Genomic DNA, 144,179 nt, shown 5'->3' with positions numbered 1-144,179 from the left:
TGGAACAGAGTTTAAGATAACTGTGGATTCCAGGAAATTCCATAAATGTTGACTCTTCTATGACAGTGTCTTTCTCTTCACTGAGATATTATTTGCGCTCACAAGGGGAGCAGATTCTTCTGATGAACCCAAGTTTGTGACCAGTTAGGAACATCAAGTCTCTATGTAAGAAGGAGAAACTGTACTTAGGGTTCCCAAAAATTCAGCATCTTGAAGAATACGGCTGAGTCTAAAGGAATTCCACCAGAAATCATAACATGAGAAACTATGGTTAGTATGTGTTGGATCTGATTTTTCAAGGTGTAAACTGCTCCCTGAGAACTGAGTACCAGCAGATAGTTGATTTACTCTTTTCGGTAATTTGAACAGTGTTCCACAAGTTATAACTTCAGTGGGCTAACATTCCAGTCATCTTCACAGATGATGCACCAATCATCTTCCAGAGAGCTTAAGTAGTAAACTAATTCAGCTGATTACCATAGCAACTCAAGATAAGGTGGATATTTTTCTATTTATCCAAAGAGCTTGGTAAACAAGATTATTCTCAACTGTTGTGTAAACTGCAGGTCTGCTTCACTCTAAGCAGCAGATACGGTTCTTTCCAGAATATAAATAAGCTGAATTCTTATTTTCTATATGGGAAATATCAGCTGTCTAAAGTCATTATTAAATTATTTTGTAAGGCACATAATCTCAAGTGCAGCAATCCCCATTAGCATAGTGAGTTGATGACATCATTTAGGGTAAAAAAAATATAACTCCTTCTCTCTCCCGTTCTACTTCTTTGAATCTCTGATGTAATAGGTTATCTGTTGTGATGAAAGTATATCCTAAGAAGATACTCCAGCCCTGTAATATCTTAAATATGATAGAGAAGATAAATGTGGACTGGGTGGCGGTTCTTGTTCTTGTGTCAATTGTTATAAGATTAATGAATTTGACCGATGTTGGACAAATACAGAAAATTTCTTTTATAAATGTGATAATTTGTATTTAAGTATATATCATTTACTTATGAAGATTACTTAAGTTTTTTTTTTTTTTTTTTTTTTTTTTGAGAAAGAGTTTTGCTCTTGTCACCCAGGCTGGAGTGTAAAGGCACAATGGCACAATCTCGGCTCACTGCAACCTCTGCCTCCAGGTTCAATCAATTCTCCAGCCTTAGCCTCCTGAGTAGCTGGGATTACAGGTAACTGCCACCACGCCCAGCTCATTTTTGTATTTTTAGTAGAGACGGGGTTTCCGCATGTTGGGAAAGCTGGTCTGGAACTCCTGACCTCAAGTGATCCACCTGCCTCAGCCTCCCAAAGTACTGGGATTATAGGCAAGAGCCACCGTGCCGGCTAAGGTTTTCTTAATTGTACTATTTTATATATTATGGCTTGCTGTGGTGAAAATACACAAACACAGGAGTTAGAGTAGATTCAAAGTGAGGGAATGTTCAATGTTCCTGTTAAACCAAGAACATAAATGAGCATACATACAACACTGGGATATTAGAAAAAGGAAAATATAATTTTTCCATTGTTAAAGGAGCATAGGACTCTAGTTTACTCAGAATGACTACCTGATAACTAAATGTTCTGCCACACATTTTAACAAATTAATCAACAAGTAAAGTATCTGCAGTTTGTGCCAGTGAAAAAATATCAGTGTTTTTGTTCTACACTTCTGTTCCTGAGCTCTCTATAAAATCAGCCAAGGCACAGCCTGCTAATAATGGGGCTTTAATGTAATACAGCCTACTCACAATGGCGGTCATGAAGAATGTCATTCTTTTCTTCGTGTTAAGAGGAAGACCAACTTACAGCAAGCCCTTGAAAGAAAAAAAAAATGACCTGCTGCTTTCTCCCTTTAGGATACAAATCCAGTAAGTATTTGAAAACTTTTATAAAACAGTCTCTCTTGACCCATGAAAACAAGAAATAAAACATCCTGGAAGGATAGAAATGCTTCACGGAATGTTCAGATGACCATGTGGAACAAAGGGAGAAGCTTTTGCCCAAGAGAGCTAAGTATATATACATATGAGATGTCACATTCTGCTCCAAGGAGCAAGATCATAACAAGTGGTAATCTCGTACTCAGTAGGCTTTTTAAAAATAAACATAAATATATTCAAATAAGAATTATTTAATTAAAAGGGAAAAACTCAACTAAAGTCTAGAGTATTGCTTGTGGCAGAAAAATCACTAAAGCTAAACATAGAAGTATAGTGTTCATGTTTCCCAAATCAAAAATTAAAACATCACCAAAAATGAATTGGACAATTTCAATCAGAAATATCCTGGAAAATCTGGGATGTATCGCTATTATTCTTTGGCTTATTTTACCAAGCTGTTTATCTATTTTTCAGAAATTGACTCTACTGACATTTCCTAGGGGTTTGCACAGGGGCTTGTTGTCCTTCCTCTCAAGTGAATGCTGAGTAAGTTCCAGCTTCCCATAGGAATATTTGGTTTCTCTGTTTCTCTTAATCCCACCCCAAAACATATACACTTTTCTCTTTCCAAAGAAGTCATTGTTCCTTTCTCATTGCAGGCTTTTTACTAGCCCGAACACAGGCTAGTAACAGAGGGGTGAAGACACTTATCTACGACAGCTCAGGATACAACTCAGGGGATCTTTTTTAACGTGGTAGGTTGAAGTGTGTCTCCTCCCATGTAAATACTAAGTTATCTTTCAAGGTCTAATAGATGTTTCAGAAACTCCATAAAAGCTTTCTTACTATTACTGGTATGTTAATGTGTGTGTGTGTTTTCTTGGTGGAACTAGATGTATACTTGTCTCTTGGCTGTTCCTGAATGAGGAGTGTAGGCTTAGTATGTTCTCATATCGGTGTGTTCTCTAGGGAAATATACGTGTTCCTCCTTGACAAATGACTTATTGTGGTAAAGCAATAAATGACAAAGGAAGACTATAAAAATCTAGGGAAAACTCTCACATTAATTACTATCTATAAACCAATTACATTGACTAAGCATTTCCTCTATCAAGTCACCTGATCATCACTGCAGCTATTTTTCTTCTATTTGTAAATGAAGAAACAGACTCAAAGAGAATATGATCTCACTATGCAAAGGATAGAAGGCGCCAGGAGTAAAATCCTGGCCTGATAAAAGAGCCAGGAGTAAAATCTTGGCCCAAATTCTGACCTCTTTTCCATGACACAGAAAGTTTTTCTTTTCTCTATTCACAACATTGTCTTAAAATTTAAGGTGGACTCCTTTCCGGCAAAGCATACAGAGGAACACAGAATGATATGAAAACACTTGCCCATGTGAAGGCAGCTAGAGTGCAGAAGAGTTTCCAAGTTTGGAAAACTACACAGGATATAGAAAAAGTATTTGCCAAAATTCAATACTTACCCCTGATAAAAACTCTCAGAAACACAGGCATAGAGGAAAACTTCAGTTTGATGAAGAGTAACTACAAAAAACCTACAGCTAACATTACACATGATGATAAAAGACTGAATGCTTCCTCACTATTCTCAGAAAAAGGCAAGCATTTCTGCTCTCACTGCTTTTATTCAATATAGTACTGGAAGTTCTAGCCAGTCCAAGAAGACAAGAAAATGAAATAAATGGTAGACTGACTGCAAAGAAAGAAAGAAAACAGTCCCTACTTCCAGATGACAGGTTTTTCTGTTTAGAAAAGCCCAAAGAATCTACAAAAAAAGTGCATAGAACTAATAAGTGAGTTCAGTAAGGTTGCAAGATACAAGATAAACATACAAAATAAATTGTGTTTCTATATACTAGCAATATATATGTGAACACCAAAATTGAAAACAGTAACACTTATAATCACTCAAAAAATAAAAATATTTAGGTATAATAAATATAACAATAGTTCTAACTTGTATACTGAAAACTATAAAACACTGATGAAATAAATCAAAGAAGATCAAACACTGCATATTCTCACTCATAGGTGGGAATTGAACAATGAGATCACATGGACACAGGAAGGGGAATATCACACTCTGGGGACTGTTGTGGGGTGGGGGGAGGGGGGAGGGATAGCACTGGGAGATATACCTAATGCTAGATGACGAGTTAGTGGGTGCAGTGCACCAGCATGGCACATGTATACATTAGTAACTAACCTGCACAATGTGCACACGTACCCTAAAACTTAAAGTATAATAAAAAAAAAAAGAAGATGTAAGTAAATGAAGATACATATTGTGTTCATGGATTGGAAGATACTACATAAAAAACATGTAAATTCTCCCATAATTGACATTACAAGTTTAACAAAATTCCTATAAAATATCTCAGCAAAATATTTTGTATATATAGATTATTCTAAAATTCATATGAGGAGAAAAATTAGAATTGCTAAATATATTTGAAAAAATTAATTATGAAGTGGGAGGAATCACTCTATCTAACTTCAATACATATTATACTACATCATTTCATTTATATAACAATCTTGAAATCACATAATTATAGGAATAGTAGTTGCCAGGGGCTAAGCAGGGAATGGGGTCAGGAGGGAAGTCATCGTGGCTGTAAAAGCACAAAATGAAGGATTCTTGTAGTGATGAAAATGCTATTTATCATGACTGTATCAATGTCAATATCCTGATTGTGATATTGTATTATAGTTTTGCAAGATATCACCGTTGGGGCAAACTGAGTAAAAGATACAGAGTATCTCTCTGTATTATTTCTTGCAACTGCATGTCAATCTACCATTATCTCAAAAAAGTTGATTAAAAACAAGATGAGGAGGAATTGACTAGTCAAAGACAGGAGGCAAGACTAATCTCAGAAAAGAAAATAACATGTACAAAATCTCCTATTCTTTATTCATCCTATCTCCATCCTTTATCTTCTGTGTACGCTCAGAATTCCAGAACTATCTTTTTGTTTTTGTTTTTTTTTTTTTTGAGATGGAGTCTTGCTCTGTCACCCAGGCTGGAGTGTGGTGGCACGATCTTGGCTCACTGCAAGCTCTGCCTCCCAGGTTCATGCCATTCTCCTGCCTCAGCCTCCCAAGTAGCTGGGACTACAGCCACCCGCCACCATGCCCGGCTAATTTTTTGTATTTTTAGTAGGGACGGGGTTTCACCGTGTTAGCCGGGATGGTCTCGATTTCCTGACCTCGTGATCCGCCCGCCTCGGCCTCCCAAGGTGCTGGGATTACAGGCGTGAGCCACTGTGCCCGGCCAACTATCTATTTTTAAATGCCTCTTGTATCCCTTTATTTCCATTCTCACATCTAGCATCCCTAATCAAATAGTCATACTTTAGTATTTGAGTTAATAGAAGAACCATTACTTGGTTTCATGATACAACATTTTTCCCTGTATTTTTCTGACAGTTGAAAGTTTTTAAACATGGAGAGGGGGAAGCTAAACAGAGAAGTCCTGCTTTGGAGTGTGCTCCCAATCTGGTGTGGACCCAGCTTATAGATGCAACAGACAAACTGTTAAATGGTATCTAAACGGCAATGACAAATTGTTGGGTACCAGAAAAGTGTTTTTCCTCTAACTAAATGTAGGTCATAATAATATCATAATAGCAACTGAGATTTTACAAAATGTCATATATGCATTTAATGAAAGTATAAGCAAGTAAGATCAAATTCCACAGAGAAATATTTTAATGTTTCATCATTATATGTGTTGTTTGCTGTAGGTTTATTATAGATTTCCTTTATCAAATGAGAAATATCTCTTCTATTCCAAGTTTGCTGAGAGATTTAATCATGAACAGGAGTTACCTTTTTTCAAACGCTTTTCAGCATCTATTGAGATGATTATATGATTTTTCTCCTTTATTCTGTTAAATATGATGACTTGCACTACTGATTTTCAAATATCAAACTAACCTTGCATTCCCTGGTAAATTTGTCTTTATGCATATCACTGGGTTTAATTTTCTAATGTTTTATTATGAATTTTTATGTCTATGCTCATAACATTATTGGTCCATGATTTCTTTTCTAATAATGTCCTTGTCAGGTTTTCATGTCAAGTAATGCTAGCCTCATAAAACAAGCTGGGAAGTGTTCTTTTCTCCATTATTTTCTTAAATAAATTGCATAAGATTAGTATCTTTTTTTCTTAAATGTTTAGAGAATTAATGAAGCTATCTGGATCAGGAATTCTTTATATGGGAAGTTTTAATAATTACTATATTATCTGACCTCATTACTGCTATCCAGCATTGTAACTAGAGGCCCTAGCCAGAGAAATTAGACACAAAAAAAGTTTAAGACATAACTAGGACCTAGAACCAGAAATACCATTTGACTCAGCAATCCCATTACTGGGTATATATACATAGGCATATAAATCATTCTACTATAAAGACACATGCACACATATGTTTACTGCAGCACTATTTACAATAGCAAAGACATGGAACCAGTCCATATGCCCATCAGTGACAGACTGGATAAAGGAAATGTGACACACATACACCATGGAATACTTTGCAGCCATAAAAAGGAATGAGATAATGTCTTTTGCAGGTACATGGATGAAGCTGGAAGCTATCATCCTCAGCAAAGTAAAACAGGAACAGAAAACCAGACACCACATGTTCTCACACATAAGTGGGAGTTGAACAATGAGAATACACGGACACAGAGAGGGAAATGACACACATCAGGGCCTGTTGAGGGAAGGGAACTTAGAGGACCGGTCAATAGGTGCAGCAAACCACCATGGCACATGTATACCTATGTAGCAAACTTGCATGTTCTGCACATGTACCCTTTTTTTTTAGAAGAAATTTTTAAAAAAAGAAAAGAAATTTACAAGGACACATTTTTAACTCAAACTTTTTCAATGCTATACAAAAAAATTGTCAAAGACGTTAAACTGCCTTTATTCACAGAAGACATAATGGTGCACATAGAAAGTCCCATGAAACATACAAGGACATAGAAGCTACCTCATTTTATTGTACTTGAAAGATACTGTATTTTTTACCTATTAAATCTTTATGGCAACCCTGCATTCAGCAAGTCTATCAGCATCATTTTTCCAACAGCATGTGCTTCCTTCATCTCTCCGTGTCACATTTTGGTAATTCTAACAATATTTCAAACATTATTTTTATCATTATATTTGTTATGGTAATCTGTGATCAATGATCTTTCATGTTACTACCATAATGGCTTTGGGGCACCACAAATCACTCCCACGCAAGATGGTCAACTTAACAAATGTTATGTGTGTTCTAACTGCTCCACAAACTGTCTGTTCCTTATCTCACTCCCTCTCCTCTGGCCTCCCTATTCCCTGAGACAAAACAATAGTGAAATTAAAACAATTAATAACCCTCCAGGAACCTCTAAGTTTTCAAGTGAAAGGAAGAGTCACACAACTTTCACTTTATTTTTATTTATTTATTTATTTATTATTATTATACTTTAAGTTTTAGGGTACATGTGCACAATGTGCAGGTTAGTTACATATGTATACATGTGCCATGTTGGTGTGCTGCATCCATTAACTCGTCATTTAGCATTAGGTATATCTCCTAATGCTATCCCTCCCCCCTCCCCTCACTCCACAACAGTCCCCAGAGTGTGATGTTCCCCTTCCTGTGTCCATGTGTTCTCATTGTTCAATTCCCATCTATGAGTGAGAACAAGCGGTGTTTGGTTTTTTGTCCTTGGGATAGTTTACTGAGAATGATGATTTCCAATTTCATCCATGTCCCTATAAAGGACATGAACTCATCATTTTTTATGGCTGCATAGTATTCCATGGTGTATATGTGCCACATTTTCTTAATCCGGTCTATCATTGTTGGACATTTGGGTTGGTTCCAAGTCTTTGCTATTGTGAATAATGCCGCAATAAACATACGTGTGCATGTGTCTTTATAGCAGCATGATTTATAGTCCTTTGGGTATATACCCAGTAATGGGATGGCTGGGTCAAATGGTATTTCTAGTTCTAGATCCCTGAGGAATCACCGCAGTGACTTCCACAATGGTTGAACTAGTTTACAGTCCCACCAACAGTGTAAAAGTGTTCCTATTTCTTCACATCCTCTCCAGCACCTGTTGTTTCCTGACTTTTTTATGATTGCCATTCTAACTGCTGTGAGATGGTATCTCGTTGTGGTTTTGATTTGCATTTCTCTGATGGCCAGTGATGATGAGCATTTTTTCATGTGTCTTTTGACTGCATAAATGTCTTCTTTTGAGAAGTGCCTGTTCATATCCTTTGCCCACTTTTTGATGGGGTTGTTTGTTTTTTTCTTGTAAATTTGTTTGAGTTCATTGCAGATTCTGGATATTAGCCCTTTGTCAGATGAGTAGGTTGCGAAAATTTTCTCCCATTTTGTAGGTTGCCTGTTCATTCTGATGATAGTTTCTTTTGCTGTGAAGAAGCTCTTTAGTTTAATTAGATCCCATTTGTCAATTTTGGCTTTTGTTGCCATTGCTTTTGGTGTTTTAGACATGAAGTCCTTGCCCATGCCTATGTCCTGAATGGTAGCATATCTACAACTATCTGATCTTTGACAAACCTGAGAAAGACAAGCAATGGGGAAATGATTCCCTATTTAATAAATGGTGCTGGGAAAACTGGCTAGCCATATGTAGAAAGCTGAAACTTGATCCCTTCCTCACACATTATACAAAAATTAATTCAAGATGGATTAAAGACTTAAACCTTAGACCTAAAACGATAAAAACCCTAGAAGAAAACCTAGGCGTTACCATTCAGGACAACTTTCACTTTAAATCAAACTATTAACATTTAAAAGAGTTTGGACAAAGTTGATTCCAATCTGCATAGGTAACTTTGAGGGGTTCAGGATTTCAGAGGAGGAAGTAACTGCTACTAACCATTAAAAACAAGTTGAAAGTTAAATTTAAAATTCTATACAATTTACAATATCAAAGACTAGAAAATGCTTGTGAATACATTTAATAAAAGACTTAGGCTATCTTCACTGAAACTACAAAACATTGGTGAGACAAATTAGTGATGACCTAAATAAATTGAGAGAGATAATAGACTCATGGGTTGCAAAACTAAATGTTGTAAACATATTAATTCTCCCTAAATTAACCTATAGACTCAAAGCAATACCAATCAAACTCTGAGCCAGCTTTTTAAGAAATTGATAAGCTGATGTTAAAATTCATATGTAGTTTTAAAGGATTTCAAATTGCTAAAACATCTTAAAAAAGAAAAACAAAGTTAGAGAACGTATGCTAACTAACCTTAAAATTTAACTAAGAGTATGGTACTGGCATACAGTAGACAAATAGACAACAAAATACGGAGTCCATCAATAAACTCACACTTATATAAGTGACTTCTGGCTTTTGTAAAAGGCACCAGTGCAATTAAAAGTGGAGAGAAACATCTTTTTGATAAATGTACTAGAATAAGTGGATATGTATATGAAAAAGAAATTAATCTTGACCTTATGCTATACATGAAGATTTACTTGAGATGGATTATATAAGCCATAAATGTATAAGCTAAAAGTCTGAAGATCCTAGAAGAAAGAAAAAGAGATTATATCATAAACTTGATAGGCAAATATTTCTTAGAGAGTATGCTAAAACTAATGATAACAGAAAACACTGATAAAATAGAGTTTATCAATATTTTAAAATTATTCTCTTCAAAAGACATCCTTTAAGAAATTGAAAAGGCAAGCTACATTCTGGGAGAGAATATTCACAATTCCCATATTAGAATCATATCCACAATACGTAAGGAACATGTATGAAATCTATAAGAAGACAAATTCACTTTTAAAATGAGTGACAAGACATAGATATTTTACAAAGGAAGATGTGTAAGTAGCCAATAAGCAGAAGAAAAGTTATCCAACATCATTATTCATCAGAGAAATGCCATTTAAAACCACAGTGAGTTACTACTACACACCCTTTAACATATTAAAAAGGTAAATAACATTAAAGCATTGGCTAGAACACAGAGTATGTCATTCAGTGGGTAACAGGTAGTGAAGAATGGTATAACCAATTTGGAAAACTAACCACTTCTCATAAATCTAAATATGCACCTAGCTTATGCTCTAACCGTCCCATTTCTAAGTACTCACTCAAGAGACATTAAAGCCAACTGGCGTAAAAAAATTGTACATGAATGTTCATGGCACCTTCATTCATAATATTCCCAAACTGTAAACAACCCAAATATCCATTGTGTGGCATACTCACTCAATGGAAGATATAAACTACTAGTACATGCAACAACTCAGATAAATCTCAAAACCATTACACCAAGCTAAATAATCCAGGCACTTCATCCATGTCCCTGAAAAGGACATGAACTCATCCTTTTTTATGGCTGCACGGTATTCCATGGTGTGTATGTGCCACAGTTTCTTTATTCAGTGTATCATTGATGGGCATTTGAGTTGGTTCCAAGTCTTTGCTATTGTGAAGAGTGCTGCAGTAGACATACATGTGCATGTGTCTTTATAGGAGAATGATTTATAATCCTTTGGGTATATACCCAGTAATGGGATTGCATCATTCTCAGCAAACTAACACAGGAACAGAAAACCAAACACTGCATGTTCTCACTCATAAGTGGGAGCTGAACAATGAGACACAGAGCGGGGAACATCACACACCGGGGCCTTTTGTGGGGTGGGAGTCTAGGGGAAGGATAACATTAGGAGAAACACCTAATGTAGTTGACAGGTTGATGGGTATAGCAAACCACCATGGCACGTGTATACCTATGTAACAAACCTGCACGTTCTGCACATGTATCCCACAACTTAAAGGTGTAATAAATAAATAAATAAATAAATAAATCCAGGCACAACACAGTACCCACTGTGTGTTTCCATATGAAGTTCGAGAACAGCTAACACTAAACTATAGTGACAGAAATCAGTGGTTGCCTCTATGAGTGATAGAGGAGAAGGAGGAGTGAGGGGCATGAGGAATTTTCTGAAAGGATGGGAAGGTGCATAAAGAAATTTCTAGAGTGACAGAATTCATTTGTATCTTAATGAAGTTTTGTTCACAAGTATATACACTTGTCAAAATTTATTGAACTTAATACTTTAACTCTCATATTTTATTATATATAAATTATATCTCAATAAAAATGTGATACTATCGTGTGTTGATAACAATTGACACCATCTATTTTCTTCCCTCTGGTCTTCTGCATTCCCCCTCTACAGGGTCCTCCTACAGGACATAAACTGAGGAAAGTATAAGTTAAAATAAGATTTCTTCAAGTCTTATCTTCATGCAAAATTCAGAATGTAATTTCTTGAGTCTTGGTGTGGCATTTTTCTAGGCTGCCCATGAGAAAACCAGGAAAACTTTATATTACTTATTCGCTTTTCTAAAATCATCCCCAGCACAAATGGTCATTTTATTTTAGAATGTAGCACAGTGAAATGTAAAACTAATGTCCTGATTTAGTGGAGTTGTTTTTTTAGCCAATGTGACAAATTCTACATTATCTGAAACAATAACAGAATTAGGACTGAGATTTGTGAAAGCCAAGAATAGCTCTTAACTGAATGATGAAAATAAATTTCAACCCCCTTCTATGTCAGGCTTAAAACAGAGCTGGCAACCAAAAACTTAAGCAACATTTTTTTCATCTCCTTATCTTTACCCCCCTTTTGGTAAAGAGTAGTATAAGAGGGAGAAAATGTGGGGAAAAAAAGGACAACAAATTTCCAGTATTGAGACAGCCTGAAAATGTTCCCAATCTTAAACATCTCAAAGCATATCCCAGAGATGTGGCTTTATTTACTCCTTTTCTTATAAAAGAAGTGCTGCAAAAATCCAAAGGATGCCTATAACTTTGCAATTGCAAGAGAATGGTGATATTGAATGTGGATCACACTTTGAATATGTCTGGCCCCTTGTCTTCAACGGTTTGGCTAATGTATTGCTAATACCCTGACCCAATGGACTGAAACCTCAATGTTTGCTAAAAGAAGATGACTGCTAAGATACCAAAATGGAAATAAATGCACAAGCAAAGCAACAAGATGGAAGCCAGGCTTAATGGACTCATCAAATCTATTAAGCGTGACCCTTCTTCCTTCAGAAACTCTTAACTATATATGGGTACCAGTCAAACAGGTAACATGTTTTTTACTCTTTGAAGCAGTAACATTTTTGATTAATCCTTTCAGCTGTTTGTTTCTAACAGTAGTAAAAGGGAAATAAAACAGACCATAAAGTAAATCCTGAGAGGACCAGATGGAGAGATGTCGTAAGGATAACAGACACTAATATTCTGTCATCTAAGCTTGGAAGGAGGCACAGTTGTGGAGGAGTTTACTACCCTTTCCCACACATGTAGCTCTCCGCTTTCCATGACGGGCAGACAGTGTCCATCATTAATGTAACTCGGCATTCCTCAGTCAACAGGGTCAGCTTGGGAAAAAGCTGTGCCCAGGAGGTTGACTTCAGTGACTTCTCTGGTCTTCTTTCAGCACAAAACAAGCTGTGCCCCTTCCTCCTTTGCCCTTAACAGACCTGCTTCCTGCTAGTCACCTGGGAAAAATCTCATAATCAGTTTCACAGAGATGGGTAAATAATAGATAGGATGTTATGAGTGTGTTATCAGAGATAATTTTTTATGGCAATCAATAGTATGTTTGTAATGAGTAAATGATACAAAAAGCTGATGTTCTTTGTGTGAAATGTGAGACATGAATTGAGACTTCAGTTGTCTCCTCTCAATTGTGTAAGCCTACATAGGGGAGGGAGGATGAAGATGCTATGACTGTAAGGATCTTGCAGATTGTGTTATATAAACAATGCTTTGCATGGATTTAGATTTCTAGCTAATCAAACAGAGGGGTATGTAGAAATAAGGTGCTAAAATAAATAATTTCAGCTTCTCTCTTGAGCTGACATTGCCCTAACAGATTTTCTTCCCCTCTTGGTCTTCTTAACCACCATAAACAAGCTTGATCCTATGGGAAAATCTTTTTCTAGCATCAAATAAAGCCTTCTGGAGCAAATACTTCAGGGACTGAGAAAATAATTGTGATTCGCTTCTCACATCGCAGTTGGTGATGGGGTAGAATGCAGAGTAGGAATTCTCTCTCTCTCATAACAGTGGACAGCCCTGGGAGCAAGTAAATACTCGCTGCTGCAGTGCAGTGGAACCCCATGCCCCAGATATAGTATTTGGCCAACTTTTCAAATAGATAGTCAGGTATACTGGTTAATCATACATAAAGCCCTAGGAAGCAGAGCAAGGATTCATTAACCCGCAGCCAAGGTTAAATAAAGTACTTCCTGAACATAGTGAGGTTCAAGAAACACGTTATTTACTTGCTCTAAGAGTATGGCATGTGAGTGAAACTTGAACACTTGCTAGTCACTCAAACAAAAGCAGCTGGAATTACAAATGAGTAATGTACAATGGGATGGAGACAGCACAGTACAGTAAACACAGTGTGGATCTGAATGCATTCCCAAGCACCTTGGGCAAGTAAGCCTCTCAGTTTCAAGACTATTAATTATAAAATACCTTCTTAAAGGGCTATGTGAGGGTGATTAGCAAGACGTTATATGCTGGGGTATCAAGACAGGGGTCTCAGGTATAGATATGTTTATATAAATTGGGATTACAGCTGGACACAAGAAAGAAAATCTATGGTACAGATGAGGCCACACAGGTCAGTCTTCCCTGTGGAGCCTCTGGAGGAAATGAGCTAAAAACTAGTCATTAGTGGGCAGAATGCCCAGAGCAGTGCAGGCCTGTCCAGGGCAGGAGCTGGAGAAGTAGTTATAAGTGTGAGGAAAAAAAGGCAGAGTGCAACTCCAGGAACTACAAAACTAGCAGTGCCCACTGGGTTCAGAGTTAGAGGTGATAATGCTCTCTCTAGTAAGGAACTTCAGCTTCCACGTAAATTTCCCTTATCTACCTGAATAGGTAGATAAGGGAAACCAAATCAACTCCCACTCCAGTGCCTAGAAAATGGCAGACATTCAATAAAGATAATTAGAATCATTACTAGGAAGTTTTGCACTAAAATTTTGCACTTTTTGTAACTATAACATTGTCCCTTCATTCTTCCATTTGAATAGATAGGAGCAGTTGTACTCGTCCACTATAATCGTAGTACTTGTTACAGGGGCCACTGAGATCCTACCTAAGGAGTGGTTCCAGCTGCTTAGATGGAATGCTCTGGAATGTAAGGTTTTCTTTCCAGGGATTAGAAGTGAGAGGATATCCAAACATCAGCAGCATCCCATGGTGTATTCATTCATTCTTGCGTTGCTATAAAGAAATACCCGAGAATGGTTAATTTTTGAAGGAAGGGGATTTAATTGGCTCATGGTTCTGCAGGCTGTAGAGGAAGCATGACGCTGGCATCTGCTCAGCTTCTGGGGAGGCCTCAGGAAACTTACAATCATGGTGGAAGGCAAAGAGGGTGTAGCCATGTCACACGGCCAAAGCAAGAGTGAGAGAGAGGGGCGAAGCATCACACACTTTTAAAGACTAGATCTCAGGAGAACTCACTCGCTATCATGAGGACAGTACCAAGGGGATAGTACTAAACTCTTCATGAGAAACTCATCCCTATAATTTAGTTACCTGCCACAAGGCCCCACCTCCAACATTGGGAATTAGAATTCAACATGAGATTTGGGCAGAGACACACATTCAGACTATATTACATGGGAATCCCACAAGATTTCATCCTTAGTACCTTCTAGCTCTAGGTAAAAGATATGTCATTGGCTGCAACAGCAGGTTAACATTGATCAAGGAAATTTTAAGTTCTCTGGGTGCATATTTTCATACCAGGAATGTTGCTTCTGCCACTTATATTGAGGCAGATGTGAACAACATACTTTAACATCTTTAAGTTGTTAGAAACAAAACAGCTAAGTACCTAGAAGGATGTGTTTCAGTTCAACACCTCTTCAGAAAATGTGCTTTCCAATCCTCCACACTGCTCATACCTGGTCATTCAGAACCACTCCAGATACTAGTAACTTAGATCCAAAGAATAACAAATAGTTATGAACTAAAATAATAACTAATAGTTGCTGATATTGCTGCAATAATCTAGGGATGAAATTGGGTCAGGGAGGCAAGAAGAGCAAGTAAACAAAAAAACCCTGATATATGAGAAAAATTAGAGATGGACTAGTTTTTAGTTTTTCTTTCCTTCTCTTACATTATGAGAGTGATTGTTTGGATAGATATGACTCTATAGATAATTAAAACAGCAGTGTCTGTCCAAGTGAATGCCGCAGTCTCCACTGATATTTTACTGCATGATTCCATTAATTTAATAATAGAAGACAAGTTATGGCTCCTTAATTGACTACTGTTTACTTTTTAAAAGAAGTAATTAAAACTCAAAAATTCCTTGGCTTTTCTTTAGACAGTTTTCCAAGTTTGTGTGTAACCTTCCAAAATCTAACAACAGGTACCAAATGTTTTCTTTCAAAATAGCTGCATACATGTTGGGAGGGTGGATAATTGTTGTAGTTTCTCATCTCTCAGGTTTTTTTTTTTTTGATGACTGATTTTCCTCATAAGAGTTCATTTTTGCTGTTTTTCTTTAAATATAATTAAAGCCCTTCAACATTTTTATCTCTGAAATGAGATCATTCACAATGCTCATTAGAATATGATAAATCTGCTTTGGAAGGTGGCTTCTGTATAAAAGGAAAATATCAACATCAATAATGTAAAAAATAATACTGAGATAATACTAATCAGCCTTATATCATAGGGGTGTTACAGCTGATTGGGATCTTCCTGATCTTCTAGTCAATTCCATCTCTGATGTTCACTTTGGAAACTTTCAGAGAGGAAGAGATTGAGATTGAGAAAGAACCAATAAATTGCTCAAAGTGACACAGCAAGTTAGTGACAAAGCCAAGAATAAAACACAGTAGGTGGCCCAACAAATCAGAATACTGGTTTTCACTATGGCCCACTCTAATAATAGTAACAACAATAATCTTATGATAAGTGTTTATGCTCTTTATAAAGTCCTTTACAGACATTACTTCATTTATCCTCATAAGAATCTTATAAACAAAAATTACCATTTCCTTATCAAATCCAGAACTGAACTCGTGCTTCTCTCCCTATTCACCTCTGTTCCTTGTCTATGGCTACCAGTCGTAGCCCCACTGCAATTCTCTCTATTGCCCAAGCCAAAAAACCATGAAATTATCCTTGATTCATCTCCTCCTCACATCCCGATTTTCAATCCATTGGCAAATCCCAACGGCTGTGACTTCAAAATATATCTCAAATTTGATTACTTCTTCCTTGTCCAAGTCCAAATGACAAGCCTAGATTACAGATATCTGGCATATACTGGATGTTAAATAAATACTAGCTGAATGTTGAATGCACAGTCTCCTAATTGGTCTCCCCCCAAGCCCTTCCATCCCTGCTTCCTTCACTGTCTATCACTGTAGTCCAGTGACAATGTAAAGCAGGTCTTATCCCCTCTTCACTCAAAACCTCTTAATGCATTCTCATCACACCTAAAATCAACCTTTAAATCTAATCATCTTGCCCACTTAGCTCCAGTCACTCTGTTCTTCTTGCTGGTCTTTGAGCATCCCAAGCATTCTCTTGCCCATAACTTCCACATTATCAAAAACCAACAAAACTGTTTTGAAACATCAATTACCTTGCCTTCCACAAAACAGTCATCTTCCTGATTTCCTCCTAACTATTGGATTATTCTGTTTCTCCTTGTAGGCTCATTCTCCTGGATGTGGCTAATAACTGTTGTAGTTCTCCACCTCTCATCAATGCTCATTCCCGAATTTGTGAATCTAGATTTCTCTTCTAGAGTCCAGATCCAACTGCCTTTTCACATTTCTTTTACATGAATCACAGGAATGGCAAATAGATGTTCAAAACCAGATAGGTGATCCATGCTCCTAATCAAGCACTTATTTAGAAAAATGATCAAATTCATAAAACTCAGGTCTTTGAGCATTCCCTATCTCCATAAATGGCACCCCCATCCATTTTATTATATGATGCAGAGTTCTATGTCACCTTAAACATCTTTCTCTTCCTCACCTCCTCACATCTTCATATCAATGAATTCTATTAATTCTGCCCATCGTCCCCAAACTCTCTATCTCTCTCCATCTCTACCACAAACATCCATCTAAGCTACCACTGTTTCATCCAGATGATTGAAGTGAAAGTCTGTCTGTGTCCACACAGTCAGTTCTCCACACCACAACTATAATAATGTATTGAAAAAGCACATCTGCTCATGTTACAGTCTTTGATTCAAGCTTCCCATTGCTTAAAATTCCTTAAAATGGCCATCAAAGCACTGCCTGATCTAGCTCCTGCCTATATCCTCCCTCTTAGCTTATATAGTACTCTCCCACACTCTCTGTCCTTCAGCCATGTTTGCCTTATTTTTAAGCTCCATCCCACTGAAGATTCTTTGCAAATGTTGTTCCCTCTACTAAGAACACTGTTCCCTCCCCTTGTTACTCAGGTAACTCATAGTCATCTTTAATTACTAGCCCAAGGGCCATTTATTTAATGAAACCTTCCTTCACTCCCCTACCCTCTGACCTAGAGTTTGGGACTAATTTACAAATTTCAGCTTTTCCAAAAGTGATATACAGAGAGAGCCAACTGGCTCAGAGTTGCAAAGAGTATTAAACTGTTGGTAAGATGTCTTGCCAATAGTAAACAGTCAACGAATATTATTTCCTCCTCTCCTGCAATGTTACCCACCTCCTATGATTGTGTAAGACCTAGAATACTGCTGCCTTAATCTATACTTCAGGGATTGAAATAAAAACAGAATGACCCTTTCTTTCCACCTCTATAAAAAATAATTTGACTAGCATTTGGGAGCCCATAATTCTTCAATGAATTCCACTTCTGAATTATTATGCCAGTTTTTATTAGAATACACAAATTCCAATGACCTGAGATTCATATTTTCAAATTGCTCCAAAAGATATTGTCAAATTATATAAGCACGCTGGGAACCAGGGAGGTAGAGAACAAGAAATGTCTACAAAACTAGAAGAAAGCTATGACAGGTCAAATCCCCTATCAGCAAATATCACTGCATGACCAAGAAAAGACTCCCAATATTAGGCAATGCTCATTTAGTAGAATAGCATTCATTTTGCATAAAAATGTAGATAGTCACTTGTGGCTTGTTGTAATGAGATGTGATTTATATAGCAACTCATGCTTAATAATAATTTAAAAAAGCAGAATTGTCAGTTTACTTACAGGTGACAGATGCATCAGAATCCTAAAGGTCTTAGTTCTCTCTACTGATTACGTCCACTGTTAAGTGCACTTGAATTTTAGAATTTATTTTCTAATCATTCAGCTCTTACAGTTCACCTCTCTTTTACAGATCACCACCTTGGACAGGAAATTAGAGAGTGTGGGTGTATGTGACCGTGCTTGACATTAGTTAGACATTCAGTTTTGCATTTGTGTATGTGTACTATAAAAACATTTACATGCATATGTGGACCCTGTGATATGGAAACAATAATAATGGTCCATTGGAGCACGGTGCTTCTTTCTTTCCACAGACCCCTCTCTGCTAGCACAGTCCCCTGTAGAAGCAATTCACATGATATTGATCTAGGGGACAGGAGATATTGGATTAGGAAAACGGCTCCACAGTCTTACGAATTACATTCTTTCTTCTTTTCCTGTAACCAATTCATGTTTAGGAGAGGGAATTTCACCTCCTGGGAAATTATATTTGGAATCACAGTAACTGGTTTCCTCTTCTACTGTGGCTGTAGGTTGACCTTCAGGAAAGAAAATGGCTTCTCCTGGTGGAAGGTGGTATTGAGAGAATGGAATCATCCTTTCTACAAGCAAAGTGGAGAAACTAAATGTGCCAAGGAGAAATCTCCAGAAAACTCATCTATGTAGTCTTCACATATTATGCAGAGGCATGAATTTTAAACAACTGCTGGCTTGGCTTCCAAAAATAAATAAATAAACAAACAGATTTTAAAATATTGCTTGCAAAAGAGTATAAACAAGCCTTAATTTGCAAACAATTCTATCTGATATATGTAATCCATTTATAATTCCACCATCTATGAAGATATATATATATATCTCTCATATATATCACCTTCAGTGTATCCTTGCCCCGTTTCTTGTCCCCTTTTCCCATTACTGTCTTTGCTTCCAACACAGAGAGGAAAAAAAATATAATGCAAAACAAAACATTAACTTTTAAACAGAAAGCACAAAAGAAAAAGAAAAAATTGAATTAAGAAAGATAAAATTTGTGTAAAGCAAGAAAAGTTTAGTGATCTGAGAATTCAATTGCGGTTGCTCTATTTCAGCTTACATACTTTGAATATATTCCCTCTACACTTCTTCAATCTTTTTCTATATTTTCTTGTGCTGCTTAGAATCCTACTAATTAAAGACATTGGGATTGGCAAGTATCATTTTTGAAAATGACAATATATCTAGGAGGATTAAGAAAAAATTGCAATTTATTGTGAATGAAGATTTTTATAAAAACTGATCATTTATTTTTTCTAGATTGTAAAACTAACACATTAGAAAACGGAATAAACTATAAATAATCACTTTATATCCAATCTGTATACATTTAATATTTGGAGCTTTTTCTTTCCTTGTTTTATATGTATTTTTCTAGAGTTGATATTATACTACTTTCAACTTGAATTTTCTTAGCATTTAAACTTATGTACTATCCTCTGTCATGGAGAAGTTTTCATAAACATAGTTTTTAATGGCTGCATAATGCTGCATTGTATTGTATAATGCACAATTTACTTAACCATTCTTCCAATGTTGTACATTTAGGCAGTTTTCAAATTTTTATTACTGAAAAGAAAGTCGCTGTGATTAACATCTTTATGCAAAAACCTTTGCATTTCAGTATATTTTCTCAGGCTAGAATCTGAGAGGAGAAATTTGAGGGTCAGAGGTAGGGTACATTGATTCCCGTCTCACTGTACTTGGAGTTTCTGTCTGATGTATGGGTTACTCTCAGGGATTAGACAGGCTACTGCTAATCAAAGTGGAGCAAAAAATAGATGAAAGTGAAAGGAGGCGTGCCAAAAATTGAGAGAGGGAGAGAAAGGTGAAAAGATGCCAAAGATATACTTCAACCTATTACAAAATTTTATCTTGGGCTGGCCCTGCATAAGAAAAAAGGACCTTTATTCTATTTTCTTTACACATGATCTCCTGTTTTCTGTATCTAGGTCTTGGACTAAAAATGTCACTGCTCTAGGTCAGCCATAATATTACAAGTTAAAAAATAAAAGTTTGTGTTTGCTTGTATGGTTATATGCATTCCAAATTCAGAACAAAGAACTAAAATCTAACAGTGAGGCAAAATGTGAAATAGTTAAAGGCAAAATTTCAGACAAGTGATTGGTTCAAACATTGGCCCAATCACTTGTGACCATAAGCAAAATACTTAACTTCTTTGCCCTCAATCTTCTCATCTGTGAAATGGGCACAATTAGCAGTACCCATAAGATTATTGTGAGGACTCAATGAGTTAATGGAAGAAGGTGTTTAGAATGTTTATAATAGTGCCTGGAATATACTAAGCACTATAAAAGTATTTGTTGTTATTATCATAAATAAGTTTGGAGAAAAACATTTCATCTATAAGCTAAAACCAACCTTTTTCGTATGAAAAGAATGTTGACAGAGAATAAACTCGAATAGTAGGAAATCATTTAATTTTTTACAACAGTATTACAATATGGTAGAAGAAAGGTTATATTTTATTTTATGCAATGTTTGGCAAAGAACAACAAAAATGGTTAAAAGTTGACCTTGCAAAGTATTGCTGATAGATAGTGTTGAAGTCAAGACAATAAATTCAACCAAAGACTACTGGATAATCTTTGTGTTGATCACTGTAAGAAGTCATTCAGCCTTCAGACTAAAAAGATAACTGAAGTTAAAATAGTAAATATACATCAGCAGCCAAGAAGCCTGGGATATATTTCAACCCTAAAGACCCAGACAAGCTCATTTCAAGATGACATGTGGATTTGAAACAAGTCATATTCCTAGATTCATCTTAAACAAAACAGCCAGGTATTCCAGGGAGGCCTGTGTTAATCGAGTTGACAGATTGTGAAGTGGAAGCCTAATAAAGCCAACTAACATGGCCAAGGTCACCAAAACAAAGTGGAAGCAGGGAGAAAAATATTCTTGTGACCACACAGGCATCTCCCTCTGGCAGAAGTGCCTAAACTCTAGAAAAAGTAATTAATTGGAAGAATATAAGAGAAGAGACTATGCTTACCACATTACACAAAACAGGTACCCTCAGGAAATGCTGGATGATGATGAGGAGACACTCTGAATTGAATTAATTAAGTAACTGGAAAAGAATTTCCATTTCCAAATTTGTCACTCCATATGAGACTGTGTGTCTCTTGCTTATGTGACAAGAGTGGTATAGGAGAGCAGAGCAGTGACACAAACCCAGGCAGTGCCTTGTGTGAAATCCCACAACACTCTTCCAAGACTTTTTTTGTGGATACACAGTAGGTGTATATATTCACGGGGTACATGGGATGTTTTGATACAGGCATGCAATGTGAAATAATCACATCATGGAGAATGGGGTATCCATCCCCTCAAGCATTTATCCTGTGGGTTACAAAGAATCCAACTGCACTCTTCAGGTTATTTTAAAATGTACAATTAAATTATTATTGACTATAGTCTCCCTGCTGTGCTATCAAATAGTAGGTCTTATGCATTCTTTCTAACTACCTTTTTGTACCTATTAACCACCCCTACCTCCCCAACCACCAGCCCCCACTACCCTTCCCAGCCTCTGGTAACCATCCTTCTACTCTCTAGGTCCATTAGTTCAATTGTTTTGATTTTAAGATTCCACAAATAAGTAAGAACATGTGACATTTGTCTTTCTGTGCCTGGTTTATTTCACTTAAAATAATGGCCTCCAGTTCCATCCATGTTGTTGCAAATAACAAGACCTCCTTCTGTGTTATGGCTAAAGAGTACTCAATTGTATATAAGCACCATATTTTCTTTATCCATTCAACTGCTGATGGACACTTAGGTTGATCCCAAATCTTAGCTACTGTCAACAGTGCTGCAACAAGCATGAGAGCGTAGATACCTCTTTGATATACTGATTTATTTTCTTTTGAGTTATACCCAGCAATGAGATTGCTGGATCATATGGCAGCTCTATTTTTAGTTTTTTGAAGAACCTCCAAATTATTACTCATAGCCAACACTTCTTGTATCGGGCCTACCTGTAGAGCAAGACAAAGTATTTGTAATATGCTATTGCTTCCAATAAATCAATGGTAAGGACTACATCTTTAACTCCTTTGCATCACGTTCAGCATCTAAGCACAGTGTCTTGATTGTAGCAAACACTGCAAAAGTATGAAGTGATGAAAAACGTCCTCTAATTTTGAACTGTTTTTGTCTGATTGGCCAATTCCATCCCACACAGTCATTTTTAATAAATTTAACTAAGAAAGTTCGGTTGTTCACATATTCTCAAAGCAAACACTTAAATCAGCAAAGCAGTTATGCTGAGAGGCTTTAGCCATTTTAGTGTTTTTCCACAGAAGCTTGGGCTTGTTGGTGGCCATGTATTCAAACATTATCCTAGGGCAGTTTTTGTTCTCTCCAAACCAAAACATGCATTCTCCATCATCCTCTTTTCCTCCTACACATTTAACTATTGTGCCAACTAGTAAGAGTTAGTTCAGAAAAAAAAAATGTCTTTAAGATTCAACCACGCTTGATTCTGATTTGTCAAGTAAGAGGGATACAGAATTTCAACCAAAGTAGTTATCGTCAAGAGAGGCAGCACAAATTATCCTTCTGTGGTCCTGTCCCCATGCTGGGTATCTGTGGTAATCTCGTGATTACTTGATTGATAACATCAATTGATTAACATGTATTTTTCAAATAACCTCCAGCTCTCATGACATTTTACTATTCCTCTCTCTGTCTCCCTTCTTTTGAATTTTTTCCATTTACTTGATAATAATAAAGATAGTATTTATTAACTATCTACAAGTATTTAACATGGCTCTTCAGTACATCTTGGCTCATTCATGCTCACAGCAAGCATAAGCGGTAGTATCATCACAGAGTCTCAATGTATACATAAAGAAATATTAATGCCCCTCAAAGAATCTTGGCTAGTAAACCACAGGGCCAGGATTCTAGCTTGGATTTTTCTCATGGTCAAGACGATGATGTTTCCATCAGTCTCATTTTCAGGGGTGGATAAAGTAGTTTGTTCTCCTATTACCTCCAGCTTAGCATAGGAAATATAGAGATGTCTCTTCTAAGTCCTACTGTCACCTAAATCTAAACTTGTCCAATTTAACAGTTCGTATCGCTTTGTAATTATATTTGCAAATCACGTCACCCACATCTGAACCACCGAGTTTTACAGTGGCTGCCACAACTCCTATATCCTGCCATTCCACCTGCTTAGTAGTTAAAGCACTTTGAACTCATCAGATATCCTCAAATCAAGTGTGTTTGTGCAGGCCGTTCCCTGTGTGGGGGGACAAGCATGGCCATCTACTATTTATCCTTGAAGGCTTCCCCTTCCATCAGCTACTCAGCAGGTTTCAAACATCTCTATCCTAATAGTCATAAAATAAAAGCAGGATCGTGCATTCATCTACCCCTTCCTCTTAACTCTACTTGTAAAATTTTCTTCCTCATTTTCTCCCTAATTCCTGGAAAATTCTGACAAGCATTAACTCTGCAATTCATTATTCATTAAAAATTAATTGAGTTAGTTATATCATAATCGTCCCACCCTTTTCATTCCTACTGTGAAACCTCAACATTATTTTTCAGAAAATAGATTGTTTAAGGTCCCCATTTTGTTAAAAGTTAGAAAATTCTAAGGACTCTTTGCTAAGCCATGATGTCACACTGCCAGAAAGCTAGCTTGATTTGAAACACTACACAGTGAATAAAAGCAGCACAATTCTGTATTTTGTTTTGTTTTCTCTTTGTTTTACAAGGAAAATATCAAAAATTATTACTATAGTATTCACAGTGTTGAATAATACATCTGTGCAAAGTAAGAACACAGCTTCCTGTGTGTGTTTCATTTAATGCAGTACCATACAAAGCAAGGACCGCTTTAGCAAAGATTCAAGACCCATGGGCTTGGAAGGTTCTATGTAAGTGAAAAGCCCTGAGGCATCAAGTTCATTAACTTCATGATAAGCCAGCCTCTGGGGACAACCGAAAACAGTAATAAATCCCCAGGAAACTGAGCATACAGGGAACAAGCTGAAAGTAAACCTTCCTGCTATTGGGTTGGGTGCAGGGTAGGGCTCTGCCATGGTGATCCAATGTACCAGTGAAAATACAGAAACCAGAGGGAGCCAAGAGGTGACAATAAGGTGTCTAGGACATTTTAAAGGAAGAAATAAGTTCCACAAAGTGCTTATGAAAGTACTTTTAGGTTCCCATTTTCATGTATACTGGCACAGCGTATCATGAAGCAAAGACGTTCAATCATTTCTGGTCCCTACCCAATAGACATTGGACTACAGATAGAGGATCTCTTCATTAATCCTTGAACAGGGTCAGGACAAGTAGACAAACAGCTGGCTGCACATTCTTTATATCTAGGACAGAGCTCAGAGCAGAGGCTCAGAATACCATCATGCAGCCTTTAACAACACCTGCACATGTGTATTACTCTAGAGCCAGGTGTGTTAACTCTGACCTGGGGTTGACCAATAAGAGATAACCAAAATGCAAAGGAATCTCAGAAAAAATCTTTCAATTTTAAAAATGTAGTTTCTTCTAGTTAATTTGCATGTTCACATTGTGAGGATATAAGATTTTAATGCTATGGACATAGCAGTTTTCTTTACTATTCCTCGGCTTCAAAACAAAGCTTTATTTTCCAAGGTAAGGCACCACATTTTACAAAGCTACAATGTTTCTACAGAAGCTTGAAGGTTGGAAATCATATAAAGAGTAATTCTCAGTGCTTTTGTAAATAATTTTATTATTCTGGGCAGATGAAAAATCATAGTTTTTGTGCCTTAGTACAGAAAGGATCTGCTGGAGTTTTAAAGCAAGACTTTCCAACATGTTCAAGCCACAGACCCTTTAAATTTCCTTCCATATTTACTATAAATTGTTGTTTACAAGAAAAAGTAGGTATCAAGTAATAATTTTTCCTGGATGTGTGCATGTGCACACACACACCCACACACACACATATTAATATATAGAAAAAATTACCATTTATAGCTTATGATGACCATGGTAACTAGTCTTAGTGTGCACATAATTTCAGCCAAAGTCAAAGACACTTGGCACTTGAGCTTGTTGTAATATAATAATACTATCAGCAATTAACTATTATATAGTTCTTATCATGAGCAGAGAATAGTACAAACTTGGACTCATTGAACTCTGATACAGTGCAGTCATACAATAGGCATGGGGCTATGCACTAGCCTACAGTGATAAGAGCCAAGGAGAACTGCTAGGAAAAGACCCCTTCCACCCTCCTGCAGAATATTATACTTTCCATGTACCAGTGAATGTTATGTGTCTCCCACTCTGGAGAGAGGAGAAGATGTGAAAGGGAGAAAACTTGTCTTTTTAATTCAGAGATTGCAAGACCGCAAGAAGGCACATTTACAATGGATGGAGAAGACTGCATACTGCCTGGAGATATTGTTATTTGAGCTCAAAACGGTGATGGGACTGGACTGTCACCCTTGGTAAATGGGTCCTAAGCAAAGAAGAAAGATTTAAGTGGATATTTGGAAAGTAGATGGATAAAATGGCTAGCTATTGAAAAAAAATCTATCCCTTTTTCTTTTGCACACACAGCTAGGCAACACTTGCCAGCTCATTACCAGTTAGCGGGCCTATGCCATTGAGTTCTGTCAATAGCATATGGAGGAAAATGCAGGCCTTGCTCATGAAAATGTCCCACATGTGCAAGCCCCCATTCTTTCTCCTCTCACAGAGACCTTAGAAGCCACATGTTGAAAATAGCAGAGCCACCAGATTTAAAGATACAAGGTACCTGAATTACTGCTTGAAAATGAGCTGCTACTTATAGGTAATCTCATTTTTCCTCTTACTTGAGCAAGAAATAAACATCTATTATTAATCTACTAAGACCTGTCTGGAGGAGTGTTATCTAGCATTGCAGCTAGCACAAATTTAATACAAGACATGATAGGGAAAAGTTATAGTGTTTTAGGAAAAGGAGGGGAACCTAATCAAGTGCTAATAGGTCAAACAACATTTTCCATAGAAGACAATAGCTTTCGTAAAAAAAAAAAAAAAAAAAAAAAAATTCTTAAAAAAGTTGTCTGTCGTTGCTGGTTCCATATCATTCCTATTTTCCTCTTTTTATTTTAATGCAGAATATATTTATAAAATAATATATTAAAATGTATATACAATTTGAAGAACAATAATATGTTCAAATATCTTTCTACTATCAGACTGAGAAATGGAACAACACATTTGTAGATAGCATGACCTTCTCCAATCATAGCCCCCTCCTTCCCTCCACAGGTGACCATTATTCTGAATCTCTTTTAATCATTCTCCTAAAATTCTCTATAGTTCTACCATATATGAATGCATTTCAAAACACTATGTTGCTGAATTTTGCTTGTCTTGACCTTACAGAAATGGAATAATTTCTATGGGCTTTTCTGCTTCTTGCACTTTCCTCTTAGCATTTTGGTTTTGAAATTCATCCAGATTGATGAGTAACACTGCATTACAGTCATTTTTAACAGCTGTATAGCACTCCTATCTATCTGCCAATCTATCAGTCTATTGATTTATCTATATATCCCACTTTTGGTGGATAGTTGCAGTTTTTTTCAGTTTTTTGCCATTTCAGTAATTCTAGGAATATTCTTATACGTGCTTCCTGGTAAACATGTACAGAAGTTTCTAGACAGCATATATAGGATTGGTACTACTAACCTGTAAATAGGTCTATCTTCAAACTTTACAGCTAATGCCAAATTATTTCCAAAGCAATTGTATACCCCAAAGCAGTATTGCTTCTCATCCTACCCAAAACTTATTGTCATGATTTCTAGATTTTTGCTAATACTGGATGATAAATGATCATCTCAGTATGGTCTATTTTTCATTTTCATGATTAAGAATGTTCAGCACCTTTTAATGTTTATCGGCCATTAGGATACATTTTCTGAATAATGTCGTTTGAAGTATTTTTCAGTTTGCTTTTATGTTATTTACTATGATTGACTTTTAGATGTTCCTTATGTATTCTGGATATTGTTTCTTTGTAGGTTAAATGTATTCCATATTTCTTTTTTTGCGGCCTGTCTTCTCAGGTTTTTTGTTGTTAGTTTTCATGAAAACAGTTAATGCATTTATTTATCTATTTATTTATTTTCAACTTTTATTTTAGATTCAGGGGGTACATGTGCAGATTTGGTACCTGGGTATATTGCACTATACTGAGCTTTGGGGTACAAATGATCCTGGCACCAAGGTACTGAACATAGTACTTCATAGGTAGGTTTTCAACCCTCCCCCTGTTCCCTCCTGCCCCTAAGGGTCCCCAGAGTCTCTTGTTGCCATCTATATGTCCATGAATAGCCAGTGTTTGGCTCCCACTTGTAAGTGAGAACATGCGATATTTGATTTTCTGTTCTTGTGTTAATTTGCTTAGAATAATGGCCTCCAGCTACATCCATGTTGCTGCAAAGGGCATTATTTCATTCTTTGTATGGCTATGTAGTATTCCATGGTGCATATGTACCACATTTTCTTTATCCAATCTACTGTTGGTGGGCCCTAGGCTGATTTCCATGTCTTTGCTACTGTGAATAGTGCTGTGATGAACATGCAAGTGCATGTATCTTTTTGGTAAAACGATTTATTTTCTTTTGAATATATACCCATTATGGGATTGCTGAGTCGAAAACTTCCCATCTCAGAGTAACACCCAGAGTTCTTGTCTTAACTTTCAAGATTTTGCCAGATCAATTGCTTACCACACCTCTGCCCTCATCTACTGCTCTTCCTCTTGTATTTGTTAACATCAGAGACTTTGTGGTCCCTCTCTCTCTCTCTCACACACACACACACACACACATGCACTCACACATGTACATACACACACATCGAATTCCAAGTTACCCTCATGGAGAAGGGAGAGTTATTTGCAAACTGTCAAGCTTGGCAATTTTTTGTTAGTAATGAAAGAAGTCATGGGCATTTTGGTTAAGTATGGCCTTTTCTTTCTTGCCTATCATTTTCTTCTATTTAAAAATAGTAAGAATTACAGAAAAAAATCACTGAACTCTATTTTTAGCTCTGCCCTGAGGACCAACCAAGGTATTTCTCTAATTACTCATAATGCAAGACAACTGAAGGCTTACTTGAAGAATCCCTTTAGAAAATAAAAGCAGGATACCATCTGCTATAGATGAAATTGAAATTAACATTTTAATATACAGTAAAAAATTGCACTCAAAATTAGCAATGAAGAATATACCTTTACTTTAAAAGAGGCATCTCAAATATTTCTTGACTTTACTCTTCAGTCCCATGCATGGGTTTGGTCTGCTTATTTAAATACTATCATGACAATGGTAGTAAAAGTCTTTGCATTGCCTAATACATACAAAAAAAGAATAGAGAGAAGAGAAAACAAAACACTTAACATAAAACAGCCTCATTTTTTTTTCCCACAAGGCAAATGATATCAGCTGCAACAGCCTAAAACATTTATAGCTAACTAAATTTTTTATGAGATGTACTAAGAAGTTTCAATCCATTTCTTAAGAATGATAGCCTGGTCACACAGACTCTCTCAGAGGGTAGTGCCTGTGTCTTTTTATTTTGAACTGGAATTTTCATCAAAAGGTCGAGGAAAGCTGAGTAAAAACATTGCCTTATACAATCCCAACTCTTTTATTCAAAATACTAGCTGGCTTCTTTTCTAGCAGTTTTATAAAGAAAAAAATAGCTAGAAGAAGTAAAGTACAAATTGAAGAACACTCTCGTGCAACTGACAACACGAGCATCAAAAGAAGAGAAATTCTCATTCTCAGTAAGCAGTACACAATATTAACATTTAGATGTCATGCTCCCCCCAAATGTCATTGCTCCATTCTCTTGCTACTCCATGTCTCCATGAAATCATAAAATGCCTTCCTTGTACAATCTCCACAACAATGTTTTAGCACACAGAGGCGTAGTTACACATTATTAATATTTATGAACCTGGAGAAGTCGGTAAAGCTTGCCTTTCAGAAAGGCTACTCTGCCTAGACCCTTACCATCAAAAAAGTAATAAAATTAGCTCAGAACCACTTAGCAAAATAACCTGAAAGAAAATATATTTAGATCACAAAAGGGAAAGGAGAGCTGAAATAAACAATATAAAAAATGCTAAACCAAGATGAATACATTAATCAGAATAGCCTTTTAGAATTAGTATTGCATTACCAACCCCAGTGTGAGATAACGTTCCATGAATGTACCAAGCATGATGAAAAGGCCTGGGTGGTCACATAATTGGTTTGCCGCGTGAAGACCAGCCATGACAAATTCTAATGCTTTATCAGACCTGGCTTCGTCCATCCTTCAAAGAGAAAGGGTAAAGGTAATTTCATGGGAGTAGAGCCAGAAATACTACTAGTAAATTTGGGAAGACAAAAGTCTTTGCATCTATGTTGGTGTATCTTACGTGCACACTTACAAACACATACACATACATGCACACCACACACACACAGATGTAGTTATTGGTTGAATTGGGCCCCCAAAGGAGGTGTGTTAAAGTCCTAACCCCCGGTGCCTCAGAATGTGACCTTATTTGGAAATAAATTTGTGGCAGATGTAATTAGTTAAGATGAATTCATAATGGAGTAGGTTAGACCCTTAATCCAATTTGGCTGGTGTACTTACAAAGAGATGAAAATGTGTACACAGAGAGAGACAGAGACATACAGGGAGACACCATCAAATGACAGAGGTGGAGACTGGAGCATTGCAGCTACAAGCCAGGGAACACCAAGGATTGACAGACATGGCCAGAAACCAGGGAGAGGCAAGGAAGGATCTGCCAGAACCCCACAGGGAGCATGGCCCTGCCAACACCTTGATTTTGGTTTCTGTTGTTTTTAAGCCACCCAGTTTGTGTTTCTTTGCAACAACAGCCTTAGGAAATGCATACATACACACACACAGATTTCACTGAAAGACCTGGAAAGAGAGGCCTAATAATGGTATGATAATAATGTGTATTATCATACCCAGTTCAGAAAAGCCTAGTTTAAGAAAATCAATGTATGCTTTGAGAATAAGAAATTATAATTGACTGTAAATACCTTGATTTTTATCATGAATATCAGTACAGCAGGGCATTATCCATGCATTAAGTAGTGATAGACACTCAGCTATGTAAGAACCCCTGCTGGCTTAAAAAACGAAGTCAAGCTCTTCCCTTTGAAAGGCAGAAGAGGGAAAGCACTACAGTACCAACCTCCTGTTCTCTAACCACCTTAGTTACTCTTGCAAAAGACTTTTCAGTAATGAGATCAGTTTCTTGCATAAACGTTTTCATTTCTCCATGGCCGCTATGAGGACTTTGGTTATAGGCCTCATCCTCTTCCATCTAGATTTCTGCAACATCCTCCCTACTGGTTTTACCCCTTTCGAAATCCAATCTGCTCACTGCCATATGGCTGCTACACTGTTATTTAAAGCTATTAAGTGGCCTCTATGTGTGTAAAACTCTGTTTCCTAAAGCATTAGTCCAGTAGAATGTTAATATATATAATGTTGAATATTATCCTTAAGTTCAAAAGAAATGAAAAATTCTAGCTATAAAAAAATTAAACAGAATTCTTTACTAGATGACTCAGAATCTCTAATAAGCTAATGTCCATGGCCAGACTTCAAGGGGAAAGGCCAGCGAGCAATGTTTTCCAAATATATTGAACTGTGGAACGCTTTCTTGTCAAATCTTAGGGGACTAGGTGCCATAGAACAGATCTTAAGGGACAATTTCCCTCAGGCATGAGAAGGTGGTCTAATTGACATAAAGCATACAGCCTGCTCCCATCCAAGTTATTTACGTTATTCTAAAAGAATGAGTTAACCCTCAAATTCTCTGATAGGCAGCTTACTAAGGGATTTAACCAAGAGAAAGGTAGATTTTTGTCATATGTGGGAGATAATTTTACCTTGGAGAAATGTGCTAGACAGGACTGCAGTACCAAAGATTCTATCCTAGGCATCATTCATTCGTTCATTTATCTGTTCAGTAAGTCAACATTTATTGTGTCCCTAGTAAGTGTCAGGCCCAGCCTCTCAGTCTTCAAAACGCAATTCATGGTCTGAACCTCTAGAGAACACAGTCAGGTAGATGATGCAGTCAAGTTAAAATTAAAAAGAAATTACAACATAATAATTCTGTAATTGAGACCAGGGCCCTAGGTAATCAGATAACAAGGGCCACATAACACAGTCTTGGATTTGGGGAAAAATCCTAGGAGAAGTGGTATCTACAATGAGTTTGGAAGGATGAATTGAAGGAAAACCAAGCAAAAAGACTGGAGAAGGTGTATCAAATTCTTTATCTCACACCACTTCTAGGCTCTCAGATACCCAAAACCTGGAATAAAATCTATGTTACATCTCTAGTTTCAACTCTAATAAGTTTGATATCTTTCCTAGAAGTCTGAGAAGAATTCTTAGACCCAGTCTTGGCCTAGATGGAAAGAGTTCTATAATCTCACAGTGATGTCTGCAACTGGAAAGAGGCAGAACAAAAACCATGTATTTGTCCAACATGCTCTAAAGATTTTACATTTTATTTACAATGGGTCTCAGAGGTAATAGGACTGAGGATTGTGTAACACAGTGATATTGTGGGAGAGGGTGAATTGTGTGTGCATGTGTGTGTACGTACATACATACATATGACAAATAGCAACTGCTACTTATCTACTTGAGTTATATGTAATGAGGAATGGCCTTGCCATAGAAAATATTGAACAAATATTAGTGGAATTGTGTTTACTTCGTGTAAAGTATTTTATTAGAGCAAGCGGAACTTTTGAAATTGTCTAGTTCAATCTATTGTATTTTAATACTTGAGACATTTGAGACTCAGAGATGTTAAACACCTGCAAAAGGAAGTATGTCTAGTTAGTGGCAGGTCTACATAGAAACTAAGTTTTTTGTTTTTGGTTTTGTTTCTTTGTCTGCCTGTGCAAGATTGGGTCTACTACCCAATTATGGATAATTAAAGATTTATTCATTCAAATATAATCATGAGGTAGCTATTCTCTGTCTGTCACTGTTCTAGGTGTTGGGGATGAAGACAGACATCTCTAGGATAATAGAGGATAAGCCAAGGTAAGAATGCCCAGACTGCCAGGTGCAGAGTGGATTCTAGCTCATGCAGGGAAGTCAGGGAAGGCCTCACTGAGAAAGTGGCATGTGGACAGAAACCAAAGAAAGTAAGGAATTAAGCCATGCATATACAAAGTAAGCTCATTCTTAGCACTGGAAGCAGTTAGTGCAAGGGTTCTGCAGTGCCTCTGAAACATCAGTGATGCCCCTATGTCTGAAGCAGAGTGACCTGAGGGCGGTGGTAGAAAAAGAGGTCAGGTGGCATTAATAGACCAGATGATAAAGGGCATTGAAGGTCATGGTAAGGACCTTGGGAATTTACACTGAATGAGGTCAGAAGTCTATGGAGGGTTTGAGTAAAGGAGCTGTATGACCTTTGACTACAGTCTTAGAAGGCTCATTCTGGCTAATGAATAAAGGATAAAATGGCAAGAAAAGGACAGATTTGAGGTTATTTTAATAATCCAGGCAAAAGATGATGGATGGTAGCAGTTAAAGTAGTAAGAAGTGCCAAGTTCTAGATATATGCAGCGAATTTCTTATGGATTGGATATGAGGTGTAAGAGAAAGAGAAATGATTCCAAAGTTTTGATCCTGATCTGCTAGAAAACAGGAGATGCCATCTTGGGAGGTTGTGGGATAATTAGCGAGTGAGCAGCAGTTCCTGCATAATGCTAAAAAGTTAAAGAAGTTAAAAAGAAATACATCTATGTGTTGGCAAATATATAGATTTCCATCATTTCATTATAACTACAGGGTATACCACAAAGAACTAAACAAACAAAGTCAACAAAATGAAAACTAATAGTCTGATGAAAGTGCTTATCATTTTTAATGCCTACAAAATATTGCACTGAGGTTCCATTTAAAGACTAAAGTATACGGTTTTTGTTAACCATTCACATGTGTAATCATATTGTACAGATACAAAAAGCGGAAATGTAGAAAAAATAGAAATTTAAATTACTTCAAATTCCTACAATCTAACATCAAGGGAAGACAGTGGGGTTTTTTTGGTGATAAAGGTAAAGCTCTAATTTAAGTTGCAATTAGCACAGTAAGTGTAGCTTTTACTAACACTAAATATGGCCCTTAAATAAATCTACTCCTCTTTAGACTCCAAATCTGCAAACATACAATTTGTCATAAACCACTTTTGGCTTAGAAAAAATTGTTTTAGGAGTAAGTAGTGGGTGTGTGGAGGATGGGGGTGGTCAGGGCACATCATACACTGTGAATTTAAAGTGTACCTAAACACACTCATCCTTCTGTACCACTCTCAGTCCCCAGAAATTGACTTGGAAATTCCCCCAGTAGAATTAGTAATACATTGGCTGAGCGCATTTTTTTTCAGAAGGCCATTACCAAGTTGCTCAAGAAGCTTTTAGCCTGTGTCCAGGTGTCCATGACGCACACATAGGTGGAGGACTACTCCAGGCCTCTGACAGCATCGTAGATGACCTAATCTTTCATGGGACCCTTAGAGTCATAATAGGGATGGCTGGAAGCAGGAAAGAGGGAGGGTAATACAAACAAAAACCTAAGAGGCTAGGGAGACTTAGAATAAAAAAACAGCAGAGGAGGGTATATGTATCTAAGGTAGAATCATCTCCTGCTCCACAGGTTCAGTCCTGGTGCAGCATCTGGAAACACACACATTTATCAGCCCCTGTGATCCAAATGAGAGTGAGTAAATTTTTGCAGTAACATCCAGAGAAAATTGGGGGAAAATATAATGTTTAATATGTAATCCTTATTTTTAGCAGGTGCTGAAGTTTAAGATTGAAGAAGAATCTACTGGTTCCTAAAATTTAAAATGCAGTTAACCAAAAACAAACAAACAAAAAAAAGCTTCCACTTTTTGAAAGAAAGAAATCAGTTATCTAATTCTAGTAATCAAATCCTTTAGAAGATAACATGATAATTATTTTCTATATGTGGGCCATATCATTTAAAAAAACTTAGAATAATTATAGCAAATGTTATTGTCATTCTTTTGACTCTGATGCCCAAGGAAAGGGAGGAGACAGACTCACTGTTGCCAGTTACAATCTGTACTCTATTTCTTTATTTTTGTGAGAAAAGGTTTTACTCTGTCACCCAGGCTGGAGTGCAGTGGCATGATCACGGTCCACTACAGCCTTGAACTCCTGGGCTCAAGCAATCTTCCTGCCTCAGCCTTCCAAGCAGCTAGGGCTATAGGTACATGCCACCATGCCTGGCTTTTTTTAAATTTTTTGTAGACATGGGGTCTTGCTATGTTGCCCAGGTTAGTCTTGAACTCCTGACCTCATGCAATCCTCTCAAAGCCTGGGATTACATGCATGAGCCACTGCCCAGCCCTGTGCTCTGCTTAAAAAGATGGTAAGGCACACACATGGCAGGGATGGAGTCATGAAACGGCTGGAGACAGAGGAAATATTAGAGTAGCATTGTGTAAGATCTTGCAGATCACCTAGCCCGAGTCCAGTGACCCAAACAAGAGGTATTTCTAGCCTCTGCAGGACCAGGAAATTTACATCTTTCGGAATGGAAAACTTGCATCTTTCAAAGGCAGCTGTCCTCTCATTGTTTGGAAAGCTGACAGCAGAGTCATGTGGGCGGGGGGGCAGAGAGGTTCACTCTTAGAAATTGTGACATGTACAGAACCCATACAAATCAGGGGCATGGTGCAAAGTATGACATGTGGATGGCAACTGGGTTTGCCATGTACCAGGCAAGCCTTCACACTCTGTCCTCTGGCTGGTAACCCTTCCACAGGCGTAACCTGGACTTTTCTGGAGATGGGTGGGAGATGAAAGAGAACAAGAGCTGCAACTCCTCAAAATCTTCCAGGAGTCAGGAATCCAATAGCCAGTCAAGTTCAGTGTCCACAGGCACATCCAGCGAACTACACCAAACTGTAGCCTCTGGGAAAGAACATGGCCAGGTTTCAAACAACACATTCTTAAAATGTCTCCATTTTATTCTAAGTGAGACCACATATTGTTTTATACCTACAGTGGCAGGATTTTGTAAAGATTCTTAGAGAGTTTAAAGAACTACCATTTGATCCTGCACTCTCACTACTGGGTGTTTTCCCAAAGGAAAAGAAATCTTTATATCAAAAAGATACCTGCACCTGTATACTTAACACAGCACTACTCACAACAGCAAAGAATATGGAATCAACCTAAGTGTCCATCAGTGCATGACTGGGAAAAAAAAAATGTAATAGGTACACAATGGAATGCTATTCAGCCATAAAAAAAAAAAAACAGAATAAAGTCATGTCTTTTGCAGCAACATGGATGAAACTGGAGGCCATTGTCTTAATTGAAACAAGTCAGTCACAGAAACATAAATGCTGCATGTTCTCATTTACAAGTGTGAGCTAAATAATGCATACACATGGACACAGAGTATAAAAAGATAGACAATAGAAACTCAGAAGGGTGGGGACATAGGAGAGGAATAAATAATGAGAAATTATTTAATGGGCACAATATACTTGTTTTTTGTTTTTTGAGACAGAGTCTCACTCTTACACCCAGGCTTGAGTGCAGTGGCCTGGTGCAATCACGGCTCACTGCAACCTCTGCCTCCTGGGTTCAAGCGATTCTCCTGCCTCAGCCTCCTGAGTAGCTGAGATTACAGGGGTGCATCACCATGCCCGGCTAATTTTTGTATTTTTAGTAGAGATGGAGTTTCACCATGTTGACCAGCCAGGCTGGTTTTGAACTCCTGACCTCAAGTAATCTACCTGCCTCACCTTCCCAAAGTGCTGGGATTCTAGGCATGAGACACTGTCTCTGGCCAATATATGTTATTTGGATGGTAACTACCCTAAAAGTCCTGACTTTAATGCTACACAATCTATCCATCTAACAAAATTACACTTACAGCCTAAAATTCATACTTATAATTTTTTTTAAAAAATAACTAGATTAAAATGGAGGAACCTAATGTATCTTTCTCCATTTGTATACATTCCAAAAATAGATGGTGGGGCGTGGGGGTGGCTACTGGACCACAGGCTAACTAGCAAAAGTAGCCCAATATCTTAGGCATTGAAGCTGTATATATACCTGATGATTTGCCTCTGCTGCTTTCAATGAGTGAAGTATCCAAACCAGAGTTTTTATGAGCAAAGACAGAAGCACAGTTACGTTAAATAATTGGTAAGGCAAAGCATTGTCTAATCGTGATAACGTCAGCTGTGAACAACCAGTCAATGAACTGGAACGAACCCACTGACCTTCACCCTGAAGAGGAGTGAGAAAGGTCTCCCTGCTGTCATCACCAAGAACTGGGCACTGTTTTTATGGAAAAAAACTTTCAACTCCTTACTAGTGCTAGGAAAAAAATAAATAACATTTTTACATCTGGTATCTGTGCTGAGAGGAAAAAGAGAAAGAGGATGAAGAATTAAAATGTACTGAGCACCTAACATTCGCTGGTTGATTACATCTTACTGACTCTTCACAGCAACCCCATGACAGAGGTATCATCATCCCAGAGTAAGACAAGGAAAATATTGGGTCAAATGACTCATATTAGATGTCTTGCAAATAACGTGATGAAATTCTAGTTCCAATATGCCAACTACTATTGTGCTATTTGCTAACATCTTTATTTTATTTAACATTGCAATTGCATATTGATATAGAGTCTTAGAAGTTTTCAACTGTGTTTTAGTTCAGAATTTCCTGAAATATTTATGCTTTTCTGCCCTTAAAAATTATAAATTTATTTAGTACATATATATTAACTGAGTTATGTTCTGTTTAAATATTTTTCAAATAACACTATTGATATATACTTATGGCTAAAAATGTCAAAACTATTGAAAAATGTATTTCAAAAAATAGAGACATCCTGTATGACCAAAAGTATTAATTTGTATTTATAATGTGTATACTTATATCTCTCCATGTGTAAAACAATACATATCATACATATATTTTGGTTTTTGTAAAATGTGTGTGTGTGTGTGTGTGTATGACATAATTTTGTATCCTACTTTTAAAACTTTACCTCAAGGATTTTCCTATATAATTAACATTAAACATAATTTTAATAGTTTCATGATAACTTCTTGAATCGTTAAACCCTAATTCCTCTTCAGTTGGACATGTGGACTTCGGTTAGAATTTTCCACACTTGACATAAGAATAATATTTCTGTAAACACCCTTTGTATATATAGCTTTGCCTTTATGTCTGGTATATTTTTAGGTGTGAGTTTTATATGAACGTTTGTTGGGTCTGCTCATTTGTAATGTTAAGGTTTGATATACATTGCCAAATCACTTTCCAGAAAGATGAGACGTGCTTCTCCGTATCATTTCCAGTATTTAGAACAATCCAGGGAAGCTTTGTGAAAAGTCCTACTCCTCGAAGGAGAAAAACCGCGTTTCAAATTCAATTAATTCCAAAAGAAAAAAACTATGTTCTTTACTCATTTTTCTATTCTGCTGTTTTTCCTGTATATTAATATCTTGACATTCTTTAAAAATCATAGATACTAAGCTTCTTCATGTTGTATGTTTAGAATACATGTTCCAAGTTTATCACTTCTCTTTTAATTTTACTTATATTGACTTTTATACATTTACTATCATTTGTGTCTTACCAAAGTTTGTTATTTCTTCTTGGTTTTTGCCTAAGTACTTCGTATTTTTATTTTATGGGATCTGGATTTCATGTTTGCTCTGAGCATCTTTCCCTACTGCAAGAGTATAAAAATGCTCCATATATTCTTCTAATACTTTGTTTTTTAATTTGACTTTATAATCCTTCTAGGTTTTGCATATCTTGTAAGATAGGAATCTAACTTGATTTCTAGCCAAATTGATAGCAAATTGTCTGAAGCCCATCTGTTCACCAATCTATCTTTCCCCATTAATTTGAAACATATTTTTTAAACAACAAATTATTCAATAGTTATGTGTGTGTATATATGTCTATATGATTATCTGTATATACATGGGCATGAGTGAATGTGTCTGTGAGAGAGAAAAGAGAGTGAGTAGCCCTCATTAGAACATCTTTATATGTCATTTATATCCCCAGCCTGGCAAATATCAAAGGCATATGGGTCCACACGCACTGACAACATAGCAGTGATGCACTCCAAGGATTTGTCAGGAAGTACAGAGAGCATAAGCTTGAATTCACTACTTCCTCAACAATTATCAGAATCTTGGTTACAGAAATAATTATTGAGGTTTGCCTAAAGTCTATGCAGATTTCCATTCCTGGATAATCTAACCAATTTTGGATTAATCAAACCACAAGAATGTTGTTTTTGGACTGACTGCTTTTTCTTCCTGGTAAAATCAGTTTGACTGTATTGCTCTTGGCCTGCAATCATCTAACTACTTAAGGGGCATTACAGGACACACAGCTTCATGAGTTCTTGATTACCCTATACTCCGTAGGAATTCTTTCTTAGGACAAAGGGGAAATTTTTCTCTGGTCCCACTTAGAGAAAGAATTGGGCTCCTCCAGGATAACTATAAACATTGAAATAACTGTGTTTTTCTCTTAGAGTTCACTATCAGAATATTTACAGATTTGTAACCGTCATTCAGCAGATGAACAGATCCTCAAGCATTTTTTGTGTTAACTTTATCCTCAGATTCCCCAGATCCTTTTTCATTTTCAAAACCTTACATTCTGTTTGCCCTGATTTCCTTATTTATGTTATTTTCTTACATAGTATGTATTCTGATAAACTGTCTTAAATATATTTGAGAAAAAGATGGGGCATAAGTAAATGATACAAAAATACTCTTTAGAATTTTTTTTCTGGGCCTTTTTCCTCCTTGATAAGAGTGAGTACTGGAGAAAACCAAGTTTTTCAAACCTGTCTATACTAGCTCAGCAAAAGCTTGTTTACATTCAGTGGTATATTTAGACAGTAGAATCTGGCTCTAGGTAATTTTATTAACTTACAAATCATTTTCCAATTGTAAATTTTTGTGACCCTATTTTGTCTAATATCATTATGTTCTTCTCTTTCCAAATTACACTTTCTTCTGTAAGTATTTGCCAAAGCAGATAAGACCTACATGTGAGTGGGCATAATACATGTTACTTGTCAAGGTAGAAAGCAGAATCTATTTTAATTTTGACATGACCTTCCTGCAAAGTAGCATAAAAAGGAAAAAAAAAACTTTGTTTATTTGTTTAAATCCCACCTCCAACTCTTGCCTTCTATTCCAATATTTACTTATGTCAATATTATTCCTGACCTTCACCTAACATAGATCACTGAAAGCAAACTGCCTGGGCACCATTTTTCCCATGTATAATCTGTGCGTAAATAAGTATATATACAAAAATAAGCTTTTATTACTTTACCAATGTTCTTTTTGTAAATGAAAACGTTATTACCTCAAAACTAACAGCCCAGAACCAGATGACCCTTAGAGTCTCTTCTAACTCAGAGTCAACATGGAATTTACAGACAAAACAACATCTTTCCTGTTCTCTTTGGCTCACCAAAAAATTTCAATACCTTTTCTGAGACCCTGAAATACACCAACATGTTTTGAAATAGAACATTATTATATGACCCTGAGTTTTATAAAATAGTATCATAAACAAGAATCAATGGGATTTGTGAAAAATTACCATAGAATAGTACATTTGCATTTACCTTTGACCTTCTTGATAACTTGGTGAGCAACCTTAAAGTCCATGACTTGTAATAGTTTGTAATTTTATAAGGCATAAATTGAATTGCATGAGCTATGAATTTAGCATGCAGCACTGAATTGTTAATGATGATAACAATTTAACATACCAGCTTTCATACATTGATGCACCCTTTTGGTTTTTCTACTTGTCATCATATTCATATAATGCTGCAGAAAAGTTCCTTGAAAACTACCAATATTTGAGCCAAAAGTTTAAAAAAAAGTGATGCAATCAAACATAAATATGAATACTATGTAACATTTTTATGTAGTAAATAACCAATTACTTGCGAGATCTCAGCTCACTGCAACCTCTGCCTCCAGGGTTCAAGCGATTATCCTGCCTCAGCTTCCCAAATAGCTGGGACTACAGGTGTGCACCACCACACCCAGCCAATTTTTGTATTTTTAGTAGAGATGGGGTTTCACCATGTTGGCCAGGCTGGTCTCAAACTCCTGACCTCAGATGATCCACCCACCTCAGCCTCCCAAAGTGCTGGGATTACAGGCATGAGCCACCGTGCCCAGCCCAAATATTTTCTATAGGAGTCTTCCCATATCTGCAGTTTCACTTCTCATGGTTTCAGTTACCCTTGGTTTGAAACTATTATGTGGAAAATTTCAGAAGTAAACAATTCATAATTTTTAAACTATCCACTATTCTATGTGGCAAGATGAAGTCTCCCACTGTCCCGCTCTGTCCTGCCCCCTCCTACCCGGGACGTGAATCATCCCTTTGTCCAGTAGATCCTGTCTAGGAGATGTCTGCGTTATCATAATATCCTAGTGCTCTTGTTCAAATCACCTTTATTTTCCTTCATGATGGTCTCGAAGTACAAGAGCAGTGATGCTGGTATACTGTTACAATTGTTTTACTATTGTATTTGTTATTGCTATTAATCTCCTACTGTGCCTAATTTATAAATTAAACTTTATCATAGGTATGTACATATTAAAAAAAGACAATATATGTAGGACTTGGTACCAGGTGCAGTTTCAGGCATTCACTGGGGCATTCTTGAATAATTGCCCCATTCAGTAATGGAGGGCTACTGAACGTGGCCAGTGATACATGTTATAGAGGAAAATATATAGTGTAATTGACTACAGTTGAGACAGGGTATCAGTATCTACCTATACATTTGAAGAATTGAAAGAGGATATCAGGACCTACCCATTTTATGTGCCAGGGGTTTATTCTATTTAGCACTTTATGCTTATGGCTTAATTTTCATCAAACCATTTAATCATAGAAAAGCAAAGTATTTATTTTTTAAAGACTCTGGTTGTCTCATCACAGAACGATGAGAAATTAGAGGAGATGGAAAAACATCTGTGAAGGGGAAGAAACTACATTAAGAGAATATTAGCTCTGCGAGCTGTAATCTATCAAATCAAAATAAGCAGAATGAACAGAACATTTTTGTTTGTGAAGTAAAGCTTTTTTAAAACCTGGAAACATGCACATACCACATACCCTCCTGTTTTGACAATTATGTTTTAATTATTTATTTACATATCTGAGTCCCACTAGATGGTAAGCTCCTTAAATGTAGGGAACTTATCTCTTCATGTTTATGTCTCTAGTACCTATACATAGTAGGCACTCCGTACATGTTTAAGAAACAGATAAATACTCCTTGCCTACCCTCCAGTCCAAGTACTTCTTCCCAACAACCCCTTAGACAATCGTTTTTCAATCATAAGAATAGCCTGTTGTAATGGACACACTGGTGTGCTGCCTAGAAACAACTTCAGGACTGAAATTCGTCCAATGATTGCAAGTGTTGGCTTCTGACACCTCATAACCAGACCTTCTCTGGACACTACCCTCTGTTGGAAAGAGCTATCTCCCTCAAGTTTTCACCCCCTCCCTGGGGCATCCTGTATCCCATGACTGATGAATGCAAGGGTACAAACCCCTCCTCCTCGCCTCATTCCAGGACAACTCTCCAGGGCCTGGAATGCCAGCTCCAGGGCTCCTTAGGATCAGATGGGACTCTACTGCAACTGCTCTGCAGTCCAGCTTTTTCTGCTCTACAGACATGCTTTTTTCACTCCCCCACTGGTATTGGTACTTCTAGCCCTCCCCAATAAATCTCCTACCTCCTACATAATATTATCTACCTCAAATTCTGTATTGCAAAACTTGACCCAGGTCACCAGTGGAGCTTTATAAAAATATACATTCCCAGACCTCATTCTAGATCTAATAAAATCAAAGTGTCTTAAAGCATGAGAAACTTTTTAAGTTTCTTAAGTTACATGCCAAAATTTTGCCTTAGATAGTTTTTATTACTATTAAAAGAGCAGACAATTCTTCTGCTCTCATTGAACTTCAAGGTCTCAAGACTACTTGCTGCCAGGTTGTTGACATGTTTTTCACATTTGTACAGTCTAACCTAATACTTCTCAGGAAATTGTTCCCTTTAGTATCTCTCATCTCATTTTCAGTATTTAAAACTTTATTTGTTATACTTATATACAGATATCAATTAACAGGTAATTACAAAGCTGAAGCTGTCACCTCTACTTTGTACCAGACTGTTCTTTTCTTTTTTCCCCTTTTTTTAATAGGAAAATAATCCACTAAAACCCCCTGGAAAAGTAATTTAGGTTAGGCACAGTCGATGTTCTATCTCCTATAATAAAGTGGGATGCTTGTTGCATTAAATATTTAAATACGTAGCAATCTCCAAATCTTGTTTCAGACTTTGTCACTATTATGTTTAAAATAAAGGCAACAAAAACAGAAATGATCATCAATTTCACAATTTTGTGATTCCCATTAGTCATTTCTTTTCTTCAGTAAAATTACAGCGACTACACTTACCACTTGTGTGATGAGACATTTTCCAAAACCATCTCTGTGAAGAAAATCTCTTCATCCTAACTGTAATAGCTGTATAAAACCAATGCCATTACACAAAGTCCTAAGGCAAACATTTGTAAATTGTAAAAATTATTTAAAAATAAACCTATTTGGCCAACAGTTGCAAAAGAAAAAACTTAAAATGAGCACATATTTTTCCTTTGGCTGCTTTAAGCTCAGTGAGTTTTCCATTTTCAGTTGCTTTCTTTATTATAAAGAGATTGGCTCTGGAATAAAACTAGCAAAAAGAAAGGTGAGCATTTTCTATTGAAACTGAGAGTCGTCTGTGTGCCAAGATCCAGAATGCTGTGCCTGGAAAAGTGCTGAGACCTCAAAACTTTGAAACATTTGTTTTTGCACAGAAATGCTGACAACATCTATCTGTATCAATTCAGCTCTATGAGTTGTGTGGTGCAGTATCCTCCTTCCACTACCTGAGATATTCTGCCCAACTCCCAGAAACAAACAACAGAAAATTATTCCTCCGAAAATGAGTTTTCTCAAACGTTAGCTGGGAACATATGCCAAGGCATGTTCTCAGTATCAGAGAGAGAGCCTGGAGTCAATCACCTAGATAGCTCAGTAAATGCAATCCCAACACCAGCATCATATCCTAATCCCTTTATATTTGGAACTGTTTCATAGTGAGGCAGTCACCTGGAGAAAGGCTAGTGAATTGCAGACCTTGGACCAAATCTACATGTTTTTATACAGCCTGTGGGCTAAGAGTCATTTTTTATATTTTGAAATGGTTAAAAAATCAAGAGAAAAATAACATTTCACAATAGGTGAAGATTACATGAAATTCAAATTTCTGTATCTATAAATAAAGTTTTATTGGAACAGAGCAGCCCTCATTTGTTTATGTACTATCTATGGATGCTTTCACACTACAATGGAAGAGTTGAGTAGATGCAACAGAGACCTATGGTTCACAAAAGCATAAAATATTTCTCTCTTGCCTTTTACAGAAAATATTTCTAGCCTCTGACCCAGAATGCTATAATTTACAAGGTTGTTTTGTATGCATCTCATTCAGTCCAACAAAGTGGAGGGTATTACACAAATTCTACAGAAAAAAAAGAAAATGACATTCCAAGGTCTCATATAGCCAGTGTGAAGAATTTATTCATATTCTTTCATTTTGTCAAACAGCTTCTCTTACAAATAAGTGGTGTATCTCAACAGATAAATTTGGTAATGCTAATTAGTATTTGGTTTGTAAAAAAAAAAAAATGTTGGCATCCTTTCATTTCTCAATACAACAACCAAAAGTAATTTGCATAAAATCAGGCACTTCAGAGTATTTTAGTTTGTGAAGGACCAAACTAAACTCTTGGAAAGTATGTTCTGCCTGATGATATTAACTAACACACTTGCCACTCAAAGAATAAACTCAGGTTTCTCTCTTCAGCTCCTCAGGTGCTCCAATGCAGTGGAAAAGAACACTGAAGACATCATCTTTCCCTTGGACTCCTTTCATATTTCTCATGCAAATACACTAGATGATTCTGACAGGGTCAAACTCTTCTGAAATTGAGTTACTACAGCAATTTTGTTCATTCTTTCTGAACATACCATTGTTCATAGTATCCCCAGCCTGAAGATATTAGTCAAGGAGAGAGTTTCATGTCTTCTCTAGGTTTTCTCTCTACATTTTGCACTTGAGTAGCTACACAATTTGTACTTTTCTTCTAATATATGAAGCTGGTATGACAGTCATGAACCACCATGCCCAGCTAATATTACCTAATTATATAATACATACGATCATTATCAATTCACTTTTATTAAGTGTTTATGAATGCAAGGAGAAGAAAAATCTCTACTAAGAAAAGTGACCAAGCAAATACTGACTAAAATCTGGGAAGAATGACATTTAGCTCCTGCTTAGCCAGTAACTACGAACGTTTGGGGAAATCTTGAACTTCTCTGTTTTCTCCACTATATGACAAAAGAGACTACATGACCTCTAGAAGCCATTTAAATTTTAAAAATAATTTCCACTTCTGAATGTACTTTGAATGCTCACTCAATCCAAGTAGGTCTCACTTTCTTCATTTCTAAAATAGAGATAGGACCTCCAGCCTAGGTAGTTAGTTACAGTAAGAAAATACATTTAAAGGACATAGTACTCCAAAGAGATAATGATGATAGGGTACTTTGTGTTTGTAGATCATTTCATGCATGATAAGCAGGTCTATTACAGTTAAAGAAGAGGTTCTGCCAGGCACCACAGCACACATCTATAGTCCCAGTTACTCAAGACTGAGACGGGAAGATGACTTGAGCCAGGAGTTCAGAGGCTGTAGCGTGTAATGATCATGCCTGTGAATAGCCACTATACTCCAGCCTGGACAACATAATAAGACTCCATCTCGAAAAGAAGGAAAAGAAAAAAGAGGTTAAAAAGTGAGAGGAATCACACGAAAAGTGGAAATAATGTTTCTTGTTTTTGAAAGTTCGGCAAATCCATGACAAAATTCCTCTTGGTAGACAAGGATTTTCTCACCCTGCTCACTGATAATACCTGAGCCATTGCTAGGTGTCCTCTGTCCTCTTTACCTACCCCTGGTTAACACAGACCAACAGGATGAACTGTGCTCCTTCAAAACCCAAAATAACGAGAACACCACTCTAAACCAATAATCACTTTTCATAGTGATAGATCCCAGCAAGAAATCATACTCAATAGCTTAAAATAAAAAATACCATCTTTATTTATTTTATAAGATCAAGATTAAGTTCTTAAGCAGTTTTACTAAGATGAGTTCTGCCTCAAAACCAAAATGTATAATCTCTAAGTTCATCAATATAAGATTTCTCAATTGTGAATATTTTCGTATATCAATGTTGTTTTCTTAAAATGATTCTAACTATTGTTGAATTTTTTCAACACTATGACTTTATATATCATGGTCACCAAAATAGTTTACATTTAAGCTGATCAATCACCCTAGAGAGGGCTTAGCAGCATCACATTAACCTTTAAAATTTAACATTTTTAACTATAAAAAAAGAAATGGGAGTAATATGGCAAAGGCATCTGACATTTGAGACTGTTGCTCCTTGGTTCTTGTCTAAGCTCTTTTCATTAGGTCATACAGACTATGGGTTAACTCTTTTACTCTATGTGTCTGGTTACTTGTCTGAACATCGAGTCAACAATAACAGTCTTGGTCATGTTTGAGAGTCAATATATAAGGCTACAATTAATTCAATCTGATGCTATCATGAACATTTAGACATAAATATAATTCAAAGAGAGCAAGGCTTGATAGGCAGTGAATTAAAATACAGAGCACTTAAAGCAATAAAAAATTATTAGATTCATTTACTCATTTACTCTTAGTAGACCTTTGCAAACAATACTATGATATACCCTGGGGACTCTGTGCCACCGTGGAAGGACAGTGAACAATAATACTAGTAAGATGATAGGAAGGAGATGCATCCAAGCCTATAAGAGAACAGATGAAAGACATCACATTAGACACTGGGGACATGACACTGATGCCCAGTGTCAAAGAGCCAGGAAGAAATTAGTTACATGAAAAGGAAGAGGATAGAGAGACCTGGGAGTAAAGTAAGCGCACATGGAAAATCGCAGTAGTATACCATGATATAGGGAACTAAAACTAGTTAGACCTGGTCTGAGTGGGCAGTGTTTTAGGGAAGTAGCCAGGGGCTGAGACTACCAGGTCCTAAGAGCCTTGTATGTCACACTAATGAGCTTGAACTTCAACCTGAAAGCCCTGAGAACTCGGTGGAAGATTTTAAGCAGGAGAATGACTAATCAGGTTTGACATTAAGAAAGATGGAAAGGAAAGTTTGGAAAGATATAAGAGTGAGTGAAGGGGCAGAAACCTGAGAAAGATGGAAAATTTGGTAGTCTCTTGCAGCAATGTAGATTGTAATCTATGAGTTCACACAGGAGGAATTCTGGTGAGAGGGATTATGATACAACAAGGAATATTTAGTAAGAAATAGAAGGTGAGCGAGTAGAAATCCAGCACAACTTCTTGCGATAACCTGGACAACTGAGGAGATGCAATATACATAGCAAACACAGAAAAGGTCAAGAGAGATGGAACTGCAACATGCGTTTCACATACACCCCACCAGAATAAACAGCATCATGGGTTCTGGCAAAAGTAAGAAAAAGGAAGAAAAAAATCAATGCTTGCTTCAAATGTTCATATCAGAATGAAGAGGAGTGAAGAAAGACATGATATAGCCTTAGTTTATTTCTTTTTTCCTGCGAAGAAAGATGTGAAATTTGTCAGAGGGAGAGGGTCAAGGAACAGAATGATCTGATAGGAGGTGATGCTCTCAAACGTGAAAACATTTCCAAGGATAAGACAGACCAAAGGTAAGTTTTAAAAATATTCTATAGAAACTCCCAAAGTTTGACTACCTAAATGTATGCGTAAGGGGGAGCACAGATAAATTAGGAATTATGGCTATCTTAGTTCTAAAAGCTAGCAGAATGGAAAACATTAATACAACTTTACTGTGTCAAATGCAGCAGCAAATGTACCCACACAGGATTACAATATCCTATGGAAAGAATAGCCTAGATCTAATGTTTGGGGCATAATAAACACATTTGCAATTATGAGATTTTTTTATTCCCATATAAGAATGCAGAAACAAAGCCAAAATCCACTTTTCAAGAAAAAAAAATTGGCAAAGTTTCCTAAACAGAAGCCCCACTTACACCAAATCTGGTACCAATGGGTGCCAGACATCCACAGCAGGCACCAGACGGTGGAGCTCCTATCACTTGCTTCACAGATTGCTGTCTGGTTGCAATTTCTAGTCATATGTGATTTATTTGGTGGAGCAGAGAAAACCCCCTGGCTTCCCTCTATCAGTTCTGCATCCCAGCGTCAGGAATCAAAATAAACACATTTATCCACAAAGATTAGCTCCAGGTATTGCCTCTCTTTATCCATGAAGCATTCCTTTACTCCTGTGCAAAATATTGTTCAAGGAATAATTTAATTTACAAATTGTCAAGTAAGCACCTGGCTAAACAAGGGTGAGGAGAAAAGAAGCATCCTCAGCCGTCATCTTAACATCTAACTTTCATAAACTCTGCATTGTTCCTTTCTTCCTTGATCTCTGACTTTCTTTCGTTTCTTGAATTAGGTCCAAGGCCATTTCATAGCATGTCTTTCTTTTTTCTTTAAAAAAAACAAAAACAAAAACAAACAAACAAAAAACGGTTTGCCTAATGCAGGAACAGAAAACCAAATACTGCATGTTCTCACTCATAAGTGGGAGATGAATGATGAGAACACATGGACACATGGTGGGAACAACACATACTGGGGTCTGTCAAAACAACACACACTGTTGAGGGGTGGGAGGGAGAGCATCAGGAAGAATAGCTAATGGATGCTGGGCTTAACACCTAGGTGATGGGATGATCTGTGCAGCAATCTACCGTGACACATGTTTACGTATGTAACAAACCTGCACATCCTGCACATGTACCCCAGAACTTAAAAGTTGGAAAAAAAGGCTTGCAAAATGTCAATTAATCATACACATATCTACTCAAAAATGTATATTATGTACCTGCAATGTATCAGTCACTCCACCTATCACCAGGAATAGAAAAATAAACAGGGCATATGATAAAGATAGCAAGATCATCTAATATGGGGAGATAATTAAATCATTAAAATACATTTTCATACACGCTATCATAGAGATACAAACAAGCGTTAAATTAAAATCCAGAAGGAATAACCTGGAAATATCTTTCATTAAACATGTATTTTTTTAAAAGTTATTTTTTTCCATCACACTCACACAGAAATAAGGACATTCCAGAAGGCCTTTCCAGAGTGCAATGTTTACCCTCCCTATAACTGACAATTTTACACAAGATGTAAGAAAAGCTATGTCTAAACTAAAACCTTCTTTCTCCTACTAAATCATGCCAAAAATCAGGATCTAACTAACAAAAAACATTTGTCTTCACTAAAAAAAAAAATTATAATCCCAGGGACTGAAAATTTACACATACATCATATGGTAGTCTCTGCGGATAAATTTCCATTTCTTATCTTGACACATGTCATGCATGACTATGGCTCATCCTCAAGCATTTATGCCCCAGAAGAGGGTGTGCCATCTTTTACATCAATACTAACTTAAAATAAACCCCAATTGACCTTCAAAATGGGGGAAAAGTAGTATAAGCATTCTAAAAATGACCTTTCTAAAGTAACCGCAGCGATTTGATGCTTTCAAAGAACCACATTACTGAGGTGTTCTAAGATGTCAGAATTGACCAACAAAGCTCCATTCTCTTCTACCCCTAACTTCGGGACTTAATTATTTCTTTTCCACAAACTTGAGAACTTCTCTGTGGGCTACACAGCTTCTAAATGATTTTTAAAAAACAAATGAAAACACAATTTCAGAAAAGAAATGTAGAATTAGCAGTTACCTTCTATACTCAGTTTAATTTTCTGAGCATTTCTCTCCTTAAAATGACCATTTAATTAAAGAATGTAAACAATTTTGTTTAAGACACTGAAGACATTTTTATTTCTCTGGCTGATAGGGAAGGATCTAACATATCAACCAAATGAGATTAAAGGAAGAAGGTATGCCTGAAACTATCTTAAAGACAGGTTACCATAAATAGATGTTTGACCAAGTTTTATCTTTAGGAGGGAACATAGACTAGAAAGAAAAGAAATGGCCACCTACCAGATTACCCGGGGAAATGAAACAAAACCAGGTGATCAGTTGGAGAGAGTTGTTTTAGCCAGATCACACTGATACATATAATCATTTTCTCAAGACAATTATGCATTAACCAAGGGCAGTAAGTACCACTGACTGGAATATCCAAATAATATATGTATACATATACATACACATATACATACATACACACATGTAGCACCTTTTACCATAACAACTAGTGTTGTCTACACTTACTATTGTAAGTTTAGGACAAGAACCTACAATATAAACAAATGCTCTTAATCATCACATATATATCTAAGAAAAATCTCATTGCAGAAATATTTTTCCTTATTAGAGATATTTGTGTTTTGCTGTTTCTCATTGGCTCTTTTTCTTGATTTCGAATAATCATTTGAGAGTATTCCAAATGTGCATCCCCTCAACAAGAAAGGCTTCTGTTGTTGAAATGTTATATCTCTGTATATAAAGTGATCCAGTTGGATATGTCTTAGGTTTATTTCTCCAGTGGCATTATTTGTGAGTATCAAGAGATAAAAACAATCAAACAATTGTGTACAAAGACTTTACTGAAGAAAACAGAGAATTGGGGATGGTACACAAATCCTGTTGCAAACATTCTGGATTTACTTGGGAGTGCACAGTATTTATGGAAGTGACTGTGCCCTGCTATAAAGCATGAAGCAGCTTAGGCCTTTGACTGCTCTGGGTGACTGAGTGCATTAAAGGATTCCTATAAGAAGCATGCTTGATACGAACGAATCCACATTCCACATACCACATCTAGCTACTGAGTCTAGTTGCACCCATTATTCGAAGCAGGTACTTAGGGAAAGACAGGGGATGTAGAATTCTTATCTATAATTGACACACTGTTCTTTTAACACTAAGTGATGAAAGGAAGTAAATTCAAACACAACTTCAGACAAAAAAAAATTGTAGAACTAGCAGTTATCTTCTAGACCACTTTAGTTTTCTGGGTATTTCACTCCTTACAACAAGTGATCCTCAGCAACAAATATCCATTAGGTTAAAAAATGGGAACAGTCTTGTTTTTAAGAGAGTCAAGACATTTTTATGTCTCTGACTGATAGAAAAAGATCAAACATGTTAACCAAACTAGAATATAAAATGATGTCTACATCTACACACACATACAAGACTAAAAGACGCATTAATCACAGCATTAACACAGTAACCATGGCAATCTGTTTCCAGAGTGGTAATTCCCAACCATGATTTTTCAAAAACTTGGAATATTCCTAGGTATCTCAAAGATTGCCATGAAAAGTATCATCACCAACAATAACAACAAAAATGCCACTTATTTTTCATTCAGCTAGGTTACAACACTTTGGAGGGGGCCTTAAAATGACAAAAAAAAAGGCATCACTGAAAATCAAATTTACTGTTTTAAAGTTTAAAAGATTGTAAATCACTTATTTTAGGACAGTAAATATAAAGCCGTGAGTTCTGTACAAATAGCATTGGATGATACAGCTTATTCTTAGGGAAGTGAATGTGCCCAAGAAACTCAATGCATGTCCCACTTTGTAAGACTGGAGCAGGGACAATTCAAAATGGTAAACAGTAATCTTCAGTGCCCTTCCTACATGTTCTCCTATAAATAAGTTTTCTCTTCTCACCCAGGCACCCATGTTAACACAATCCTTTTTTTTTTTTTTTTTTTTTTTAATGTCGAGATGGAGTCTCATTCTGTCGCCCAGGCTGGAGTGCAGTAGTGCCATCTTGGCTCACTGCAGCCACCACCTCCTGGGTTCAAGTGATTCTCCTGGCTCAGCCTCCCGAGTAGCAGGGATTACAGGCGTGCACCATCACACTCAGCAAATTTTTGTTTTTTTAGTAGAGACAGGGTTTCACCATATTGGCCAGGCTGGTCTCAAACTCCTGACCTCATGTGATCCACCTGCCTCAGCCTCCCAGTGTGCTAGGATTACAGGCGTAAGCCACTGCACCCGGCAAAAATCCTGTATCTGCTCTATCATCAATACTTAATTTTCTCTAAGCTTTACCTTTAAGAAACTTAAAATGACAGAACAGAAAGAAAAGAAAGCAGAGATGAAAAAGTTGGTTGTGACTTTTATTACCACTTCAGCCATGAACTGTAAGTATTACCTTGAGGAAGTATTTTCACTGTTCTAAGCTTTATTTTCTTTAACCCATGAAATAGAGACTGAACTAAATGTTCTAGCTCTGACATTTTCTGAATACATACCAGACATAGTTTATTTTAAATTATAGAATTTAATGCGAGTTATGATCTTTATCTCTGATAGCTTTACTGTTTGATTAAACTTGCCACTCTCCAAGACTTTACCCTAAAGATTATGCATTTTAAAAATTAGAACCGTATTTAGACAGTAGTCTTCTAAATATTTCAGTGAAACTCCCTAAATGTACATAAAAATACAGAGAAAAAAGCTACAGCTGAGGGACATATTTACTTTAATAAAAGGTAATATATGTTATTAAGATAAGGATTGGCTGATAAAAGAATTTGTAAGTGGAGGCTAATTTTACACTGTAAATCTTATTGTTTATGTTGTCCTTCTCTGATAATGTTTGAAGAGCACTGAGGCAATGTGCTAAACCAACTCTGAGATCCTTAGAAATAAGATAATTGCTATTAAGCACATATTGTTAATGCCTAGTTAACACAAAGATGCGCTTCTGAAGGAAAATAAGCATAATTTTGCCATGCTCGAGATGGAAGGCCAATGAAAGCACTGTAGATATCAACATATGTGATTTATGAACATGACTTGGTCAGCATCATGCAAAAAGAAACACAAAGAAAATTATGTTCCCTAGAAACTAAACAAAATACAAAAAACAAACAATAATAACAACAACCCAAGGGAATTGGTGGGTGGTTCCATAAAGCAGCTGCCTGATGCTAGTATATGCCCCAGAGGACAATCTCTCCTGAAATACACACTTAATATAGCTTCTCCCTCTGACTATCATTACATATTGGGTATTTATGAAACTATCTGTCAGTTTATGGAAATCTAACTGGAAGTATTATTCATGTTGATTTCATTCATGCAATTGCTATCAGGACACAAAGAAACTTCCACTAGCTTTGGAAAAAATAAATGACACATATTTTCTTAAAAAATTAAAAGCACTGTCTTGAAACTATATATTTAAAATTCTAAATATATATGACTTTCAACTATATTTACATGAAACAACAATTCATATGTCAGGTAAAACCTCCCTGCCCTTTGATACCTAGAAGACTGCCTTCAGCCTCCAATCCCAATCCATATAGTAGTTCAAAACAAACACTTCCCATTTTCTCATGTAGAATAACTCACCCTGTCACGGAGGCTCTATCCTCAAAGTCCCACACCTTTAATCCCAAGTGACTTACCAAGTTTTGCTCCCCGCACCCAACACGGTTCCTTCCCTAAAAGTAATTATGGTGCCAACTGGTTATAATAATGATTTTTTAAAATCTTGACAAAAATAATTAAATTCATAATACAGAATTTAAATAAGAAATTGCACTGTTAAGAACAAATTTAAATAGAAGACTATTATAAATTTAATTATTTCTTTGATTCAATTATATTAACATTGTTTCAGAGACATATAAACTTATTATTCATACCTCTGTTAGGAAGCTGCTCTGTACTTTTATTAAAAACTTGACAGCAACCCATGCATTCAAGTGAACTCTGAATTGAATAGCTAGACTTTCTCTTATCCTAATCATGGATCATTTATCTCAATTAAATTGATTCATTTTTTCTTTATTTTTAAGCATTAGTCAATCTCTGACCTAAATCTATGTACATGCACCTTTTTGTCAAAGAAACTTTGTCTTGTTTCCACCTCTAATATTACATATTTTATAGGTTTGTATTCTCTAATTGTATTCTATTCAATAAATACAACATATATTTACAATTCAAGACTTTATCATGACCCTAATTATAAGCTTTATATTAAATAGATCTCCTGAATCAATTATACATTCATCCTTTCATAAATATAGCAATAACTCTGGGTTTCATTTCTATGATCAGTGAAATGTCACTGGTAAAAGAAAAATGCAGACATAAAAATATTCTTTGAAAGGTATTTTTATATGCAAAATTTAAATATTTGCAAGGATCTTTGACAAATGGACACAGCGGGTATTTAGAGAAAAAAAAAATCACAAGGCTACTAAAGTTACAATTAGCCTATTCATGGTAGAACAGTTTCTTCATTTTTTAATCATATCGTCAAGGGTCATCACAAATTTATGGATGTCAGTTTTGCAAAATTCAGGGAATGAATTATTTCAATGAGAGAGTTAGCAACTTATAAGAAAGAGCTCAAGCCTTCCTTAATTTGAGGGAATAGTACTAGATAAGGTGATAGACAGATAGATAGATGAATTGATAGATACATGGATAGATGCATATAGATGATTTATCTCAGGAAGCAAAGTGCTTTTTATTTCCTAACTGTGGTATACAATATGCTTAGTCATAACAGCACAACAAGGATCACTTTTCTCACATAGAACTCTAAATTCAAGCATTTTATGGTCAGAACAGTAACAAAGCAGTCCATGAATGTGGAGAACTTACCAAAAATGAAAACTAGATAATACTCATCAGGATTCAAAAGGAAAAATGGAGGAAAAAAAGTAAATGTGCTTTATCCACCTTACCATTCTAAACCCTGGCTAATTTTATAGCCTAAAAATCCACACTTCATTTTCAACTACATACATGACCACCAATACAAAAAAAATCTTAATAAAATAAATAAAATTATCCCAAAATGTCAGTTTTCAAATTACAGTACAAACAAGGCATCAGAATAAATAACCTTCCACTTGCTGGGTATTACACAAAAGCAACAAAGAAAAGAAAAAAATGAGGAAAAAAAAACTCCTTAATCATAAAAGTTAGAACAGATATAACGTTCACACTTCCAAGCATGCATAGTCTCCCAAAGGCAACTGATATTGTACAGAAAAATCATTATAAAGAAACAGAGAATAGTTGGTTCTTCAAGGGCAAATTTCCAAAGACACTGGCAAAAATATTTTCTCAACATGTGTGGCACCCTGCAATGCTAAAATTGTATTTTTGGTATACTCAACTCTCCTGTCAATAGGGCAAAGGTCTGATAGAAGCAAAAGGAAATAAATTAAGGAGAAAATGAAGTGAAGAGTGAGGTTAAGTAGCTTACCATTAACAGTTCTCAGAAAATACCAATAAAAATACACCACCATGGAAAAGAAGTTACAATAACAGTAGAATATACCAATATGCAACACCTCACCATATGTTAAAAATTAGAAGGAGTGGCCAGGCGTGGTGGCTCATACCTGTAATCCCAGCACTTTGGGAGGCCGAGGCCGGCGGATCATGAGGTCAGGAGATCGAGACCATCCTGACTAACACAGTGAAACCCCGTCTACACTAAAAATACAAAAAATTAGCCGGGCTTGGTGGTGGGCGCCTGTAGTCCCAGCTACTCGGGAGGCTGAGGCAGGAGAATGGTGTGAACCCGGGAGGTGGAGCTTGCAGTGAGTGGAGATTGCACCACTGCACTCCATCCTGGGCAACAAAGCGAGACTCCGTCTCAAAAAAAAAAAAAAAAAATTAGAAGGAGTATGGCAGTGAGTAGGGCTGGCTGCTGAAGCCTCCTAAATACAGTTTAGACTAGAGAGGCAGAAAAGAAAGAAGGATGGATGGATGGATGGATGGATGGATGGATGGATGGACAGAGAGATGACTGATTGATTGATTGATTGATTGATTCATAATAGACAGACAGATTGAACAAGGGGCCATATTAGCAGCAAGTACACTGTCTCTGTGGAACCACCTAATGAGAACACCTTTCAGATGTGAAGTTTAGAAGGCTGCCTAGATCTTCCCACCTCACAAACACCTCTGCTAATATACCTAAGGCATGAAGACCCAATTCATTCAGTATTGAATATTAGCAAAGGAGATGGAACAACACTGATACACGGTTACTATAAGAAAAAAAATTGGAGAAAGAGCAGTAACACTTACCAACAGACAAAGAGCACAAGAATTTCTTCAATGACAGAATGAAAAGTCTAACCAAAATTTTTGTCATTAGTTTTGTAAAATAAAAGAAGCAACTGCCTTTAAAAGAAAGATCATGGGCTGGGCACAGTGGCTCACACCTGTAATCCCAGCACTTTGGGAGGCCGAGGCAGGTGGATTACAAGGTCAGGAGATCGAGACCATCATGGCTAACATGGTGAAACCCCTTCTCTACTAAAAATACAAAAAATTAGCCGGATGTGGTGGCACGTGCCTATAGTCCCAGCTACTTGGGAGGCTGAGGCAGGAGAATCGCTTGAACCTGGGAGGCAGAGGTTGCAGTGAGCTGCTGAGAATGCACCACTGTACTCCAGCCTGGGCGTCAGAGTGAGACTCCATCAAAAAAAAAAAAAAAAAAAAAAAAAAAAGAAGATCATGAAGAAGAAACAGGAAGTCAAGAGGAAATGCTCAAATATAACCTGTCAGAGCTCAAGAAATAATAGCGTGAAATCAAAGAAATGATAAAAAAAAAATCTACAGAAAAGAGAATAAGGAACATAAAGGCTAATTTAAAAAAGGAGAACAAAATAAAATGAAAATAAAGACTTGAAAAGAATGAGAGACTAGATGACAGATACAGAAGACAGGCAAAGTAGATACAACAAACGTATTTGGAGTGTGCTATTTATGTCCCTCTAAAATTCCTATGTTAAACCCTAACTTCCAAGGTGATGGTATTAGGAGATGGGACCTTTGGGAGGTGATTAGGTCATGTGGGCAGAGCCTTTAAGCATGGGACTACTGCCCTCATAAAAGAGAACCCAAAAGTTTCCTTGCTCCTTCCATTACGTGAGGATACAGTGAAAAGACAGAATCTATGAACCAGGAAGCAGCCCTCACCAGACGCAGATCTGCCAGTGCCTTGATCTTAGACTTCTCAGCCTCCAGAACTGTAAGAAATAAATTTCTGTTGTTCATAAGCCACTTAGATTATGACAATTTGTGATAGCAGCCTTAACAGAAGAAGACAGAGTACTTAAAAAGGAAAAACAGAGAGACATAAAGACAACTTAAAGATATAAGCTCCCCAAAAGTCTTTGAAATAAAATAATACTATACATATTGAAAGGTACACTGGAGGCAAGGAAAAACTAACCCAGTATAGACAACCCAGACAGTTATTGAACTTCATATGATAAAGAAAGAATATGTAAGGTAGTCCAGCAAAAACAGTAAATTACTTATAAGCATGAAAATCAGATTTCTCTACAGTTGCATTTAACACCATAAAACATGTATTAACAGCACCATCTACAAGATCCTCAGAAAAAGAAAGTTTGAGTCAAGTTGTCCTTTAGGAATAAAGGCAACAAACAGCTTTTACTTACAAAAATGATTTAATCTTTCTTGACGACAGTAGTAGGTGGTCTTCAGCCAAATAAATATGACTGGGGAAATAATAGAAAAGATTTGAGGGTTGGGATGACCAAAAAAGAATGTTAATATTATGTGCTCTGCCAAGCAGAACTGGTAAAATTTTAAAAAATGCAAAGGAGGGGAAAAGAAATTAGGAAGTTGAAAATGTTTGTTGATTATTTTACTAAAATTCCTGGAAATCAAGTAATATCATTAAAGCAGATCAAAAAAACTGATAGAAGTACAAACATAGTTTACAAAAGGTTAACAACTAAATTATAAAGATAGCCAATTGAATAAATATGTCACCTTCACACATATCAGAAGTATACTTAAAACAAAGGGAAGTACACAGACAACATAATGAAAGACTGTTAAAGAACATAAAGCAAACATGAAAGCAAAAAATTTAACATATGGCAGCACTCAGAACAAACATACCTACTATATCAGTATCAATCAATTAAATTTACTTGTTAAAATCAAAGATATTTAGATTGAATGAGAAAGTAAAACCAAGCTCAATACTGTTTAAAAGAATAGCTAGAACAAACTGATTCACAATAATTAAAATTAAAATGTGGAAAAAGATATACTGGCAAAACAGAAAAGAATCCAAGTAGATGGTCTTATTTTTCATATTAGACAAGCAAGAATTTAGGCCCAAAATTATGCAAAAAACAACATTGTATAACTCAAGAGAGTGCAATTCACAAAAAATTGTTATGAATAGCAAAATGTTCACAAACCTGAAATTACAGGAAATAAGAGACAGAAACACACTAGTGAGAAGAGAGTAATTCTCTTCTCTCAAGCTATGAGAATAGAGTAGCATCATTAATGTGTTATGGATGTTTGATATACCAAAAATACTTTATATTAGAAATAAAAAGACCTATCTTCTTTTCAACAATCCATATTTATGGATTTATGGAATATTTATTAAAATTGATAACATATGAGGCTATAAAGAAAATTTCAGAAATAGGCAAATTCTAGAAATAACAGCAAAAACATACTCTTAATATGATACATTAAATATAGAAATTGATAAAACTGGAGAAAAATAAAAATTTTCTCATGGTAATTTTAAAACCCCCTCCAAAACAATTCCCTCTTCAAAGTGTTATGCAATCTGATATATCTGAATATATAATATTAATGGAAACATCATACCTGAATTCATGAGCTATAGCTAAAGCTGCTCAAAGGAAAATTCAGAGCATTTAATTTTTATTAAAAAATTTAAAAGAATAAAGAAAAGAAGGAAATTGAGTTTCTGAATGAAATTTATAGAAAAGAACAAAAAATCAATGGAAAAGGAGAAGAGGGTAGTTAATATTTATGGAGTTAGGGAAAAAATAGAATAAATAAATTTTAAAAATTATTTTTTAAGAAAAATATTTAATGTATGAAGCACAGCTAAACTATTCAAGGAAATATGAACAAACTACAAACATGAAAATAAGAATTTAAAAAGCCACAAAAACAAAGAAAAATAAAAAAGCCAAAAGAGACTATTTTATTCAGCTCTATGCCAAAATAAATTTAATCTGGATGAGATATGTAATTTTCTAGTAATGTGTAATTCACCAAAACTGACCCCAAAGGATATAGAAACTCTAAATAATCTGATTTCAACAAATGAATTAGAGAAATGTGCCAATTATTAATACTCTGAAACCTCTGGCCTTGGAAGTTTTCTAGGAAAATTCTACCACATTTTTAAAGAACAGTGAGTTCCAGCATTTTAAAATAGCCCCAGAACAAGGAAAAATTTAAAAAAATTATTCTTTCCTCTACAAAAAAGAGTAACACTAACATCAAAACTTTATAAAGACTGCAGGAAACAAAAACAGCTGACGAATCTTAGGTATGAATATCAGTGAAACACTCCCAGAAGCAATTGAACAAATAATTCGTTATATGAAATGTGACTTATTCCAGGGAAAGCAAGAATGGTCAAATATTGTAAAACCATTAATATAATTTATATGAATATATCTAGAGATACAGCACAAAATAATTTCCATAGATGAAAAAGGTTTTTGACCAAAAAAAAAATCACTTGATTAAAAAAAAATAAATCATTTGATTAAATAAAAAATCACCAAAAAAAAAGGACTACAGTTGAACCTTGAACAACACGGGTCTGAACTCCAAAAATCCACTTTTATGCAGATTTTAAAAAATAAATATACATAAAAATTGCTTGGAGATTTGCTGTGCAAACTAGAAATATAGAAAAATTTAAGAAAAACATGTATCATGAATACATGAAATATGTGTGTTGATTGGCTATTTAGGTTATCAGTATGGCTTCCAGTCAATAGTAGACTATTAGTACTTAAGTTTTTGGTGAGTCAAAAATTATATGCAGATTTTCAACAGCAGTGGGGTTCAGTGCCCCTAACCCTCTAACCCCATTGTTCAAGGGTCAACTATAAATGTGGATTCATGGTAATAAAGGGCTATGTGTAACAAAAGACTCAACAATAAAATGGCTGTAAAAACAATTATGTTTATTTTTCTTTCTCAAGTAATAATCGGAAATTGTTGTTCAGGGGAGTAGTCTGTTCCACGAAGTGATTCTGGGACCCAGGTTCCCTCCATCTCATGGTCAGCCATCCCTGAAGGCCTTGTTGTCCTTTACATAGTTGAGGCTGGGTTGCCATCACTTCTGGTTTCCTGCCAGCAAGAAGGGAAAAGAAAGGATGCGGAAGAAATGGCATGTATCACTTTTACTTACATTACAATGGTAAGAACATGGGCACACGTGAATCACTAGGTGATACAAGTAAGGCTTAAATACAAGCGGGGCTGAGAAATGCGTGTCTTAAGGTGGTGTTCACAGGTCCAGCTACAACTCTAGGACTGTACAGATGGATACTTCATTAATGTAATAAAATACAGCCAACCAAGACCAAAAACCATTATCATGCTTTATGACAAAATTTTAGAATCCCAGAAGTCAGAAACAAGAAAAAGATGATCACTGATAAAATTTAAAGCTGATCTCTAGGTACAATCCAAAGCGATTAGACGAGTTACAACCAAATTAGATCTATACAAATTTGGAAAGAGGAAAACAAAGGAATTATTTACTACAGAAGCTATGATTATACACCTGGAAGATAAAAGATAATTAACTGAAAAACAACTACAAGCAATAAAAGATGAGTAAAATAGAATTCAAAATCAACATATAGAAATCACTAACAACAGTGATGAAAAAGATAGAATACCAAGAGATAAAGCTGATAAAGTTGATGTGCAAGATTTATATGATGATTTAAAGCACCATTAGAGGAAACAAAGGGAATTACACAACTGAAAAAGTAATATCATAATTTTGAGAATAAATTTCAAGATCATAAAGACAGCAATTTAATTTGAAAATGTAATAAAATTCTATTTTTAAAACACCAGCTGTTTGAATAAAACAAGTTAATCTGGAAGTTTATAAAGAAAAAAGAAGAAAAGAATATTCAGAAAAACTTTTAAATAGGAAAACAGCTTAGCAATTTCAGTTATTAAAGGTAGTTTAGAAATTCTAGATGTTAAAACATATAGTCCCTGAATACTGGCACATAAATAAACAGACCAAAGAGATTGAATAGAAAATTCAAAACTATTGCTCAACATAGAGAAGAATTTAGTGTATAATAAGGGTAATATCTTACATCAGTGGGAAAAAGATAGTCAATTCAATAATTAAGTCATATAAAGAAAAAATAAACTTCTTACTACAAGCCAATTCCAGATGAATCAGAGATTTATGTGATATTAAAGATAATACAAAAGTACAAAAAATCCCAGGAGATTTCCTTTATAATCTTGGAAGGGGAAAGCCTTTTCTAATTATGACTAAAAATCCAGAAGCCACGAAGAAAAATGAACTAGAGAAATTCAACCAATTCTTCAGAAAATAACAAACAAAAAAACAAAAATAGAAAAAAAGATGATACTCAGAGTCAAAATACAAATGATATAATTCTGAAACATTTTTTACTTTATATCACAGGAAAAGGTGCAATTTAGATGAAGCCTATAGAAATAAATAATAAAAAGATCAACAATAAAATATTTGAAAGTTGAAAAAAATAAAAGATATGAATCATGTATAGAGGAACATCACTTAAATATATGAAAATATGTTACTTCACTCATAATAAGAAAAACACAGGTTAAAAATTTGCTAATGTATTATTTTGTATTTATCACATTGGCAAAATGCCAAAGGCTGACAACATGCTCTATTGGTAAGGCTGAGGAAAAAGAAACAATCTCATATAAGCCTGGTAAGAGCCTAACTAAGCACAATCCCTATACAAGGGCAATTTGACAATGCTGATCAACATTCATAAACTTGTACTCTAACCTAGCAATTCCAATACTGGGAAATTATCCTACTGTATAAAATTATGCATATATAATATTCTTTGCAGTATTGTTTATAATATCAAAAGATTTGAAACTAGTCAAATATACATGAATCAGGTAATTGTGAAATATACATATATTATGGTACTTCAGTGCAAGGAAATGATATGCAGCTATAAAAAAATTAAGAAATGTCCCTATGTATGTATATATGGAAATAACTCTATATTATGTTAAGCAAGAAAAAAATCAAGAGGCAAAATATTTATAAAATGTGCTACATTTTTTGTAAAAAGTAGGAGAATAAGAATCTATGTTTATTTTAGGTTTGTATATGCAGAAAAAACTCTGGAAGGACACATAAAAAACTAGTAACAGTAGTTTTCATGCAGAAGGGAGGGGGAGTAAAAGGAGCTGGGAAGATGGGGATGTAGGAAGGAAATCTCTTACTATGTACTCATTTACTCTTTCAGATTTTTGAACCATATGAATATATTACAAATGGAAAACATGCAATCCATTTAAGGTCGAAATTTAATTTTAATTTACTGCTCTTGTTATAAGGAATTTGAGAAGATGTAAGATATTTTAAACCAAATTTAGCCTCTAAGACGTACGTGAACTCAGTCATCAGACATGAAACAAGCAACTGAACATCACATGGCCATTGTTCCCAGAAGCTCATAAAAGTACCATAAAATTGTTTTTATTTGGGCATTAGATCACCTCCTTTTTTAAGCAGGAATCACAGTCGTGTGGGATTTTCTTTCTGAAAGCATAGAATATTAATACACATAGCTTCAGTGGTGGAAAAATGGGTATTTTTACTGTTCACAAGGTAGGTGAAAATCCTATCTCCCTAATTATCACTCTTTAGCAGAGACTAATTGGGAAGAAAGCCAAGAATAGGAATGCAGAATAGAGAGGAAAAAAAGTTCTCTCAGCAGAGAAACAGTGGGGCTTGATAGCTTTTCAATGATTTTATTCATCAAAATAGAATCATCTTGTCACAACATTAATTTTCTACAATTTACTTTCATAAAGCAAGGAACACAGGCTTTCTCCATAAATTATTATTTTCCAACTTTCATCCTATCTCTTGTCCTGCAGTGGCAAGATTGGGTAAAGGAGTGTGGGGTGTGGGAGTGGGGAGGAGATGACAGACGAAAGAGCAAAAGAGAGAGAGTTTCAGCGTGGAGAAGGCCGTTTTACAAAATAAAAACAAAAACAGGCTGGGGCGCGGTGGCTCACGCCTGTAATCCCAGCACTTTGGGAGGCCAAAGCGGGTGGATCACGAGGTCAGGAGATGGAGACCATCCTGGCCAACATGGTGAAACCCCAACTCTACTAAAAATAAAAAAATAAAAAAATAAATAGCTGCGTGTGGTGGCGCACGACTGTAGTTCCAGCTATTCGGAAGGCTGAGGCAGGAGAATCGCTTGAACCCGGCGGGGCAGAGGTTGCGGTCAGCTGAGATCGCGCCACTGCACTCCAGCCTGGCGACAGACAGAGACTCCGTCTCAAAAACAAAACAAAACAAAAACAAAACAAAAAAACCTTGCTCTCCTCATGTAGCTACAAGTTCTGTGTAATGTGTGTAGAATTTTATTTCAAAATGTCTTAAGGCTTTTCTTCAAACAATGAATTAGAAATATGTATGTATCTACTTTTGGTGAGTTAAAGAAAAGGCACCAGAATTTTATTTGAGAGAGAGAATCATAGTAAGTAATTTCTTTTTTTTTTTTTTTTTTTTTTTTTTTAGACGGAGTCTCACTCTGTCGCCCAGGCTGGAGTGCTGTGGCGCTATCTCGACTCACTGCAAGCTCCACATCCCAGGTTCACGCCATTCTCCTGCCTCAGCCTCCCGAGTAGCTGGGACTACAGGCGCCCGCCACCACGCCTGGCTAATTCTTTGTATTTTTAGTAGAGACAGGTTTTCACCGTGTTAGCCAGGATGGACTCGATCTTCTGACCTCATGATAGGCCTGCCTCAGCCTCCCAAAGTGCTGGGATTACAGGCATGAGCCACCGCACCCAGCCCTGAATCATAGTAATTTTTCTAACCCCAAAAAAATGTCATGAGTCTTAGTAGCGAGCTTTCAGGATTTAATGGAAAGCCACTAAAAAATCAGAGTATACAAAAACACTAGAAAGGCATAGCCTGGGTCCATTTAATACAAGGACAAATAGTCCTTAATACCTTAACTGTCTAGTAGAAATCACTATCTTACAACTTATTTATATTGTGTATAACATCATCCTAAATTTTCGAGAAAGGATTTCATTGTGTTTATATTTATTCCAGAAGCATGTAATATAATAGAATTCAAAAAACTAGTTAAATTTTAGAGTTTTAAGCTAAAACATTCACAGCATAGAATTCCTAAACTAGATTTCAGACCCATATGTAGAGATAGTCACATCTGACCATCTGACTAGACCTTTGTAGAAATATAGGGCAACTTAAGCCAAGAAACTACTTTGCATAAATCTGATATGTGTCAGAGAAAGGAAACTCATTGGATTGGTTGAAGCCAAGAAGTAACAATTAGGAAGCATTGGAGATTCATTTAAGTAGGGTAGCAACAGTAAACTGAGACCCTAGAACGCTAGCACATCTTACAAGAGCCAATGAAGGTTTTAGGCAAAATGTGTGGAGGGCAAAGTGTTTAAGAAAAATTAATTAGGCAACATTGTACAAATCAGACAAAAGCAGAGAGATACTAAAAAGTAGGAAATAATCTCTTTTCCTCTGTGGCAATAAGCTAAGAGCACAAATATTTGAGTATGCATAATTTATTGAATATGTCTCAAAATTCAGATTCCTGACCAAAGGAACAAATGAATAGAAGAGAATGCTGCCCACAGCTTTATCTATTTCAGGTCTACAGACCAGTTTCTTGTACTCCCCTGGGAATACAGACATAAACTTGAGGATATGGTTGCTTTAATGTCTCTCTATAAGGTCATCAACTATGTGCTAATAGCTCATACATTTAAGCAAGACATTTGTAACTCATTTTAAATGGTGCAATTGTCCAATAAATTGTTTGAAACTTTTAAAAATCTTCAGTGTTCCATAAAAATAAAAGTCTTTTCAGAATAATTGAAACCAGCAATGCAAAACAAATGTATTTCCTTGATAAATTTAGTTTTAAGTGAGCTTTAATTTATATGCTAAATTTTTCAATTTAGTTCAAGTTTTGGCAGAGACATGTTTATTTTAATTGTTGGCCTTCAAAATTCTAGCTTAGGAATAAACATCTGCTCCTTTCCAATTTTCTGCATAAAATGAGTAAATTTCTATAAGTTGTAAATGAGGGCTGTTGACACACTATATTGCTTTTGGAAAGACTACAAAATTATAGCAGACAATTTATGTGTATTCTGTATGACAGATTTTATAGCATGGTATGCTATACCCTTTCGTCTTCACTAAGGTTCTTAGATCTATTTATATTTAAGCTATGTATTGATAGAAACAACATACTAGATAAGCACCTAAATGTTGTGCCTAAATAGCCTTTTTTGGAACACTTGTTGGGCTCCCTTATAAATTTTGAACTCTTCTCTTTGCTTTATAGAGAGTCACAGAACAAATGGATTCTTTCTGCAAGACCAAAATTTCTCAGTGAAAAAGCATAAACACAGTCTCAGCCCATCTACATTGCAGGCCTTGTAAACAATTTGAGAAATGTTACTAATAATAGACAATGTGCATTTCTCCAGCTATAGCCTTGGAGGAAATCATCAAAACTTTCAGGAATTAAAATTATAGCTGTTGCAGAATCATGGGGTGTGACAATAAGATTTTTAAAAATAAATTAAAAAATAAAGTAATAGCTGTTGAGACATCATAAGAAGTTACATCCACCTTTTGCAATACTGAATACTGAGAAAATCCAATTCCAATTATTAAAATGTTTTCCTCCTTCAACAATAATAGCAACATTCATGAGGGCACTGCTAAGCATGCTTGTAGCCATTAGAACCAGCCAGTCATAGATGCTGGCTAGTAATGACCAATGGCCATTAATATGATTGAAAATAGCAATTAACTAGGACTAAGCTGATATGAAGATATAAAGCCCATATAGTATCCATACCCCTGAAAACTCTGCAAAAAAAAAAAAATGTTATGGGAAATTTTAGGTAGTTTTTCCTTTATTCTATCTTTTAAAGTAAGTATTACCCAATTGCCACATAAAGGCGTCTAGCTGTGCTAACGTGCATGAATCCATGAAGTGCATGGAATTCCATGAGGTGCGTGATTCCATGAAGTGGCATGTCTGCTTTAGAAAGTATCAGGGTTATCATAATAGATGTCAAAGGACCAAGAAATTGAGACTTTAATGAAGCCAGTCAACTTTTAAGATGCCGACAGCCATTCAGGAGCCTAAATAAAGATCTCTGTCCAACTGTTTCCATTGCTAAAGATCAACTCTATGCTGTAAGCCCAGTGACAGTAGAAAATACCAGAGTCCTGAGAAAAACTCCAGAGAATCTCCTCTATGTCAGTGATTCTCAAACTTTCAGGTGAATAAGAATCACCTGGTAAGTTTCCTAAAACACTTTTTGGGCCCATCTAATAAAATTGTAATTCAGTAGGTTAGGTGGGGCTCATAAATTTACAGTTCTAATAAGCTCACAGTTGTTCCAACAAGGCTTCTCCAAGGAACACTCTTTGAGAATCACTGCCTGACCACTACTGAATCAGAATCTGCATTTTACAAGATTTCCAGGTGATTTGCATGCACATTGTTAAAGTTTGAGAAGCATTACTCTGGGAAATAAGTAAATGGTTGTTTTGTATTGATTTTTTTTCCTTCTTATTCTGTTATGTTGGAACAGAGAGATGGGAAAAAGGGAAGGCAGCTTCAAAATAAACCAAAACTAAGTGCTTAAACTACACTCTTTGTTGAGAAGCAAATCTATTTGACCACCTTGCTCATCTTTCTCAATAAATGAATCATTCTCGCCTTTCTTTACCTACCTCTCCATCCTTACTATACCTTACCCAGGGCTCACATTACCTCGGGTTCTGCTTGAACTTCAGGTCTGTATGTTATGGATTTACCAGGCAAATCTAGATTCATATAATTGTTCCCTCTTGAATAAAAATGATTTTGACTCAAACAAAGAATTAAGTTTGGATTATGTATGTTCATAAGAGCTTTTATGTCAAGAAATTAACAAGAAATTCACAGAAAATCCTTTGTCAGATTGATTTGGGATTTAGAAACATGCTCACAAGAGTGAGAAATGTTCACACAGTGGCACTCCAGAGTCACCCTAGATCTTAGTGATAGGGGAAGGAAGGACAGCTTCTTTGCTGACTGTGCTGTATGTAATTTTACGTTACATATAATTACTTGGACTAGACCAAATGTGCCCCCAGTTGAGCCACACAGAAGACTAAGTATATGCTCTCACTACATGTAATGAATCGTCACAGAGAAGATAAAATGTAAGATATGAATATATCAAGCCTTTGGCAATAGGAAGTATCTGAATTCACATGACTAATAATACTCCCTACTTGCTGATTCACACTACTGTAGGTAGTTTTGCCCCAGCAGCGAAAAGCGCATCTGCTACTAAGCTACAGAGACAAAGGAGCTCCAAGTCCAACCACAAACTGCAGAAATGTGATTTAAACTAGCAAATGTCCCTCATTCTACCACAATAACCCATCTACTCTTGCTCTAGTTACTTGAATCTACCATAAAGACCTCAGCCCCCACCCAATTATTTCCATAGTCAATGAGCCTGTTACTAAATCTAAAACCTGACAGATCCATGAGTAGATTTTAGGTTGGTTAAGTACCAGGAACAAACAGGGAGGGCATAGGAAACCATGGCGCTTCACCTCATTTTCTCTGACAAATTTCATGTGCTGGAGCAGAGCATGGACAGTGAGCATAGAATCAAGGTTCTAATGCCAGTTTTTCTACCAGGCACCCTGATGCAATTCACTTGGCCTCCTTCATTCCATTCCTTCCAAAATCAGGCTATGTTCTCATTAAGATGCCTCAATATCTAGGAGTTTGTGATTATGTGGGCATATTCATGCCACTGGAAAGCCAAACAAACAGCTGTTCAGCAGCAAATGGAAAACAACAATCTTGGATGAGATCGGGAGCCGTAGTTTCACCAGCTCCACACAAACCATCCTCATCCTAGGTTAGGCTTTGGTGCCTTGGGCTGCTCAGAAACTGGGACACTGAATAAGGTTTGTTCATGTGAGCATCCTTCCTTACTTATTCAACTAAAAGTCTATCAAGAATACCACCCAGACACTAACATCAGGATTCCCCTCCACTTCAGGATCAGGAATTAAAATATGACCCAGAGAGTAACAGCTGCCTCCAAAAAGTCTGCAACTGCATGAAATGTAAAGCCCTCACCCATCCTCATTCCCACCCCATCCTGCACATTTTTCTTAAAGGCAAATCAGATGTTCTCTTTTTTAAGAGACATGGGCAATTCTGTGTATAAATATCAGGAGAGTACCTGCATGGGGCCAAGGAGGTTTTATCTTACAAGAACCACCTATATCGACTATGTCTAGTTGATGTATTTAAAGGAAGATTAAGAGCAGAAAACCAAGGAAAGGTTTTCGTATTTTTATTAATAAAAGCCAAATAAACCTTCCAGAACTGGATGTCTGTCCTCTCTTTTTCCAGCATCCATGTTCCCTTCTTCTGGTAACAGCCACAGTTTTTATTTGGGAAGCACCTCTGCCTCTCCCACTCAGTAAACCTAGGTTGTCAGTCCCAGGGTCCCTTTTTCTCTCAGAATTGTATGTTTCTGCCTGAATCAGTTTGCACAGATAATTAGAACTGACAATTAAAAGGTGAAAAAAATTTTTTTTAAAAAAAAAGGAAGGAAAAAAGCATAAAATACCTTTTTAAAGTTTTGCTTCAAGGATGGACCTGTAAAATTAATGTAGTTGAAAGCTGCCAAAGACTTGCAGGAGCCTCTTCTCAGAAAGAAAGACTCAGGCATGAAGTGCAAACACCACACTTTATAGTGGGTAAGAAAAAGAAAATCGCCAGCGTATTGGGAGTACTTCATCAAAGTATTGGGAAGAAATCAGAGGTGGAGGAAAAGACACAACTTGGGCAACTAAACAATATGTTTTTCTTACTATCGGAATTCTGATTTTTTTTAATATGCAAAGGCTAAAAAATTATGTCTTCACCGTCTTCTTTGCATCAAGGTATATTCATGTGACTATGTTGGGCCAATGATTTAAAACAACAAGTGTTACCTGGGCTTCTAAAAGGGCTCTGTAAAGAGGTCTGATTTAATAAATTGAAGATGTCTAATTAGATCTTGACTTGTTCTGAGAATTTTTATAATGAGGAAAAAAAATGTTATTAACTCAGAACCCCATTTCAGTAAATGATGAATGCAAGAACTGTCATGAGAAATGAAGAACTGCTTGCAAATATACAAATAAAACACATAATAAGTAACTCTCCCAGTGATATTAAATTATTTAATCACTCATACCCTACAGGTTATATCACAGTAATCACAATGACGGAAGTCAGTGGGTCCTAACCAATGAGAAGACTGATTTTTCCACATTTAGGACCATTTAGAGGACTATAGGACATTCAAGGTTTAGCAGGAATCTGAGCTTTCACAGCATCCTTTGTGTTCATAAATCTTTGTTTAACCTTGGTGCTAAAAGCCAAACCCAAGGTTGTACTGTAACATATTATAATCTAGGTTTTCAGGAATTTCTGATGTAAACAAAGATTTATATTAACATTACAAGTGAATAAATGTTTCCACTTCTTTCTTTCATCTTTAGTTGATATGCTGCTTGCTAAAGAAGCCACATTTTTGGAGGAAAATGTATTGCTTCATAACAGGTTCTATTCAACTAAAGCAGACAAAGACCCATGCTAATAACCCCGCTTTCTAACTTCCTAATTCTATACATTAGAATTTTCATGAAAACTTTCATTTCAGCCAGCATAACACCTTGCAAGAAGCAGGCAGTCAATAAATATTTGTTAAGATGATTTGAAGATATAAATACATTAGCTGAACATTATAGAAAGTTAGCCTAAGGGCTCTTCACTAAACGAAAATTACAGTGAAGCTTCCTCTTTTTAACCCTGCTACATATTTTTAACATGTTGTTTATTTCCAAGTGAAAGGACATAGCCTTGCTAGCTAAAAACACACCCTTCCCCACATCACTAGCATCCTGTAAATGGTCATAAATCACAATTGGTCCTTGTCATGAGAGAAACTGTGTGTGTCAGCTCGAGCTTGTCTGCCTTATAACAGCTGCAAGGGTAAAATCAAACATATCTAAGTGTTTAGGGGAGAAATACTACCACAGAGAAGCAAAAAAATATTGGGGGAGAAAAATTATAAGCATATTATACCTTTCTATGACAGTAGACTCCAGATCAGAAGTCAGGATGAGATTGGTCGACCCAAAGCACTGTAGTGACAGTACCGACATACACATTATTTGGGGCTGCATCACCTTTCTGTGCTGGAAGGACTAGTAACCATTTAAAAGACTTAAAACTGTAATTATTTGGGCAAACTATTGCAGACTGGAGAAAAATGCGATTCAGGTTGACTTTTAAGTGCCACTGTACTCCAGCCTGGGCAACAAAGAGTGAAACTCCATCAAAAAAAAAAAAAAAAGAAAGAAAGAAAGAGAGAAAGAGAAGGAAGGAAAGAAGAAAAGAAAAATGTACAAGTCTTGTATTTCTCCAGCAGTAATTTACAGCAATGTTTAGAGTCCACATAAATTACAGAAGGGACAGAGTTAGGTACTGTTAGTGAATACTCACCTTCTGAAAACCGTGGAAGACTCCAGGAGTGTTGTATCATTTCCTTGGGATTAAAGACATTGCTTAGGTCTGCAACTAAATGATGCACAAAAGGAGGGCCCTCCAAAACTAACTCCTCTGCTTTCCTGACCCAGCTTCCCTTCCTAGCAAAAAGAAAGAGGCCCTCAAACTTAAAGAAATTCCCTAAAGTTAGAAAAATATTATATATGTTCTTTCAAGACAGCTGGGAGTTGGTGGATAGATGGCATAGGGAAGAAACTGACTTGAAATTGATAACGGGATCATAATAAAGGATTAGAAATGTTCACTTCTATCTATTACTAGAGTTTCTACAAAATCCCAAGACTGTCATTATAGCTTTACTAATTGAAATGGTAGCCCACACACAACTAGACTACAGACACCTATAACAGATGTTTTCTTTGAGAAAGAAATTAAAACTACCAAAGGTTTGCCAGCTGAAGGATTTCAAATGCAGTTATAGGATCATTGGTCTCCAATGATTCAATTTGCAAAGAAAAGTCTCCCACACAACCCACACATTAGGTAAAGTGATATATACACCTTCTATTTCAGAACACCTTAAATTTTGGATGAATGGCCTTGAATTCTGGCTTAAATTGCTTCAGAGCCAGTAGTTTTCCAGAAAAAGAAAACTTCACAGATTTGGATCCTGTTATTTAGTACACTAAATCCACAGCACAAAGTCAATGTATCTGGATAATTGAATATACCTGTAACTAGTGATAGGAATTAAAATGGATTAAACTAGGAGCCCTGACTTCACTATTATTTGTGTTTTGCGAAATAATTTTTATATTGATAAGTGTAGCATATATAAGACTGCAACTTTCCTATCTCCCATGCATACACACACACACACATATGCACACTCTGAGAGGCAGTGTAGAATAATGAAAGGACCCCTGGGCTGAAGTCAGAAACAGCTCTGGTCCCAGCTGTCGCTAACTTGCTGAAGAATTTGGGCATGTTGCACAACTGCTCAGGTTTCCATTTACACATTAACTTATTTAACAAACATTACTTGACACAGACCTACAAGAACACAAGTTTGCTCATCTGTAAAAGGAAGGAAAATAAGACCAGGTTTACAGAATTGCTGTTAGGATTAAATAATGGGTATACTTTACACCTAAGACACATCAGGTCCATCCCTCTTTCTCCCCTAGTATCAGGTACTGTGTAAGGTCTGACACTTTGTCCCAGTGAGCACTGTGGAAGTACTTATCACCTTTGTCATCACCGGGTAAAGTTTTTTTCCCTCCTAGTTAGTAAAGCCAGGATCTTCTTTCTAGTACACAGATAAATGCTCTGAACCAGCATATGCCTTGGCACATACTAAACACTCAATAGACCAAGTGCTGTGGCTCACGCCTGTAATCCCAGCACTTTGGGAGACCAAGGCAGGCAGATCACTTGACGTCAGGAGTTCGAGACCAGCCTGGCCAACATGGTGAAACCCTGTCTCTACTAAAAATGCAAAAATTAGCTGGACATGATGGCACATACCTGTAATCCCAGCTACTTGGGAGGCTGAGGGAGGAGAATGCTTGAACCAGTGAGGCGGAAGTTGCAGTGAGCCAAGATAGCACCACTGTACTCCAGCCTGGGCGACAGAGTAAGACTTTGTCTTGAAAAAACAAACCAAACAAACAAAACACTTAAAAAATATTTTTGAATGTATACATTATCTTTTAATCCATTATCTTTTAATCCTTAAAAGAAATCTATGGATCAAGTATTACTTTTGCCATTTTACAGTTAAGGGGGGCAGAACAATTAGATAAATGCTGACTATAAATTGAGGTGACTTGTCCCTTCCAACTCCACAATTCTAAGCTTCTTATATTTCCCAATATTTGATTTTTATGTTATTCTTCTTAAATAATTGCCACTTATATTTATTGGCTAATGGTTGAAAAATAACAAGAGCTCAAACTATAAAATCAACTTTCAACCCCCCTATCTTTAAGGAAGATAAAATAGTTGAACTTAAAAAATAGAATGGTTTATGAGAAAACTTTATTCTCACACATACACAGAAACTACCTACATTAAGTTGTTCCTCAGTAATATGGTTTGGCTCTGTGTCCCTACCCAAATCTCATGTTGAATTGTAATCCCCAATGTTGGGACAGGGACCTGGTGGGAAGTGATTGGGTCATGGAAGTGGATTTCCCCCTTGTTGTTCTTGTGATAGTGAGTGAGTTCTCATGAGATCTGGTTATTTAAAAGATTTAAAAGTGTGTAGGCCGAGCATGGTGGCTCATGCTTGCAATCCCAGCACTTTGGGAGGCCACTGCAGGCAGATCACTTAAGGCCAGGAGTTTGAGATCAGCCTCGCCAACAGGGCAAAACCCCGTATTTACTAAAATTATAAACATTAGCCTGGCGTGGTGGTGCATGCCTCTAATCCCACCTACTCGGGAGGCTGAGGCATAAGAATCACTTGAACCTGAGAGGCAGAGGGTGCAGCGAGCCAAAATCGCACCACTGCACTCCAGCCTGGGTGACAGAGTGAGACTCTGCCTCAAAAAAATAAATAAATAAAAGTGTGTAGCACTTCTCCTTTTACTCTCTTCCTCCTGCTCTGCCAATGTGAAGAAGGTGCTTGCTTCCTCTTCATCCTTCTGCCATGCTTGTAAGTTTCCTGAGGGCTCCCCAACCATGCTTCCTGTACAGCCTGCAGAACTGTGAGTCAATTAAACCTCTTTGCTTCATAAATTACTCAGTTTCAAGTAATTCTTTATAGCAGTGCAAGAACAGACTAATACATTAAGAAGTTCTCCCAAGTAATTTCCCCAACTTAAATTTCCATACACTTTTCCCCCAATAAAAAGCTATTTAATAAACAAATAACCAAGAGTGGTGCTAGAAATATGAGGCAATCATTTCTCTAAAACATTTCTTCAACAAAATTTGGGCTATTTTGCTTTAAGAACAGCAAGATAATCATGCCAAGTAACTTTCAGAAGAGAATTGTAGCCCCCTAGCCTGGGAATGAAAAAGACCTGGGTTAGATGCCACAAATGTCCCTATGCCCCATTGGCTCTAGGTCATTATTTTCACACGTTCCCAGTCATAAAAGCCTACATAGCCTTCTATACAAAACACAAGCTTTACTAGATCACAAGTACATGTTACAGAATGATTGCCTCCTCTTTGGCCTTCCTTATAAGACATATTTTCAAACTTCCATCTCCTCTCACTCTGTCCTCTCCAAAAGCAGCCTCTCCTTTACCACTTATGCATCTTCTTCACTAAAGAAAAATTGATATATACTTGGGCACTCAGCAGCTATTACATTTCGTGACATCAAAAGACTCTCAAAAATTCATTTTAATTTAGTAATTTAACAATTCTCTAGACACAGAGAAGGGCTGAGATCAAAGTAATAAAGCATTTAGTGACAAAACCAGAAGGTGAACCCATGTAGAATACCACATCAAATGATGTTTCTAGCATAGAGAGACTTTAAGAGAGAGAGCAAGATGATTCATAAATAAGGTATCACTATGGTACACGGAATATCTGTGTCACTACATCTCACCTTCCCACCACCTCAAAAGACAGAGTGGGCCGGGCACAATGGTTTACACCTGTAATCCCAGTACTTTAGGAGGCTGAGGTGGGTGGATCCCTTGAGCTCAGGAGTTCGAGACCAGCCTGGGCAACATGGTAAAACCTCATTTCTACAAAAATGTTTTTAAAAAAATTAGCAAGGCATGGTGGCACACTCCTATAGTCCCACCTACTCGAGAGTCTAAGGTGGGAGGATGGCTTGAGCTGGCAAGGAGGAGGTTACAATAAGCCAAGACCTCGCCACTGCCCTCCAGCCTGGGCAACAGAGTGACAGCCTGTCTCCAATAATAACAGTAATAAAAAGACAGTGATGTTGTATGCACTCTGAAACTATGGCAATTTATGACAGGACAGTCATAAATCCTGAAGACACATATCAGCCATTGATTATGTCATAAATACCTGAAAGTATCAAATTTTCCAAGGCAGTCAAAAAGAGCTTCATTCTTCCACAAGAGGAACCAGAACCTAGTGTATTCAAGAGAGGATTTCTACAGGAAAGCAGTCCCTGCCCAAACAGCACCTACAATAAACATGTTTATGAGCAAACAGTTCAGAAAAACATATTGTGAGTCTTAGAAATAGCATATGCCTCATTTCATAGAGGTTGCTATGTTGCTAGGCATTCTTTTTTTTTTTACTGCATTTTAGAGAAATAACTGTAAAACGAGGGTCTATAACCAGCATATAACACAATAAACAACAGCATCAACTTCTGTCCCCTTGTTGTAAACAGTTTCCCTATGTTTTAATTGGAAATGTAAATGTTAATGCCTTGTGTGCTTTCTCAAAATACTTTTGGACAAATTCTATTCCAAGAAAGATCTCTGTATTTGTCACCTCTATCAAAGGTCCAAAGATTATAGAATTTTCGTATCGTAAATCAAGGACTGCTCCCCTCAGCCCATAGAAAAGGATGAGCTACTTCCTATTTTTCAAGAGCTTTGGAATCTCTTTGCAGTAAGAGAGGAACTATGACAACAAAGTCCCTAAATGCAGCAAGACAGCACAGAGAGGGAGGTGTGGCATGCAGCGGCAGCAAGGGTGGTCACTATAGGCTTTGACCTGGAGATTAGCTAAGGCCTTTCTGAAGGTCAGCACCCAAAATAAACACAAGAAACAATAATAAGCTTTGCATAACTTCCCTGATGTTAAATATGTAACAGATCTTGGGTAATCGTCCAACCCAGGTTGTGTCTTCAGAGACTCTTAACATACTCATAAAAAAACTGAGGTTTGTGGTTTCAAGATGAGCATTGTTAAAATGCTATTTCCTATTCAGGTTCCAACCGCTCACAAAGATTTCACTACCTAGGGCTCTTTTTGGTCCTGAGCAAGCTTACACACCTCCCCACGCTGAGACATCCACTTCTCACCAACAGGTCAGGCCCAATATAATCACATTTAATTTACTTTGTGAAGTATGTGAACTACTACTATTCAAGCATAGTGGCTGTCCTATTTGTAGAACTTGTATCCACACCAAGGCAGCTGATTCTGCTTCCTTTTCTATTCTTCTTCCTTTCTGTCAAAATGCAAGTTTATAGTTATTGCTACTTTTTCAGTCTATTCTTTTATAAATTCTTCTCTCAAAAGAGATAGGTGGGAGTCAAATAGACCTGCAATTACATCATCTTATATTTCCTCAACTAAACTGTTTATATGTACATTTATATAAGTGTTTTAACTGTTTAACCTAGAATATAAAGTTCTTAAGGAAAATGTCTACTTCTTTTATACTATAGCAAGATACATGCTCAATACAATTTCCAAATCACCTTTAATACCAGTTAAGACCACAGTGAAAGTTGAAAGTTCTACAAACTATCAAATATATGAAAGCAAAATCATGCTTTTTCAATGAAAATCATCAGTACATTTTACCAAGTTGACTTTAGAAATTCTTCTATGATTCATTACGAAGAATTTAGATATGTTCATGGGGTAATTTCTAAAATGAGTTTCAACTACTTAGTGTTGCTATTCTCCAATATATTCATATTCACATGGTCAAGCATGGGTGGCTCACACCTGTAATCCCAACAATTTGGGATGCCTAGGCAGGGGGATTGCTTGAGCCCAGAAGTTCAAGACCAGCCTGGGCAACATAGCAAGACCTCATCTCTTCAAAAAATAAATACATTAGCTGAGTGTGGTAGTGTGCCCCTGTAGTCCCAGCTATTCAGGAGACTGGGGCAGGAGGATTCCTTGAGCCCAGGAGGTCGAGACTGCAGTGAGCTGTGATTACACCCCAGCCGGGGCAACAGAGCAATACCCTGTCTCTGAAACAAAAACAAAAACAAATAAAAAGTATAGGAATAACCAATCTGAAGAACTAGATTCATCTCTGTAGAGAACCAATCTGAAGAACTAGATTCATCTCTGTAGAGAAGGGATATTTTTACATACTTTTTCAAAGAATTAGCCACACCAGCACATTAAGCATCATGAAGATTAAAAAGAAGTTATTGCATAAGAAAAAAACACTCTAACTTATTAAAATTAACGGTTTTTTTTATAAACAAATATATTTATAGAGTAAAAAGAAACAGATCTTTTTTTTTTTTTTTTTTTTGAGACAGAGTCTCGCTCTGTCACCCAGGCTGGAGTGCAGTGGCGCAATCTTGGCTCACTGCAAGCTCCGCCTCCCGGGTTCACGCCATTCTCCCGCCTCAGCCTCCCGAGTAGCTGGGACTACAGGCGCCCGCCACTGCGCCCAGCTAATTTTTTGTATTTTTAGTAGAGACGGGGTTTCACCGTGGTCTCGATCTCCTGACCTCGAGATCCGCCCGCCTCAGCCTCCCAAAGGGCTGGGATTACAGGCGTGAGCCACCGTGCCCGGCCTCAGATCTACTTTTATGTTAATTTCCATCACTTGCTTCCTACCCATTCACTGATGAGATAAATACAGTTGATTCTATTTTTCACCTTTTAATTTATTCTGCATAGACAGATAAAATTCCCCATTGTCATTTGCTACTTTACCTCCTCTTTGGGCATTTATCCACTAAATAAACATCTACTACCTACTGCTGTCAAAAAGGGTGCAGAGGGCTCCAGCTTACTCTCTTTGGTTGGTTTCTCTTCTTACCCTAATCTCTGCTAGAGTGACCCAGGACTCCAACCTCAGTCTCATTCTAAAGCCATCTATGCCTCATTTGATAATCTCAGGCAGTCTCTTTGTTCACTCAGCATCTATTATGTGCTGATGGCTCCCATATTTACACATATTCCAGACCTCTTTCCTAAACTCCAGATTCATATATCTGGAGATTGTCTTCTCACCATCTACCCTTGGAAGTCTTATAGAATCTCAACTTTATAACAGGCCCAACACAAACTCTTGATCTTCTCTACCAAACCTGCTCATCATAGCCTTCCTTATTTCAGTTGATGGCAACTTCATCCTTCCAATTAGAGAAACTATAAGCCTTGAAATCATCCTTGAAACCTCTTTCTGTCATATCCCACAACCAAGCTGTCCACAAACCTTACTTGCCCTATCTTCCAAGTATAGTGCATCCACGATCTGATGAGTTTACATCACGTTCATTGCTACCACCCTGATCCACATCAGAAAAATCACTCTCTCGGATCACCTCCCACCCTTGGCTCCCTTCAGTATGTATTCAACATCTTGGCCCAAGGCGTCTGCACACGCTCTCCTGCTGTTACTTGATCAGTCTTGGAATTTTCCTGCCTTAAGGACTTTAGAGTAAATGTTCCCTCTGCCTCCAATGCAGTTGTGTAGTTGCCCACATGACTAACTCCTTGAAGTCCTCAAAGTCTTTACTCAAATAGCATCTTCCTAATGAAGCGTACTCTGACACCCCATGACTAACTCCTTAAACTCCTCCAAGCCTGTATTAGTCCATTCTCATGCTGCTATGAAGAAATACCCAAGACTGGGTAATTTATAGAGGAAAGAGGTTTAAATGACTCACAGTTCAGCATGGCTAGGGAGGCTTCAGGAAACTTACAATTATGGTGGAAGGGGAAGCAAACACATCATTATTCACATGGCAGCAGGAAGGAGAAGTGTGGAGTAAAAGGAGGAAAAGCCCCTTAGAAAACTATCAGATCTCAAGAACTCACTCATTATCAAGAGAAAAGCATGGAGGTAACACCCCCATGATTCCATTACCCCCCACAGGGTCCCTCCCACGACACGTGGGGATTATGGGAACTACAATTCAAGATGAGATTTGGATGGGGACACACCCAAACCACATCAAAGCCTTTACTCAAATATCACCGTCCTAATGGGGCCTATTCTAATAACCTATTTAAAGTTACAAACAATCCCTAACCCTGGCACCTGTGATTCTTCTTGACCTGTTCTAGTTTATTTCCATTCATCACCCTCTATACAGGATGTCTTTCCTCCATTAAAGAAGTGAAATTTTTATTGGTTTTTATCAATTTATATATCCCAAATGTTCAGAAAAATAGTTAGCCATAATAGGTACTTAATGAATATTCATTGAATAGGTTGGTAAGTTAAAGTATATAGCCCCCATCTTAAAGAACCTCCAAGAAAATTAGGAAAGAGATAAATAAAGAAATAAAGCAATGATTACATTTCAGAAGAGCTGCAACAGAGGCCAGCATGGGAAAAGCGGGCAAGAAGAAAAAGTATGCAGTCTCTCTGACATTTTTCCAAACAAGGCGGCTTTACACTTGTTTAGAAAAGCCACTTCCTCATAGATAAATTCTTATTGAACTTTATTATAAATACTATAGAAATTAAAGAATAATAATGTACTAAATTATAATTGTTTACCCACAGATGTTTCTCTTTTCTCATTTACCTGGTATTATCTGAACAGGAAGCATGAACAGCCAGCACATAGGTTGTGAGAAAGCTGTAGTTTCACTTACCTAGTGTAGTACTCAGAATAACACCCCACCAAACATGGTCACATCCAAAGCCCTAGAACCTATGAATGTGTTATGTTACATGGCAAGTGGTAAGAAAGGTGCATATGGAATTTAGATTGTTAATCATGTGACCTTAAAACAAGGAAATTATCCTGGATTATCTGGGTGGGCCCCATGAAATTACAAGGATTCTTGAAGTGGAAGATGGAGGCGGAAGAGAGAGTTAGATAGAGATTTGAAGATGTGAGTCTGCTGGCTTTTAAGATGGCGGAAGAAGTCACAAGTCAAGGAATGAAGGCAGCCTCTAGAATCTGGAAAAGGCAGGAAAACAGATTGTCCCCTGAACCTCCAGAAGGGAAGACAGCCCTCCTGACACCTTGATTTTAGCCCAGTAAGACAGACTTTTGACTTTTGACCTCCAGAACTGTGAGATAAACAATTTGTGTTGCTTTAAGCCAAATGTGTGATAATTTGTTACATCAGCAACAGAAAAATGAACATATAAACTGAGCATACAAAACAAAAATTGAAAACTATCATTCTCTCTTCTTGTTTACCCCCAACCCAGTCTTCAGAAGGTTAAAGCTTTAGTGAATCTACATGTACCTGTGTATTTTACATACTTGTATAGCTTTTGTAAATAAAAATATAATCATAGTGTATATATGTGTATAGTCGGCAAACTGGTTTTTTTAGTCTATGACATGATGGACATATTTTCTCATCAGTACACACAGATTTCCTCATTATGTTAATTCTAAATTGTCTTGGTCCATTTGGGCGGATCTAGGAAAATATCGTTGACGGGTAGCTTACAAACAGCAGAAATTCAATTCTCATGGCTCTGGAGACTGAGAAGTCCAAGATCAAGGTACCAGCAGATTCAGTGAGGGCCCACTTCCTCACAGATGGTTCCTTCTCACTGTGTTTCGCATGTCCTGGAAGGGACAAACAAGCTCCGTTGGCCCTTTTATATAAGGGCACTAATCCAATCATGAGAGCCTTACCCTCATGATCTAATAATCATCTTCCAAAGGTCCTACCTCTTAATACCATCACTTTGGAGATCAGGTTTCAACATATAAATCTGGGGGAGATAGAAACATTCAAACAAGAGCACACATAGTCTCCAAAGTCATGGATTTAACCATTGCCCTGTTGAATACAGATTGGTGTCTAATTGTACCACTTTTATAAACAAAAAATATAAATATTTTCAAAAGCTTTTGTGAAGGTTAAGGGGACAATGACTGATGTAGTGCAGCAGACATAGGAGAAACACCATCAAGACCAATCCTCAAGGAAGAACTTCTTGGCCCAGATGTAGGGAGTGTTGTCAGAGGACAATCCCAGCTGTAAGCCCCTTTAGGAGCTGGAACAGTCTGAGCTGCAGAGAATGCCTGACCTAAGGTCATGCTCTGGTGGGTGGGAGGTGACAGCCGCATCCATTTACTAATGGAGGTGGTTTACAAAGACCTGGCCACTTTGGCCAAACATGGCACTAAACTGATTAACCATTTCAGTTCTAAAGCTTCCATATTGTTGGCCAAAGAAACACCTTGACTCTTCCATCTGTCTGATCCTGATTCTTTTCTCTTCCATTGTGTTGTTTCCAACAGCACTCCCTAATAAACACTCTAAGCCCTGTATCAGAGCCTACCTCCCACATGATCCAAACTATAAAGTTTTACATCTTCATTATAAACACCCACTACTCTACCATGGTAAGTGCAGGACAGGTTCTCCCTATCAGAAATAAAATCAAGGATTATTTCAGCTGATCAGTCTGCAGATCAGGTACAGGCATTGAGTAAATATTTTCATTCCAAAAGGAATAAATTAGTCAAAAGAAAGGGGCTACAGGCCCTACACAACTATACTCCAACAATAAGAATATGTCTTGTTTTGTCTACAAGGCTACTGAATGTCTCAGCTGCCTGACTATTCTTTGGGGTTTGTTTGTTTGCTTTTAGCATGGCAAGGAAAGTTAAAGTGTGGCTTAACTTTCTTCATCAATAAAGAAACCTAGTCCGTTCAAGTCTAATTGATATTTGTTTCTTTCTCCTCCCTAAGGGGCATCTTTTCTCTGTGCTGTCACTTCTCTTTCTACTACCCCAGATAGTCTATGCATTTAGTTGTTTCCTTTTTTCAGGAATATTCTCTTCTAACAACAAGGTACCAAAACCTAATTTCCTAAGTAGCTATTAAAAGGGAGCATCCTGGGCCGGGCACGGAGGCTCACACCTGTAATCCCAGCACTTTGGGAGGTCGAGGCTGGCAGATCCTTTGAGGTCAGGAGTTAGAGACCAGTCTGGCCAACATGGTGAAGCCCCATCTCTACTAAAAATACAAAAAAAATAGCCAGGTGTGGTGGTGGGCGCCTATAATCCCAGCTACTCAGAAGGCTGAGACAGAGGAATCGTTGAACCAAGGAAGCGGAGGTTGCAGTGAGCAGAAATTGCACCACTACACTTCAGCCTGGGCCACAGAGAGAAACTCTGTCTCAAAAAAAAAAACAAAAAAACAAAAACAAAAACAAAAACAAAAGACCATCCTGAAGACCTTTCCTAAAAAGGAATCTAAAGGTAGCCAATTTGGCAAAAAAGCTTTGAAGAAGCATTGTGACAAAGTAAAACAAAGTCAAATAATAATTTATGGAATATAAAATCTCATTATATAAAAAGTAGCCCTTCCTAAAACTTTAAAATATTAATAATAGGACAGCAAAACTTAAAGTGTCAGATGCAGTTAGACATCAAAATGGTATATTTCCACTTCAGAAACATTTTTTATTGATGTTGAAGTGAGAATTTTAAAAGAAAAAAAACTACCATTAGTTTCTTAACAACATATAATTTATTTGTAAATGTCTATACACAAAAATCATGAATTTCATCAGTTCAGGAAGAAGATTCCAGGCCATTTTTTTTCTAAATGCTTAATGACACATGTGACAATAAAATATTCAGAAAAAGAAACATGTCACAGAGGACATGACAATTTTGATAAATGATGATAAATTGTGATGTAGAATAGCAGTCTGTAAGCTGCTGTGTTCAAAAACATGTATTTTAATAATTATTTTTGCCAAACACCATTTTGGAGACAGATTTTATGTAAAATCCTTGACAAACAAAATTCATACCTTATTAAAACAGAAGTGTAGTTAGTTTTAAATAAAATCGCAATTTTACTTTGAATAAGAGTGCTTTATATCCAATTTCTTGAATTATTAAATATAGTTACCATCAAGTATTAAGTATAGTTACCCAGCAATTCCACTCGTAGGTATACACCTAAGAGAAATAAAAACATATGTTCACACAAAAACTTGTATATGAATGTTCATAGTACCATTATTTATATAGCAAAAAGTAAAAGCAACCCAAATGTTCATCAACTGAAGAATGGATAGACCAACATGATATATCAATACCATGGAATATTATTCAAGAATAAAATACTGACACACACACACTACAACATGGATGAATCTTGAAAACATGCTAAGTCAAAGAAGCCAGTCACAAAAGGCCACTTCATATATGATTCCATTTCTATGTAATCTCCAGAATGAGAAAAACCATAGAAATAAAAAGTACGTAAGTAGTTGCCTAGGGTTGGAACTACATGGGGGATGGGGAGTAACTGATAATGAACATGGGGTTTCTTTTTGGGATAATGAACATGTCCTAAAATTGCTCATGATCATGGTTGCATAGCTCTGTGAATACACAAAACCACTAAATTGTACACTTTATGTAGGTGGACTCTATGACAATGTAAATTATATCTCAATAAAGCTATTTAAACTGCCACTTAAAAAGGCCAGCTATGTTTTAGCTATTTATAATGTGAAAACTTTTACAAAGTATAAATCCCTAATTAACCAAAATATGTTTATTACTGTCCCCAAATGTCATTTCATTTCCTTTTTATAAAAACATCTGCCTATGCCACTATAAATACTTCAAGTAGTGAAAAGAAGAAAATGCTTCTAAAATTAAATGGTGTTTTCAGAACAGATTTCTTCTTAATATATTTAACTTTGATGATTTGCATGTGAATTATCCCCATGTCCACTAACCACGGTTAAATATGAATCTCAGATAAGTATCCCCCAGTACAAAAGCACACTAATAGGCCATTTCCCCTCCAAGCTCAAACAGCATCGACTACATTTTTAATATGTGAGCTTGAATTTTAAAAAGAAAATTAAGGAGGCAAATCTGTAAGAAAAACAAGCATATGAAATCTCATAGTTTTAGAATGAAAATATGTAGGAGATTAATCCAGTGCAGGGTTACTAAGGCCTCAAAATTTGAGAAATTACTCCATGCACCTTGTGATATTCTCCTATCACCTTACTATTTTGGCTATTTCTATTTATATCAAGTTCAAATTGATTCCATTGATTCTCTTTTTGTTTTCTTTTTTTTTTAACTTAGCCATATATGAGGCAAAAACACCAGTGAACTTGTAGATTTGGTATGCTATTTATATTTTTCTAACAAACTTTAAAATAAATACAGAGCTGGTAAAACTTAAAATGCTCTTATTTATGCCACCTAAAACTGTCCTGCACGTGATCAGTAATATATACATCACACGTTGAAAAAAAGTGATCTAGTGTTATTTATAATTTTATAGATGAAAAGGTTGAAAGTAATAGTGGTTCTCAAAAGTCTATGCACATCAGAATCACCTGGAAGCCTTGTGCTAAAACAAACTGCTGAGTCCCTGTATTAGTCTGTTCCTTCTGCATAACAAAATACCTGACACTTTGTAATCATAACAACAGAAATGTATTTCTTGCAGTTCTGGAAGCTGAGAGGTCCAAGATCAAGGTCCCAGCAGAATCAATGTCCGATGAATGCTGTTTCCAAGATGGCACCTTGATGCTATGTTTTCACATGGCAGAAGAGATTGATGGGCCAAAGAGGCCAACGTAGTTCCTTCCAGCCTTTTCACAAGGTGCTAGTCCCATTCATGAGGTCAGAGACCTCACTACCTAATCATTGCCTCCTAAATGCCCCACCTCTTAATACTGTTACATTGGAGATCAAGCTTCAACATGAATTTTGTAGGGAACACAAACATTCAAGCCATAGCAGTCCCTCTCCCAGAGTTTCTGATTCAATAGGTCTGGGGTGAGGTCTGAGAATTTACATTTCTAACAAATGTCCAGTCGGTACTGATGCTGCTGGTCTGGGGACCATCCTTCAAAAACCATCAGCTAAAACCAGCTAAGCCAAAGTTAGAGACAGACAAGAACTTAAATGAGAATCAAATCTTCTCTTACATGCTCTATATTTATATGCTCTATGAAAAATGTTTAATTCTCCTAATCCTAACTTTTATTTGTTCCTTTCAATAAAATAGATTGTAAAATGCTAAACTAAAGATCAGAGTTTTTTAAATTTATAAACTTTATACTTTAGAGCAGTTTCAGGTTCACAGCAACATAGAACAGAAAGTAGTGAGAGTTCCCATATAGCCCCTGCCCCACCCACATGCACAGCCACCCTCAAGATGGTCATCCCCCAGCACAGTGGTACCTTTGTTGCAATAAATGAACCTACACTGATGCATTATTATCACCCAAAGTCCATAGCTCATATTAGGATTCACTCTCAGGGCTGTACATTTTATAGGTGTTGACAAATGTATAATGACATGCATCCATCATTTCAGAATCATAAAGAATAGTTTCACCGCCCTGAAGATCCTACATGCTCTGCCTACTCACGCTTCCCTACCCACTAAACCACTAATCTATTTAACGACTCCATAGTTTTGCCTTTTCCAGAACATCACATAATCGCAATCATATGGTAGGTAACCTTTGCAGATTGGCTTATTTCGCTTAATGATATACACTTAAGATTCTTTTGTGCCTTTTCATGACGTGATGGCTCATTTCTTCTTAGCACTGATAGCACTGAATAGTATTCCATTGTCTAGGTGTACCACAATTTATTTCTCTATGCACCTACTAATGAACATCTTGGTTGCATCCAAGTTTTGACAATCATAAATAAAACTGCTATAAACATCCATGTGCATGTTTTGTGTGGACATTTCAACTCATTTGGAGAAATACTAAGGAGTGTGATTGCTGGATCATGTGGTAAGAGAACGCTTCATTTTGTATGAAACCTCCTTCCTTTCTCTTAGCCCAGGTATGTTAGGCTCTAATAAAACCTCAGCAGGTTAGACTCTAGGAAGATCGTTTCTCCCGAGGGCGGGTTAGTTAATAAGAATACACAGAATGCTCTGGTATATTTCAAAATGTTCCTTTTCCTATCCCCCTGAATTATTCTCCGATATTCACTATGAGGACCTGATAGTCTCCCGCATGTAAAACTCACAAAAGCGTGGGGGTTCCCCTGAGATAAGCATTATCACCAATTCTGTTTCTTATCATTCACTTGTTTTTCTTGAGTTTTATCACAGTTGTATCCCAAAGTAATATATCATTTAGCTTGTATGTTTTGAGCATTATACTGCATCTGTTTTTATTCGACTGCATTTTTTTATTCCATATAACGTTTGTGAGATGTAGCCCTGTGGTTTTTATCTGTGGTTCATTGCTTCCATAGCTGGACAGTATTTTATCTATGAGAAAACAACACTCGAATTTTTTTTAACATTTTGGTTTGAAAAAAAAATTATAGGCACACGGAAAGTTGGAGAAATAGTACGGAGAAGCTTCATGTGCCCTCCACCCAGTTTCCCCAGTGCTTGCATCTTACCTAATTACAATACAATATCAAAACAGCAAATCGACTTTAGTACAATGTGTGTATATAGTTTTATGTCACTTTATTATATGCACAGCCCTCAATTTTTAAAATCATTCTGCTAACGAACCTCTGAGTTATTTCCTTTATTTGTTGGTTGTCTCTCCCCCCAATTAATAACAATGATTCTACAGATGGGAATGGTGAAAATCCAAACGGTGACAACACCACATAATGGCGAGGATGTGGAGCAACAGAAACTCTCATTCATTGCTGATGGGAACTCAGTGCTGGTGGGAACCTTAATTGCATATTACTAAGTGAAAGAAGCCAATCTGACAAGTTTACCTACTGTATGATTGCCACTATATGACATTCTGGAAAAGGCAAAACTATGAAGTCATTGAAAAGATTAGTGGTTGCCAGGTTTTAGTGGGAAGAGAGGGATGAATAGGCAGAGCACATAGGCTCTTTAGGGAAGTGAAACTCTTCTATAGGAATCTACAATGACAGATACATGTCATTAAAGGTTTGTCAAAACTCACAGAATGCACAGCACTAAGAGCAGACCCTAATATAAACTATGGACTTTGGGTAATACTGATGCAGCAGCATAGGTTCATTAATTGCAGCAAATACATGATTGTGTTTTGGGATGTCAATAGTGAAAAGGTTGCCCTTTTGTGGGGATGAAGGCTATATGGGAACTCTATTTCCTGCTCTATATTGCTGTGATCCTAAACCTGCTCTAAAAGTAGTCTACTAAAATTTTCCAAACAAGTATTCTGTGAATATTATGGTCATCTCATGTGTGTATGTGTGTGTGAATATATATAATGCATATAATTATATATAATATATAATAAATATAAACATATATAAATATAAAAGCTCTTCAGAGTCTATACATTGGAATGGAATTGATGGGATTTAAGGTATCTTAAACTTGTCAAGATAAAGTCAAAGTACTTTGCAAATTAGTTCTAACAACCTACTTCCTTTCTAACAGTGTTCTGTTTCTCCCATACCTCTGCAGCTCTTGCTATTACTCATTTTAGCTTCTCCAATATACTAGCTGGAACATGATATGTCATTGTCATTTAAATGTAAGCTTCTTTGATTGCTAATGAGGTTGTGTATCTTCTCATATTAGTTTTAGCCATTTGTGTTTTCTCTTTTGTGAGACACTGGTCCCAGTCTTTTTTCCATTGTATTTGGAGCTACTGAACATTTTAACATGGATAAATAGGGTAGTAATGTAGTAAAACTAAATCTTTTCCCATATGGTTCATGCTTTTTGTATCTTGTTTTTAAAATTCTTCATTATCTGAGGTCATAAAGCTATCTTATGTATATTTTTCTAACAATTTCCTAGATTTGTCTTGCAACCAGAATTGATTTTTTTATGTGTGATGTGAGGTAGTATCCATTTTTTTTCTCTACTTAGTTAACCAATTGTCATGTAGCATTTATTGCATTTACCTGTCTTAAGAGTCAAGTCTTTATAAAGAATTTTACATAAATGTGTGGGTCTCTTCCTGGGTCCTCTAGTCTGTCTGAAATCATCTATTATTTTCTTTTTCTACTCAATACTATACTGTGTTAATTGCTAGTTTTATAGTGGTACACAGTTTTAATACCTGGGAGGGCAAAACTCCCTGTTCGCTGTTCTGTGTGCAGGCAGGAATGAGCTTGCATGGTCCATGGTGAGTAAAAAGGTGCAGGAATTTTTATATTTTTATTCCATAAAATTTCTAAAACAATTTTAGGATGTGGAGAAATAGGAACACTTTTACACTGTTGGTGGGACTGTAAACTAGTTCAACCATTGTGGAAGTCAGTGTGGCGATTCCTCAGGGATCTAGAACTAGAAATACCATTTGACCCAGCCATCCCATTACTTGGTATATACCCAAAGGACTATAAATCATGCTGCTATAAAGACACATGCACACGTATGTTTATTGTGGCACTATTCACAATAGCAAAGACTTGGAACCAACCCAAATGTCCAACAATGATAGACTGGATTAAGAAAATGTGGCACATATACACCATGGAATACTATGCAGCCGTAAAAATGATGAGTTCACGTCCTTTGTAGGGACATGGATGAAATTGGAAGTCATCATTCTCAGTAAACTATCGCAAGAACAAAAAACCAAACACTGCATATTCTCACTCATAGGTGGGAATTGAACAATGAGAACACATGGACACAGGAAGGGGAACATCACACTCTGGGGACTGTTGTGGGGTGGGGGGAGGGGAGAGGGATAGCATTGGGAGATATACCTAATGCTAGATGACGAGTTAGTGGGTGCAGCGCACCAGCATGGCACATGTATACATATGTAACTAACCTGCACATTGTGCACATGTACCCTAAAACTTAAAGTAAAATAATAATAAAAAAATAAACTAAAAAATAAAAATAAACAATTTTAGGAGAATCATATCTTTTGTAGATTGATATTTTTCTACTCAGAACTATGATTTATTTTACCACTCATTTAGGTTTTCTCAAGGATCTTTGTTTTATCATTTTCTCCACACAGGTCTTTTCCTGTTTTTCTAAGAGTTTTTCCTAGGTACTTTATATTTTGTATACTACTATAAATGGTATTTTGTTACCTTTTCCAAATATTTGTAGCAAAGCACAGAAATGCAATTGATTTTGTACATTGATTTTGTTTGTGGCATATTTGATAACCTCTTTTATTCATTCTAATACTTAATCTGTATTTTTTTGGGGTGGTTACTATGCAGACAAAATATCCTCTAAGACTAGGGATAGCATTGTTTCTTCCTCTTTAATACTAATAATTCTTCTTTTTCTTATTGTATTGTTTTAGCTAGAATTTCCTATATAATAATGCTGCATAGAAATGTTATCTTGCTGATTAAAGATGTATTAACTTGTTTGTAATCTTAAAAAAGAATGCTTTCAATGTTTCACCAATAAATATCATGTTTGCTCAATGTTTTTACCTTTTAATCATAGTTCACTGATTTTGTACCATGAATGGATTTTGAATTTTATGGAATGCAGTTTTTACATCTTCTGAGATTATTGTATTTATTCTTCCAATTGAAAATTTACTGAGCACTTAAAATATGTCCCACTGTTCTAGACAGCAGAGACAAAGCAGTGACAAAACAGACGAAAATCCTTGTTTTTGGGAAGTTTACTTTCTATTAAGAAAGAACAAATAAATACAATGAATACAAGAAATACATAGTATCTTACATATTGATCAACACAAAAAATAAAAATGAAGTCAAGAAGGGGAATAGGTAGTGTTGGGGTAGGGTGTCTAGATGTTTACAAATACATCTAAAAACAAATGTAGCAGCAAAAATGAGCCTCATTGAGAAGACAACAGGTGAAAAGAGAACTGAGGGAGGAAAGGAAACAGACATGTGGATATCTGGAACAAGAGCCTTCATGCAAAAGAAGAAGCATGTGCAAAGACAGTAAGTATTGCAAGGAAATATAGAGTACTGCAACAAATTTTAAAAAGGAAAAATTACCTATGGTGCAGATTAACTTAGAAATGTAAATGTTAATATATAACTTTAGTCATTTATTCCCTAATAAAAGCAATGAAGCTTAAAAACCTACCATGAAATAGTCAGTGAATATATTCAGTGAATAAGAAAGACAGTTAAAAACATTATAACCACCAGTTCTACCAAAGTAATATCCTTGTCGATATTTAAATAATTTTATATCTATAAAATTAAAATTAAATATTATTTAAATATAAATATTTAAATATTTAATATCAATATTATTTGATTATTTAACTTAAAATAAATTTAATAATATAAATATTTAATACTTTAATAAATTAATATGCCATAACATTAAATATTAAAATAATCATTTCAATATAGAATATAGGAAGATAAGTAATGAACAAAAAATCTTTTTTAATTCAAAGTAAATGTCATCAGAAAAGTTTAAATTGGGTCACACAGACTTGTCAAAAAAATATATATGGAAAAAGCGTAAGTGAAGAAACCAAATAGAAACAAATAGGTAAAGAGGAAAAAACTAAAGCACAGCTAAAAACATTAAGATATGCCAAATGAGAATAAGAAAACTTCTAAATTCAATGGACACAAAGGTGGTCTAAGGAACACTAGTTCACAGATTGTTAATAAGTGTTTATGTTGGGGGGGAAATTAGGTCAAACCAAGTTAATCTGGTTTGTCTATGCAGGACATCTCAGAGTGTTTCAAATGCTACTGTGAACTATGAATTACTAAACTGTTTCAGAGGCTAGGGGATAAAGGGGCATAGAATAAGTATGTAGCCTTTCCTATGCTAACTTGACCATGGAACCTTTTATTTCAAGCTAAAACAAAACACTATTAGAAAATGCTGCCCTGTGAGCTTGTAACTCAGAGGAAATTCATGACATAATTCAAAGAGTTTAAAGGTTGCTAATAAATAAATAAATAAATAACAAGTTAAAAGGGTTTTCTGGTTGTTGGTTTCGTTTATGTGTAGTTTTTTCTTTTAATTTATCATTGGCAGAAAGCCAGCTGAAGAATCAGATGAACTTATAAAAATAAGTGCAGTACATAGATGAATAAAAGATAGGAAAGGGAATAAATCCAACTTCTGAGGTATATTTTACCAAAGAGAATATTTGAAAACAAATTCTCTTCTGAAGTAAGCAGTCTAAATATGCTAAATTCAGGAAAAATAAATGCAAGGGATGTACTAGGCCTAACTGACAAATAAAAGTAAAATAAATCACCAGGATTGAATGGTATCCAACCAGGAGTTCTAGTGGATTTGAGGACAACTTCGAATTTGTAGTCAAAGTTACATAAAGACTCATACAAATAGCCCAAGGACTGGTTGCCGCGACTCTGAAAATGATCCAGTAAATTAAATTTTACTGTGGATTTGTTGGAAGTATAATGTAAGTTGATGAACTTTTTGAGACAGGGTCTCTCTGTCACTCAGGCTGGAGTGCAATGGCATGATCTCAGCTCACTGCAGCCTCAAATTCCCAGGCTCAAGTGATCCTCTGACATCGGCGGATTTTCTACTAGCGAACAGATTCTGACAATTAAGTTAGAAAAATGTTATAGGAGAAAAGCCACAGATAGGGATATCAAACCTATCCATATCTATATAGAATCTACTTAGAATCCATAGATTCTATATCCATACATAGATTCTATATCAATAGATAGACATAGATAGATAAAAAACACTTGAAATTTTTTAAGTGGTAGATAAATTGAGACAGGATATAACGTTTATTTAGACTTTTAAACATGTCTTAAGACACATTCTTAAACAAAGTCTTTAAATATTGAATTATTATCAAAAGCGATATCCTATCCCAGATAGGAAACTGGCTGGGTGGCAGAAAACAAAAGCAAGACCTAAGCAAAATTTCAAATATATTTCATACAGGGATTTTAGTGTGAAAACTAGTCTCATTTTCATACTATTGAAAATGGAGCACATGGCAAACATTCAGGTTTAGAATTGAGTAGTTAAATGCCAAGCTGCTAGAGACAAGCAAGGGAAGGTCATCAAGCACTGTGCAGGCAATGACTAGGGTCAGAGTCCATATCAACCATGAAAGCTCCCATTCAGGGATGCCTGCAGAGTGCCAGACATCACGTGAGACACTTTGTATGCATCACCTTATTTCATTTCTACAACTTCCCATGTAGGTAATTCATATTTTATTCCACAAGTTTACAGATTAGGAAATTAAAGTCTAGAGAGGAAAGTAATTTCCCCAAAGATCATATAGGTAAACGGATGGCAGGAAGTGGTAGCTGCCAAATGGCAGAGCTAAAATTTGAAACCTGGCTGCTGATTCCAGAATCCTTGCTCTTAACCACTGCACAAGTGGATCTCACATGTGCGCATGCACCAGAACCCCTGGAAGGTATATCAAACACGGACTGGAGGGCTCAACCTCCCAGGCCTTTCTGATTAAGCAGATATGGGGTGGGTCCTGAGTTTGCATTTTTAACAAGCTGTTGCTGCTGATGAGTGGTTCACACTGTGAGAACCACTGCCCCACCTAAATGGTCTAAGCCATAGGGAATGAAATGGGAAAGAAAGAGATCATAGTAAGAATGGCCTCTGGGTCCCTGACAAGAGGAAATCTTGGGGAAGAAAGTTGTCAAGGATTAAAGAAGAAAGGAAGGAAGCATCCATAAATTGGGGTCAAGCTATGATCGCATGGAAATATTGTTGGGTCTTTGGGGACCCAAAATTTACTATCGGGAGGCATAAAGTCTCCTTGGGACCCCAGGCAGCCTAAAACTATTCAGACTATCTTTGAGCACAGTATAAACTTAGGGGCAAAATGCTGTTCCCATGCTCAGGATCTCCCGACTCTCTAAGACCCACCACTAATCTTACCCACCTACAATCCAAAGCCTGGAATTCCTTTCACAGGAAATGCAACATTACACATTACAATCAGAAATGGAAGCTTGAGATGGAAATAAGCCCTAGAAAGTGAATATATCATTAATGGATTTCATTTAAAATATAAATGACTGCTTATAGATTAGCCACGGGTCTAATATAACACGACATATATGATTTTCTTAAAATTGCAGAAATTCAACTATTACTTTGGAGAGGAAGCATGGCACTACAGAAAAGGCACAAAATTTGGTATCAGAAGTCCTATATTTGGAAATAAATGACTTCTGACAAGTCATTTTCTTCACCTGTAAAAGAGGAATAATAATTCTTCACAGAGATGGGAGGACCAAATGTGATCATATTTATGGAAGCATTTGGTCATCTATAACTCATTTTTTTTCCAATTGTAAGGTGTTATTACTACATTTAGGAATAATACACTGTATATCAGCTGCTACCAGATATGCACTGTCTTTAAGTTTCTCATGTACAATGATGCCCAGTGTTTTTTTATAAACAAGAGATGCCTTCTAGGCCCAAGAAAACAAAAGCTCCAAGTGGAAATCCAGCATTCTTGCAAATTGGACTTGATAACATTTCTCCATGTCAATTCAGTAGGGAAAATCTAAAACTAAAGGAGAATTCAAACAATTTAGTATTTAGGCAAAGACAGACTCAAGTAGACTGGGCAGAAGTATTGAGTATATCAGCCCTCAGTAAAGCTTCATCTTTGCCTATGGACACTGCAACCAGTATGTTCTTACAACAAAACTCTACAGCAGTAACTTTTTTCTTTTGAGACAGAGTTTTGCTTTTGTCACCCATGCTGGAGTGCAATGGCACAATCTCAGCTCACTGCAACCTCCAGCTCCAGGTTCAAGTGATTCTCCTGCCTCAGCCTCCCGAGTAGCTGGGATTACAGGTGTCCACCACCACGCCCAGCTAATTTTGTATTTTTAATAGAGATGGGGTTTCACCATGTGGGCCAGGCTGGTCTTGAACTCCTGACCTCAAGTGATCCATCCACCTCGGCCTCCCAAAGTGCTGGGATTACAGGCATGAGCCACTGTGCCCAGCCACTTTTTTATTTCTTTTAATGGGATGTGGCTGAGTGTGAACTGCTGTCCTGACATCTTACTCTAAAACCTGTAAAAGCTCAGGCTGGGCCTCCACCTTTGTGGGACCTCAGAGAAGGGTCCTGCATCCAAGGGCCTTAAAATGGAGTAAGGAAAGGATAGTGCTACCCCACAGTACAAGGTAAATTAAAGACCTACATTCCCCCCTTCATATGCTGAAAGCAAAGATGAATGTGAAGAAAGGATGCTACGAAGGACATAGCCATTGCATGATGGTGGCTGAGTCAATCATGGCCTTGGTAATCTTTAAGGCTTTAGGGTAACTGTTGACTACAGTAAATTCAGGTCAAAAACTTTGAATATTCATCTGTAATCTGTTTAAACTAGGTGCTATATGCTAGGTATCACTAGGGACTTCATACTAAACAAAGCTTACAAGATCTTGAGTAAGCCTCAAGAAGGCATGAGTATTGGGTTAAAGATTCCTCTTTAAAAAAAAAAAAAAGTACCCAGATGCATAGATGAAAGATAAACAGGGATCCATCAAAATAAAATATACTGTGTTTCACAGGACACCATTCAGAAAGTAAAAAGGTAACTCACTGACTAGGTGAAAGTATTTGAAAATCATATATCCAATAAGGGACTTGTATCCAATAATAATAATAAGTATTGGCAAGGATGTAGACAAAGTGAAACCCTTATACATTGCGGGTAGAACTGTAACATGTGAAACTGCTACCTTGAAACAGATTTACCATATGACCCAGAAGTTCTACTCCTAGGTAAAACTACTCAAGTAGAATTAAAATATATGTCTGCACAAAGATTTGAACACACTAGCCATAATAGTCAAAAAGTGGAAACAATCCAAATGTCCATTAACTGGTAAGTGGATAAATAAAATGTAGTAACTCCATACAACAGAATATTATTTGGCAATCTGATTCATGCTAAAACATGAATGAACCTCAATAACTTTACACTAACTGAAAGACACCAGACACAGAAGGGCATATACTGTATGATCTCATTCATATGAAATGTCTACAAAAGGTAAATCTATAGAGATAAGAAGTAAATTATTGATTGACTGGATTTAGGAGTGGGAACAGTTACCTGATTTCTTTTGGGGGATGATGGAAATGTTCTAAAATTAGATTATGGTGTTGGCTTCATACAACTCTAAATTTACAGATTTTACTAAAAATCATTGAACAGTATACTTTAAAGGAGAATTTTATGGTATATTTAAATTTTTAATATTTGAAAGTCATAGACCATCCTGACTATGAATCTCACCATGAAAATTAAGATATTTATAGAGTAATGTGCCACTTATTCTGACGTCATGCTTCTAGCAAACTTGACTTTCTTAAAACAACCAGAACATGACAAAAGAGTAAAAGACCTCCAAACAGGGAATATAATCATCACTGCTAAATGCATGCACTTTAGACTACAGGAGAAAATAGACAGTCCTTCCCCTGCCTCTACCCAGACCTAAGATTAGAACTCAATGACTTATTAAATGTACAAGTACAGGGCATCTGATTTAATAAGCTTGATGATCTGGTTTTCCTCGGTAGCTACCATTAACAAAGTGACAGGTAATACTGAGGAAAGGTTCAGAAAGCAAAGACTATCAAAGCATAGTTATTAGTCTCATCAGCCCCTCACAACTCAATGCCACTAAGGGTAAAGCAGCAATGATCTTTTCAAGGACCATGTGGCCAGCAAGAGTAATGGTGTCTGTTATACAAGAGTGGAAAGAGAATCAGTGTTTCTCTAAATGAGGTCATCAGAATGGCTCTAGGTGATTATTTATGATACGGATTCTCTTCTCTCCCACCAAATCTACTAAATCAGAACCTCTAGGGATGATGTCTGAGTATCTGCAAGTTTAACAAAGCCCCTAGCTGATTCTTATATATACTACAATTTAAAACATAAACGACTTTTTATTTAGAGAATGTTAGAAAGAGAAGGAACTTTGATGATCATCTAATCAAAACCTCATATATCAGAGACAAGAATGTTGCACTCCAATGTGGTAATATTATTTTCCAAGATCTCCCAGTGTTTCTTTAAACTCTTAAAAAAAAAAACTATGATTCTAGCCCTATACATTGTAAAGCATATTTATGACACAAAGGAATGTAAAATATATCTTGGAAATATATTATTCAAAGATTGATGAAGATAAAATGCTTAATCATTTAAAGGGATATATTTCTGCTCTCAGGAAAATTAATCTAGAGCACCTCATTACTCGAGGATGCCAACTAAATGAGTCATCATAATAGTTAAATTATTTTTCCTTGTTGGTATGTTCAGTTTAATTATTGCAATTTTTCCTTATAAACCTATCTTCCTTAAGAAAATATATAGGTTATATGACAAAAAAGTCAGTATTCTTACAAATTATTCAGCTAATATTAAGTTATCATTTGCTCTGAAAACACATATTTCCTGTGCTACATGCCATATTTTTTAAACACAACCTCAATTTTCCTGTACATGGGTTCTAAAACATGAGCTAGCAGGCACAGCTCTTGTTCAAGAACCTCAGAAATCCTAACACCTAAACTGGTCCAGATGGTCACTTCACAGGAATCTTTTGTCTATAGCCTTTATCACACTCATGGCTTCGGTGAAACTATCTGCATTCCATCTTTGTTAAGTGAATATGACATTTTTTAATGGAATAAATAATGCCTGCCAATATCAGAACTCTCTAGTTCTGGGAATATTGATCTAATGGCTTGTCTACTACCAAGCTAAGTGTCTAACACCTTGTTAATGGTAGAAATGGAAAAAAAACTCTTCACAAAAAGCAATCATATACATTAGGCTTGCTGAGGTAGGAAACATTCTCAGTACCACCCTACCCAACTATGGTGAATTACACTGTGCTGATACTTAACAGGGAGGAAAAAACACCTAGATAGGAAACATTTCTCACACTGACAACTGAAAAAGCTTTAAGATGAGCAAATCCAAATAGACAGGAAATTTAATTACAGTAAGACCTCTTATAATAGTGACATTCAATACATTTTGTATGCAACATTTTGACAGCTGATCTTAATCCTTCTTCTCTCTTCCTCTTTCATCTCTATATTGCTATCTTTTTTATTGCTGATAGATTGTGAGAGACCTAACATATGTCTTGAGAACAGCTCTATTTTCTGCTATTGAGAATGGTTCCTCAAATCCAGAAGTCATCTTTTGTACGTATCTTTTTTCCTACTGACACTGATTTTCTCCTCCTGTAAAATTAATGATAGTCTGTGAACTCCTCCCTCTCCTAAATCTTACTTATGTCCCACGAAAATGTTCCCTTTGCTCCTTTCACGATGCCACCACTGCATTCCAAGAATTGTTCAGAAAGCTTCTTAAATCAATAAAAGTCATTAATTATAAATCTACTGGCTAAAACAAAAGCTTGACTTGTGTTTGCCTCTCCTCTGTCTTTAAGAAGGAAGATTTATTAAGCAAATTAATCAGAGTGAAACTAAGAGTGAAACCCAAAATACATGTGCATCCTTTAGAAACAAACCTGTTCATAAATTGCTGCTGAAATATACATGATAATTCTCTTCTGCCTGATAAGTTTGCCAGCTACATAAAAATCCGCTATCCCCAACTAATTGGTTGCACAATAGTATACATATGGAAACAGATACTTTAAAAACAAACAAAAATAAATAAATAAAAAGGTTTTGATCTTCTATTTTTCCCTGGAAGCCTGTCGTCTTCTCTCACCGCAGAATAGACTAGTGAACTTCCTCAACACACTTTCTCTCTAGGAAGTCACATACAAAGTTCAAAGGGAAGTATCTAGTAGAAAACACCTCTCAAAACTCAAGTTACGTTTTGTTTGTTGATTTGAGTTCCTTACAGTTATTAAAAAAAATGAGATCATGGCCTTTGAAGCAACACAGATGGAGCTGGAGGCCACAATCCTAGGTGAATTAACACAGGAACAGAAAACCAAATACCACATGTTCTCACTTATAAGTGGGAGCTAAATATTCAGTACACTTGGATATAAAGATGGGAACAATAGACACTGGGACCTATTTGTGGATTGAGGGCGAGAGGAGTGTGAGAACTGAAAAAGTACCTATCGGTTATTATGTTGATTACCTGGGTGATGAAATTATTTGTAAACCAAACCCTTGCAACATGCAATGTACCCAAGTAACAAACCTGCATATGCACCCCCTTGAACATAAAATAAAAGTTGCAAAGAAAAAAAATAAAAACCCAAGTTAAAATAAAAGAAATGTAAGGCCCTGGTTCTCTTGGTTTTCATGACACTGCCCACCAAGTACCACCACCTATCAGGATCAGAGAGATACAAACTTAACGCCTAGTGCCAAAATGTAATGGGAGCCAATCTTGATATTCATATGAAACCACTTATGATCCCTTTCTCTGATCATCTCTGTCAGAAGGTTTATTTTCAACAACAAAAAAAAAAAAGAGAATGACAATTCTCAGCTGTACAGTAGTACATTTCTGCCAATATTCCCATTTCCTGTTTACCACCTTTCAGTATCTTCCTGATTTCAGATACATAGATAATGTGATTAAATGGAATACTTATTTTATGAGGTAATGGCAATACAAGATTAATGATCTTTGATTGAAAGGATAAAGTCAGGTTGGGAGAGTGTAAAACGTAAAATAAAAAGAAGGGCCTGCAGTGTAGGAGGTCAGGGATTGGAGAGGAGGGACCAGTGAACAAAACAAAAGCAAAGGAACTAGAACACAGCAGTGGTGACCCCCGTGAGTAAGAACTCAGTGCTGGATGGATGACTTTTAGTAAGTTTTTGTCCCAAAAAATAACATGGAAAATTTTTTCAATGATTTGCAGAGCTTTGAGAGTAAAAGATGAAAGCTGGCTGGGGGAAGGTGGTAGGAAAATAAAAATGAAAAGGAACTAAATGCACACAAATGTCTTAGTCCTGAATTTCTCTAAGTCTACAACTGAGACCTAAAATTTTCCTTTCTATAAAGCACATGTTGTACCAAGACTCCTTATCTCTATATGGGTTTATGGGTTGAGCATCCCTCATCTGAAAATCTGAAACCTGAGATACTCCAGCATCTGAAAATTCTGAGCACCAACATGACACCACAAGTGGAAAATTCCACACCCAATCCTCATGTGACCAGTCGCAATCAAAACACAGGTGCGCACACATGATTTATTCAATGTCCCCAAGGGAAAAAAGGCCTTCCCAGCCTCCTTCATCTGTGATATATCTTTTCTGTGCACACCAGATATGCATGTCATATTTTTTACTGTTAAGTACTTATGCGTGAATAAGTGTAAGAACACAAAGCTTATCAGTAGCATATAAATTCAGAGTCAGGAGTGACGGTGACGCCAAAAAACCACAGATTGTCCACATGGGAGACTGAGATAGTAATCCTTTTTTTTCTGATGGTTCAATGTACACAAACCTTATTTCATGCACAAAATTATTAAAAATATTGTATAAGGCTGAGTGCAGTGTCTCATGTCTGTAATCCCAGAACTTTGGGAGACCAAGGTGGAAGGGTTGCTTGAGCCCAGGAGTTCGAGACCAGCCTGGGCAACATGGCAAAACCCCATCTCTACAAAAAAATACAAAAATTAGCCGGGCATGGTGGCACATGCCTGTAATCCCAGCTGCTTGGGAGGCTGAGGCAGGAGAATCGCTTGAACCTGGGAGGTGGAGGTTGCAGTGAGCCAAGATTGCTCCATTGTGCTCCAGCCTGGGCAACAGGGCAAGACTCCATTTCCAAAAAAAAAAAAAAGAATACAAAAATTAGCTGGGCATTGGCATGGTGCTGCAGGCCTGTAGACCCATCCCATCTACTAGGGAGGCTGAGGTGGGAGGATCGCTTGTGCCCAGAAGGTCAAGTCTGCAGTGAGCCATGACTGCACCACTACACTCCAGCCTGGGGTGACAGCGCGAGACCTTGTCTCAAAAAACAGAAAAAGAAAAATATTATGTAAAATTACCTTCAGGCTATGTGTATAAGGTGTATATGAAACATAAATGAACTTCATGTTTAGACTCAGGTCACGTCCCCTCTATATCTCATTATGTATAAGCAAATATTCCACAAAAATCCAAAATCCAAAACACTTCTGGTCCTAAGAACTTCCCATAAGAGATACCCAATCTGTAGTAGCCTGGTTATACATAAAGCAGCCAAACTGTTCTTTGCTGATGATATCATTTATTAACTCCTTCAATGATTACAGGATTCCTGCTATATGCTGTACATTATGCCAGGAACTGTATCTGTAAACTCATAGAAAACATACTTTTCACAATACCTACTACTCAGGTAGAATACAAGACTAAAGATAAAAAGGACTTTAGAGTTACATGCCAGAAAGCCAGGCCTCCACCCCTGCCCACACCGTCCTCCAGCATTCAGGCAATGCCAAATATCTAGTCTTCAACTTTCCAATCATCTGTTTTGGTTTGGGGACACAGTACTTTGTGATCCATTGAATTTCACAATAAACTGAGATTAGTCTCACACTTTTGAATAGTACTCTTTGTACACTGTCCATTTTGACACACAATATAAAGGAAATCCAAGACAAAGAGATGTCCCTCTCTGTTACTACCCATCCTGGAAAAACATCTGGGGGGATATAAAGGCCAGTTTGCTTTAGGGGTTTCTGTGACTAGGGCATTCCTCCACAAAAAGCAAAACTGCACCTATTAACCCACTTCATTTCAGCCACTGAGCAGACATAAAATTGAAATAAATTTCCATTATTGCCAATCTGGGATCTATCTAAACCAATGATCCAAGAATAAGAGGTTCCACCATCCATTATCCAATTCCACTACATTCCTTGTAATTTTGAAAATTACAAAATCTGGTAGCTTCGTAATGTTCTCAATGCTTACTTATAGAAAATTTTCAAATATCCACCCATAAATTTTCTCTCTACAAATCTCACTGCTCCATCTTTTGACCTTGAAATGTGATCCTCTTCCAATAGAAGAATCAGAAATTAATGTGACATGTGTTGATTTTTAACCCCATCATTTTATTTTTTCTAACATCTTTATTGCTGAGCCAATATCCCAGAAACAGACACAGATATGGACCTCACTTTTTCAGTCTGTCTCCAGCGAGAAAATAGCCATAAGCTCTACATAAAAGTGGCAATTTCCAATCTTCGGAAATTTGCAGTGTCTTATCATTGCTTAATTTTAGGATAGTCTTTCTTTCTGCTTTTCTACTTTTAAATTAAAGTGACATGAGAGCTTGGATGAAAAGGAACTCTTACTGCTGGGTACCAAGTAACATTCTCAATGTCCTAATGGAGTCCAGAGTCTCTGAAATGGCAGACAATGTCCTTGACTCCCAACCCTTTCTGGGGCCTTCTGCAGCCTCACCTCTTACCTTCTCTGTGCTTTCACTGGACCCTCCAGCCATGCTAAGTCACAGTGCAGTTTCCTGAACAGGCCATTACCTCCCTTGGTACATTTACAAATGTAGTACCCCTGCATGTACTTGCCCATAATTACAGCAATTATCACACCAAAATGCAATATGCTGCTTGCTTATCCATCTCCCCTGATCAGACTGCAACCACTGAGGAGCAGGGGATGGGGGAATCACTCACAGTGCTTGGCATATACTAGCACTACACTTTGTTAAAATAATGAATTGATAAATGAACCCTCCCAAATCTGAGCCACAAACTCCAACCTCTGGCACCCTATTTGCTTATCCATCTTCTGTATTAGATTGGGAACTCCTAATGTAGGAATGGGATCTTTACTCATCTCCTAATGCCTAATCTTGTGCCCAGAAAATTGGTAAATCAGTATTTGATTAATTGTTTGACTGGTTGAGTCTTTGCAGGGAATTAAGAATAACAATCATCAACTGTCAATGAATATTCAAGGTGATATGAATTGAGACGAACGTCTTTGTCTTCCAGAGTATTCGGTTAGAATTAAGTAGACACTGGAGCCAGACAGCCTGCTCTCCACTGTGACCTTGCTAAGGCTCAGTTTCCTTATCTGCTAAATAGTTATAATAGTTCCTGCCTCACAAAATTGTTGTAAGGATTAAATGAGTTAACATGTTAACAGCTTTAGAGCACTATTTGGCACATCATAAGTGCTAAAATGTTTTAAACCAGGGAAACGTGTGACTGCCAGTTTCATTTTAGAATGTGAAACCTACCCTCATACCTGCCAGAAATGCCACATGTGGTAGAACCTGTCAAAAGGATGTCAGATGGAAGAGCCCATTCTGAATAAACCATGAGATGTAGCATTCAATTTCATCTAGCCACCTCAGTATTTAATGATTTTTTTCTCTGGGAAAGAGATCATAAAAAGCAACTTTGAGAATCTTCTAGTAGTTCCCAAACCCATATTCACTTTTGATAATTTTCCCAACAGCCAACCATCGAAGTAATTGAATGAAAACACCTCAGTGAATGTTTTGCCAGAGAAAGAAATTACTTGCCTTTTTTCTTTCTTCTTTTTCTTCAGAATAAAAAGTGAGCATTTTGAAGATGATCATGTTAAAGGATTATTCCAAGAGTATTTCTTTTTTCCCCAGTGACCTATTTTTTTGGAGAAGTTCTACTCTATGACATTTAGACCACCTCCCCACTTTCCTCTCTCTCATCAATGTCAGGGTAGAAAATGTTGAGGCCTTGGAGCAATGAGTCATTGGAGCTTTCCCAGGAAACACAAATCAGAGAGGGAAGAGGATATTTTTTAATGCAAAGCTTATAACTTGAAGAAGGTAGTGTCTCCCACATGCCCACCTCCTTCTCTCAATTTCAGCCTCTTACATCTAAAAGGCTTTTAACATTTTCTTTAAAGCCGCTCAGAAATCTGCTCAATGGCTCCCTACTACTGGGCCCTGCTTTGTCCTGAAGTTTGTAATTAATGCAATAATTAAAGCCCTTTCGTAGGGCTGTTGGTTCAATCAATGGTGTTTTATTTTCCAGGAGAAGAGGCTCTCTGTCTATAAAAACACGGTAGGAGGCACATTTAAAAACTGTATTTCAGTCGTGAACAACGTGGCTTTGTTCCCAAACGGCAAAAAGACGATAAGAAAATTATCCGGGGGCCCCAGAGGTGGCAGTAGCGGTGTAACTGAAATTCCTTTCAGCAGAGTTCATGCTCTGTTGCTGCTCCTGCAGCCAAGGAAACTCATTTGAAAATGGAGCAAATTAGCAAAGTTAAACAGATGAGAGCCCTGGGTCATATCGCACCATTTCATTAATGCATCCAGGATAAACGCAATGCAACAAAACACAAGCATGAGAAATAAAAATTTTAAAAAATAAAGCCTATGCTTTTCTAGATTGACTAATCAAAGAAAACTTTCATAAAGGTTGACTACATAAATCACTGATTTTCAGATGCAGACCTAAACTAAAAGTAATCTAGTTTAAAATGCTACAAGTTAAATAAACCTTTGCCATATCTACAAAATCATTCCTTTTGCAGCTCTTCTCTCTAAAACATAGTTTGGCTGACCTCATTCTCTGCCTGAAATTCCTTCAATAGTTCTAGACTATTTTTCCAACCCTAGACCACTGTTTAAACTCATCACTCATTTTTCCCCAAATGACCTGTACCCTTACCAAAATGATGTGGTTTCCATCCTGGGTGCAAAATACTTGCTTTCTTGTTCTCAGAGCATTTCTGTGTATAGAAGGTCATAAAGGCAAACTGGTACTGGAATAGGATGGGTTTGGAGCCAGAGGGCTTAAGTTTGAAATTCAGCTATAACTTGTCCTGTCAATGGTTAAGGAAGTTTGGGTCATATATTTATACTTTCTGAGCCTATGCTTCCTTACTCTAAAATGGGAGTGATAGGGTTTTTCCAGGGTGTTGTATCCACACTGTGATGTGTAAAGTGCCCAACCCAGCACCCCATATTCATGTCTGCTGACAAATCTCTGTCCCACCCACCCTTGAAGGTCCACCTCCAACCTCTCCCCCTCAACAAAAGCTTATTCTTACCCTTCCAGGTAGAAGTGAGCTCTACCTCCTCTGAATTCTTAAATCATTTATCTATGACCTGTTCATTTGACATTTTGCCAAAAATAATCCTATGGGATAGTTATTTTCTAAGGTCTGGGTGTCTCCACATTTAGATTACAAGCCCACTGGTCACTGATCATGCTTTCCATATCACTTTATCTTCCATAGTACCAAGCACACAGTCTATGGCCTTGATTAACCTATAATATGACTGAGTTTTACCAGTTAACTGTAGCTTGTTCCTTTTTCCTCTCCAATAAAAGTTCAGAATTTCCATGCCTGATTTTGCAGATCAACTGCCATCCCCGCTACACACCGTTGCATCCTCCTTTCAGGTCTTGCCCCTTGGTGCACAGAATCTAATAAGACAATTTATTTTCTCGTTATAATGGTAAGTGGAATTAAAGTTTCAGGTATACTGACTAGCCTTCTAAGAGAAACTACTCTTATAAGAGATTATAGAGAAATTGCAAAACCACATAATAACAATTGCTTCAAGAACTCTCAATTCTTCTTGAGAATCAGTAGAACAATTCCTCCATCTGGCTCTGAATAAGTTCTCAGACAACTTCTGCGCAACTTTTCACTATCAACATCTTCTCTCACTCATATTTCCAACCTTTCTCCCACTCTATGCGTGGGTACTCCCTGCTTCCCTCCACCCAGGTAAGCCTTCTCCACTCATTTAAATCATCCTGTCTTCAAAGAAGTCCAAAAAATTTGGGATGGGAAAAGTATAATTAACTAATTGATAGCTTCTTCCTTTAGGAAGAATTCCTGGTTATGTTAAGTCTTGACTACAGAGGAATCCACTGGTGCCTGCCTTTCCCTGTTGGAGAAGGAAGGAGGGGAACCGTGAAGAGGGTATGTGGTTGGTGAAAAGTTTGGTACTAGACAGACAAAAACAACAAATGAACACAACATAGAAAAACAGTAAAGTACTTTTCCCTGACTCTCTTTTCTCTTAGCTAATCAACCAGAGAATACCAGTAATTATTCTATAAGAAAACCGCCCCCCTAAAAAAAAGAAAAGAACCCACACTTTCCTAATCAGAGCTTGAGGTGTGGATAAAATAAATAAAGCTGAGTACAGCTACCTACTCTCTTTGCTTTCTCTCTCATTTTTTCCCATTATAATAGCAAACTGCAGCACCCTGCTCCCCTGATTTACAGCCCCAAAGATGAAAAAGAATAGAAGAATGGGAGAAAAAAACTAACCACAGAGGCAGTAGAATAGTACTTGAAAGAGTCCGTCACCTATCAAAAGCAAAGTATAATCTACATGCCTGCCCATTAACTGGACATAACCCAGCCCTCTGCCCCATGAAAGCCTGACTCCTAACTCCACAAAATGTTATATCAAAGTATATGACGTTTGGGGGAAAAGGTGCAATTATTCATGCTTTATGTAAAATACCCTTTTGGGTGCAGTGGGACACCCACAGAAGTGTGACCTTCAATCTTCTATCCATAATGTAAGCAGGAATATAAGACACACATACACCCTCATCCACAGCTAAATACATAATGGTCTCCCAACAAAGAATGGCCCCTCCTTGGGCAGTGCAGGTGGTTTGGAGGCAGGAGGAAGGGTGTTGATTCCACAACCTACTCCTCATCTCCCCTACTCTTTGGGCTTCCCTGCTGAGAGAAATAAACATAGAATAATAAGCATCATTTTCATAAATAGTTGAATATGTTTCCAATACTTAACTACTTCCAAATCCAGAACTTTTTTGGTAAACAGTGCTTGGGTATACAAAGTTTAGGCACAAAAGCTAAATGAGGTTTCCTACTTTTCCAATCCAATTTATTCTGGGTTTGTGGAGCAGACTGACAGCCCTTACAACAAACCAGTCTCAGGGAGCTTCTCAGAACACTGGCACAGGCAGCACATACAGACCCCTGGTGTCCCATTGCCTGGGTGTTCCATCCACGCAGTGAGCAGGGAAGACAAGAGGGCCTTCTGTGAATAGCAGGCGAGAAGCATGTGGAGTCATCCCTGGTAATACAAGCCCAGGCAGGGCTTGGCCACAGGCATGGAGAGAAGGGCCCCAAAAAATGACAGTCTGGGTCAATCATAGGACTAAATATCTTATCAGCAGGAGGAGTTGTAAGGAGGATGAGGAGAAGAGGAACCCAAAAAATTCCCCTATTTACTCTTCTTCATCCCAACAATAAGTTATTGGTATGTGTTTTTTATTTCTCAGATCTATAAGTGCCTCTAAGAACATTCATAAATTCATTCCATCCAAGTGCAGATGATGAAACCTACCTAAGGAGGACTTTCACTCAGTTATCCTATAATAGACACACAACGAGTCTCTGCTAGCACCTATTAAGTTGGTAGGATGAGGTCCTAAAAGGTGACGACCTTGACTTATTTACCATTGCATCTATCTCACATAAACAGTTCCTGGAACATGAAAGATACTCAAACATTTGCAGACCAAATGAGAGCTAGCAATGGACAAAAGTGAAACCCAGAAATGCAGGAGTGGCAGGTGCACCTGGTAGGCATTGAAAATGCAAAGACTTCAACATTCTTTTCTTCATCTTTTTAAAATAATGCTGGGAACTACATAGGCTAAGCCCATAACAGCTTTTTCACAGCCCTTCATTCATCAGGAAAAGTGCTGTTTTTTATTTACTTACTTTTTAAGGACAGTTCATTTTCAGTTAGCTGCTTAATATCAACCTATATGGTTTTTTTCTTAATGTAAAATGTATGAAGAAAAGTGCACAAATGCTACTTACAGCTTTTGATCACTTGGTGCTGTGAATATTTGGAAACCTCCTCCATGCCCACAAATTACCTGTCTCTGTCCACTAATTGCACGACTTAACTTTACAGCTTCATTTATCTTGAAAGTGCCAGACCATGTTCTCTAATGGGAAGTCATTTTGCTCTAGTAAGGTATTGTCTTGTTCCTTCTTCTCCCTGAGGCCCATTGTGTGGTCAGGGTATAGACTAGAACTCAGATTAAATCCTTAAATGACTCTTTTCATTTTCATTTCAGAAACTCGTTTGAGGAAAAGATGGCCTTTAAGAGACTGGCTGAGCTGACAGATTGTAAAATGGGAATATGCACCATATTGGCGAGGTCTTTGTTCAGCACTGTCTCTGTAACACCTAGCCCAGTGTTTGGCTCATGATAAGTGCTCAAAGCACATTTACTCAACAAATAACTATGAATATGGAGATCCTAAGTCATGCTATGTCAAAGACTTTTTCTGTGACTTTTAACATTTTGTTGAGGATTTAAACTGTGGACATCCAGATGACATTTTTTAGACAATATCAGAACACAGCATTTAATTAATAACTTTGTGTAAAGTCATTTGCTATAAAACTATCAGTAGAAATCAATGACACAACTGGTTAATTATTTAGAGTGCATTTGCTTCATTCCTATGTACCCACAAAGTGTTGCAGGTTCATTTCAAATGAATGACACAGGAATCAAAATAATCATCAGAGTTTATAAAAGAAGAACTCATATTTCCCTAAAATACTGGCAACCTAAGTTTGCCCTCACACTGCAGGAACTACCTTAATCAGGATCTACAGAAATATAAGGTTAAAAATTTAGAAATAAATGTGGCTTGCTTATAGTCCTCTTTCAGATTCTGCTGGGGACGAGCTCACTTAGGACCAGGACCAGACCCTCATAAGCTGAGGAATTTTAATTACCTTCATTAAAACAGATAAAAGGCGGTCAGACCTCTGGGAGTGGCCAGGAAATTCCTTTGATCTGCTAAGAAAGGTCTGGGAGCTAAATAGATTAATATGGCATTATAGAAGGTTTTCTCAAATCAACAGCTCTATGAGTTTATTCCATTTAGATGTAACCATTAAAATACCCTGTCCAGCAAATAAAGAAACATACCAATGTGGAAAAAGACCATATTATATAAACTGTTTGGGGAAATACTAAATCATCACCATAACAGCATTACAACAAGAACAAGAATCTTAATTATTTCCCAGTTTATAATCCAGAAGCAATAACATGTCAGAAAAATTTATAAATACTTAGGTACTGCAATAGCTTTAATGGGTGGTCACTATTAAATGTTAGCAATAAAACATGCAAAAACAATTATAAATGAATTTAAAAGAATAAATGATGGCCAAATAATATAGAAAATGACTATATCACTATAGACTCCCAACAGTATATAGGAAAGCCTTACCTCAAGATAAAAACAGAAGTATGTTTATAATAATAGAATTTAAGCCAGAGTATAATTCTATTTCCTTCTACTAAAAGAGAAACTACACTTCTTCCAAGGAAAAGTGTCAATACATATGTTTACATTAAAAAGGAAATCAGAAATAAATTCTCCTCCATTTAGTCAATTTCTTTAGTGAGAATTTTAACTCTAGTGGCTGGTGAGCCAGAGTTTTGTTAGTACAGAAGTTACCCAAAGATAGGGCAAAGAATAAGACTCTCCCTGTTTTAATTGTTTTTCCAAATCAAAACGAATAATATATGCAACATTCTTCTGCAAATCATCTTAACACACCCTGCAAACAGTTTTAACATACTTGGCAAACAAAATGAAACACTTCTATATACCCAGAAAGTACTATGTCAAATCAGTATCTTCCCTAGAGATTTCCCTGATGTGCCTTAGCAGAGGTGCCTTCTCCTTTGTCTAAACACCTGTGAGATATGGTGGCTTAATCCTGGTCAAGCATCAATATGTCTTTTCTCCCCAGCTGTATCATAAATTCCTCAAACTTCTCCATATCCCACAGAACAGCAATCAATCATAGCTTGCCAGAAGCAGCAAATAATCAACAAGTATACTGAATTACGGAGGGCAGGGAGAAAATCCTGTTACTTTTATTATTTACATTGTAATGGCTGTCACATACGTTGCATTTCATTTCTCCATGTAGTATATAAGAATACTTTCTAATAAGCCGAACTTGGTTCTGAATTCCAGCTTCACCACTCACTTAGCTGTGTGTCTTGGGCAAATTCCACAACCGCTCTGAGACAGTTTCATCTGTAAAATGAGTATAATGATGCCAATCTCTGGGGATATTGTCAAGATTTAGTGAGATAAGAGACAGGAAGGGCCTAGCACAGAGCAAGCACACCAAATACACCCAAGTCAGCAGGGAGAAGACAGAAAGCTGAAGTGTGTCCACTTTTTGGTAGCTACAAAAAGATTGGTTTTCATCTTGCCCAGTTCTGCTAAGATATTCTAAATGCAAAAATCCTGCTCTCAGCCTGGTTCCACAGAGCATGCAGCAAGACAAGAAATCTTTCCAAAGCCCTGAGCCCAAAATGTTTGAGAAACCACCCTGCCCTCCAGTTAAGAAAGTGGAGTCTGGCAGATTGGGGAGTTTGTTTTGTTTTTTTCCTGTGTGTGCTGGAAAGTTCCCTTCAGAGTCATTCTGCCAACAAGGCCATTTCAATTCCCCTCTCCAAAAGCTCCTACCCCAATCTGTTGCTCCTGAGGGTCGGGTTCAGCATGAGGTTCAGAAAGGAGGTATCCCCCCTCCCCCCTGGGGGAGCCTCAGTTCACCCTCTCACCCGCTTCCCTGCATCACCTCTTGTCGCATGGTGCATGGTTCCCAGATGCTCTCCTAAGGAGTCTCCTTCCTTGGTATTTCATTATTGCTCATTCTTGGTGCCATGTCCCACAGTCCATTCAGAAAGGTCATGCTATCATTTTAACTTTTCCGGGAAAGTTGTTTTTTTTCTTTCTCCATCTCGCTCCTCTTGTTTCCGCTCAGTGCCTTCCACCTATGCTGCCACCACAAATGCATGGTGTTCTAGTGAAGGAACCCTCGCTGCAGAGCCAGCATGGCTGAGCCCGGACAAATATCTCTCTGACCAAGCAACTTCTCCAGACATGATTCACCTGGAAGGAGGTTGCCTGTTAAAGTAGTGCTTCTCAAACTGCAGTGAGCATGAGAAACACCTGGAGAGTGGTACATCTGAAGGTGACCTGGGAATTTGCAGTCCTAATGAGCACCAGGGTGGTACAACACTGCAGACCGACAAACCACAGCTGGAGCAGCACCCTGTCAAAGGACCTTTGGCATGCATTTTAGGAGAACCGCTGGGTTCCTAAAAGAATGAAGAATGCAGCAATCAAGTAGTCAAGATTCATCTTCATTCTGCTGCTATTGCTAGTCTGGATCTCTAGCTCCACTGAATCCTGCTGCAGAGAGTCACTCTCCCTTCCCTCTGCTGATTAACATTAAGAAGGTACTTACTGTGGCCAGGTTTGGCGGCTCATACCTGTCATCTCAGCACTTTGGGAGACCAAGGCGGGCAGATTACTTGAGGTTAGGAATTCGAGACCAGCCTGGCCAACACAGTGAAACCCTGTCTCTACAAAAAATACAAAAATTAGCCAGGCATGGCGGTGCATGCCTATAATCCCAGCTACTCGGGAGGTTGAGGCACGAGAATCGCTTGATCCAGGGAGGTAGAGTTTGTAGTGAGCCATGATTGCACCACTGCACTCCAGCCTGGGCAACAGAGCAAGACTCTGTCTCAAAACAAAGAAAGAAAGAAGGCACTTACCACTGCCTAAGTGCTTGACAGACATGATCTCAGCTGGTACTCACTGATCTGAGAGAGACACATCATTCTCATTTTACAAAGAGAAAACTAAAAATAAAGTTTAGAAACATGGAGTTCCCAAGGTCATGAGTACAGAGTGAGAGGTAGAAGCCAATGCCTGACCCTTAATTCAAGTACTAAGTCCAATCTGAAGCCAGATTTTCCCCCACTAGACTCTACCATGTCTCTTTTCCTTCCTGGAGAAATATAAATGTATGATGAGTGCTGTTTCCTCGCTCAGACAATCAACTTGTCAGCGTAGGGTAGAGATACAATGTCAATTCTGGTCACAATAACATGGCATGTTCATTGTAGAATATTGAAGACAGTTTTGTCCAAGTGGATCTGATTTTACTACTCTCAAAATGTATGCAGTCCTCCCCACTCATCTACCTATAGGCACTCTTTGACGATAAACAGGAGTCTACCTTTAGCAACAGGTACCCACGTTGGCAGAGAGGGCAAAAGGACCTCACCCAAGTGTTGGTGTGACTAGAATTCTATCCAGACCTTCTTGTTCCCAGCCTTGTCGTGGTTCTACACAGCAGATCAGATGACCTGGAGGCAAATAAAGGTTCTGCCTCCCAGCAGCTGCATGACCTTTAAAGTTCTGTAAACCTTTTTGAATCTCAGGTTAAAATTGGAATAAAATGATATACCTTGCAAGATGGTGTTAAAGAATAAATGACGTAAGATATGTAAACATGTTCAGCCATAATAGAAACTCAGTAAATTCTAATTCTCTTTTCTTATCCATCTTCTAATCTTGTGCAGGGTGTCTTCAACTTTATTAGTTGAAAAAAACAATTCCAAGAGCTCCCAGACTTAAGTGCACACTAAAAATCACCTGGAGAGCTTTTCAAAAATGCAGATTCTCAGGACAAACCCTGGGCCACATGAACTATCATCTCTGGAAGTCTAGTCCAGGAATTTGCACACTATAATATGCAACCCATTTTACAAACCATTGGTCTGTCCAAGATCAGAATATCTGGCCCAGTAAGTCATCTATGGTTCTCCATGGCCAACTAGAGGGAGGAGCCCGCAGGTAAGGTCAGAGGTTTCAGAACTTGTCTTCCCATTTTTTATTTCATTTTCATCTTTCCCCCATTTTTAAAAATTTGTAATGTGTGGTTTTCAGAAATATAACACTTAGTTTATTTACACTGTATTAAAATTAGGAAAAACCCAATATAAAAAATCCTTCCATGAAAACACTGTTATTGCACCCAAAGTAAATAAATGAAAACAGGAAATTCAAAATCATTCTTCCCATGGTGGTTCAAACTCCCTATGCAAATAATAGCTATGAATGCATCAAATCAGCAGCTTCCTAGACAATGAGAAGGCTGCATATAGATGGGCAGGAAAAACGCACGCAATTACTATCAGAATAATAACTTTGAATTCCTTGACTGCAATTCATTAAAATGCTCAGTCACAGCTTCAGATAAAGGGAGCTCCTGTGTCAACCTAACACATGGTTCAAGGACCTTTTGACTCAAATATTTTTCTAAATTAGATTGATAGATGTCACTTCACAAGTATTTATGTGACAAGGCATTGTATTCTCATAGGACCTGGGTACCAGCTATGAATGGTAGTTAATTCTCAAGTCAGTGTGCCAAGAAAAATTTGAACAATAATTTGTCACTGAAAGGGCTTATGTGGTACATAGGAAAGAATTCTTAGCTCAGGGGAAAAACACATAAACGAGTGACCTTCAGCAACACGTTAGTAACACTTAATCAATTTTGATGATTTTTTGAAAATCATATCTTTATACAAACTATCCATTGGGTCTCTCAAATTAGTTATTCTTCCCAGTCTTATCCCCCACCACCAAAGAAAGCCTCGGAGTATTTAAAACAGCTTTGTGCTACTTATGTCCAGATAAATAAAAATATTACTAAAACCCAATCTTAACCCGGAAGTTGGCAAATAGTACTTCAGTCTGCTCCTGGTCTGGGCTCCACCTCTGGCATTGGCCAGAACTCTGTCCTAAGTCCTCACTGGTCCTAAATGCAATGTGCACTCTTACATTTAAAATGTGTGGCAATAGTCAGCACTCAAAAAGTCCTGGTTTGGGCTCTGTCTTCCTCCTCTTCCATCAGGATGTTCAAGGGACACAGATGCAGCAGCCACTCTTCCCTCCTGAATCCTTTTTGGGTCTTCCTTTCACTGCTCTAATTGCTTCTTTCCCATCACTCTGCCTCACCTTTAAAGGTGGCTGTTCCTTATGCTTCGTTTCCTCTTCACTTTTCCTTACACTCTCCCACCTTCCCTAAGCAATCTTATCTACTTCATGGAGCTAGAAATGTCATGTCCTTGTCCAAAACACCACACTCAAAAGACAACCTGGAATTCTCTTCTGACCTCCAGCTCCAAACAAGCACATGCTTCCTTGGTATTTCCATGTGGATATGTTGACAATACACTAAACAAGGCCTTCTTCTCCCGCAGTATTTGCCATCGCATTACCTACTGTGCATACAATTTGCTCAAGCCAGAACACTGGGGGCCATCCTCCCTACCACCTTTTGCAGGCATTGCCCCATCACAGCCAAGGCTAAAAGAAGCTTCCAAAAATCATCTCAAATCTTTCACTTCTCTTCACCTCTGTAGCTCCCACTCTAGTCCAGGCACACATCCAGTCTCAACTGGGGCCCTACCTCAGCTCCCTGCATGCACTCTTATTCCCTTTCAGTCCATTCTTATAACCAGCAGTTGTGATGTTTTTGAAATGACAAGCATATAACTCCTCTTCTTAAAAACCCTTCATTGGGTTCCCCTGTTTTTAAGATAAAATCTGGAATCCTGGAAGTCTAGAATCGTCTGATTGTTCCTTACCTCTCAGACCCCATTTTTGCTTCCTTTGCGCTGACTGTCCTTTCTGCTATTCCTCACCTCTCTGCCCCAAGGTTGGAAATGCAAATCTTTCCTCTCCTCCTTTCCCCTCCTCCCTACCCTAACAGAAATGCTTCTTTCTCAAGAAGACCTTCTTGTATCTTTCAGACTAAGATAGATTCTTCTGTTATATGTTCACCTGGCTGGGACCTTGTACTTTTCCCTCATGAGGCTTAGCACAACTGTAATTATATAATTATTTGTGTAACCCTTTTGCCTATCTTCTTAGCTCAGAAAGAGGCATGTCTAATTTCTTCATCATTGTCAAGCCAGAAATCAGTACAAAGCCTATCAAATAATAGATGCCTGATAAACATTTGTTGAATAAGTAAATGAAAAAAGTAGGCTTGCTGCTTCTCTTTTTCTATTAGCCACCTACATTTGTTTAGCAATCTTATGATTCCTGTAATTTATTTGGGAAACATCCTAAGAATGGCAACTATAATAATTTCTCCCATAGGGTGGGAATGCCGAAATCTGAGTGGAAAGGAATGGGATTTGGAGGCTATGCAAATGGATTGGAAAAAATACAGGGAACTCTTTTTTATTTTTTATTTTTAAAGACAGGTCTTATTCTGTTACCCAGGCTAGAGTGCAGTGATGCAATCATAGCTCGCTGTAACCTCAAATTCCTGGGCTCAAGGGATCCTCCTGACTCAGCTTCCAGAGTAGCTAGGACTGAAGGTGCACACCACCAAGCCTGGCAAATTTAATTTTTTGTTTCTGCACAGACAGGGCCTCACTATGTTTCCCAAGCTGGTCTCAGACTCCTGGCCTCAGGCGATTCTCCTGCTTCAACCTCCCAAAGCACTGTGATTACAGGCATAAGCCACACATCTAGCCAAGAAGCAGTAAAGTAATGACAAACTTCTCATCCATTTTAATGAAGAGATATATCCCTTATTGACCTGTGAGCAAGACAATGTGTTAAGCTGTTCTTTAGTGACCTTGAACTCAAGATCCTTACAAAGCCGAATAGCCGATGGCAGAGATGACACCGAAAGGCACATTACATGTATCATGATTCTTTACACTTTACACATAATTCACAAGTATCTTGTCTTCTCGATATTTAATAAAATGCTTTAAAGAGAGCATAACAATAACATACATGATACAGATGCACAAAAGACTACTCCCGTTACACGGCTTCAAACCCATTCATTATCTCTATTCACCTGGGATGAACTGGTTCCGTTTCCTCCTGGGTTGCACAAAGAAAGCACAACCGTATACCCAGCTAATCATAAAATCACCAACAATTCTTGCTAACAGGAAGTAGGTGGATGATATTGGCACTTTAATCATTTTCATGGACTTTTCAATAGTATTTTAAAGAGAAATATGACTGAGTCCATAATGACAGTTATTTTGCAAGTTACTGGAAATAAAACTACTTGAGAGTTAATAAAAATGATTAAAAATGGTGGCCAAATTACTTATCAATACATTTAATACACCAGGCAGGTTTAACCTAACAATTTTGCTTTTACAGGCAGATTTATCAGCCATTTTTAATTTATCCTACTATGAAAAAAAAAAAGCGCATCATGAAACTCAATTAAGTCAGCAGTGATAAAGCCTGAGAATATTTCTCCACAGTCTCTACATCAAAATGATTTGTGAAACATAGAGCTCTAGAAGGCAACCTAACATGCCAGGGAGAGACAGAGTGAATGTGGCCTGACCCTCTGCATTTTCAGTGATATCAAATGAAACAAGACATAGTGAGCATTAAACATTGAAGATATATTGCAAAACTCACCCATAAAATGCTAAGTTGAAATAAGGAATTACACATAGTTAATACACTATTTATCTACAACACACATAGATGCCTTTCATCATCAGCTCTGCACACAGGTATGAGGCTCTTCCACTGCAATGAGGCAGCAAAGGGCAAATTTGTCTACATTTCAGGGAATAGAAAGGCCATTAAAAATAAATGACCATCACAAATTGGAACCCTGCCTATTTCAGCCAATTTGGTCTGGAGGTGAGGTTTGGCCATGCCTCAGGTGTTAGTGCAGATTTTATTCAGGGGAAAGTCAGGACCAGAACATCTTGTGTTCTGTTTATTCACTAGGTAGAAATAAACTATTGCACTTTACTTGTTATATATTAAGTGTATCCTTGGTTACTGCAGTTAGCCTACCCTAACTAATACATCTTCCATGAGGAAGGCAATGTTCTAAAAAGACAAAGATAAGTAAGACATAGTACTTGCTACAAGTCAGTATTTTTTGTTAAAAATAGCATTTACTACTTCTTGTTAAAAAGTAATGTGCATTCATTATAGAAACTTTAGAAAATACAAAATGAAGATCATTCTAAAGATCAATAATCCCAATACCCAGAGATAAACACTGTTAACATTTAGCTACATAGAGTTCTAGGCTTTTGTTTTTATTGAAAGATCAATGGGAAGACAAGAGGAGAGGAGAGGAGGGGAGGGGAGAGAAGGGGAGGGGAGGGGAGTGGAGGGGAGGGGAGGAGAGGAGAGGAGAGGAGAGAAGACAAGAGGAGAGGAGAGAAGAGAAGAGAGGAAGGAAGGGAAGGAGGGAGGGAGGAAGGGAGGGAGAAAGAGAGGGAAGAAAGGAAAGGGAGACACAGAGAGAAAGAGAAAAGGAAAAGCAAAGAAAGAAAAGTCAATCACACATATATTATACAACACTTTTCACTTGACAATGTAATATAAACATATCTCTAAGTCATCATATTTTCTCCTACAAGAAGATTTGTAAAGACTATAGCATAATCTGTTATAGGGCTATCCAGTGTTATTTAACCATTCCACGGAAGGACAGTCAATCTGAAATGACAGGTAGTGACAGTACAACAAACAGGTAGATAGAGAAGCAGACCGTTCTGGGAAAAGAGAACAATATGTGCAAATCCACAGAGCCCTAAAGCTGCCTGGCACATGTAGAGAATGCCATCAGTGTAGCACAAGGTTCTGGATAGGACAAAGAACTGGACAAGAACACTTGGGACAAAAGCTAAAAGCCCTCACATGCCATTCAAAGGGGTCTGAGTTTTATCCTGATGTCAACCGAAAAGCTTTAGGTAAAAGCACAGTACCATCTATTCTATTTTAGAAAGACCACTCTAGCAACAGCATGGAAAATGGATGTGAGAGGGAAAGAATCCATGCGTAAAGAGGCTGTTACAGTTGCAGTAAGAATCTATTACAGAGAAGTTGAAGTGAGGGAAGAAGGGACGAATCTGAGATTTGTTAAGGACGTAGAATCGATGGGATGTGGTCACTAATCTGGTATGGAGCAGGAGAGGTATCTGGTTTGTGGTAACTAAAAAATATTAATGCTGCCATATGGTGAGGGGTTAACTGAATTTATCTCAGCACCTACTACTCTGGCACCAAATAAGTGTCAACCAAGGAAGTCACTGGGAATAACTGGTGATCATACTAGCAGTGAGGGTAGAGTCATTATTAGGATACGAATGTGCAGAGGGACTGGCAGTGGAGATGAGGCACTGGTTAAAATATTTCACATAAAGTGTTTGTAGGACATAAGTTACCAGGTAAGTAGTTAGATGTTCAGATAGAGAGCCAAAAAGAAAGGTCTGGGCTAGAGATATAGATTGAGGAAACATACTTTATAAGCAGCATTGGCTCTTCTGCAGTAGGTGAATCCACCAGGGGTCGGAGACGTTAAACTGAAGGAAAAAAAAAATGGACCTAGCCCAGCTAAGCCCTGCCCATCCTGCCCCAATGCCATGGAGCTGCCAATACCTCTTCATGCGGAAATTGTAAAAGTCAGATCAAATTATTCCCATTTGACAACTGTTTCAGCATCGCTCATTTTACTTATAAAAGGGCTTAAATGCATCCTTTTCTTGCCCAAAGCATAAAAATCATAATTTGAGAAAGAACACAACACTGGCATCTCAGCAGGAAGCCTCGCCCTGCAGCCATTAGAACTGCTGCCACCCCCCTGAAAACCAAGCTCTCCACACTCTCTGTGCCGACCTCATCCATTTCAGCAACACTGCTAATTATTAGAACCTAAAACAATGCCCCATCTACATTGTAAAAATAAATTCACAGTAAATAGTAAAAGCATTCAAATCTTTATTTTTCATTTTAGCACCACAAATGACTGAACTTTCTCATTCTAAAGAATACAGCTGTGGATTAATCACACTTTATCATTTCAAAGACAGGCTTGCAGAGGCAATGGTATTTGCTTTTTGAAAAGACGATGCCAGCGAATGCAAATAACTGTTAATATTTTTTTAAATGACACAAAAAGGCCATGGAGATAAGATTTGGAGAAAGGAGACACCTTCCCTTGAAGGTTCCCTCTGATTCAGCTCTCTTTCTCCTCTCTTAGAGTGTCTAAAAGTTTCACAGTTGTTTTCCCACATGTGTTCTCCTGAGAACAACACTAAATAAGAGGAGAGGAAGAGAAAAAAAGCTCCAGAAAAAGCTCCAGAAAAAGGAGATTTTTATGTTTGGGTCATTTCTGAGGACCAAATACAGTTTAAACGGACCTTGAAAAGCATTTTACCTTCTCGTTTTGCATATTAGGAAACTGAGACCCAAATGAGTGAATAAAGTCAGCGACCCACAATCACACAGGTACTAACTACAAAGCTGAAAGTGGAAAGGATTCTTCTGACTCGAGGCTGGGGCACTTTTCACTGGCAAGTAAGCTGAAGACCCTGCTAGTATCCAAACACAAGAATAGTGTTGGCTGCCAGTGAGGCAAGACACACAGAAACAGAGAAAGATTTTAAAATACATACATTGTAATACATTGTAACAAACACAATATGACAGAAGGAAAATTTGTAACAGTACCCTGTGTAAGGTACACAGGAAAGAGGAGCTCTGTGTTCAAATTCTAGAGTGCATATCTCTGGTAGGAATCATTACTAGTTTCATTATGGAAGCAGTAGGATTTGAGCTGTCCCTAGAAGGAAGAACAGAAATTCCACAGGTGGAAATGAGGGAGGAAGAAGATCGAGGCAGAGGAAATGGCATATGTAAAAACAGGAGGGTTAGGAAAGTGCCTGGCCTGTTCAGGGAGCAGTCAGAGTGGATGAAGTGTTCATATGGGAAGGTGAGAAAGATAAGGTTTTATTGAGGCTAAGGAGGCTATTGAATGTTGAGATCTTGAGTTAACTATGGCGCATCCATTGAAACTTTCTAAGTAGGGAACAAGGCCTAAGAAAAGTAGCATTTCAGGCCAAGTGCAGTGGCTCATGCTCGTAATCCCAGCACTTTGGGAGGCTGAGGTGGGAGCATTGCTTGAGCTTAGGAGTTCAAGACCAGCCTGGGCAACATGGCAAAACCCCATCTCTACAAAAAATACAAAAATTAGCTGGGCATAGTGGCATGGGCCTGTGATACCAGCTACTTGGGAGGCTGAAGTGGAGGACTGCTTGAGCCCATGAGGTTGAGGCTGCAGTGAGCCAAGATCGTCCCACTGCACTCCTGCCTGGATGACAGAGCAAGACCCTGTCTCAAACAAACAAACAAAAAAAGTAGTATTTCAGAATGACTCAGCCTCTGGTGCGTACTGATTAGAAGGGGATTGGGGCAATGGACAGGAATACAGACAGGGAAATTGCTGGGGTAGAGGCAATTAATGAATACATTAAATCAATTAAAAGGTTCTGAAACTAATCAAAGTATGATAAGGTTCCTTTCTGGACTACACTGATAGCAATATGAATAAAAATACAATATTCTCATGATGACCTTGGAGGACTGTTTTCTGTAAGTCCATTCTCTAAGCTTATTCTTTACATCTTTCATTGTTTTTATTTCTAAGCTTATTCTTTAAATCGAAGCTTATTCAATTTTTTATTTCTAAGCTTACTCTTTAAATCATTGTTTTTATTAAGCTGTTATCCATTGTAATTTCCTTATTTCATGGTTTCAGATTCAGGATCTTACATGCTATTTAAACTAAGAGTTGAATAAATGAACACCTCTCTTTTCTGAGAACTTTTGCTTCTTGTTAATGACAGTGTAATTAGAGACACTAACTCTGTATAGAAAACAACAACAATATAAAAACTGCTCACCACTACTCCACGTGCATTAGGAAGGCTAGTATCAAAACAGCAGAAAATAGCATGTGTGAGGGAGGATGTGGAAAAACTGGAACCCTTGTTTACTGCTGGTGGGAATGTAAAATGGTGCAACTGCTATGGAAAACAGTATGATAGCTCCTCCAAAAAGCAAACCTAGAACTACCATATGAGGCCGGGCACCATGGCTCACTCCTGTAATCCAGCATTTTGGGAGGCCGAGGCAGGCGGATCACCTGAGGTCAGGAGTTCAAGACCAGCCTGGCCAACATGGTGAAACCCCATTTCTACTAAAAATACAAAACTTAGGCATGGTGGCGTGCACCTGTACTCCCAGCTATTCAGGAGGCTGAGGCAGGAGAATCACTTGAACTCAGGAGGTAGAGGTTGCAGTGAGCCAAGATCGTGCCACTGCACTACAGCCTGGGCGACAGAGTGAGATGCCATCTCAAAAAAAAAAAAAAAGAAAAGAAAAAAAGAAAAAAGAATTACCATATGTTTCAGCAATTTTGCTTCTGTGTATATACCCAAAAAATTGAAAGCAGGGATTTGAGAAGACATTTCACAGCAGCATTATTTATAATAGCCAAAATGTGAAAGTAAACCAGGTGTCCACTGATGGATGGATGGATGAATAAACAAAATGTGTTATTTACATACAATGGAAAATTATTGAGCCTTTCAAAAGAAGGAAATTCTGACATATGCTACAACATGATGAACCTTGAGGACATTATGGTAAGTGAAATGAGCCAGTCACAAAAGGACAAATACCGTATGATTCCACTTAAATGATGCACTTAGTAAAAATCAGAGAGGCAAACAGTAGAATAGTGTTTGTCAGCGGCTGGGGGAGGAGAAAATGAGAAGTTGTAATTTAATGGGTATAGAGTCTTGGTTTTACAAGGTCAAGAGTATGGCGATGGATGATGGTGATAGTTGTACAACATTATGAATGTATTGAATACTGCTGAACTCTACACTTAAGAAAGGTAGTTAGAGTAGTCAAATTTGTAAAGACAGAAAGTAGAATGGTGATTGGGGAAAAGGAGGAAAGGGAGTGGGGAGTTAGTGTTTAATGAACACAGAGTTTCCACTTTGGGAAGATAAAATATCTGGAGATGGATTGCAGTGAGGGTTACACAACAATGCAAATACTTAATGCCACTGAACTGCACACCTAAAAATGGTTAAAATGGTAAATTTTATGTTACCATAAATTTTTCTAAACTGCTCATCGGAATAAAACTATATTCCAAAATGCTAGGGTGTTTTATAAAATTTCTGCTCCAACAAAAAGAAAGGTGCTAGTGTTCCTGAGGACAAGATGCCACCCATCTCTATGGATGGGAATGAAGACAACAGAGGAAAGGATTGTCCGGAGGTGTCCGGGCTTGCAAAGCAGCAGCACGCCTAGGTTATCTCAATGCTGTGGCCCTTTGTGCAGATGACAGGACAATGAGCACACCCACTCTGAGCAGAACCTCTCCATCCTGGCAACCACCAAGGGGCGCCAACTGCCAGAACCGCTTCCCAAGGCTAATGAGAAATTCTATGTGAAGCAAACACAGACATCCATTTCCTTCTCAGTAGACAGCTCCCCTGCTCTGTACAGAGGTACAGCCGGGATGCTCCCTGCAGTGGAGGAAAATGCTGCCACCACATCTGCTGCTTCACTGATAACACATCATCTCCCACAGTGCCTCCAGGGCCAACTGAGGAAGTGAAGGCAAAGAACCTCATTATTCATCAGAGCCCAAATGGGCACATGCCACCCCACCTGCAGGCAAACCAAGAGCTGTTGTGATATTAGAAACAAGAAAAATAAGTAAAGAGGAACTGATCTAAAACCTCTTTGTATTACTTCTTAGGGATATAAGCTGTGTTTTTCCATCTTCAGTTATGAGAATGAATTTCAACATAAAGTATCACTTACAGTACTGAGATGGTTAAACACCTGTGAGGAGAGATCCAAGGAGAACACAAAATTTCTGAATACTGAAGTCTGTCACCCAAAATAAATTGGGATGGTTTACAAATGGTTCTGCTGAAAACAGTGGTAAGGGTTCATAGACTACTGCAAAACTCTTCTGTACTTTTAAGCATTTACAACACTGGAATTTTTTTTTCCTGCTGGGCTATAAGCTACACAGAACAAATATTGTTCTAAAAATAAGTGAGGGAAAAGTTTTGGGAAATTAAACAACCTTTCTCTGAAGCCCCAAAGGTTGATCCAGATTACAGTAAGGCTCTGGATGGGAAGAGAAGGGAACAGTGTCCTGGTATCAAACTCACCATATCAGAGACGAGAAGAGAAAAAAATCAAAAGTATGTTTTTATCTTTCTAAATTTAGGCTAGAACAGTGATTTCCACTATCCAACCAGCTGGGGTCCTTCAGTCATTTATTCATTAATTATTTAACAGGAATTTAATCTACACATAAAAATCAAACTGTATGTGTCTATCAAAGAAGCCAAAAAAATTTACCAACTCCATAAGTGGTAGTTATAACTATGTGGTTTTAGTATGCCCTCAATTTTTTTAGCTATCTTTGCCTTAATGGCAATTCCCAGATAAAAGACAACCATTTGGGATGATAGTATTACTGGTATGCGTTTTCCAAATTTAGTGAAGCTGACAGTACTTCACATTTCTTATCCCTCGTCCATCCCCTGGGCTCTTAGGTATACCCAGTACCAAGACTCTAGTGCCCTCATCAGGTATGTTCCCTTGCACTGGGCTTGATTCAGCTCACATATTCTAGCACAGCAGAGCAAAAGAAAAGGAAACAATTCCCTCCTCTAGGTTCTCTTGGACCATTGCTACCTCGTAAATCTGGCTACTAGCTCCGGATTCATGCACCACTCAGAGCTGTTTTCTTGTTCCCAGCAAGCCAGGGCAGATGTCCAAAGACAGAGCCTTGGGCTTTGGAGAGAAAGCCTCTGAACTAGAGATGCAATGCAGGTTACCATCCACGTCCTCATGGGATGGACAAAGACTCCATCAGAAACAGAAAGACCATTTGCATTCACAGTCTTGTGATCTAAGACCTCTATTTTCCAACATTCCTTGGACCCAGACAGCTGAATTTCAAGGTTTCGGGAGAAGGCTAGTCCATAATCATATGACTAGCAATGACTAGCAATCCTAAACTCATACACTACAATCCACTCCTGGGCCCCATCATTTACCCAAGGCTTCCCCTGTAGTATCTTCATAGGGGAAATAAAGATGAAGAAAAGAAAAAACACAGAAGTCTGAGTTAGAAAGTAGTAGGACAGTCTCCTACGGTCCATCCAGACTGTAGGTAACATTTCTTCTTTTTGATTTTTTAGTTATAATTTAAAACAAGGTATAAATTTTACTAGGTCCAAATGAGGTAAATCAAGGGCCAGGAAAGAACTTCCTAACAAACTATTTTCCGTAGGGAAAAATATCCTGGTTCTCCTGAAGAAGACCAAAAATTAATGTAAATTACCACATATGCATCTCTCTCTAGGATGCCTGGATGGCAAGTCTGTATTAGGGAGAACTGTTTCCTAATAATTGTATCTATGCCAAGAAGAGACTAGTCAATCTATTTTTAACCTTCAACCTAAAATACAATTTCTTGTATTTTATCTGCTTCAACCTGTATGGATAATTTAGGGACGAAAATCCAGGGGGCAAGTCTTCAGAAACAGATTTACTTGAAGTGCACTACAGCACTCAACAACTTAGGCAATATGAAAACACAACCTCTCAACTAGGACAATCCCTCAACTTAAAATGACCAAGTTTTGTCTTAGTCATACAATTATTTGTGAATTTGTATATTCTGTAAATCCACAAATAATTCAACATTAGATTTCAACAGAATGTGTCACTAAGCAAACGTTCAAGTATTATAAAGCGACTGATATTCTGGAGAGGTTGGGGGTAAACTAGCCAGGTTATATATTCTTTCATAATAGTAATTTTAACTTACATGTTATAACATAAAAGTGGAGTAACAATATGTATGCACAAATTTAGAGTATTCATATATTGGTTGAAAACTGTCCACAATGCCCATTTCTGTGATTAGGAAATAAGAACATTGTAAATTAGTTTTTACTTTCTTATGAAGACTTTCACTAAGCCATGTTACACTATTTTGGGGTGGTAACAAATTGCTTGAATCAGTAAGAACCCTAATTGTATACTTTTTGTTTTCATTATCATTTATCTATACAAAGCTAATCAAAATACCCATTCATTAAGAGCTATCAAAAGAGATTATTTTTTCAGATCATTCAACCATATTAAAAACAAATAAAAGGCTAAGTATTGCTATGAGGATTTAGAGATCTTTGGATATCTAAGCAGTTCATAAATTGTCATTGAAATGTACAAGAGGGTTGTAAAAGACATTATGTTTATAATTAAGAAAAAAAAACAGGAAGAAAATAGGTATCAAAGCAAAGGAGATTTCCGGAAGAATGAATAGATTATATTTGACAAGGGCAATAACCCGCCCAATCACATCTTTTGCTCTCATTTGCTATAAATATACAAGCCAGAGGAAGTACAGCTCACTGTTTTAATTCTCTGTTGTCTAAACCCTCCTAGTCTTACTTAATACATCAGGACATATGGTAAGACTTTCCCTACATTCAGAGGATTTATAGATACCCCACAACAACAAGAACGATCCCCTAGTGCTAGTGAAATATTCTAACTCAGATATTTAAATCCACTTTTTAAAATATTTTTATTCTAAGGAGTTCTTCTCCCAAATGACCTATGTTGGTTTCATTTTTAACATACATATAAATAAATACATAGTTTCTCTACTCAGTAGAAGTAGCTATTTTAAATCCGGTATAGATTTTTGACAGCAAGATTCATAAAGTTTAAAAAGAGCAGTCACAAACACTTGGGAAATTAAATTTACATGTGTATTTACAACATACAAGCAGTCAGGCTATATCTGTTACTGTTTCTATTTCCTTAATATAGCTTTTATTAAGAATAGTTTTCTTTAATGCTGACTGGAAAATCTCTGCAGCATTTTCTTTCATTTTCAAAACACCATAAGGTTAGCACACTTTATTAAATAGTGACTGAAGATATTAAAAAGAGCAAGTGCTATGTATCATAAATATTTGATAAAGATGTTTACATTATCAATACATGCATACATGCATACATCTTCATTCTACCATCATATGATATAAAATACTTATATTGGCTTGTAAGATCAGAATTGATGTACAAATCTGGCATAGCCCAATTGTAGATGTTATTCAACCTCAGTGTTTGTACTCCTTTTTGGAAATCAGCTTCTGCCTCATATAACCACAATGCTTTGGAAGCTAAAAGTGTAGCACATCAAACAATGACTTGTTTGAATAATAGAGATTTAATCGAACAGCAAATTATCCTGCATTCCAATGAACATAAAACCCAAGGATATTTCTTAGGTCGTTCAGTGAGCAACAGAAAAAGTGAAGACTACAAAAACTTTAAATAACTGTAAAGGAAGTGTCATTTATACAAACTTCAACTACAAAGCAAACAAGCTATGAATTTCCATGTTGTCTTCTAAAATACACTCATAGTTTCTGTCTCCAAAGGTCCATTTTTCAAAGAGCTTCTTGTTTTATCGACATTATTCAGGAGTTTATATTAGATGAGGGGGAAAGAGAAAAAGGAATTTCAAGAGGAAAGATTTTTATTAACTCAACCCTAAGGCTAATCTGTTGCATGTGTAGTTTCTACACTAGCAAACAACTTGTAGGAAACAACACTGCAGCTGAGAGCAGCAGAGCTGGAAACTGTTCCCCTGGGTATGATATCACAAAATGACTTTGCTCTATTCCTTCTCCAGCCTAGCATTATGGCTCAAGCCTGCACACAACCATCACACCCCCAGGGCAGCTTCATGTTAGGTGAGGGCCTTCTGCTCCATCACTCTCCCTGAAATCTTCTGACCAGAAGCAGCTCAACCAGAACAAATCAGCCCCCATTCTCATTCTCATTCTTTCCTCTTGCTAGTTCTCTCTCTCTCTTTTCCATTTTTCTGTGTTTCTTTGCCTGGCAAATTCTGAATGGCATTATCTGACACCACACAACTGGATGAATTCACACATTCATTCATTCTCTCTCTCTCTCACACACACACACACTTTTACACTCAATATTCCAAGTGCAGATTTACTGAATTTACATCATATAAAATAGCTGATATTATTTGCTTTTATCCTCCAGTTTTACAAGAAACACTATGTTTGTAAAAATGCGAGGAGAAACTTTTAGCATGATTTCAGTTAGAACTTAGCTAAATCTATTTGAGGTTAAAAGCAATATCCTACTTTAAATCATATAACACAAAAATTGCCAAGCACACACAATAGCTATAGAAATCCAGGGCAGTAACTTTGTGATTTCTTAATATACTCGATTACATGCAAAAAGATCTCCAGCTCATTAAAAACCCATTTTTTTAAAACGTGCCACAACTTACAACTATGTATTATATTTCTTTTGACTGGCAAACTGAGGGACAAAACTAAGTACCTTCAATGAAGTTTTTTCCCCTTAGAAGCACAAGAATAGAATATGATTCCTCCAAACAACATGAGTTTTCCATTTCCAAACATTCTCTGGATGCTTGTAAGAACTTTACCTCTCAAGTCTTACATTTATTTCTAGTTAAAAGGTATAACTAACACAATTGATAATCTAGTAATGCACCCCCAATCCTAGGCATCACAGCTAACTACAATCCCCTTTATATTAACTTCCCACCATGTGGAGTGAATGATTCAAAACTCATATGACTTGGGATAAAGGAAAAATCCTTCCTGAATTACACACTATAAAACATATGAAAACTGGACAGTGGTGTTGCTTAAAAGGTTTTGTTTCAGATTCTGTAACAGAGTAACATATGCTGCAGTACGATGGTGCTGAGCTTTTCGGTTGCCTAATAAGACAGCTCCCAGCAGAGCATTTCCCATGCTTTGGAGTGACATCTATCAGTGGGTCTCGGGGAATCCCAATGCCACTTAGCTTTCTTCAGCACCACTCTCTGAACAGCTTCTGTCCACTGAGTGGTGCAATCCTAACAGGTCTCTGGCATACAAAGTACATTGTTCAGATAAGGGAATGGTGGGTGAACAATGATCTTTGCTGTCATTAAAACCAAATCATCAGGTATTAATTAACAGCAGGACTTAACCACCACAAATGCCAACCAGAAATTTAAATAATTGGCCCCCACCAGACACAAATTTAAAAGAACTGACACACTCTCCATCACAGGCAGACTCTGCATGGCATGGTGCTGAGTTTTATAAAAATTCAATTAACCCAAATGTCTATTAGACGGATACATAAAGACCAGGGTGAAAAGCTATTATGCATGTTGGAATTTGTGATGTGTAATCGTGTTAATTTACTGTTTGAGAAGAAACCCCGCTATGTGTTAGTGATTATATAGTAATCAGGAAATTATACAGATATTTAGATCATAGAAATTAGTTTATAAATGGCATAAACATAATGCTACCTCAGCAACGTAATGAGATAATCAGCTAATTTCTCAAACCTGATCATATGAAGCAGACCCGGGAAGAATACTTTTCAGCGGTAAGTGGGAAAAGGTGTAGCAAATAATTGCTAAACTTCCAAAATTATTCTTCTTCAGGGCCTACATGTGATATTCCATAATTTCGTTCATCTGTTCTGATGCAGTGAAGTGCAAAAACATCCTCCAAACCAAAATATTGTGAAAACAAAATTTCTTGAGATGACTTGGCCAAAAACAAAACCCCCACCAATAACAACTTTATAATTCTCACATATTACACATATTCACAAGGTACAGACTGCACCTCTCTGCTGGACATTGAGTTGCCAAAAAACTCTGCCACATCTGTCGGGGAATGTCAGTGCACTGCCCCTTCCTTGCAGAGACTTCACAGACACAGAAGCAAACCCCTAACCATCTCCACACTCTGGACTCCAAGTGACGGGAAGGCGTTAAAATCCTGCGGGACTCACCCTTCCTCCTTCAAAGGAGGCCCAGAATCAGCAACTCCTAACCAAAGCCAAGTTCATATCACCCACAAGAAAGCAGCCGGCACATTTCCGATCTACTTGGTGAGCCAAACCCCAAAGGATTAAAAAGTTTCAGGAGGCCCCAACCCAGGACTAAACTTGGGCTTTCTCCAGTGGCAAAGCCTAAGACAAGGGAAGCTGGAGAAAGCGAAACCTCCCTCTCTGAGGATCCCTGAGAACCCACCACCCTGAAACCAACAACTGGGACCCAGAGCGCCTCTGCCTTGCTCGGGCGGCCGTCGAGCCCCGCTGCCCGCGCGCCGGGGATGCGCCCTCCTCGCCGCGGGTTCGCGCCCCCAAGGGCGAGGAACTTACCGCACCGCTTGCACAGCACCCGGCTGACCTCCTTCTTGAGGTTCCGGCCCGTCTCCAGAGGGGGGAAAGAGGCTCGGAAGGCGGCCGGCGCGCGGCTGGTGCTGTTGGCGTCGGGCTCCATGAAGAAGATGTACCTGCTGTCCTCCTTGAGCCTCCCGCAGGAGGGGAAGGCGGGGTGGCCCCAGGTCCCCAGGCGCACGGTGAGCAGCGAGTCCTTCTTCAAGCCCCCGGCTTTCACCGCCCACACCTGGTGCACCTTCACCAGATAGGGCGCCTCCTCCCCGGGCTCGCCGGCGCTGGGCACCGGGGCGGTGGGCCAAGAGGGCACGGTCCCGTTGGCGGCGAGCAGCGGCTCCTCGGCGGGCGGCCCCAGCGCCCGTGGGCCCGCGGCTGGCGGCTCGCGATCGCCGCCCCACGCCCCTGCCTCGCCCGCCGCCGCCGCCGCCTTCCTGTCGAGTGCCCCCTGCTGCCGCCGCTGCGGGTGCACCTTTCCCTCGATCACCACCGCGGCGCGCTGAGCTAGCTCCTGCACCGATCCCACGCTGGGCGGGGACGAGTAGCACACCGAGGCCCCCGCGGGAGCCGCCTCGTTGCCGGCCGCCGCCCCCGGCGCCAGGGCCGCGGTCCCCAGCAGCAGCAGTAGTGGCAGCAGCGGCAGCGGCGGCGACGAGCGGGCGGCGGAGCCGGGGCGCTGGGCCCGGGGGCCGGGACGCCCGGAGCGGCGCGGGGCGCGTCGCCATCTCATGGTGCGAGGTGCGTGCGGGCTTCTGGCTGTCGGTTCGGACTCTGCCCGGCTCTCTCGCGCTGCCTCCCTTTTCCTTCCCCTCGCAGCACCACTCCTCCTCCTCCCCCCTTGCCCTCCTCCTTTTATTTATTTATTGGGGGTGCAGGGGTAGGAGAGTTGTTTATGGGAGGAGGAGGGGGGAAGAAGTGGATGGAACCACAGAAAGGCGAAGAGGTATAAGGGCAAAAAAAAAAAAAAAAGGCAAAATAGAAAAGGCAAAAAAACCGCTGCCGCCGCCTCGGTTACAGGGAGTGACAGGTCCCCCCACCCCCCGCGCCGCCGCCGCGCCCGAGCCCTGCTGTCGGGGCTGCTGTCACCGGAGGAGGACGTGGAGGTGGAGGAGCTGCTCCGCGGGTGACAGTCCTTTGTGTGAAGTGATGCTGCGGCGGCTGCTGGGGCTGCGAGCAAGCGGCTGGGAGAGAGCGCGAGGGAGAGAGCCCTGGAGGCGGAGTTGCGTGCCTGGAAATCGCTGGGTGGCCGCGGCGGCGACAGCGTCCTGCGCCTCGCCAGCCTGTTTACCTGTAGTGCCAACTCGGCCCGCGCGTCCTTTCCCCATGCTGCTGCCGGAGCGGAGCGGGACCCGCGAGTGGGTCCTCCTGGGCGTCCCCGTCCCCGCGCGCCTCCTCCCTCTCTGTCGCCCCAAGTGCTGCAATGGGAGGACGGGCAGCAAACAGGCTGCAGTCCGAGTGGGCTGCGGAGGTTTACTGGGGAGTGAGAGGTGACGCTTCAGTGAGCAAGGACCTGTAGCCGGCGCAGGATGCCCAGGCGCCGGTGGGAGGCAGGCAGAGAGGGGCAGGTGGGACCCCGGGCGTGCGGGTCCTCGGTGCAGAAAAGTTTTGGGTGAACCCGTTGCTTGACACTTAAAAGGGAGCAACATGTTCGCAGGCGACAAGCAGCGATTAAAACAACAACTTTATAACGCTCTCTCTCCTTGCAGCGCGCACACACAGTGCGCACTTCAGATGTGACGCCTCCTCTACTCCATGCTCCTTTGATCCTTCGGTCTTCATGACCCCCGCCTTTTCTTTTACTGAAATTCCTGCTTCACCATGACTTTATGACATGTGTGGTACTGCTGATAGGAGCATAGTTTGAATAAAATATTTGCTGAACGAGGCCATTTTGTACAAAGTTTATGGCACTTTGTCAACTAATGGGTTTTGCAAAAAATAAAAATAAAAAGTGAAATGAAAGAAGCTTCTACGGCTATTGGAACAAAAGATCCCAGGCATAAGGAGTTGTAGGTATTTAACCTCCACCTGGTATTGTGCCACCTGAATACCAAGCTCCCCCAACTCCACCCCCATCTGTCCCCCTACCCCCACATGTCCTGCCAAATTTAAAGAGCTATGTCTAAAACAAGAATCCATCCTCTCCCGGGATATTCCTTTCAACAAATGCCATTCCACAGAAAGGGAACACATTTTTAGCATTTCAAGGTAAATATTTTCTCTCATGTTCTTTTATAGTGAAAAATATATTCAGTGACCTCATAAAACAGTTAAAGTTGTTATTCAATGGGCGATAGATCCACATTGTGAGAACTGAAGAATTTTAAAGTACTCTTACTTCATAATATCTTTACTCTGGGATTCTACGTGTTGCTTCTAGCAGTTTCTTGAAAGTATGTCATAGAAGCTTTAGATTTTTATATAAAAAATAAAAACAGATGATAAGCTACAAAGATCTTTTTGTTCTTGGCATAATATAGTTGGCTACAAAACAAGGTTCCATTCTCTCAAAGTGCAGTTTGGAGGGACAGGGTCATCACACTCCCTGTGTGTCTTGGCAAGGGGAGATTCCTGTTACTCATACCCTGATGGAGCGCTTCAGGAGAAGATCACCATTTAGCAGCATAGTTGGGCAGGTCTGGCCTCCAGTATACGTTCACTTGAACCCTGCATGGTGCTTCTAGCGATTTACTGAAAGAAAGTGGTTCAAACATCCAATCCTACTAATTTCTTTACTTTTCTTTAGCCTGGCCTCCCATATTTCTGACTCGACTTTTTGGGAGGTACAACTCTGGCCTAGAACACTTTCTTTCTCTCTACCTTCCAGATTTGTAACAGTTATCTGTCACTATATGACAAACCACTTCAACATTTGGTGACCTGTTGGTTCATTTAGCCCAAGATTCTGCAAGTTGGCAATTTGGACTGGGTTCAGCTAGGGTGGGGTTCTTCTGTTGACCTCATTGATGGCTCTGCTGGGGGCTATCTAGTCTCCCATGGCTTCCACTGACACATCTCATCTCATAAAGAATGTGGTCTCTTCCTCCAGCAGACTTAACCTGGGCCTGTTCATGGCAGCTGGTTGTGTTTCAATAGAGTGGCCGGAGATGTGCGAGGTCTCTTGAGGTCTAGAATCAGAATTAGCACGTCAACATTGCCACCATTACAAGGCCAGGGGCAGAGGAGTAGACTCTACCTCTCTTCACATAAGGACCTGAAAAGTTGCAATGCCAAAGAGCAGAGATACAAGCAGGGGAAGAATTAGGCCATTTCTGCAAATAATCCACTGCTGAACTTAGGCATCCTTTGAGATCCATCTGCCCCATGAAGCCTCCTTTCTGACATACTAAACACTGGAGTGACCACTCCACAAAGTGCACTTTCCCTGCATTTGCAGTCTATATCATGTCTCCTCACTCTTGATCATGTTATCTTATTGAGCCCAAGTTTTTCAGGAGTTTTACTCCCATCTCTCCAACTAGATTGCAAACTTGTTAGCAGAGACGACAGTTTCTATATTCCCCAATTTTGATCCAGTTTGGGTCAAATATTAAGTACTCAATAAATGTCGGCTAATTAATCATGGATTGATGTGGCAATGTGCTTACCACACATTAATCCAACACTATCATAGATAAATGGAATTCCAGGGGCAATAAAAACAACAATAAAATTTTAAAGCACTGGCTTAGAATGTCATTAAAGGAATAGATATGCCCCTGTTAGTACTATACAAAGCATTTTGTCTATGATGAAACATAAGCCTCTTCTTTAAAGTGGTATTTTTTAAAAAGACCCTGTTCCCACATTATCTCCTACTCTTCCTCTCTCTGTTAAGTGGCATTAATGAGTAATTCTTATAGATATTTTCTGTGCAAAGGTAGGCCTTCTTTAAACAGCTCAGTACTAAGAACTGTTTGCACACATATTTCATTTCAATTCTTGTATCAGAGCCTTCATTTACCCACCCACATTGGAAGGATGTTGCTGATTTTGCCCTTTTGCACGAGAAGGGAATGGCATTTCTAATATGATTAACATATGCTTAAGAAAAGGTATGAATAATTGTTTAGTATGATTAAATGCTGTTCGGAAAAGGGACAATTTAATTTGTCCACACCAATGCTTTAAAAAGACAGAAAGAAAAAGGTTCAGTCTTTTGTAAACTTCCTAAAACCAGTGGTTCTCAATTTTTAGTGAGCATCAGAATCATCTGTGCAAATGCACAGATTGCTGGCCCTGCCCCCAGATTTTCTGATTCAGTAGATTGGGGATGGGGGTGGATACAAATTTGCATTTTTAGCAAGTTCCCAGGTGATACGGATACTACTGGTGATAGAGACTGTACTTTGAGAACTGCCAAAATCTTGAGATTTATAAGCATCAATATCCACAGCATACTAAACCTGTAAACGTGTAAGAATACTTAGGCATTCAATATCCCCTCCATCTTGAATCTTCCCCTTCTCTGTTTCAGTAAGGGAATGTGGATTGCCTCCTGGATTACTAGGGCCTGATGCTATTTAGCAGACATTATGACCAGTTAAGGGGGCAACTATACCTGTTGATAGTAAAAATGAGTGCTTCCTTGGGGCTTAACATGTTTCCATGGTCAAAGTTGAAAATAAAAGGAAAATTAGGGGTCAGAGAAGCTGTCATCATGTTATCTGCTCAAGCAGGGAAAGAGCAGACATAAAATTATGCAGGTAAATGTGAAACACTATTTTTAGTAGTTTAGAAAATATGGGGGGAAAAAGTCCACAATTGCCTCCACAGTGCAATGGCAACCTGAAATGGTTTTCCCACCCCTAGCACTTTATTCCTGATTAAATGCTCCTAAATGGTGGTTATGAAAGGGCAACAGAAAATTCACAGAGGCACTGATACCTACTTTATCATCATTGACCAACAGCACACAGAAGTACACACCTCCAGCTATAAATCATGAAACAACCATTCTGCGGGGCCTGGAGTCCTGAATTTGCAGTCTCCGAAAGAAGCCTCACTTAACAGCCTGTCTTAGAGCAGGTGCAGGATCCATGACTATTTAGACACAGCAGACTAACAGCAAGCTGGGTTTGAGTGAAAAACAAGTTACAAGAACTGGTGAATGTGAACCGTTATAGGCCACCCAGGAGAAAAAATGTAGCAGAATGTCTCTCTCTCTGTCGAATGGTAGCGAGAAAGTTGGGGAGATTCTTAAAAAATCAGCTGCAATATGAGTCTTTAAGAACTGGGCCTAGATCCTTGAGTCACAGACTTTAGGGTCCCTGGTCACCTCCACCTACCCACCTATCCATCCATCTCTCCATCTATCCATTTCTTTAAGAGTGTGTGTGTGTGTGTGTGTGTGTGTGTGTGTGTGTGTGTGTATTTAAGTCAATACTATGCAGCATAAGGGGGAAATATTAAGATGAAAGGTTCCTGCCCTGAAGAAACTCACAATCTATTGTGCCACTAATTTGCACAGTTGGTATGACATGAAATCCCATAGATTTTACATATTTCAGTCCAGCTGGGATGGAGGAAAAAAAGGAATAAAACCAACAGGGTTTTCTGATTGTTTTTACGTGATTCAAAACTTCTTGGAACTTGGGGGCAGGCATGGACGATCAAACAGTCTCACTTAGGTTTGCTTTTACAGCAGCCCTTTCCAGATAACAAAGAAATAAGCATTCTTGAACTTTTACACTGGGCAATATATGTAAAGTTTAAGGATATAATTGGCTGGCATCAGACTCCAATTCTGCTATTTGCCAGTCCTGAAACTCCAGGAAAATGTATGAATCATGCTGAGCCTCTTTCCTTATTTATTAAATAAGCAGAGTCCTTGCTTTATTTCACAGGGTGCTTGCAAGGATTAAAATAGCTTAGTATATGTGAAAATTCTTTAGAAACTCTAGTATTATGCAAAATACAATGTTACGCTAAATAAATGATACGTTGCCCCCGGGTTTCTTCCAATCCAGCAATGAAGACAACACATGTTGGAAACTGCCTCTTAAAGTTGATCATATGATATGTCTACTTAAATGCCTTTATTGCTGGATGCTCAGTACTTCCGGGGGATGCTTTTCCCATTATGAGACATATCACACTATTTGAAAGTGCTTTTCTATAACAGGCTGCAAGATACTTATTAAAGACCTGGTCATAAAATTTAAACGGTGATTCTCTGTTGTATACCATTATTATGTTACTCTTTGTTTAGACTGAGTCAGTGATTGCTGGTGTGGGGCCGACAGTCTTGTCTCTCCCCATCTATTTCCATGAATTAATGATGTTTGGAGGGTTTTTTTGTGGGTGGATATACTTGGTTTGTTGCTCTTGTCCGTGTGTGTGTGTGTGTGTGTGTGTGTGTGTGTGTGTGTGTGTTTTCTAAAGGAGAAAAGAGAGACTTGAGGAAGAAACAAAGGAAGAAGGATGATAAAAAAAAAAAATGGAGGGTGGAATGGGATGTATTCTCCAGGCTGGCTTAGCAAAACAAGGGCTCATTCTCACACAGAGAGAGAGAGACTACAAGTAAAAGCTGAAGTTCAGGCCAGGCACGGTGGCTCACGCCTGTAATACCAGCACTTTGAGAGGCCGAGGTGGGCAGATCACGAGGTCAGGAATTCAAGACCAGCCTGACCAACACGGTGAAACCTCATCTCTACTAAAAATACAAAAATTAGCCGGGTGTGGTGGGCGCCTGTAATCCCAGCTACTCAGGAGTCTGAGACAGGAGAATTGCTTCAACCCAGGAGGCGGAGGTTGCAGTGAGCTGAGATCGTGCCACCGCACTCCAGCCTGAGTGACAGAGCAAGTCTCCATCTCAGGGAAAAAAAAGAAATGCTGAAGTTCAGACCATTTTTATGAAGAGTATTGTGAAACTTAAAGGCACAACCATGCCCGGTGCTTTCAAACTCAGGTGAAAAAGTCCATGCAAAGAAAAAGAGCTTTTCCCAGTTCTGGGAGGAAGGAAAATTGTAGATGTGTCTGAAGAAACTAAGGGGGAACAACACAGCAGTGGGAATGTCACTGCACTTTTCAGAGAAGTAGGGGATCTGCGTTCTCATGGCAGCACCCCTTAAGGAAAAGAACAGAAAAAGAGTAACAGATTTAGTTCACACTAGGGCACACCTGAGGAGAAATGGTGGGGGAAGGTGAATGTGAAGCTAAGACTCTGCAGTTACAACTTGTAAGCTAACAAACTGGAAAATATAAGAAGTGAAGTTAGTATGACCTCCTTGGGACCCTCTTGGGAACACTGAGATGATGAATATTAGTACTATTAACATTATAATTAACTAATAATATGACAATGCTGTGAGTTAGAGAAAGGATTGTTATCACCATTTTGCAAATGATCAAATCCACTTGTTGAAATCAAATTCTATTTTTATTTTATCCCTCCTCTTTGAGCACAAGTTTCTTTATTATGCCTTAGTAGTGAGGTGCTATCTATAGATAACATATAAACCATCCAACAGAAATATGCCACTTAAGATCCCAAATACATTATACAGAAGTTACACCTTTTCCCCAAAAAATTGGCTTGGAAATCTCATTGTACACTGGAATTTAGCAGTAAGAAACATGCATTTTATTTATTTCTAAGAACACATTATTTCTAAGAACAGCTTATTGTTGCTATTACAAATACGACAAATTGGAATAAAGAAGAGGTTTGATGGTTAAGCTTGTTTTGAGTTTTATTTTTCTCAGTGATGAAACAGCATTTTTGCTTTCTTTCCATTTGTTCTAAAAGTATTCACTGAAGATTCTTAAAACTCTCTAAGGAATTTTCCATAGGGATGAATAAACCCAAGAAGAAACTTTTGAAAAACTTGTAGGAAATTAAATGGTCATATTTATGATAGAATTTTTTTCTAAACATTTATTATTATTATTATTATTATTATTATACTTTAAGTTTTAGGGTACATGTGCACAATGTGCAGGTTAGTTTCATATGTATACATGTGCCATGCTGGTGTGCTGCACCCATTAACTCATCATTTAGCATTACGTATATCTCCTAATGCTATCCCTCCCCCCCCCCACCCCACAACAGTCCCCAGAGTGTGATGTTCCCCTTCCTGTGTCCATGTGTTCTCATTGTTCAATCCCCACCTATAAGTGAGAACATATGGTGTTTGGTTTTTTGTCCTTGCGATAGTTTACTGAGAATGATGATTTCCAATTTCATCCATGTCCCTACAAAGGACATGAACTCATCCTTTTTTATGGCTGCATAGTATTCCATGGTGTATATGTGCCACATTTTCTTAATCCAGTCTATCATTGTTGGACATTTGGGTTGGTTCCAAGTCTTTGCTATTGTGAATAGTGCCGCAATAAACATACGTGTCTTTGACAAACCTGAGAAAAACAAGCAATGGGGAAAGGACTCCCTATTTAATAAATGGTGCTGGGAAAACTGGCTAGCCATATATAGAAAGCTGAAACTGGATCCCTTCCTTACACCTTATACAAAAATTAATTCAAGATGGATTAAAGACTTAAATGTTAGACCTAAAACCATAAAAACCCTAGAAGGAAACCTAGGCACTACCATTCAGGACATAGGCATGGGCAAGGACTTCATGTCTAAAACACCAAAAGCAATGACAACAAAAGCCAAAATTGACAAATGCGATCTAATTAAACTAAAGAGCTTCTGCACAGCAAAAGAAACTATCATCAGAGTGAACAGGCAACCTACAAAATGGGAGAAAATTTTCGCAACCTACTCATCTGACAAAGGGCTAATATCCAGAATCTACAATGAACTCAAACAAATTTACAAGAAAAAAACAAACAACCCCATCAAAAAGTGGGCGAAGGACATGGACAGACACTTCTCAAAAGAAGACATTTATGCAGTCAAAAGACACATGAAAAAATGCTCACCATCACTGGCCATCAGAGAAATCCAAATCAAAACCACAATGAGACACCATCTCACACCAGTTAGAATGGCGATCATTAAAAAGTCAGGAAACAACAGGTGCTGGAGAGGATGTGGAGAAATAGGAACACTTTTACACTGTTGGTGGGACTGTAAACTAGTTCAACCATTGTGGAAGTCAGTGTGGCGATTCCTCAGGGATCTAGAACTAGAAATACCATTTGACCCAGCCATCCCATTACTGGGTATATACCCAAAGGACTATAAATCATGCTGCTATAAAGATACATGCACATGTATGTTTTCTAAACATTTAAAGTAACACGCACCACTGCTGAGTAAAGAAAGCATATCATGAATCATGAGTGTCAAAGGTGGAATCCTAAAGCTTGATTTTTGACAATTTGACAATTTTCTTATTATTTTGCCATGGAAGCCTTCATCGTCATCCTTCTCTTGAAAATGTTGGGCTATATAGATGGCACTTCCAGTCAGACCAAGAGAAAATAAATAGACTTTTAGAACTGAAGTGGCATTCAACCTACCTTACTTTGCCCATCTGTCTCCGTAAAAATAAAACTCCTCCAGTTTTGTCACTTTTGTTTTCCTTTGGTTTTATAGATTCTTCTACTTTAGCACAGTCCACACATCTGAATAGTAGGACGCTTTGAAGTCCTTAACATACACGTCAGTCCACAAAAGTCGTAATTACTATACTTTATGCCAACTTCTATTCCGAAGTTTTCAGTGAAGGCTTCAGTGTGGAGGAGAGTTTATTACTAGGTCAAGGAGGGCACTGAAGTGTAGAGGCCTGCAAAACAAAGACATGTAATAAAAGAGATCAAAACAAGAGAGGTAATCAACTTCTTGCCCTACTGGTAAGTTTCACACCAGTTTTTTCTGTATTTACTGATGAAAGAGTGGTATAAATAAATATTTTAACATCCACTCCTAACCCAGTATGCCATGTTAGAATGTCATAAACTTCCCCATTAGGTTATGCTTTGAACCATAGAGAAATACATCAAATGTTAGACCAGGAAAGAATCCTAGATATCTAGTCCAAACCCCTTAATTTCATATGTGATAAAAAGGTTCCGGAAAGTGGATTGCCCTTCCCAGGGTCATGAAGCAGATTGTTGTCAGAAGGAGGTTTAGGACTCAGGTACTGGCTCTCTCATTTCTGCACTTTGCCTAGGAGCCACAATAGCATAACTAAAAACCCTGTGTTAAGCCTTCCTAAGAAGCTGTAGGCCTAGACTCTCTTTCTTCCAAAAACTGTTTCTGGAAGTGATAGGATACATAATCTCAGCACCTTAGAAATGTTGAGTTCTCAGCAGCTAGAATGCTAAATTCTTCATATATAAGATAATACCACATTATTCTGGGGTAAGAGGTGCCACAAAGCCAGCATTTGAAAACTGTTCCCAAAATACAACAAGCAATAGCCTTCTAATTGTTCCTGTTTATTGAGGGTGTCATTTTTCTATAGCTATGACTTCCCTTGGCCCAAATTGGGATATGAAAGAGTTAAAGGCTTTTTCCTCATATTTTACAGAATGCATCAGAAGAGATTTGTTCCAGAATTCAAGGACAACTCTACAAATGACCCACCAATATTATCAGATATAAATACAAATAGATACAGACGTTGTTAGATAATATAGATACAGATGTTATAGATACATATATAGATATCTCCTAAGGCTTAAAGTCTAAATGAAATTATGATGTCTGCTCCAAATAATATTAAAGAAATCTATTAAGCTGTCTATTTTATTGCAAAGAACATGTCTCTGGGTGATAAGACCAAAAAAGATATTATAATAAATATTACAAACAGCTGAAACTCTGAAATGATACTACCATGCCCTTTCATTCCAGGTCCTAACGATACACCTTCCATTTATGGTTGGCCTTCCAGGAGCATTGGAACATATGAGTCTGAAGTCTTATCCAATGTTTTCAGGTCACATTAATCCTTCTCCTTGTAATCTTGTCTTTAAACTTAGTCACAGTCTAAATTAAATTCTGTATTAGAGGAAATACCTTATATTATGAGAAGCAGCATAGCATGAGTTCCTGGGCTCAAATTCCAGCCTCAACTCTTACTAGCTACATAATCTTAGGCAAATTACTTAACCTTTTTGCAATACAGTTTTATTCATTATTAAACAATTATAAAAGCAACTACCTTTTGGATTAATTACATTAGATTTGTGTGCATAACACACTTAAAATAGTTCCTAGCACATACTAGCAGGTATAAATTACTGTTATTTTATTCTTCTCCTTGAGCGCAGTGACAACAGCCTTAGCGTTAGGTTTTTTCTATGTGTAAGACAGAGGCAATTAATAAATGTTTGAATAAATGAAGCAACAAATGAAGACCATATTAAAGACTTATTAAATCTCACACACACAAATTTTAGTACTAGTAATAAGTCATTCCCGATAGACTGAGCCCCAAACATTGATTTTATTCACAGAAGAAATCTTCCAACTCCTTAACCTTGTGCACTGGGCACACCATCCCCAAAGAGACTCTTTACCAGTCAGCTAAATAACTTTACTGCATAATCTCTCTCAGTACAATCAATTGAATAGTCTGAACTTAGCAGGAAATGGCTTTACTTCTCTCCAATCACTGCTTTTAAGCATGCTTTGTTGGATATGCATCTCTCAGTCCTTGTCTCAGGCAGATCCCATAGCTGCCCCATTCTCTCAGGTATACAAAGAAGCCCCATTCCATCAATGATGGCATCCATGCAGGGATTAAAGGTATCTGGTCCAGTCTAAATCAAAATGTAATTTCATATCCAATTCAAAGCTTCTCTTCTACTCCCCTAACTCAGGGCTGCAGTGGTGGAGAAGAAACTGGACTGTTCCTTCTCTTTTCCTTCCTATCCTTACCCCCACTCTTCTGGTTTCTCTAAGGTCAGAACCGAGGAAGAGAAGACTAAAGGAAAGGTGCATGTTTTGTTGTTGGCTTCAATTACTCTGCATTTTAGCCCTCCCTTGGTTAATACTGGCTGGCCATCAGTGACCTCTGGGTTGGTCAGACATCCAAATCCTAGCACTTCAGTGGGGTACACAGGAAGTTTCTTTAGAAGCTTTGCAAGCACACGCTTGTGCTCGCCTCTTGACATTCTCCCTTACCTATTCTTAATGGTATATCTCCTCCCATCCCAACCTACTACTAGGGTGTTCTCTTGCCTTAGCAAGCCACCTTTGAAGCAAGAAACTTTTAAGGGAGCTTTTACCTTTCACAGCATCCTCTTAATCTGTGGGAAAGTCACACATCCTTTCCATGCCAAAGGATTAAAAAAAGCAGGCTACTCTCGGACACCCCCTCATTTTGCTGTCGTTATGGCTGTTCCAGCTGCCCTCTTGCCTTCAGAATTCCCCAGATAAGCAGTAAGCCCCAGTCTCTGAATTTGCGGAGGAGTAATCATCAAGGAGCACTGTGCACTCGCTCAGGATCAGTTTCACTCCCCATTCTGTACTCCCTGGCAGCCCCAGGAAAGGCAAAGGGCTTCTGTACTTCCAAAAGTCTCCAGCTGGGGACAAGAAGGCCAGTTTCCTCTTATTCTATGTTCCCTCACTGTCTCCTAGTAGTATCCTTGCAGCCAACTCCTTGGTTGGCTTAAAGGACGTGTTAGAAGAGCCTCCTCTCACCTCTGCTTCCTTTACCTGAGGTGGCGGTGGGTGGAGGATGTTGCCACAGCCCTCCCCAGCAATCCAAGGGGTCATTACCTCTATGAATCCCTTCAACTCCACCTCAATTTCTTCCCACTGTATAGGCTGGGGTGAGTCACAAGTAAGGGAGTGAAAGGGTGAAGATCCTGGGACAAACCTGGCCACACATGAGTCCAAAAAGTACCCTACTGCTTATATAATCTTTGTGCCAGGCATGGAATTAGGGCAACATCACAAAATCAGTGAGAAAACCAAGTAAAATGTTCTGTGTAATAGGAGCCAGACACAGTGGTGCACACCTGTGGTCCCAGCTACTCAGGAGGCTGAGGTGGGAGGATCCCTTGAGCCTTAAGAGCTTGAGGCTGCAGTGAGCTATGATTGTGCTAAGGCACTGCAGCCTGGGCAACCGAGTGACGCCATTTCAGAAGAAAGAAGAAAGAAGAGAAAGAGGAGGAGGAGGAGGAGGAGGAGGAGGAGGAGGGGGAAGGGGAAGAAGAAGAGGAGGAGGAAGGAAAAGAAGTTGTAGGAGGGGGAGGAGGAGGAGAATAAGGAGGAGAAGGAGAAAAAGAAGGAGGGGGAGAGGAGAAGGAGAAAAAGGAGAAGAAGAAAAAGAGAAGAAAGAAAAAGAAATGTTCTATGAAATAAAAGAGGAGGAGGACAATTCTTCATAGCAGTCAGTAAAACAATATGAAAGATGAGCCAAAAACTCATTCTGGTAAACAGGATTGAACGTATCTCTATACCTCCCTTTTATCTATGAAAAAATTCAGTCTCCCAAAGGAAATATTCAGGAAAATACCAAAGCATTAAATTATAATATTTATCCTGATATTAAAGATGAAGATAAAATGCAAAACTGGTTGAGACTGAACTTCACAGACTGAGCGTCCTTTTCTGTGTTGTTATGAGCATCCAATTATGTGCACTGTTGTTCTGGAATTTTAGAAAATGGTCAATTCTTTAAATAGATATTTTTCTCTTCGTTAAATTAATATATAATTCTTGGGTTTCTTCATCTACTCCAAGGCAAAAGTTCTTAATTATTAAGCATATTAACTTAAGAGTTTATATTCTTACCATTTAAACTTCATTATTCTCTAATGAATTGTGAAATTTCACAACATTCATTGATACTAGTTTTTGTGAGGTTGACAAGATACCAAAATGATGTACAGACAGCTTTTGATTTATACGAGCTCAACATATGTGTGCATGCATCCAACTCAGAAGATATACATATATATGTAAATAAAATATCTTGAGCCAGAACTAGAATATTATGTGACCGAAGAAATCTCCTTCCTTCCCTCTCTCCTCTTGAGATTCCACTCTACCTGTCTCTTCAACCTATTACTGCCTAGAAATGCTCCTAACTACATGTTTATTCTCTTCTAGCCCAAGAAATAAATCAAATCAGATTCAGAATGGGGTCTGGATACCACAGTATTTTCTGCCAAGAGGTACTGGAAGAAGAATTGTAAATCTTCACTGCTATAAGCTGTACCTTTCCCAGTAGTAATACTCTCCTGCCCTTAAAGAGCATCTCTACTCCTGATCCCACCTATCATCAGTCCTTTTTAATTTCCATTACTAAATAAGGTCACAAGTATTCCTGACTGCCCTATATGAAGGCCTATTTGAATTTTTCCATAGAAAAATTAGTTCAGTGCTGTTGTGGCAACCAGAGATGAATGAGTCATTAGAGGGTTGGCATTGTAGACCCAAACACCTGCAAGTGTTTCCACAGGAAATCACGTCCAGAACTCCAAACAAAGAACATGAAACACTAAAAGGTACCTTAAATCCTTTATAAATAACATAAAATCAAAGAAGAAAAAGCTCCTTAAAAAGTTCAACCTTTCTGAATGAGTAATATTGCCATAGTGCCTCATCTAGAAGTATTTTCAGAATTTCCCATTTTATATAAAGCAGCAAACTTCCCCTTGAAATTATGGGTCCAAAACAAGAATAAGATCTTCCTTTGTGATCCAATAAATGAATCTGCTCTGAACTTAGCTGTTCTTATCATCTTTACTTTTCCCACTATCTTAGTCCATTCAGGCCACTATAACAAAATATCTTAGACTGGGTAACTTTTAAATAACAGAAAATTATTTCTCACAGTTCTGGAGTCTGGGAAGTCTGAGATCTAAGATCCAGGTGCCACCAGGTTTGATGTCTGCTGAGGGCCTGTTCTCTTCTCCAAAGATGGAACTTTCCATGGGTCCTCACATGGTAGGAGGGGCAAACAGGCTCCTTCAAGCCTCTTTATAAAGTTACTAATCACATTCATGAGAGCTTTAACCTCATGACCTAATCATCTTCCAAAGGCCCCACCTTTTACTACCATCACCTTGGGGGTTATGTCTTAACACATGAATTTGGGGGGGCACACATACATTCAGACCATATCACTCACGTACCTAATGGTGCATTTTTTTTTCTGTTAGTATTTCTGCTTCAAACATGAACATTCTGCTAACAAGCTAGCTGATGGTGGAACCACTCTCCTCTTGTCTCTATCCCCAATGTAACAAAATTTAGTTACTCTCCACATTTCTAAGGGCGAATATTACCTGGATATTCTCACTTGTCTATCATTCACCAGGAGGTCGGCTATGTCAGATGTAAGCCATGCTTGAAACTGCCCTAGAGCAAAGAGCTTATGAGATCCACGATCTCATCACATATTTGGGAGGAATGTTAGAAGTTCTCAAGGTTTACACCAGAGTGAATAGAAATTTCTAGGGGTTGAAAATTCTAGAACTGAGGACAATTTTTTTTAAATGTTTGTTTCTTATCAAAGTGATACATGCACATAGTTCAAGAGTAAGCTACTTCTATGACTTGTTAATACAAACAGGAATCTCAAGACACCCCCATTTTCCATTTCTCCTTCCACAAAGTAATCAGTTTCAACTCTTAGCTGAGTCTTGGTATTTACCCCAAAAACATGATCATATTGCTATTTCTAGATTTCTTTTCAGTTTTAGGTGTTATGTATTAACTACACAAGGTAAGAGTTTAGTTCTTTTTGCTCTCCAAGTAAATGTTCACTCCCCATACCCCATTCCTTCCTAGTATAGAGTTAAATCAAAATTTTGATTATTCAGTATTTTAATTATCAAATCTATGTATATAATTCAAAAATGAACCATAATATAAATTATGATTAAAATTCTTCCCTGCTCAATATCCTACTTACCCTGGAGCTAACAATTGTTTCCGGTTTTCCCCTATTTGCTTAACTTTTTATGTACTTATCCCTAAGTCAGCTTCAAGTTCTTCCCTATGTCGCTAAATACCTTCTCAATACATTTCTTTACCTTAACTATTCTATCAACTTTGTGTTTTTGAAGACATCGCTCTCTCTGAAATTATAATCTGATTTACACTCCAGTGATTCTCCTTTATGTCTGATAATTCTCATTCAAAGATTTCCTTTCACCATCAAACAAAGGGAGCTTGCTTGTCTCCTGAGTTGGATCTCCTGTTTCCTCGATCCAATCTCTCCCTTTTTCTTGGTTCACTAACTTGTTTTAATAAAGTGTATCCTCAGTAGCTTCCCAAGGAAGGGTACATGGGAGTAAACGTTTTGAGACTTTCCTTGGATTTTATTGACTATTTGGCTGAGTATAGATTTCTAGGTTGGAAATTATTTTCCCTTTGAATGTAGAAGATATTGCTCCATTGTTTTATAGTTTTCAATGTTACTTTTATGAACTCTGAAGCTGGTCTAATTTATTTTCCTTTTAAATAACATGGTTTTCCCCTCCCCTGGAAGCTTATGTGATCTTCTCTTTATCCCCAGTACTCTGAAATATCATGATGAGCCTTGGTAGTAGATCAATTTTTAATGACTTTGCAGCATCCTTTCATTCCAGAAAATCACACCTTTCTGTTTTGGAGAATAATCTTAAATTATTTTTGCTAATGAATTCCTCCCTTTCACTTCTCTGGAATGTCTTTCTGAAACTCCTGGACTTTGAGCTGGTCTTCTGATTTTCTTATTTTTTCTTAGCTTCCATTTCTGTTTTTTGTTTTATTTTGCTTTGAGTTCTGGTTTTGCAGTACTCACAGGAAGAAATTCCTTTATCTTTCAAGTCTTTTTTTGAGCATTTTATTTCTTTTTCTACTTTATTTAAATTTCCAAGGTTTTTTTGAATATTCATTTTGAAGCATCCTGTTCTTTATAAGTATATAATTTTTTTCTTCTGTTTCTGGAGATATTAATGAGAGTTTTTGAAAAGTATTCTTTCCACCAAATTGGATTTTTCTTTTTTAGTTGTTATATCTCATTTAGAAATTTCATCAGCTATCTAGCAATTCTTGGTTGTCTTCTCATATTTAGGAAAGGGAGCTAAAAAGTTGATGGAAGCCATAAGTCCAAGGGCGCAGCTTTTGTACCAAGAGTTTCACAGTCAACAGAACTGGGTGGGCTGTTCGTC

The 144,179-nt window shown here is 37.7% G+C and overlaps 1 protein-coding gene across 1 annotated transcript; it reads right to left on the bottom strand.

Moving 5' to 3' along the window:
• Positions 1-59,668: 59,668 nt before the first annotated feature.
• On the bottom strand, positions 59,669-127,987 carry LOC129135687 (pro-neuregulin-2, membrane-bound isoform-like). The gene is made up of 2 exons (XM_054656638.2): positions 127,125-127,987; positions 59,669-59,855 (listed from the first exon to the last, which is right to left on the bottom strand). The coding sequence occupies exons 1-2, from the start codon at positions 127,867-127,869 to the stop codon at positions 59,842-59,844; spliced, it is 759 nt and encodes a 252-aa protein (XP_054512613.1). The 5' UTR covers positions 127,870-127,987; the 3' UTR covers positions 59,669-59,841.
• Between the last annotated feature and the right edge of the window lie 16,192 nt (positions 127,988-144,179).

Source organism: Pan troglodytes, chromosome 7, assembly GCF_028858775.2.
Source record: "Pan troglodytes isolate AG18354 chromosome 7, NHGRI_mPanTro3-v2.0_pri, whole genome shotgun sequence".
NCBI classification, from domain to species: Eukaryota; Metazoa; Chordata; class Mammalia; order Primates; family Hominidae; genus Pan; species Pan troglodytes.
This window is presented reverse-complemented; position numbering and strand designations above follow the sequence as displayed.

Bases quoted from the DNA above. Each gene is read 5' to 3' on its own strand.
- LOC129135687 (XM_054656638.2), bottom strand. From the start codon at position 127,869: ATGAGATGGCGACGCGCCCCGCGCCGCTCCGGGCGTCCCGGCCCCCGG.